General features: G+C 34.4%; 5 protein-coding genes across 9 annotated transcripts; 4 read left to right on the top strand and 1 right to left on the bottom strand.

The window, feature by feature from the left end:
- Window positions 1–2,841: 2,841 nt before the first annotated feature.
- Window positions 2,842–50,734, top strand: LOC128184968 (protein mono-ADP-ribosyltransferase PARP4-like). Its single transcript, XM_052854628.1, is given in 44 exon segments — window positions 2,842–3,452; window positions 4,786–4,949; window positions 5,735–5,933; window positions 7,113–7,261; window positions 7,827–7,967; window positions 8,250–8,414; window positions 8,799–8,936; window positions 9,191–9,358; window positions 10,136–10,284; window positions 10,436–10,570; window positions 10,667–10,765; window positions 11,478–11,661; window positions 12,268–12,412; window positions 12,731–12,861; window positions 13,387–13,611; window positions 15,418–15,588; window positions 15,842–15,952; window positions 16,193–16,324; window positions 16,789–16,975; window positions 17,107–17,180; window positions 17,743–17,930; window positions 18,775–18,874; window positions 19,119–19,286; window positions 19,482–19,562; window positions 19,836–19,916; window positions 20,331–20,432; window positions 22,568–22,660; window positions 23,051–23,134; window positions 24,020–24,196; window positions 25,277–25,511; window positions 25,976–26,524; window positions 31,647–31,721; window positions 39,121–39,252; window positions 39,830–40,234; window positions 40,472–40,534; window positions 42,563–42,606; window positions 43,165–43,287; window positions 43,730–43,834; window positions 44,354–44,474; window positions 44,855–44,949; window positions 47,915–47,969; window positions 48,078–48,187; window positions 48,691–48,790; window positions 49,028–50,734. Coding segments are annotated over 43 exon segments (6,438 nt in total). The 5' UTR covers window positions 2,842–3,452; window positions 4,786–4,817; the 3' UTR covers window positions 49,345–50,734.
- A 2,331-nt stretch (window positions 50,735–53,065) lies between these two features.
- Window positions 53,066–95,757, top strand: LOC128184965 (protein mono-ADP-ribosyltransferase PARP4-like). Of its 4 annotated transcripts, XM_052854622.1 has the most exons (44): window positions 53,066–53,240; window positions 55,963–56,145; window positions 57,254–57,452; window positions 58,490–58,638; window positions 59,168–59,308; window positions 59,792–59,956; window positions 60,102–60,239; window positions 60,386–60,553; window positions 60,754–60,902; window positions 61,054–61,188; window positions 61,303–61,401; window positions 61,889–62,072; window positions 63,590–63,734; window positions 64,027–64,157; window positions 66,093–66,317; window positions 66,673–66,843; window positions 67,046–67,090; window positions 67,194–67,259; window positions 67,466–67,603; window positions 67,919–68,105; window positions 68,326–68,399; window positions 68,499–68,686; window positions 69,049–69,148; window positions 69,375–69,542; window positions 69,773–69,853; window positions 70,192–70,272; window positions 70,845–70,946; window positions 72,921–73,013; window positions 75,547–75,675; window positions 77,139–77,222; window positions 77,768–77,972; window positions 80,015–80,059; window positions 81,194–81,241; window positions 81,643–81,799; window positions 84,080–85,851; window positions 86,573–86,676; window positions 89,197–89,319; window positions 90,763–90,867; window positions 91,129–91,246; window positions 91,456–91,544; window positions 92,156–92,210; window positions 92,338–92,447; window positions 92,915–93,014; window positions 93,539–95,757. In XM_052854622.1, the coding sequence occupies exons 2-44, from the start codon at window positions 56,014–56,016 to the stop codon at window positions 93,889–93,891; spliced, it is 7,251 nt and encodes a 2,416-aa protein (XP_052710582.1). In that variant the 5' UTR covers window positions 53,066–53,240; window positions 55,963–56,013; the 3' UTR covers window positions 93,892–95,757. The 4 variants fall into 4 exon arrangements, with proteins under 4 accessions (XP_052710582.1, XP_052710581.1, XP_052710583.1 ...); XM_052854621.1 differs by lacking the exon at window positions 67,046–67,090 and having other exon boundaries at window positions 67,149–67,259; XM_052854623.1 differs by lacking the exon at window positions 67,046–67,090 and having other exon boundaries at window positions 67,149–67,259; window positions 75,547–75,663.
- Window positions 95,758–97,491: 1,734 nt separating this feature from the next.
- Window positions 97,492–102,226, bottom strand: LOC128184967 (protein BCCIP homolog). The gene is made up of 7 exons (XM_052854627.1): window positions 102,044–102,226; window positions 100,084–100,158; window positions 99,696–99,776; window positions 99,039–99,137; window positions 98,399–98,577; window positions 97,849–97,990; window positions 97,492–97,702 (listed from the first exon to the last, which is right to left on the bottom strand). Exons 1-7 carry the CDS (start codon window positions 102,149–102,151, stop codon window positions 97,532–97,534), a joined length of 855 nt encoding a protein of 284 aa, XP_052710587.1. The 5' UTR covers window positions 102,152–102,226; the 3' UTR covers window positions 97,492–97,531.
- A 1,574-nt stretch (window positions 102,227–103,800) lies between these two features.
- On the top strand, window positions 103,801–113,314 carry LOC128184966 (uncharacterized). Of its 2 annotated transcripts, none has more exons than XM_052854626.1 (8): window positions 103,801–104,422; window positions 107,634–107,836; window positions 108,213–108,302; window positions 109,178–109,233; window positions 109,885–110,011; window positions 110,604–110,728; window positions 111,310–112,614; window positions 112,777–112,958. In XM_052854626.1, exons 1-8 carry the CDS (start codon window positions 104,210–104,212, stop codon window positions 112,806–112,808), a joined length of 2,151 nt encoding a protein of 716 aa, XP_052710586.1. In that variant the 5' UTR covers window positions 103,801–104,209; the 3' UTR covers window positions 112,809–112,958. The 2 variants fall into 2 exon arrangements, with proteins under 2 accessions (XP_052710586.1, XP_052710585.1); XM_052854625.1 differs by having other exon boundaries at window positions 103,806–104,422; window positions 112,718–113,314.
- A 5,063-nt stretch (window positions 113,315–118,377) lies between these two features.
- Window positions 118,378–119,694, top strand: LOC128183755 (uncharacterized). Its single transcript, XM_052852908.1, has one exon. The coding sequence runs from the start codon at window positions 118,378–118,380 to the stop codon at window positions 119,692–119,694; it is 1,317 nt and encodes a 438-aa protein (XP_052708868.1).
- The last annotated feature ends 24,485 nt before the right edge of the window (window positions 119,695–144,179 follow it).

The following is a 144,179-nucleotide window of genomic DNA, read 5'->3' on the forward strand; positions in this document are numbered from 1 at the left end:
TATGAAGACCCTGGTGATGGGTATACTGGCCCTGGTTATGGGTGTACAGACTCTGGTGAAGGGCACACAGACTCACGTGATACGTACTCTGACACTGTTGATAGGTATGAAGACCCTGGTAATGGGTATACTGACCCTGGTTATGGGTGTACAGACCCTGGTGATGGGCACACAGACTCTGGTGATACGTACTCTGACCCTGGTGATAGGTATGAAGACCCTGGTGATGGGTATACTGGCCCTGGTTATGGGTGTACAGACTCTGGTGAAGGGCACACAGACTCTGGTGATACGTACTCTGACCCTGGTGATAGGTATGGAGACCCTGGTGATGGGTATACTGACCCTGGTTATGGGTATCCAGACCCTGGTGATGGGCACACAAACTCTGGTGACACGTAGTCTGACCCTGGTGATAGGTATGGAGACCCTGGTGATGGGTATACTGGCCCTGGTTATGGGTATACAGACCCTGGTGATGGGCACACAGACTCTGGTGATACGTACTCTGACCCTGGTGATAGGTATGAAGACCCTGGTGATGGGTATACTGGCCCTGGTTATGGGTGTACAGACTCTAGTGATGGTCACACAGACTCTGGTGAGACGTACTCTGACCCTGGTGATAGGTATGGAGACCCTGGTGATGGGTATACTGGCCCTGGTTATGGGTGTACAGACCCTGGTGATGGGCACACAGACTCTGGTGATACGTACTCTGACCCTGGTGATAGGTATGAAGACCCTGGTGATGGGTATACTGGCCCTGGTTATGGGTGTAAAGACTCTGGTGAAGGGCACACAGACTCTGGTGATACGTACTCTGACCCTGGTGATAGGTATGGAGACCCTGGTGATGGGTATACTGGCCCTGGTTATGGGTGTACAGACACTTGTGATGGGCACACAGACTCACGTGATACGTACTCTGACCCTGGTGATAGGTATGGAGACCCTGGTGATGGGTATACTGGCCCTGGTTATGGGTGTACAGAATCTGGTGATGGGCACACAGACTCTGGTGATACGTACTCTGACCCTGGTGATAGGTATGAAGACCCTGGTGATGGGTATACTGACCCTGGTTATGTGTGTACAGACTCTGGTGATGGGCACACAGACTCTGGTGATACGTACTCTGACCCTGGAGACCATGATGATGGGTATACTGACCCTGGTTATGTGTATACAGACCCTGGTGATAGGTCATGGGTAGATCTACAAGGGGTCAGTGACCTGTTCACCCCTAATACCCCCCCCCAACAAAATAGCTCCTGAGTAAAAAAAAAAGAAAAGGAAAATAGATTTCTTCTTTCTTCCCCTCCTAGTCTAGGATTTTTTTTTATTTATTTTGGACTAAGGTGTTTGTAGAACCTGGTGAATGGAACAATGCACGAGATAATATTGGTTTACATAAAGTCTTTATACTAGCATACATGTATGTAATGAAACCATGATATTTTGTTCAGGCACCCAGCATCGTAGCAAAGTGGGTTGAGGGCAGACTCATCCAATCTTGCCTTGAAAAAAAAAACCAACTCAAAAATACTTTTTAAATAATTGAAAATCCTAATCCGTGGGGGTAGGGGGCTAAGTGTACCTTTAACTTCAATTTCACAGTTTATTTCCTCTCTTTCATTTCAAATTTTACATGGTCCCAAAACATTGGGGGGGGGGGGGGTGCAACTGTATGTTAATTTACTTTTTTATAAGTAAATTCAAGAAAAATATTTGCTGCGAGAAAACGTGTGCTGGAGGGGGGCAGTCCCGTCCCCCTATCCCTGCCCCCATTCCAACCCCCCCCCCCCCTCCGATGCTAAGTGCCTGTTGTTTTCCTGTAACATTGATTTTGATTGTTCTCTCAATTATTTATTTAATTTTTTGGTGTAAAATCTAATGTACATAACATTTTTATCACTTCTGATCATATTTTTCATATAAAAATCGCATTTTTAAATTGCACATATATCAGTTCGAAGTTCCTCCAAATAGCTTTCGAATTTCCTCCCAATCGTTTACCGATCCCGATGGAAAGTTGGTTCACGCATGCGCACATCCTGGTTATAGTGCCTGGTTATAGGATATAAAAAGTACCCTATTCTATACCTCATTATCAATGGGCTTCATACAACAGTGCACTGTGTCAGCCTGATGTTAAGGCGCCCACGAGACCGGCTGGTACAAGAAGCAGTAAAGGAAGTACCGAGGCTCCCAACAACAGAGCCAAATTTATTCCTGGTCTCTCTGTTGTAGTTGTTGTAGATTCGATCACTGTTAAAAGGAATGCTGAATTATTACATAGCACAATATATATATATCAGTTTGCTTGAGGATTGTTGTAACGTTAAATATAATATTGATGTTCAGTTGCAATAGTGCACAATAATACTAATTTGAATGAATAGAACCCACTTCCACCAACGTTATAAAATAACTAAATATATATGAACTTATTATATATATATATATATATATATATATATATATATATATATATATATATATATATGAATATTATTTTGTTCATCCTTTCAGTTATAAAATGAATTTTAACATGTATATTTCCACTTGAAATTAAAAATCTTAGGTCGATGAAATTATTCTTTAGTTGAATATTTCCAACTTCAAATCTGAGACCTAGCGGTCCGTTCTATAGACCTAGATATCTACGACCTAGCGGCTAGGCTAGCTGCTGCAGGTGTCATAACAGTATTTCACTGAAGGTTCAGCTGAGCCAAAATAATTCCCAAATTTTCCTTTGAATTCGGGGCGTTTGCGCACGCGACAGGAGCTGATTTTTTTTTTATGAGATGAAAAACAATGTGTAAGAGGTCTAACTATCCCATTTTTGTAATAATGCGAGGTCATTTGAATTTTTGATGCGTGTTGTTTCCGGAGGGGGTGAAAAGGCCCGGGCTTGATTTTCAAGCACATGTGTAACTTCGAGGTAAACAAAGTCTCACGCCTTGCTGGATGCACGTGTGTATTTTGCTAGAAAATTGTAAATGAAGCGTTGTTCAAAAAGATGTCAAGAGGATTTTTTCCAGAAGTTCGTTTTGAATTTTTAATCTGTATGTAAAGTTGTGCAATTTTGGTAAGAATATATAGTAAAATTTATTACTGTAGTGACACCTACGACCTGGAAACTTTTCTACTTTCACTTTCTAAAAACGACGAGGAGTTCCGGTGTTTCTTGCAGCGACTGCATGGGACGATGGATTGAAGAAAGTTGAACAATGCATCAATTATTAGACCTGTACACTGACTTTTATGTATAATGATAAAACTAAATAATTAAGTCCAATATTAATACAGTGTACATAAATGATGACAGCACGAACTTCCGAACAGAGTCCACCATGAGGAAATTGCTGAAAATAATCATTATGCACGACTGTTCATCATGAACTTCACTAAAATGTCAACTTGTCACTCGCTGAGTTTTCTGTAGGGTAAGTCTGAATTGTTGTAGAAATTTTCATAAACACTACTTTTTTAAAATAAAACTTATCATTTCACAAACAACTACGTGGTGATGTTATGGATATAACCTACATGTACGTACAGAATATCACACTGTTGTTTTGATGTCCATGATATCTAGATAGAATGTTCTATCATTAAGATGACAGATGTCCTACGGACCCATAGCCTGGTCACGGTAAGATTAATAGAATCATTCATTATTACGAGTGTGGGATAGTGAAATTCCACCGAGGGGACAAGATTCACGGTCTAGGACGAGGCTTTGCCGAGTCCTAGACCGTGAATCTTGGCCCCGAGGTGGAATTTCACAATCCCACACGAGTATATAATGAATGATTATTTTTCTCGCATTATATTACCTTAAAAAATGATGTTTGACAACTTTCTGTTATGACGTTCAAAAGATTACTTTCAGTTTATTCCTCCGCGTGCTTCAAATAGTGCAAGTCAAAATGAGAGCATACGACAGTTTTTAAATTTAAAATATGATAAATTGTAATTAATTAAGCAACACAATTACTTAATGGATAATCTCAATGCACCATTTTGCATTTCCCTACAGCAGACAACGTTTGTTTATGTTTTAAAACGGCGTAGTAATACACAGTGTAAGACAGAAAAATCTCACACTGCTGTCTCACACCGGACAAACCGATCTCACACCGGTGATAATGCGAGAATATTCTTTCTACATGATATCGACCCTGGTATCGGCCTGAGTAGTTGGTATCTGCCCATGGACCGATACCATGCGAGGGCTGATACCAGGGACGAGATCAAATCAACAGTGTGATGTTGTTTATATTATATATATCTAAAACCAAAGATTTTTATTAAAATTTGAACTCCAAATAAGGAATAATATGTTTTACGGTGTGACTGTTGGGGCGAGCGCAGAAGGAACCACACATGTGTCATCATTGTTAAATGCAACCCGCATGGACTTGCCCTTACCAAAAAACTTTGGCTTTGTCTCGAAAACTTTTACCACCGCAAAGTAACCTACACAACAGTTGTGTATTCAGAACAATAGCACTCTTTATTTATTGCAAAATCCCCATAGACTTTCTATATTTGGTTGTGTTTTGAAAACAAACTGGTAGAGAGCCGAGCATTTTAAAAACAGAAAATCTGGACTTTTTTCATTTTAGTAGATGAACATAGCTTGCATGGACACAAAGGTATTTACAATTATCAAAATATTATTAAGCAAAAAGTGGTGGAAGCGGAAACTTGGGACATATATAGTTACTGTTACAGTATTAATTTCATGTATATTGAAACTGTTTTATGCTACAGATTGACACTTGTGCTATAGCTGTGTAGACAATATGGCGGGCGTGTTGGCAGGGTGCCAGATCGTCCTGGACCTCAGCACCAGTGTTGGCTTCAAGAAGAAACGGGAAGTCAGGAGTACCATCACACAAAATGGAGGAGTCATCTCCTACATAGTTACCAAGAAGGTACACAATGTAATACTTCCTTGCAAAGTGAGACAACCTTAGTCTGCAGACATCTGTAGAAACCAGGCAGATTACAGTGTCATGCAGTTGTCTAGTTGAGACTGATATTTACACTAGCTGTCCTCTCAGTGCAACATAATTACACATTCACAATACTTTATGCTATAATGGAAATTGATATCCATTTCAGGAGATTACTTTTAATATTTCCTTGTTCATTCTTATATACCCATTATATGCATATCTAATAGAAAGACGTTAGTGCTTTAGGTTACATAAGGAAAGAATAGGTAAATTTTGATTCATAAAATTTAAAAAATCTTTTCATAATTGTCATGTGCAGAGAGAGAGAGAGAGAGAGAAGCTATTTACACATTTATCAAGTTAGGTTGTAGTCCCATACCAGTGAAATCATTATGTCCCTACTTCAATCTCCACGCTTTTTACATTATGTGTGAGAAAATGATTTAAAATTTTTTGTTTAGCTTTATAATTAAGAACGTAAAATCGTGTTGGAGTTTTTTAAGAGATTGTTTTTTTAAGATCAACAGATGATAAAGAAATTTTAAAATTTTAAAAGACTTGTTTTTGTTATTTACTTGTCAAATTCGTCCTGTAAAAAATTTTGATCAAATGCTCTCAAAATCTATTTAGCACATAAAATGACAATTGGTGGTTTCAGCAGCTAGGGACATATGTATTGCTTATACATTTTTCCCAGAATGCTTGTTATTATTTTAATTATGATTAAGTTGTATTATCTTTGATTTTTTTGATACCTCTAGAGTACCCATGTTGTGCTGAATGATGCAGAGAAAGCAGATGTCAGCTATAAATGTAAAATGGCAGCAAAGTTCTGCATCCCTGTGCTTTCACTGGATTTTATTTTTGACTGTATCAGTCAAGGGAAGCTACTGGACACAGACAATTACCTTCTGGTCGGGAAAACAAAAGCACAGGAATTCAGCTCAGGCAAAATTTCAGGTAAGTTAACAAACCTGAAAAAATTTACAAGGGGGTTGGGGTTAAGTTAAAATTAAAAAAAATAAAATAATACAGCTTTTCAATGAACATCATTATCCTTTATCATAACGTATGTATATAGCAAACAGAGTCCGGGGGTTTGTAGGAATTATCATGCCTTTCTGTATGTCTACGGTATATTACATTTCAATCACAAGTAGCGACAATAGAAAAAACAAGGAGATAAACGCTGGTCTGATTTTAATCAGATTGTATTACATTTCTGATCATACGTTTTAAGAAGAAACATTAGAAGTTCAAAATGGGGACAAAGAGTGCTAATGACCTGAGGGTGTGTCATGGCCCTGACCTATTTGACAAAAGTCAAGGTCGGTGAAATACAGGGTCTCATCTAGGGTCACATATTTAATATAATTATAAGAATGTAACCCCCTTCTACCATTGCACACATTACTTTTATTTCACTTTAAGTGAAAATCATTCAATAAAGATTAACCCTTGCCCTGCTGTATTGTTATCAAATCAAAAGAGCACCTGTGCTGAATTGTTTTGAAAAAATCACATGTTGAGGACATCAATTCGTGACCTGTATACAGTAGGAATCTCATTCATGTGCATGTTTATGTGCAATCATGTACAATTTATCCTCTCTATTATCTTCAACATGATGGGATTTGGGGAAAAATTCAAAATAATGATATCATGCAAAGCTTTGAGATACAGTGGTTTATTTTTGAAAATCATACAGAAACGGTGGTTGAGGCTTTCAACTCGCATTGCCATGGTACATGTACATACATCTACAAATGTACTGATGTTTGACATTCATGTACCAGAATTACTGTGGAATCATTAGATTTCGTGGTGGCTCAATTTTCGTGGAATTCGTGGGTACCTCTCATCCACGAAATAACATCCCCCATGAATTAATAAATTAGGGCTATAAAGTCATATTCCTCTTGCATGTATACGAAAATACACGAAATTACGTCCCGACAAACCTGTAAAATTTAAGCAATCCACGAAAATTGGCCCCCACGAATTTTAATGATTCCACAGTAAACTGTATCATGCAATAAATCTTGTGAAACTTTCAAAAACTGACAACACAGAAATCTGTGACAGATCTTACAATGTTTTTCTGGATCATGCAGTAATTTAACTGTTTTCCTTTTGAAGCTGAAAAATCTGAGTTGAAGCCAAAAGTAAAGAATAGGAAAACTGTTTTTACTTTTAACCCAAAGTCTGTGAAAGCATGGAAGGAGAAAGACAAAAATATGCCACCATTTGACGATGAAAGCGAGGTTGCAAAGTTTGCCATGTTTCAGGTAAATTAACATCTGTAAATAAAAATGACATGAAGAAAAAAATGTATATTTTGTAGTTCTTATATGTTCTAGTACATTTGATGAGTTGTTTAGTTCATTATATTTGAAGTGAATGTTTATCCCAGAGTCGGGCATTTTTTAATGAGTTGTTTAATTTATTACATTTGAAGTGAATATTTACCCAAGAGTCTGGGATTTTTCAACAATACTGTAATCATATTATATTTGGTTTGTACGATATTTGGCGGAAATTAGTTTTTGAACAAGTTGGCTTGTATTTGAATTAGCGTTTTTCTGAATTTGACTATTCATATACATATATGAATGGCATTTGGCAATGTACTTGATTTAACGGAAGCTGCATTCTGCTAATAGCGCTAAATAGAATACACAGCCAAATGTACATGTAGTACGTTTACAGTAATCATTAAATAAATGCACATTTTCTGATTCAGCTTTACAGCATTTAAATAAAAGGTTAATAATTACAAACTTTAAGGGTTTAATTTCATTGTACTACATGGCACTGTTACATTCCTACATTTGATTATTGCTATGATTACAGAAATATGACAAGAAAACCCACACCACACAGTTTGGAGTTCTGGAAATTTGTACTTTTAGAGGAGTTACTGCCCTTGAAAACAAGGACGCCCCACCGAGATTCTGTGTTTGTTCTCACAGAGGCAGTGTAGAGGATTTACAGGTGAGGCTGCGGTGTTGGAACAATAGATACTGTTAAAACTTACTGAAGCCATACGCATACAAATTGTTTTCAAAGAATACAAAAAATTACCGAATTATTAAAAATTGTTATCCTCATGTTATATATACATGTATTACAATGAGGTAAAAAATTAGAAAATGTATGTAAATGAAACCCATGCAGAATTTAATTTAAACGGTTTACAATATGGCAGATTTAAATTAAATAACAATTTCAGGGTAAATAAAGTACAATCGTGTATTTTGTATTTTGATTCCCCAGAATAAAGCAGACAGTGGAAGCAAGGAGTTCCGCTTCGTGCAGACTTCAGAGGAGGCCCTGAGTGTGTACAGTGCCCTCTATAAACAGATGAAGGACCCCCCGAGTGGCATGAATGTCTGTCACAAACCTTCCTGTCAGAATATCGGAACCAAACAGCTCCAGAAGGTATGAGTTTTGATTCAGCCTATAAAAACTTTTTGTTCATAGGGCTCAATGATTCATTTTTGTCCTAATTCTTCATCCATGGCTGTTGTATCAACTCTGACCACCTGTTAGGAAGAATTACAAACTTACTAGATAGTTTATATTGCCCTCACCATATAAATTATCTTGAAGTTATTTGCAAATATAAAACAAGCCTTCACATTAGTATCTGATATTTGTCTGTCACTCAAATAACAGACTTTTTACATTGATTGCATGATGGGTAGGGGGATAATTATGAAGATTTATTCCTTCATGGAAAGTCATATTTCCCGAGGGCATTGCCTGCAGTAAATACGATAAGACGATAAGATTTTCATTATTTTTAAAACACAAATGACACAGCTGATACTGGAGTATGGAATGGAAGAGACAGAGTTGTCTGCCCCTGTGGCAGAGTTGACGCAGCACATTTGGCGGGAGGCAGGGGGAGAGATAGAGGAAGTCTTGAGTAGTCCACTACAGTCCATCAAACTTGACCAGGTGAGCACAAAATTTACAGGCCCATTTGTATTAGAACAAAATATTGTGTCAGCTGGCAATAATTTTGACAGAGTACTATAAATTACTGTGGTTGTTTGAAAAGGCAAGTACCGGTAAATAACAATTCAAGAGTGTACAGCTGAGAGGATTTATGTAATACTTATTGGTTTGTTTTGAAAGCTGGAATTATCAATTTTACTGTCTGTAGGACTTCCATAAAATAAATTCTTACAAAATGAAATTTTGACACAAAGGTTGAGAAAGCTACAGCCATTTTGACCCAGATGAAGGAGAGCCAATTAGACAACAGCAAACTCCAGGCTCTGTTTGATGAGTTCTACACGGCCCTCCCTCACCGACCTCAATACAGGACAACCAGCTTCTCCATGTCATGGCTGGCCAGGAAACTCGACCTATGTCAGGTATGAGTCTATGTCACTCAGGTATGCCACTATGTCAGGCATTGCACTATGTCACTATACCAGGTATACGACTATCTCAGATATGACAGTAATACCACCATGTCAGTAATACTACTATGACAGTTATACCGCTATGACAGTTATACCACTACATGTATGTCAGGTATGCCACAACGCCACTATGCCAGGTATTCTGTATGTCAGATATGGCATTATGCTAGGTATACCACCATGCAATGTATTGAAGCATTTTTATGCCACTATGTCAGGTATTCTATATGTCGGATATGGCATTATGCTAGGTATACCACCATGTCATGTATAATTATACATTTCTATACCACTATGTCTTACATGAGGTATGCCATTATGTCAATTCATCAGGTACACAGCAATGTCAACACATTTATACACAGAGAATAGTGTACAAACAAGTTCATGGTACTAGGCTCATTGAAAAAAACAGCAGTGTTGAAAAATTTCTCAAAACAATAAGCTGAAAAGCTGCCAGACCTGTGTTTTTTGAATCGTCTTAATAATACATTTGTAACTTACAATGTAAAAGGTCCATTGCTGTCAAACCTCTTCTTCCAAATTACAGGGGACAAAGGAATTGATAAAGATACATGTGTAGTTTCATGTGTCATAATAAATCTGTCTTTTTATGACATATAAGTGTAGATATCTGACTTCTATCACTACTTGGTTAAACACTGTATTTACCCTACTCTCTCTTTGTTAATTATCAATTAAACATTTTATATTGTTGCCTTTCAGCTAATTAAGGACGTAGTGTCAGTAAGTGAGGCCACGAATTGGTCGACGCGAGGCAATGCGGAGGCTCAGTACAAGGCCCTCAGATGTCAGATATCCCATGTATCAGGAGGCCTACCCAGACAGATCCTAGATATCCTCAACCTGAAACAGTGAGTTTAGTACAATATTGTTCAAGATATCATTAATATCAATATCAGACCTTGAAGTACATGTAGATGTCTTCGATCTTGCATGTACTTCAATTAATCAGTGATATTCTCAATCTGAAATGGTCTGATATATGTTTGCTTCATATAACAGAGGGGAAGAAATGAGAATTCAGAATGTATATGCCATACATCGGCCCTCAGAGAGTGAGAAATTCCGCTCAGACCTGAGTTCCATGCCTCTGTTTCATGCCTCCAGTGCAGAAAACTTTGTTGGAATTCTCTCCAGGTAAAAACTAGTTAATTACCTTGTTGTCTAAAAATGTTCAGTTTTTGTTGTAATGAGAGAAATTATAGTGTTATTATGGTTAATGTAATATTACAGAGGTCTCCTAATGCCAAAGGTTGTCGTCGATGACTACGGAGGAAAGAGAACTGATCCAGGAATGCTGGGACATGGGATCTATTTTGCAAGCTCCGCAAGGTGTGTTCTCAATCATAATGATAACGTTCTTAAAACTCACACAGTCATGATGATGGTAAATTTCAATGACTTTCTTGCTAGTTATTTTGCTGTGATACATAAAGGACTATGTGCGGTATGGTCAAATATCTGCCCCCGATTTCAACCAATTTTTAAATAGTATCGTATAAAAATAAACTCTTCACAAATCATTGTATAGAGGATGCCTATAACTTTAATGCTGATTTTAGTCATCATTGCTCATTCGCTGTTTATCTATGACATCAACTAAATGACATAATTCCTGCAAATTTGCAAACAAATGAAAATATTCTCATTTTTGCTCTATATTTTGCATTCGGAAGTATAGAGCGCAGGTCTGCTCAAGTGCGATTTAAACATATGTTTTTCTTCAGAAAGTTATACACATAATACTAAAAAATGGTACTTGAGCAAGCCTGCGCTCGATGTTTCCCAGTCTAAAAACCATCGGAAAACACCCATATTTTGTCACAAAACATTAATTTATCAAAGAAATGCAATCTTCATGACGTCATTTCTACATTATGACGTCACTGTGGTGATAACCTTCTACACCTTTATTTCCAATATGATTTTAACTATCTTTCACCTTATTTTTAAAGCTTTTTCTAAAACTTTGATTTTGGGGGCAAAAAATGCATAAAACCGCACATAGTCCTTTGACAGGGGATACTTTTGCAATTTTTTGTAGTACAAGCATAAAATACTCCAAACCAAGCAAAACCAGAAACACGCGGATGATGCTTGTCAGCCAGGTGGCGCTAGGAACCACGCTGGACGTGTACAAACATCAGTGGGACCTCACAGCACCACCCAGTGGCTACCACAGCGTCCATGGGGTGGCTGCCACAGAGGGGGTGGAGTCTGACTTTCAGGTGAGTAGATTTTTTAGTGGACTTCACTTTCGTGAGAAGAAGTTTTCAGGTGAGTAGATTTTAGGGATGTAAGTGGATTTTACTGCTGGGGGAAATTCATCTGTTAAAAATGAAGTTTTCTGAATATTTTATGCTCAACATAATGGGAGTTTTTGAAATTCAGAGCATATCGTACGTATAACTTCATATAACAGCAATTTCACTGTTAATTTCCTTCCTTTCAATACAATTTTTTATATGCTCCCAAAAACGTGGGGGCCAACTCCATCTCAATTTACTTTTTTTTTCTCTGTAAATTAAAAAAAAAAAATGTTTGCTGTGGAAAAAAAAGCCCCCCTGGCCCCCTGATGCTACATGTATTTGCCTGACATGAATGTTTCTACCACCAAAATTTTTGTTTGATTGCTCTTTATTATTTTGTATTAATTTTATCAGGACTTTGTATTTCACGGCATGCATGTTTCTTTGTGATTTTTGCACTATGCTGAACCATCAAAAATGAACTTATGATCATGATAAAGACTGATTTAACTTTTACTATGTTTCTTGGTATGAATTTGGTATCTATAACTCACAAAATTGATGTTTTCATCATGTTGACTTTAGGACGATGAGTTTGTTGTGTACAGCACAGACCAACAAATGTTGAGTTATCTCGTTGAGTTCACCATTGGCAACGAGATTCCTGTCGAGATTTCTGTTGAAAAAGAGGCTTTGGAAAGGGAGGAAACTCCAGAAGAGACCATTATAGGTCAGTGATAGAAAATATTTTAAATACAAAAGAAAATCACTCATAATGCCCAATTCAAGCCTTTTTAGTATAAAATTATTATTATAATAAAACGATAACATGGAATAAGAAATTACTTGGCTATTCATGTTTTTAATTTGAGAATAAGACTTAATTTAGATACATGTATACCTACAAATGTATTAATACAAGTAAACAAAAAAATGAAAATGTATATGAAACTTTTATTTCATCTGTGTTTTTTTGACTAAACAGTAATTTAAGAACAGTAACTATTATAGATAAAATTTCAAGATATTTTGCTGGTTGATTTTGCAGACATCAGCGATGTACATGATGTCACAAACCCATTGACAAAGGTCAAGGCTGGCTTGGTTTCTAATGACAACACCCCTGTTACTCTACTTGAAGCCCATATCCGAGCTAAACTGATTGACTTGGCAGGGGAGGTAAACAGTTTAAGTTGAAAAAAGTAACTTTGAATTCATAATTTTATCTCCCCTTAGATTTGATAAACATTCTATTCATAAAACATTCCCTTAAAAATAAAGAGATACGCAACATAGCGCGGTGTTAAACATTTAATTGAGGGTTTTTTAGCAGAGTTTTATCAGCTCAAATTAATTAAGAAAATTTCTGATTGTTGATTACATTTAATATGATTGTACACATGCAGTCAATCAGACACTACAGTAGGGTAAAATTGTATTCAATAATTAATGATAACTTCAAATGTGTTTAACTTTTTACAGTCTTTTTAGAATATATGAAATCGATGATCATGATCAATGCAACTTGGTCATTGACAAGTAAAATTTGATTGAAGTGGCAAACACATACTGATTTTGATGTATCAACATTTGTAGTACAAGTACTGCATCAGTATTTGGTTCGGTTGTCAGGTGGTGGTGTTACAAGAGTACCACAACAACGATTGATTGTAATAGTACATCAGTATTTGGTTCGGTTGTCAGGTGGTGGTGTTACAAGAGTACCACAACAATAGTGACCAGGCCCTGGAGGCTAAGTACGTCTTCCCGCTGGATGAAATGGCGGCGGTGTGTGGCTTTGAGGCGTTCATCAATGGGAAACACATCGTTGGGGAGGTGAAGGAGAAAGAGACGGCCCACCGGGAATACAAGCGGGCCGTCCAGGAGGGGCATGGGGCGTACCTCATGGACCAGGACGAAGAAACACCGGTATACATGATGCAGTTTTTAAAATCAAATTTCATTTCATTTTAGCATGATTAACAATAAGTTGTTAGATAATGCAGTAAGTATGGTGAACATTCTGAAGGTAGGGGTAAACGATCATATTCCTTTATGCCTTAAAAAAATATTAGACATTCATGAAGGTAAAACTGAAAAAAGGTTAAAAAAAAAGAGACAGAGAGACCGATTTTGTTGAATGAATCTGACCGTAGTCATGAGATTGATTGTTATATTATGCTTCCTCACTGCCATACCCCTCATACATTTACAAAGAGGTACATGTATTAAGAGTTATCCTCTCATGTTTTTATACCCCCCGCAAACGAAGTTTGGGGGGGGTATATAGGAATCACCTTGTCCGTCCGTCCGTCTGTCCGTCTGTCTGTTCAATTCGTGTCCGGTCCATATCTTTCTTATGGAGAAACATTGGAAGTTTTTACTTCACACAAATATTGCTTATGACCTAAGGGTGTGTCATGACCTTGACCCAAGGTCATTTGGGCAAGGTCAAGGTCACTGGCAGAAAAAGTTCAAAATTTGTGTCCGGTCCATATCTTTTTAATGGAGAAACATTGGAAGTTCTTATTTCACACAAATATTGCTTATGACCTAAGGGTGTGTCATGACCTTGACCCAAGGTCATAAGGATTAAGGTCACTGGCAGAAAAAGTTCAAAATTCGTGTCCGGTCCATATCTTTTTGATGGAGAAACATTAGAAGTTCTTACTTCACACAAAGATTGCTTATGACCAAAGGGTTTGTCATGACCTTGACCCAAGGTCATTTGGGCAAAGTCAAGGTCACTGGCAGAAAAAAATCAAAATTCGTGTCCGGTCCATATCTTTCTTATGGAGAAACATTTGAAGTTCTTACTTCACACAAAAATTGCTTATGACCTAAGAGTGTGTCATGTCCTTGACCCAAGGTCATTTGAGCAAGGCCAAGGTCACTGGAAGTAAAAGTACAAAATTCATGTCCAGTCCATATCTTTTTAATGGAAAAATATTGGAAGTTCTTAATTCACATCAAGATTGCTTATAGTCTGAAGGTGTGTCATGACCTTGACCCAAGGTCAATTGAGGAAGTTCAAGGTCATTGTTTCAAAAAAAAATCGGGCTCAGTATACTTATAATTCAAAATGTTTATATTAAATGGCTGCTTGACATGTGGAATTTTGTTTGATTCGAGTCATGTTTGTTAACATAAGGATGCAAATGTCCTCATGCATTAACAGTTAACTTGAACTAAAATGGAATTTGAAGAATAGAGATTGGTTTGTGTACTCATATTAGCATTAACAGTTTTATTAAAAAATAGAGCAGTTATTATGTATAGAAAATGGACAGTGAAATAGATTCATCCAATGTTTTCTATAATAGAAAAAATACATGAGTTATGATTTTCTTAGCGGGGGGTATCAATTGTGAGCTTGCTCACAGTACCTCTAGTTGTGTTTGTCTATCGGTCCATTCCCATTAAAACAGCAAATACTCATACTTGGAACCAAGGTTAATGTTGTTTATGTCATTGTGTCATGACCTTGAACCATGGTAATTTGAGTAATTGGCAATTGCAAGGTTAAGGTCAAACAACATTGCATTTTTCTCAAAAAGCTAGTTGGGATATTGTGAAAGCTAAGTTTAAAAAGAGAATAGATATAAATACATCCTGATTCAACTAAAAGTGTGTAGTTGAATCAGGATGTATTTATATCAGTTTACTCCTCATAGACTTGATTTAGAATTTATCACGTACATATTTAACAATTGGCGGACTTTTTGTTTGTTACAGGAGGTGTTCACGGTCAGCGTGGGGAACCTCCCCACGGGGGCTGTGGTGGTCATCAAGATCACCTATGTCACAGAGCTACAGGTGGACGGTGATCTCATCAACTTCCGTCTCCCAGGCAGCGTGGCACCATGGAAACAAAAATTTGTTGACGCACCAGAATTCAAAGACAAGGTTTAATGTTTAATTGTAGCAGACAAGTTCTTAATAAAGCAGTGAATATCAAAAACAAGTGCCATTGGCTATATTTCTAGTCTATATTTCAGTTGATAACTCATGAACATAAAATATAGATTTTTATGGTCATTTGGTGTTAACACTGTGGAACCATTATTTTTCCTAGTGGCCATTTTGGGGAGATAGTCTTTGTTTATATATTATTGATAAATAATTTTCTGTTTTACTGTCTGTCTGCTCTTTGTCATAGAGCTGGGACACAGTACAGGTGGGAAACACCTGCTGTAGTGTACAGGTGTATGTAGACATGCCCTTTGACATCCGGAGTCTGGAGTGTCCCACGCATAAAGTACTCTCCAAGGTAATCTATAGATACATTATCCACTTTTCTTATACATGTAATGATTTTGGTTTAATGTTATAATTATGTTGTAACAGGATTATTCTGTTTAACTCACATGTAGGCTAAACTTGTGATAGGAAGAGAAGATACATTGCACATATTGAAATAAGATGTACATTGTCAAAACTTCTAAAAGCAAGCTGGCAATTTTCCTATGTATTAAAAACACTACAAAATTACTAATTATATTATTCACAGAGGACAGCCACAAAGGCCGTGGTGCAGATGAAAGACAATCAGATGTTGGAGGATGGATTCCAGCTTCTGATCGGTCTAGCAGAAATCCATGTTCCGCGGATGTGGGTCGAGTCCGATGAAGGAGGGTCACAGGTGAGTCTGGAAATATATGGAATTCTCAGGGAATAGTTTTAATTTAATTTATATTTACAATTGGGTTGCTTGTAAAAATGATGATTAAATAAAGATAAAATTTAGAAAGCAGAGAAAGATGAAATATAATATTTTACCCATTATCCAGCAAGAGGACGAGAGCAAGTTCATTGTCCACAAGACAGCAGCTTTTTTTGGAGGCAAAGCTGATTGCGTAGTATTGCATTTAAAATACATTTTACATTTTTATACATTTTACATTTTACATTTTTATACATTTTGAAAAATTATATTACTGGTATCTTAATGGAATAAACATTATTGAAATAGACATCAGGCATTAGTTATGTAAGTCCTCACCATTGGGCTTTGTTATAGCTCTATAGCTTGGTTTGGATCTTAAAGTTTTGAACATTCAAATAACCTAAAGTGACAGTCAATCTGACAGCTTGTGACTTTACTAGGCATGCATGTTGACCTTTTACCCGGAGTTTGAGGCTGATGAGGAGTCAGAGGTTGAGGTCATCCTGATGATTGACAGCTCCAACTCAATGAAGGACTCCTCCCACCGTGATGCCAAAAAGGCTGCTCTCCTTGTGTTACATCTCATGGATCCAACATGGAGGTTCAATGTGGTCTCATTCGGGACAGGTATAGTTTGGAGAGAGAGAGAGAGAGAGAGAGAGAGAGAGAGAGAGAGAGAGAGAGATTTGTAGCTAGTCCAAAATGGAAATTATTAGGTACATGTAGTTGTAAAATTTTATGGTTTTTTGTCTTTTCAGCATTCAGAGAACTTTTCCCATCGAGTCTACCAGCCAATAAATTCAATGTACAGACAGCAAGGCAGCATATTCAGGTCTGCCAGTTACACAAACAAATGTATTTGTACTAGTCATGTACAAGCATGTAGTCATGAAAAGACGTGTAATATAATAAAACAAGACAAAAACATCTTTTAAACACCAACTCAGGTCCATTATATTCAGTTTGCCTCTGAATTACAAAATGTCGAAAAATAAAACGCAGATTTGCAAATTTATTAATCTTAGACTAAATGAAATATTGAACATAGATAACAGAGATTGTATGAAATTCTATTAATTTTAAAACTTAAGAGGGAGAAATGATATTATAATATCATCTTAATTATTGCTGAAGAAGCTAGGGAGAGGGGAGAACTTGGTCTGAAGACCATCAAGAGAGTCTGTTGAGAGACCGATGATGGTGATATTTAAAGGTTTATAGATGAAAAAAATGAAATAAATATAGACAAGGCATCAATATTTTTTTTTCAAAAATATAGACGGACTATAAATTTCCGGAATCAAACATATGCAAATACATATACATGTAGATATACCACAAAAGTAAGGAAAACATTGTAAAAAAAATTATGAATGTGTTGACATTTATTGCAGAAATTACAAGCAAACCAGGGTAATACTGAACTCTGCAGGCCTTTACACTCTTACTACCTCCTTAAATCAGAGAGTTCCACCAGGAACATCTTCCTTTTCTCTGATGGCTATATCAACAATGATGAGGATACTCTGGTCAAAATATCCCAGAACTCTCAACACACAAGGGTCTTCACTATGGGAATCAGGTACTGTAAATTCCTTATTTTACGTGAGTACCTAATTCCGTGATTCATCCGTTTTCCACTAAATCGCAAGAACATAAAATCGCGAATGCCGAATTTTAATCAAAGTTACTTATATTTTACATCTGTCCGAAAAATGAAAGCGAAATTTTAAAATTCACGAGATGTTTTTCTCGCGATTTTACGCGGATATTAACTCCTCGCTTGTAATTAGGAATCTACAGTATGTAAAGAACGAGTTAAGCTCTGTATGTGGCTCAGTGGTCATACATGTTAATCCAGTAACCTAAAGGTCACTGGTTCAAGCCTGCTTTGGTCACTTGATGTTGTGTGCTGTGTCGTTAGACAAGGCACTTTATCTGTATTTTTTCGGTCAACCTAGTTTCAATGGGTACTAGCTGGCTTATGCCAGTAGTTAGGGATACCTGTGATGGAATGGCGTCCCATCAAGAAGGAAAAGAGTAGAGAAAATCTCAGTGTAATGCACAGGGCAATGTCAAATTTGTCTCTGATCCTTTTGCTGTCAGAATTACATGTTTTGATTGTTTGTCAAGTAAAGATACTTAGAGTCATGAAATTCTATTGGATTAAAAATCTCCATATTTGCTAGAAATATTTTTACCAATACTTAATGATAAAGTATTGAATTGTTTCATTTCTTCTATACTACAATATGTGTCATGATTTGGAAGAGCCATAATTGTAAAATAGCAACATAATAACTGCAATATTGGCCTCAAATTGGTGGAACTTTTCTATGTTTTGATCATATTAATGAAACATAAAACAATCTTAAGTTTGCAAGCATAATGAGAAGTTACAATGTTGTAATTTCTCTCACCAACAGCTCTGTAGCAAATCGTCATCTCCTGAAAGCAATAGCCAGAGTTGGAGCAGGCTCTTTTGAATTCTATGATTCCAAGTTCAAATCCAAGTGGGAAGATAAGGTAAGTTCTATGGTTCTAAGTTCAAATTCAATTGGGAATTCAAAATAAGGTGACAGAATGATATAATTAAGCAGTTATGAATATATTAAAAAGCAATTCTATTGCACTAAAATCTACCACCATGTAACGGTATGTATACATTTACAATTCATCCAAATTGTAGAATTTTATAGAATATGCCATTATATTACTAAAAAGTAATGGAGACTTTCAATAATTATATGTTTTTTATTTGTCTTGTCAGGTCAGATCCCAGTTACAGAAAGCGGCCCAGCCAGTGCTGACCTCGGTGTCCGTTGACTGGCGCCATGACGACCAGCACCCTGCACCAATACAAGCTCCACAGCAAATCACCGCTCTGTTCAGCGGCTCACGCCAAGTGGTCTACGGATTCGTGGACAACTGCTACATGGTGACTGGCTTTATTTTATACTGTAACCAACTTTTTATAGAGGATGCAATTTTATGAGTAAGGGGTATGGAGGAAATCCCCAGAAATTGAGCTAACATGAATATAAATGGTGCCACTTTGGCAGTATTTTGTCTCAATTTTTAACAGTTAATCCAATCAGCTGTAAGTTAATTATTGGTATATTACATATATTAGGCTACCCTAAAAGCAAAGATTGGTGTTCAAGAGATATCTACTATTGTCTCGACCTCTGACCTCAGTGTTACAAAGGGCAAGGTAAGAGTTCAAACTACTGGTACATAAAAGCTAGATTCTTATCTAAAGGATATAATGCTTTTAATTATCATAGTTACATTGTTATAATTCAGAGATTTCAGAAAAATGGTACATGTATAAATTGATAACAACTAGTATTTATTCATTTTGATATATAAGCAGATTTTCTTAATAATGTACACTGTGGTTTATCAATAACATACCATCTTGTGAGATGATATACAACTGATACCATTTTAACACTGCGTGTCATTGTTGAGATTCTGCTTGTAGATGCTGCACAGATTAACTGCCAAGGGAGTGATCCGAGATTGGGAGGACGGAGTTCTCTCCCCTGATAGGACCGGCCATGAGGTAAACAATGCAGTACTTACACATAATGTCCATTTTTTTTTTTCCTGTTCCCTTTCTGAGATCTTTGTGTAAAGTTCACATGGAAAATTCTGTCTTGTGTGCCTACAAAATAACAGAAGAAGGGATTCACTGACAGGAAAGACTAATGAGATTTAGAGTATGATAACTGTATACTGGGATTTAAATATTCCTCTTTGTTTTATTTTTGCCCCTTTCGCCTTCATGTCTGTGGGCGAATTCAAGACTGGGGATTTCTAATGTGACAGTCTTATATTATCTCTTTAAATACAACTGTGTCTGGGCGAATTCAATATGGGGCGAAACTGTTTGCAAGTGTAGAAGGGCGAAAATTACTCGGGGCTAAAATAACCCTGTTATACAGTATTTCATTTTTTGCACTTTTTGCACCCACAGGTTAAGAAAATGAACCTGAAACAATACGTCATTGAGCTGAGCAAGAGGTACTCCATTGTGACCTCACTGACCAGCTTTGTAGCCATTGAAAAACGAGAAAAGGTAAATGTTGTTTACTTTTATGATTGGGATCCGATAAAATTTGTTTCACTTTGAAACTTGAGGTGAAAAGTTACCGTAATCCGGTGAATATAATACGCACTTTTTTACCAGCATTTTTTACCGTGAGAAAGGGATGCGTATTATACATCCCTATAGGATTTGGACATATTTTTTCCTTAGCTGAAGCACAGGGTATCATACTGCCGTATTACCTATGCTGTTCACAGACAGGACCGATACCCCGCTATACATTGTGACATTCCTTCATTATCACATATATATATTATTATTAACCCTTAGGAAATCATTGTTATAGCATGTAATTAAAGAAAATGTACACTTTAAGTCTGTTAATAAATAAACTGTTTCAAAATGGCCTTTAAAAATTAATTTGAACTGCCTATTCTTTATCTCTGTGTACGCCGCCATTACTATAACAGTTGTTATTAATAGAATGCGGACTTGGATGGCCACGTGCTATTTGTAACCGATCTTTGAAAACAGCTTACACATCATTTGGCTCATTTTTAACAATTTTCATGTAATGCTAATTAATTTATTGCAAATAATTATGAATATAAATAATTCTATAACCTAATCCGTTAATTTGGAAGCCATTGAAACAGTTGTGCTCCCCCACCGCTAACGCTTGACACCTTGGGTATCTCAGACACCCCCCTTGGGCTATGTGTACTATACACAACAGAACTATTTGTGCATTTATTTTATTATGTTCCAGGCCTCTAATTGATCACTTTGATCGGAGTGAATTAAGAATTTAATAAGGTCCGTTATCTCCATACCTGTACATCGTCCGTTTTTCACTTCACAGGGATTGTAATGACTAAACAATTATATAACCTTGTTAAAAGTAGTTGATTTTATTTACGGTAGAATATTTAATACTAGGTCTATTTAAAACATTGATTATGAATTAAAGATATTTCCGCGATGTATTAGTTACAATAAATCCGTATCTAAAAAAATATTGCGTTTTTCTTATTTACGGTAGCGTATTCCCGCGATGAAGTTTCAAGCGTGTATACAAAGTATAACTGCTTTATTGATACTCAGCATTACCGTTTGGTTAATTTTTTTTTATGCGTATTATACATCCCAACAAGCTTTTTTTCACCATTTTCAGGCCCAAAGTGGGGGGTGCGTATTGTACACTACTGCGTATTATATTCACCGGATTACGGTAATAATAACTGGGCCCACTTTCTTAATTTGTTCAATAACTAACGGTAAAGTGACTCTCTCATGAGATCATTTGAACAGCACTCACTGAAGCAGTTTTTTTTAAATCTGCCATATTAAAAGCTGTATAAAGAAATAATGTATTAGCACACTGTCAGTAACTAAAATTACGCATCCTGGTAAAATTTTTCTTCAGAAGGTGTTGTAAAATAGTGTGCATTTTATCGCAGTTTCAATTTGGATATAAAAATTATAAATGGTCCAGAAAATGTTGATCTTCATTAATTAGTAGGGCTGGGACGATACTGTACTGAGCCGATTCGGTACATATCACGATACATGAGATGCGATACGATACATATCACGATACATTGCAATTAAATGAAAACATGAATAAAAGTTTAAAATTTATTCAACCTGCCGATGTATTACCGCATGTCCAAATTTATTTTGTTATATTCATAATGAGCGTTGCACAATTTACAAATTACTTTAGTCTCGTGTACACTAGTTTTTCATAAACAAGTACTCCAAAAGTTTTCCACACTCCATATTTACCCTCCTAACAGTTTTGACAACTTTACGAGGTTTTCCGCCATCTTTGTACTTTCATATTAGGCGCGCGGACTAAAAATAGCCGATATATGAAGCTCGGATATTTTTGAAAAATTAAAAAAAGTTTGGTAAGGTATCGTTGTATTAATGGTAAATGTATCGATCCAAATATCGTCAAAATAAATACCGCGATGCACCGCTGCATCGGTGGATCGTCCCATCCCTATTAATTAGAGAATATGAAGAAATGTCATTTCTATTAAGTACTTCAGTATTTGAAGATATTCTATTCTTCAAAATAGTGTAGATGATTGGTTATAGTTAGACTCCATATGATCAGTAAATCAATTCATTGGTCGATAATTTGTACAATATTTCAGGATGAGGTTGTCTCGGACTCTGCCCCAGTTATAAAGGACTTACTGACCAAGGAGGATGTAGATGTGCTGACTTACCTATCTTGGGACAATGAGGTAACAATCCAATCAAATCTTTGAAAACTTAGAGATTTGAGCCAATGATTTTATTTTTTAGCTCACCTAGCTGAGTTAATAAAGGCTCCAGTAAGCTTCCCTGATTAAAATATGTCTATTGCCTTTCAACGTCAGCGTTTATTTTGTCTTTATTGTAAACTTTTCACATTATCTTTTCTTCAGAAGACTGGGTTAATTTCAACCAAACTATGCGTAAAACATTTTTGGGGGGAGGGTGTCCTGTTTTGTTCAAATGAAGGGCAAGGTCACCTTTAAAGGGGAGATAATTGAGGAAGAGTGAAAATATGGTGGGGTAAACAAAATTCCAACAGCTCTGAAGCTTTATCTTTCACCTTTTGATCTAACCAAGATTCTTGTTTTGTATTTCAGGATGAGGCAGTCCCAGATTCTTCTCCAGCGATGGGGGATGTCGACATGCTGTATAATAATTTTTATGCATCATCGGATAATGAGGTTACCATTTAAATCTGTGCTAACTGTAGTTAATCCATAGGATTTTCAGCATATTAATGCTGTTTATTAAACCAATAAAACAGCTCTGAACCAATGAAATTTCACTAGCTATTTAAAATTAGCTCTGTCTTATAGTATATATCTATTATATATACATGTAAAGATTAATCTGAGAAACAATGTTTATACTGTATAGTTATCTGTAATCATCTTAAAACATGTTTGTTACCTAATGGTACCTAATACTATGGTTTGATATCCCAGAATACATCATTTAGGTTGCTCTGTTTATGTCTTGATGAGAGTCATGGTCTCACTTAGATGCGAATGCCATGGAAACCCCTGCCTGACACGCATATTGGCATAGCACACATAATGACATAGCACATATAATGACATAGCACATATAATGACATAGCACATATAATGACATAGCACATATAATGACATAGCACATATAATGGCATAGCTTTTTCAGCCTGTCTCTGGCTTGCCACTTGGTTTTTAACTTTCACACCTACATGTACAAGCCTGACAGTGTATCTTCTACTTCTTAAGATAAGGTAGTGGGGGTCGGAACACTGAGACACTGCAGACCTCAAGTGTTTACCGTTATTCCGTGTCATTTACCATAGGTATTCAAGATTCATAACTTGCTCTACTGTTGTCAAACTTGGGTGCTGGGAAGATGCATATAATGGAAAATGAAGTTGCAACGATAGTTATATTCTCTTGATGCAGGGTTGTTAATTAACATACTGTACCATTAACTGGTACACAGTATAGTCTGACTGTTTAATGCCATAGGCACTGAATTAAATGTCATTGAGATCGGTTCATTTTCATTTTAGCAATCAATTTTACATGAAATTGTTTTCATTAAAGGAATTGGAAGAGCTGAAATCAACAAACAGTGAAGAGAAGTTCTTGAGAGAGGAAAGGGGGACATCATCAAGTGAAGAAGAAGAAGAAGAAGAGGAGGAGGAGATTTTAGAAGAAAATGGGAAAAAGGGAAAGTCAAGGAAATTTCTTTCAAGAATGCGATCATGCAGAATACCAGTGGTATGAATTTAATTAAATCTATTTTTAATCATATGTTTGTTTTGAAAAAAATTTTAGGTACTGGAACATGCTTACTGAAAAGTTGGGGTTTTTTTGGCAGTCGTATTAAGGCAAGAAGTCCAAATCTCACCAAGAATCATTTAAAAGTACAATTTTAGTACCCATTGTTGTATTTAATTGTTTTATTCAATGAAATACTGTAAACGTATTATATTTGGCATGTACGATATTTGGTGGAAATTTAATTTGTATTTGAACAAGTTGGTGTGGATTTGAATTAGCGTATTCCTGAATGTGACTATTCTAATACATATATGCATGGCATTTATGGATGTACTTGATTTAGCGGACGCCGCATTCCGCCAAAAGTTCTAAATAGAATACACAGCCAAATGTAATACATATACAGTAGAACATGTAAATAAAAATAAATTCTAAGTAGTTATTCAATGAATTTGGTTTAAATATTGCAGCAGCTTTATTGAAGTACATAACTGTCATGTACTTTGTTAAGTTTTCAAAATTCTATGGAATTGAATTGAATTTTCAAAAATCTCCAAATCTAGTTATTTTAATATTCATAATCAGCTGGCTTCAAATAATATACCTGTATTACTCACTTCATAAAGACTTTTACCTTTACCTTTATAAGAATTAAGGCGGACATACTTTGTATGATAAGACTTCTTAATAAGCTTTTAATTTTATGCTGTTTATGTACCACCGAATTTGCTTGTTATATTTCACAAATACTCTCCACTACTATAGAGAATCAATCACTTAGACAGAGAATATGATTATCTGACCTTGACCCTTCATGACACAAGGACCTCCATTGTTGCTGAGTTTTCATCATGTTCATTTTGATCAGTTTTTCAGACTGACCTTCCCTATGACTTTGACTGCATTATTTCTTATATTGACCCTATATATCCCAGCTTCAAAGACAGACAAAAGTTTATACAGTTTTAATCCAACTATTTTATCAATTTGTAATCAAAATTGTGCATAAAAACCAAAATTCAGTTATCATATTGTAAGTATCAAAACTATAAGTCTGAGTAAAAAATTTGATTGCAGCAGGCTACAGTCCCAATGGCCATGATGGCATCAGAAGTTTCCTTTCAAGCTTCACCAGATAAGATAACTGCTGATTTTAATGTGTATGAGGATTTAGATAAGCAAGATGTGATGCATGAAGAACAAGACCCCTCTGCTCAGGCCAAGTATAGGATCAAGATGGGGGGACTTGGCTACAAGGGGGACATAGTGAGCAGGGGACTGAAGGACACCTGTGTTGAGAGTGAGGTTACAGGTAAGAAATAGGAAACTGAATTAGTTACTGGTAATACTGTACTAAAGCAATGTAATATGAGGTCACAAGTAAGACAAAGTCTCAAACAGGTTAGAATACAAGTAGAGCAATGTAATGACATATATAATATCTAATAATGTCTTAAGACAGGGCTCCATCAAACCTTGTAGCTTTAAAGTTTTCTGAAGAACATGATTATTTGTTTATTTCACTTAGTTTGAGCCAATAAATCTAAGACTGACACTTTCACTGTAAAGTAACTGTTTATGTGCTTTAAAACATTGCTTTTTCTGCATTATGATGAAATTGCAACTTGTAAAATAAATGAAAAATATCATAAGCTTTCTTTTTTTATAAAATAAAAAGCCTTAGGGAAATTAAACACCACCCTGTCACATCTGTTTTTGTAAATATTGGCCTGATAAACAAGTAATTAATTTTTATGGCCTTACTCTCTTTGCCAGGTTCCAAACCAAGAGTTGAGAAAGTTATAGATGAATCTACAGGTAGCCCCACATTTTATGGGTCTGCTAAAGGTTTCAAAGAATCAACTTTAAAAATAATGAGAAAAAGGGGGTTTTTTTGCAGGAGGTCGACAGGTGTAATATCTGTAAATATAGATCAAACATGTTCACTACCTCCTACACTAGATCCTAAACCACTTCCTACACTAGATCCTACACCAACTCCTACACTAGATTCTATGCCACAGCCTCCTGTATTAGCTCCTAAACCTATACCACCAGCACTCGAAGTGGAGCCTAATTTTTACAATTCACTATCAAATCGATCCCAAACAGTTTTAAGTAAACAGGCACGTATACCAGCTTTACCAAGCATGGAAGCTTCTAGGTCTTCTGATGAACTGCAGCCCCGGTTAAAATCTACACAGCCTGTTTCGTGGAGATCATGTCCATTACCCCTTCACAGGCCCTCAAAGAAGAGAGTACTTTCTCCACCTTCAGATCCCTTTGTGTCAATTTATGATGAATCTGAACCACTGTTGGGAGAGGAGAATGTCCCCCTCATCCAAGCATTCCCCCGGATGTGATGGATGAGGGGCATTCTTGGAAGACAGCCTGAGGCTGAGGAGTATCAAGTAGCATTATTTCCTGGCTATTATGCTCGGGATCGCCCTTCAAAAAAAGCTAAAAACCTACCTGGAAGTGACGTCACATACCGTATAAATAGTGCTTCCATTGTGATAAACACTCATAATTTTAAAGCAGATTTATTGTCAAATATGTATTTTTATTTGAGGTGGGATAAACAATTCTCAAAACCCATACAGGGAGGGAACCTTGATACTCCTCAGCCTCAGGCTGTCTTCCAAGAATGCCCCTCATCCATCACATCCGGGGGAATGCTTGGATGAGGGGGACATTCTTTTCATCCAGCCTTCGGCATATCGGAGTATCAAGTAGCATCTTCAAAGTATTTGACAATAAATAAAAATCCTTCCAAGTAGAGAAGATTCTCAATCAATGATTTAAATAAACATATACCATTTTAATAAATCAACTTTGGTTTCATCATGTGGAAACACAAAATTGCTTTATCATCTTAGCCACAAAACACATCAAATGTACCCATTATTTTCCTCACCAATTTCTATAATAATTGTCCATATTGTGGCTGCATGATTAATGTTTTCTCAGAAAATAATGTTTTAAAACCATTTTGCCTCATTTCTCTGCGATATACCGTAATAAAATACATTGTTTGTAAAATTCAAACTATCTAATTTTCTGTCTGTAAGATGTTAATAGAAAGAAGAATGAATTGCATTCATTGAAATGTCAGATTTCACTGTCTGATATATAGGGTACATTATAATACACATATAATACAGCTATAATGTAATTAAATGTATGATCTTCTAGCTTCCAATGTAATGTAGAAAACAAATGTTTTCTTCCTTGAATATAAAGTACCACCGGTATTATATTCATGCATGATTAAGTTTTGCAACATAACTAAGGTACAATGACCCTCTGATCAGAAAAATATTTACTCTTCATTAATTACTTATATGTCAATCATTCTTTTATAAACTAAAATCATATTTATATATACATGTATATCCTATTTTGTCTAGCTTGTATAGCTATATATTAGGATCAGTTAAGTTTTCTTTGAAACTTAGATATTATCAGTAAAAGCAATAGTATTCACTTGTGTACAGAAGGCTGTCAGGTATAATCTTGTCTGATGTCTTTGAACATCAACGTTCCTTTCTTAATTGAAAATTCTTAAATCAATATCTATGACTTTCCTGGTATGTGGTATTTATTCAAAAATCAAAATGCTAATCTTTCATAACACATCCATTTTGATATATTAATACACTGTACAACCAAACTCTGCATGAATTAATTAGTTTTAAGAAAACTAATTTCAAAACTTGCTATCTTTTCTAAATTTGATAATTATATCTTCAATTTGAAATAGGTTAATATAAATGACCTATGTTAAGATTTTAACCTCTAGCTAGGTACTGTTTTCTCTTAAAGAATATGGAATTCATATTTCATTTTCCATAAATCTAATATATGTATCATTATAAACAATCTATTATTTACATATACATGTATATTCATGGAGTATATATAACTTTTCCCTATAAAGTGGGAACATTGTATGACATTAATTTTTTGTGTATTAACAATTTATGACAAGATATGAAATCTAATATCAAGTTCTTTGTAATGTCATTTTTTGGTCGTCAATATATCTATATTCATGTAATCACAATGAGACCAACAATTGAGAACTGTAAACAGGACTATTTTTGCCCCATGTTATTTTCTTAGATTGTAAACATTTTTGTCCCAATTAAAACTTGCCCAGACAAAGCTTTGTTTATAGAGAGACAAGGTAGGGGATTGTAATTCGCCTAGTCTTCATCAATACACCCACTGGCAAAGAGACAAAAAATAAAACAGGAACAAATGTGTTCCCTGTAATCGTTCTTGGAATTTATGAATGATCAGATATGTTATATTTATGGTAACATTATTTACATATATGCCAGCAGCTAAATATGAGTAAACATTTCTTCAATATTAAATATTGTACTATAATATCTTTGTCCATATGATCGAGTGATATGATTAAACACAATCACTATCTTGAAATAACTTATTATAATCAAATTTCATATTAAATGAAATAAGCGAAAGTATAAATCCTGTTAATTCATATATTCAATCAATATGACACAATTAGAAAATACAGAAAAAGAACTTTCTCAATCTTTTGCAAAAGAAATTCAATCATCTTTAATATTAAAAAGTTTTTCCCATCATTTTAATTTTCTGTTGCAGCTACTACATAGCCTTGTGTTTACACAATGTCTTAACACATATATCTGTAAAGTTAATATTTTCTAATCTATTCTGATTCAAATTCTGAATAATATGTACCAGAAACGTTCTAAAATCTGTTTTAAATTTGTAGTATCATATATACTAAACACCATTAGCAAGTAAATACATGCAACATTTGTCTTTTCATGAAGACTTCAGTTCTGATGATAAGTTCTGAAGAGATAATCAATAATTATTCACATATACTGGAAACCATTCCAATGCATCAACTAATACATATATGGTAAGTATATAATAAATGTATGAAAATCAGTTTGTTCTTTGCTTTTTCTCAATATGAACATTGTAAACATGGTGCTAGCTAGTGTATCGTAATTCCATATTAGAGTTACTCATGTAACCCATCTTTTATAAAGAGAATCTCAAAAAATAAAATTTCAGTGTCTCTAAATATATAATCAAACATAATCTCATGTTTCATATCGTATATTCAATACTCTATTCAATAACTTATAACTGTATATTGCCAATTTACCATTCAATTATATCTCTTCCATTGCAATATTCTATTACAAATGTACGTATTTTTACATTTAAAATCCTTATCACTGGATTTTTCCTTAAAGAGGAAGGTTGTAAAACAACTGATCTCCATTGACAATTTGTCTTGGTATAAAATTGCTTGACATATGGTAAAAGTTTAATTCACCAAATTCTTAAGATAGAAATAAAAGATGGTCACATATAGTCTCTTTCTTTAATATATACTGTATTCTTTCATTTCAATCTAATTGAGCATGTACCATACTTTGGTAATAAGTTTTGATGTTTCTTTTTATAACAACTAGGGTTATAGTGAACATTGTATTATTTCTGGATTTTCATTCTGACCACATTGATCCTCTTTCACTCTGAACCTTTTCTTTTGGTATTATATCTCAGGATTTCAGCAATGTATCAAACAACTTCATTTCTTTATATCATACAGTGTCATAACAATACTTATCAAGCCTTAGTTTCCATGAAGTCTTCATTTAAATTAGCTTAAAATAAATTCATGTATGGTGTCTGAAATCAAATCATCTAAGTCAATAAATGTTTGGTTCTTTGTTCCTCATATCATCCTCATTAATCATATAATGATGTGCAGGTTTATGACTTTTGTAATAATTATGGATGCAAAAAACAATTAAATAGTAAAACCATATTAATTATTTGACTGAATACATGTACATTAATTACCGGTACATGTACTTATTTTAAAAGTACTTTTCAAGTCAAGTATCCTGATGTTTGTTTGATTTCTCTCTATTACTAACTTAGACATATATATGGCTTTCATTCAAATTTTTAAATCAATACTGGTACTCATGTTTTCAACATTCACTGTCACTTCAAGTCAAACTTTATACCTCTTAACTCAAATTTTATATCTGAATAAAACTGCACAAACAATTGATACAATTCAAAACACTGCATGGATTGTCTTTTGCACCCATTACAAACAGTTATCAATTTAATTCTCTAATATTTTATGAATCAGTTCGTCTTTCAAAAAATTCATGATTCTCCAAGATTTTAAGCTTCTTTCTTCCAAACTTCACAACATGCACAACTTCGACTGTACAATGTAATATAAATAAATGTAATGTAGACAATCATCTTTTCTGTGACAATAACTTGAAAACACCATATATTATGTGTTATAGAAAACATACGTATACGTAAGCTTCTCATCCCAGAATTAAAACATTTCACAGCCAATGTATTGCTCTGAGAAGCAAAATAAATTCCTGTTCATTAGTGAAATTTCTTGTTTGGTCTTCTATGACACCAAATAATATTACTGATATCATCATCTGTACTTATTTCAACCATGTGCAAACTGATGCCTTAAATACTTCTTTTTTATCATGATCAATAAACCAACATTAATTTCATGTAATGTATTGCATCAGCCTGTTCTGATGTTCTAAATTGACATCTTCTTTCACCTACATGATTTAGTACAGTTGTATTATTAACCTGACTGTTATTTTGTTCAAACTTCAGACCTTTGGTCATTTTACTATGAGCATTACATTTTGTAAAATGTGGGTCGTAAACCAATTATCTCCAGTATCAGTCAGCAGTTAAGAGAAATTTCATCTCTTGTCTCATTTATATCCCTGATATTGAGATCAATAAAACCATAAGAAAAATCTGAACACAGCGTGTTCTAATTGTACTGTACTATTTAATATATACACAGCGTGTATATTATTCAACTTGCGGTGTAAAATCTTCTATATAGTCCAAGTTCTGAACACAACGTGTTTTATAAACTTACTATCAACCAATACACAACGTGTACTGTAAAACTTGCGGTAAAATATATTCACGACAAAATTCTGAACACAGCGTGTTCTTATCGTGCATTCAACAAATACACAACGTGTATTGTACAACTTGAGTTGTAAAACCACATGAACCATGTGTAAAACGAAAAGCACGGATTATCAATCCTTTCAAACCAAGACTTCGTCATTGGTAGATTTAATTCGTTTTCAAAGGCTTTACAAACCTTGCAACTAAGACCACGTCTTAGAAAATTTATTAACACCGCAATAACCATATAACCGACAAGGGCTCATGTCCCGATGTCGCCAGAAAAAATATGAGTGTTTATCACAATGGAAGCACTATTTATACGGTATGTGACGTCACTTCCAGGTAGGTTTTTAGCTTTTTTTGAAGGGCGATCCCGAGCATAATAGCCAGGAAATAATGCTACTTGATACTCCGATATGCCGAAGGCTGGATGAAAAGAATGATATGAATGTTGATATCACGTTACAAGGGAAGTTGCTGCCTTCAGAAGAAGGTGAAAAATCAACAAGAGGTTAGTATAGAGAAATATCTGAGTAACATTTTTAGCTCACCTGAGCTGAAAGCTCAAGTGAGCTATTCTGATCACATTTTGTCTGTCGTCCGTCTGTCCGTCCGTCTGTCCGTAAACTTTTCACATTTTCAACATCTTCTCAAGAACTACTTGGCCAATTTCAACCAAACTTGGCACAAATCATCCTTAGGCAAAGGGGATTCAAAGTTGTGAAAATTAAGGGTCACACCCGTTTTCAAGGGGAGATAATTAGAAATTAATGAAAAATTTCGAGAAATCTTTAAAAATCTTCTTCTCAGAAACTAAACAGCCAGGAAATCTGAAACTTGTGTGGAAGCATCCTCAGGTAGTGTAGATTCAAAGTTGTGAAAATCATGACCCCCAGGGGTAGGGTGGGGCCACAATGGGGGGTCGAAATTTTACATAGGAATATATAGAGTAAATCTTTAAAAATCTTCTTCTCAGAAACTAAACAGCCAGGAAATCTGAAACTTGTGTGGAAGCATCCTCAGGTAGTGTAGATTCAAAGTTGTGAAAATCATGACCCCCCAGGGGTAGGGTGGGGCCACAATGGGGGGTCGAAGTTTTACATAGGAATATATAGAGTAAATCTTTAAAAATCTTCTTCTCAGAAACTAATCAGCCAGGAAAGCTGAAACTTGTGTGGAAGCATCCTCAGGTAGTGTAGATTCAAAGTTGTGAAAATCATAACCCCTGGGGTTAGGTTGGGGCCACAATGGGGGGTCGAAGTTTTACATAGGAATATATAGAGTAAATCTTTAAAAACCTTCTTCTCAAAAAATAATCAGCCAGGAAAGCTGAAACTTGTGTGGAAGCATCCTCAGGTAGTGTAGATTCAAAGTTGTGAAAATCATGATCCCTGGGGGTAGGGTGAGGCCACATTGGGGGGGGGGGGGGTGTTAAAATTTTACATAGGAATATATAGAGTAAATCTTTAAAAATCTTCTTCTCAGAAACTAATCAGCCAGGAAAGCTGAAACTTGTGGGAAGTATCCTCAGGTAGTGTAGATTCAAAGTTGTGAAAATCATGATCCCTGGGGGTAGGGTGAGGCCACATTGGGGGGGGGGGTGTTAAAGTTTTACATAGGAATAAAGAGTAAATCTTTAAAAATCTTCTTCTCAGAAACTAATCAGCAAGATGATTCTTTTTAATTGTTAAGACTTTGGCTCCTGGACAATCCTTCGGCCTCACAAGAAGGTTCAGAGTTTGATGTAGCTAAATATCCCATATATAAACAATTGTAAAGGATCTTTTTGAGAACTGCAATACTCAACATGTGATATGACTATAAAATTGAAGCAGGCAGCTATTTTTTCATTAGAATCTTTTTGTATTACTGTTTTGGGTTAATTATTGCCTTTGATTTATTGATTCTTGAATATTTTAATTAATGCATCCGCTGTTAACCAATTAATGTGATGATTATTTTTATACAATAATAAATATTCAATGTATATAAGTTGTTCTGCATAAGTAGTTTTGGGTTAGGCTGGATTAGTTTGTTTATTTTTGATTTCCAATTTTTAGATACTATGAATTATTTTAGGCTGGCACATATATAGGGACAGTGTCTATTGCATTGCAACGAGTGACTGTTTGGGGTTAAACTTGAACAGGTACGGAGAGATTGAGGGTGTTGACATCCCTGCTCTTTCTAGTCTTCGTGTTTTTCTAACCAACGATACAGAATGTGCGGTCATTTCTGCCCTGTATCGCATTGATACAAGTGTGCGGTCATACCTGCTTGTATTGGTGGTGGTTGCGGCGGAGCACTAGTGTATGGTCATCCCTGCTGGTGTTCTGGCCTTTCTAGTGCAAGTGTGCGGCACTCCCTGCGTTAGGTTGAGCTGTTGGCGCAAGTGTGAGGTCATCCCTGCTTGCGTTATCTCTGCTTGCATTAACGTTGGTACCTGTTGAGTTGCGTAGGTGTGCGGTCATCCCTGCCTGCATAACGTCGAGTCCCTATATATGTGCAGGAGCGGTGATTAAAGTCTGCTCTTGTAAATATTTTCAGCAATCAGGGCTATCCGAGTTCCAAGGGGGAAAAATGGATTTTATTTATACAGGATCTACATGTATTAATGTACATTGTCCAGATTGTATTATGACTCCATTAAGCTGACTTTATCATACCTATTGTTCCTCAGGTGAGCGATGTGGCCCATGGGCCTCTTGTTTTACTTAATATTCAATCAAATTAGATTACAATAAAAAAAACTATTAATAAATATAGGTAAGATAGAGAAACCTCCGAGTAATTTAATTTCTGTCTGATTTAAACAACTTAATTTAAGGTACTACATGTCAATCATGAACTTTATAAGATTTATAACTCATTTAAATACACTACGGCTAATGCGGATTGCGTATTAAAGCAAGTCCTCGTGGTGTGAAATTGATCGCGGTTTAGCATAGGTAACTCAGGTAAAACCGCGCATCCTCGCGGTACAGCTTCTCACCTTGTCCACAACGTTGCGGCACTGTGAAACCAATCTCAGGTGAAAACTTTCTTGTTTTGAATGCGAGTTACCTCCCCCAATTTCTTCTCGTATGAGAAATATGATTGAGGGAATTAATGAATATTAATTCATATTCCTTTATTTTATAAATGGAGTTGACTGTTACAATAATTATTTATTATTATTAATTAAAAAAAAAAAGTTGGGGATACAAAAGGAACGTGTAATTATGCTAACACAGAACTTTGTATACTATTTTGTATACTAGCTGGTAAGCGTTACAAATTAAATCTTGGCACATTCATCGCTGATATTTATTGATTCATATTTCTTTATTTTATAAACGGATTTGATTGTTACAATTTATTATTATTATTATTCAAAAAAATTGAGGGAAATAAAAAAAACTTGCAATTATGCTAAATAAATTCAGAATTTTGTATACTATTTTGTATACTTCTTAGATTTACATATTAAATCTTGGCACATTCCTTGCAGGCAATTATCGGTTCTCAATTAATTAGATTAATTAACAAACATTTCATCAAAATATCTTATTTAACCTCGGGACTTCAGATCCTAATTGGCATTTCATTTACAGTCTTTCATAATTAATTCATAGTTTACCTTCAAAACATACCTTACACTTGGTAATTTCACTTAAATACCTTTAAAGAATTTGTTTAATGAAAAACAAAGTACATTGTAGATATAAAATGTTTTAAATTGCACTCGCTTAATACCGATGGACCCGATTCGATCCCGTGATCGACAGTGGTTGTGTGTGATAGGGAATGGTGGTGGCCCGCTTGGACACGTGGGTATTTTCGGCCAACGAAAGATATTAATATAATTTGTAGAACTTGTTTATCAATCATTGTAAATAAAAAAGGTTCAGTCAGTTTAAGAAAATGCTAATGTTAAAATCGTGTGTATTTAAAAACTGACTTTCCTATCCGATTTGGCAAAAGTATGATGTTCAATGGATCGCCCAATATTTTAGTTGGTCGTTCAACCAATCGGGATTTGAAAATATGAATGATCCTTTATTCTGGAAAATCCATCACATGTTAAAATTTCGCAGTGTCAGTTGACCAACAGAAGAAAGGGAATTGCGTAACATTACATATACAGTATGTGTATACAGAATTTGAGTGGTTGCCGTTAGGGTGGGTGACCTGCAGCAATAAGTGTGACTTTGGTGTCAGCTAAATAGAAATATATAGTCTGTTCTTACAAACAGCGAAATTTTCTTGATAGAATTATTTAATTTGAAATATGTGTAATATTTGTTTACAAAATACATCTATGAAATTACCTCATAATGATATACTTTACACTCGATTAAAATACATTTAACAAACAGACTATAACCAGGGTTAATAAGAAATGGAGATTGGAATTGAGAACACAGCTACAGTAAATTTTATATATACATCTAGTATTTGTTCTTTTAAAATGGGAAAAATGTGATTGTTCGAAGGAATGTAAACTTTAAATCATTATTGGAATCATATGAACATACGACTTGTGTTTGTGTGCAAAAGTAAAAAAAAAACTTCCTTACACGATGTGTGATACTGATACATTATTTATTCCTCGAGCCATGTTAAAATTAAGAAAGTTTTAATTTTCAAGTTTCTTAGAATTTTATATATATTGATCTTTGAGAGAACGAGAGAGAGAGAGAGAAGGTTTCTCAACATTCGATAAGATTTCTCAAGGCACGTGAACAGAGCACGGGTGCTAGCTGTCACAGACGGGAAGTGCTATGTAATAGTAATACACACCTGTAAACACTGTACTTGTCAGTGTATGAATTATGCATTATTTTGTGTTCGAATATAGACGGTCTACCTAAAGGGCTTGCGTTATTTATTGTCCCCTTCATGATTATAATAATGCATTATTGCATGCCATTCATCAAACTCCCTTTAAAATTTTACTTTTTTCTGAAAACGGCTACATGTATGAATACTTTACAGCTGCTTTACAGGTAACTCTTTTGGCTCGAACTATGATCGCGCGAAGTGAGTCTCCGGTCCAGTTTTTTCCCCCAATATAACTAAGCAAATTTACTCTCTTGATCTATCGAAACCCTTGATCCCTCGAAATTAAACTCCAGTCCCATTATTCATAATCTATTGTTTCTACTCTCGATACCTTGAAAAGGCTGTGTATATGCAAGCGTTACCTAATCTTAACACCTACTTGCAATGGTCATTTAATTGGATCAAGGGGTTAGATGCGGGACCCATAAAACACACTAGAGTAGAAATAATACACACTCTCAAAATCAATCACATGTGAAATCAAAACAAGCATAATTGATTGGATTTAATGGTGTAATAATTGTTTTAAGATCATGCTTTGATCATTGATAAGATGAATTTTTCTATGTTAAAAAATTGATTGATCCGCCTATCTCGACACAAAATATGCGTCAAAATTTACAGTATGATGTCACAGCGATCAGTCAGTTTATATTTATCGTTGTTGGACTTATTTGACTACAAAGTTGCACACATAGGTAATTTTTAATGTAGCTGAATGTTTTAGTTCCCATAACAATCGGAAATTATTTTATCTATTATTTAGCATTTTTGACGACTTGTTGTTTTGTATGATGTCATAGTTAAAATTTCCCATACTTTCTGGTCGGCGCAACCACAAATTAAAGTAAACCTTAACAGTGCTGCGTAATGGGAAAAACGTGCAAGTTGAGGCCTACGGTAGCGCCCTCATAATAGTACATCGCGTAATATTTGCCTTCTTAAAATTTGTGGCACTTTATTAACTCATCATATGCAAAAACAAACTTTAAAATATTACTAATTTTCAAGTACACGTATATATGCATGATTTGCGTAATACACTGCTATGTTTGGGACTCTTGTACGTTATTAACAAAATACATGTAGCAGTAGTTTCCTAGAAGTTTTTGTTGAAAACAATTCAAAAGAAAATAATGAATTTCTCTTCCAATAATGTCTAAATTCTAACAATAATTTAAGAACACAGCTTTTTTTTTCTTCTCGATTTAATCCCTGATACAGAACATACGAGGGTTGTCCAAAAAGTTCGTGGACACATGTAATTTCATTCTAAATAACGACGCTATATTTAGAAAAGTATTAAAATATTTTAATATAGACTATAATAATGCATGTGTATAAAAATCAGAACAATGTTCATTCTCATAATGTAGTTATCACTACAAAAACATTGCCTGTACAGGCCGCACGGCCCAGTCTGACGGTTACACGACGTTTTTATAACGTCGTACGTAGCGCGTTGGTTTCTGTCACTTTTCAACGTAGTCACCTTTGCACTGCAAACACTTCTCACACCTTCTTAGCCATGAATCGAACACATCCGAATACCATTTACTGTCGATTTTAGATACAATGGTTCGAGTAGCATATTTAAGTCCATCAGAATCCTCAAATCTTACTGACCTCTTAGCTGTGATTTGATGAAAGGAAAAATTGCAAAATCCATCGGAGCAAGATCCGGACTGTATGGCGGGTGTTAAAGAAGATCGAATCCTAGGAGTTCGATTTCCAGACACGTGGAAGCTGCCGTATGTGCAGGTGCATTATCTTGGTGTAGGATGATATTTCAAAGGTCTACAGCCATGGCAGGGCGTTTTTTCTTAATTGCCTTAACTAAGTCGCGGCGTAACACCTGTAATAAATAAAACCAATGTTTCGTTTGGTACACTGTATGTGGCTTTAGAATATGTGAATTTATTCATATATATAGTAATTAAATAAATCAAAATTAAGATTAGAATGTCCGGGTATTAAATTTATGAATTACGATATGCTAAATGTAGCGAAATGGAGGTTTGCTAACATCACTTATTGACGCGACTTCTCTTAACGTCAGACGTCTGTCCTTCATGACAATGTCATGAATGCGGGATTTCGTTATATATCGTCACAAAGCAAAGGCCTTCCACTTCTTTCAGCGTCTTTTAAATCGCAAACTCCATCCGAAAATCGTTTGTGCCACTTGTAGACTAGTGATCTTGATATGTGTCGATGCCTTTTTGTGTTCTCCATCATTTGTTTCGTTTGGATAGGTGTTTTCCCCGAGTCTACGCAGAATTTAATGATGGCGCGCTGTTCCATGCGATCCGCCGACGTCGCTTTTTCTGGCGTTTTCAAAGACATGTTCTTGCCATAAACTCCTTGAAATATCCTCTGCTCAATTAAAAACAGCTTTAAATGACGTATGAAAATGACGTTCACAATTCCGACTACGTCACAGTTGAATATTTTGACGTTTTTACCTGTATTAAAAATACTGTTAATATTCATATCTTAAAACTCAATCTCGAAGTTTGGACAATTTTGACAATGGGCCGTTCGTGCTTTTCGCGACACTTTAATACAGTAAAATTTAAGTTTAATTTTAATGAAAACATTCAAAACCACTTTAATCTGATTTGGAATTTTATGACAAATATTTTGGTATACAATATGCATATATAAACCCGTTTAAAATGACAAAAACGCGATTGTCCACGAACTTTTTGGACAGCCCTCGTACACCTGTTACGGTGTCTTACACCATCGCGGTATAATCATGGCCCCGCTATCACCGCAATGACAATACCGCGAAGGTGTATCAATAAAAGGATTAAAACACCATCACAGTGTCGCAGGAAAATACGGGATCCGTGTTGGCCGTAGTGTAGCTATAGGCTGGAGCAAGTAGCCTTATTGATCTGCGTTGGCTGTAGTGTAGCTATAGGCTGGAGCAAGTAGCCTTATTGATAGAAAAACAACACATTTTACAATTCCCTGCTTGTAAAATAAAATGTCAATACAATAACTTTACACTCGTAAATGTAAAGTTTCTATGAAGTGTTGATTCAAGATCCTATACATGTATCTGTTTCACCATGTAGGACCGGTGGTACAGGAAGGAGATATAGGAACAGATTCAGATTTGCCTCCACCACCACCACCACCACCACCACGACCAGATATTGATTATATGGGTGCACTTGCCAAAAAACTAGCCATGAGAAAACGGGGCAGTCAGTTTCACTTACATATACATTTACATCTTATGTACATATACTTTATATCAAAATATTGGATGTATCTATCAGACAAATACTATAAAATAATGTGTATGTATACATTGCAAAATGTATCTATGTTTATCCGCAATACTTATACTCTGGTATATGAATATGTGAAAGTTAAAAAAAAAAAGAACTTCAAAGTGAAAAATCAACAAGAGGTTAGTATAGAGAAATATCTGTATAACATTTTTTCTGACTCAATCAATTTAGATTACAATAAAAAACTATTAACATAAGTACGGTATGTAATTTAGAGAAACCTCTGAGTAATTTAGCTTAATTGTCTGATTTAAACAACTATAGGTACATGTCAATCATGAATTTTGATAAGATTTATTATTCATTTCAAAAGCTATAGGCTGGAGCAAGTAGCTTTATTGATTATAGCAAAACAACACATTTTGCAATGCCCTGCTTCTAAAATAAAATGTCAATACAATAACTTTACACTAAGTCTGGTAAATGTAAAGTATATACCTATGAAGTGTTGATTCAAGATCCTATACATGTGTCCTATACCATGTAGCATCTGTGATACAGGAAGGAGATTTAGGAGCAGATTCAGATTCAGATTTGCCCCCACCACCACCACCACTACCACGTGCACCACATATTTCACCACCACATACACCACCACCACAACAGCAACAACTAGTACCGACCCCACAACAACAAGGGCCACCAACACAACAACAAGGGCCACCACAACAACAAGCACCACCAAGTTCTACATGTTCAGTGGCCCCTACACCTACCCATAATGCCCAATCATCAAGTCCACAGAGAGAGAAAATACCAGGGAATTCTATTTCTAATAAAGAAATACATGACATATTTGTTTCATGGGGAATTTTATCAGCAAATCGTAGAATAAAAAGTCAATCAGCTACTCCAGTTCATCGTAGAACTCCATCATCAGGAAGAGTGAACAGTCAGTCTCTGATTTTACCACTTAATGTTGTTGAGTCATTCGTTAACAGCTTTGACAATTTTACAACTTAAGCAAGTCTTGGGGTTGCCCCTTTGTGAGGAAGTTTACTGGGGATAAATAGAAGTCTATCTCATTTACATATTATGTCCAGTTTTTGTTAAAATAGTTCAAGATTTTTGTTGTTTTAAAAGGTCCATGTTGTTGCTTTAATAGGTCCAATGTTTTTGTTAATTCCAGGTCCATTTATTCCCAAGTTCAGTGTGGGTTATAGGACTGGAAAGCTTGAACCTTCAAACACAGGTAAAACATGACTACTGATTACAGTGTTTTTTTTGCCCCTTGTAATTTTTGCCCCTGAAGTTCAACATTTGTTAACAGTTGCGCCCGGTCTCAAATTTGCCCACAGTTGTGGTTAAATAGAGATATTACAAGACGTTGGGATTCGCCCAGTCTTAAATTCACCAACTGGCAATTAAGGCGAAAGGGGCAAAAATATAATGGGGGCAAATGTCTCCCTGTTTACAGTAACATGATAACATACAGAAAAAAATTATTACCACTTCAAAAACTTTGATATTTTTTAGGAATCTGAATTGTGTTAAAAACATAAAATACATGTTGTTAATATTTATTATACATGTATACTTGAAAATCACACTGTCTTTTTATTCAGTCAACTGACCATTACCTTTAAGGATGACGTTTACTCAGAATGAAAAAAAAATCCACTGATGATAATGAAAAACCATCTATTGTGTGTTATAGACCTTTGCTTGTATTGTTATTTTTCACTTTCAGAAAAGTAGGTCAATGACCTACTTTTTGAGTTAATGGCCATTGAATATTTATTGAAAAATCAAGAAAAATCCGATAAAATTTTACACTACGATTGAGATTTTCTTAATTAAAAAAATATTACAAATAATTAAACACTTTAAAAAATAAGATACACTTTATGAATGGTAGTGGCACTAAATAAGTACACAACATTAAGATTTCAGCATAATTTTTTTTAATTTATTCAGTCCGAATTTCCTCTATCATTTTTCAAATCCCTTCCCATTTTTGATTCAATTTTACAAAAAATTGAATGATGATAATACAAAAACATTTATGGTATTGAACTACTTATATTGACCAAATTCTGTTGGCATAAAATTTATATGAGGTCAATGATCAAAATTTTGAGATATGGTGTCTTTTATCGTTTTTAAGCATTTTTCAATATTTTTATTATTCGTGCCATAAGATTATTTTTATGAATAAGTGAGGTAAAACTAACGGAAAATATGCAAAATTACTTACACTTAAATATAAAATCCTAACTTTTAATATTAGACTACTGCCAAAAAACTTTTAGCAGAAAACAAAATCTGCAAAATTTAGTCCGAATTTCCTCTGTTTGACAAAAAATCAACTTTTGTTTGAGTCTAATTTCATAATAAAGTAAAACTATTGAATGTTTTGTCAATAATAATTCATTTCATAAATACTTTTTGTGTTTAGAACAAATTTTACTCATTACATTGAACTTTATATTAATCGGAATTTGAGAACTCAAACCCTGAGTAAATAACACCCTTAATATGACATTTTCTTTTCAATAAAAAGTATAGGAGTCACATTTCAAAGTTGGGCGAATTGATTTTGAAAAGAAGTTTGGATTCTTAATTTTTGTTTTATACAAATTTTAGAGGAATCAAATAATGTTGAACCTAAAACTTGGTTTGCCCTTAAAGATCATAGTACACAATTCATACTAATTAAGTTAATTTTATTATTATACCATAAATGATTTATTCTGAAATATGCCACAAATGTTAATGCTTTTTATAAGCTCACCTGATTTGAAAGCTCAAGTGAGGGGTCAAAGTTTTACATAGAAATTTATAGAGTAAATCTTTAAAAATCTTCTTTTAAGAAACTAGTCAGCCAGGTGATTCGTTATAATTGTTAAGACTTTGGCCTCTGGACAATTTTTGGCCTCACAAGGGATTCAGAGTTTCATGTAGGTTTATATCCCAGATAAAAGCAACTGTTTAGGATCTTTTGGAGAATTGCAATACTCAACATGTGACTTGACTATAAAATCATCTTAGAAAAGGGACTTATGATTATAAACATAAGAATATCCAGGGGGAAAATGGATTTTATTTATACAGGATCTACATGAATTATTGTCCATGGGTAGATAGTTTGTATTAAGACTCCATTAAGCTGATTTTATCATACCTATTAGTCCTCAGGTGAGCAATGTGGCCCACAAGCCTCTTGTTTAAAATGTATATATATTCACTGTAAAATAATTCAAGTTCATGTTTTTTGAAGTGTTTCAGAGAATAAGTGATGAAAAAGTTTTGTCTACTGATGAGGTAAGGGATAATTCAATCAGGAAATTTTGTTAAAAAGGATGCACAGTATTATTTTATGTTTTATTAGTTCTAAGTTTTATTAACAAACATGTACTGTGGAATCATCATTGTTCGTGGGGAACCAATGTTCATGGCTTTCATGGGTAACCATTGCCCACGAATTTACATCCCCATGAACCTATACAGTCACAATCATTTGTTTAATATTCATTAGAATTATCCTGATTACTCTACCAACAAATTTACGTCCCCCAAAAACCAGGAAAAGTTTGGCTACCGACGAACATTGACCCCCATGAACAAAAATGATCCCACAGAATTCTTTTTAATAGAGTTTTACAATGTATCATAAATTGATGTGTTAATGATATTAAATGTCTTATGATTTAGGCAATGTAATATTATTGTGGGTTTTTTTTAAATATTCAACAGACACATCTAATATTTGCAATATGAATGACAAAACATTAATTTTATATAAAAGTCCCAAGTTTTTAGATCCTGGTTAAATTATTAAAATGATAATTGCACTTGACAGTTAATATTTTGATATTTCAGACAGATGGATTAACCCTTTGTTTGATTGATACAACACCTTTGGCTCTTGGCGTCGAAGATGTGGCTGGCAATTTTATTGTCATTATTCCACAAAATACCAGTATACCCTGTAGGAAAAACCAGGCATGATGTTTTCATTATTAGAATATTAAGTAATATTTTTTAGTGATTAATCTGCATAGGCTTTTTAGGAAATTTTATTAGGTTTAGGCAAGTAGCTATGTTGTAATTATTTAAAAACTCTGGATCTCACTGTATTAAATTTGACTTTCATTTTGAATCAGAATACAGATTTTGATTAGTTCAAACTTGTAAAGATTTCAGGCACTAGCTATTCTTTTAGGGGGGGGGTCATGATTTTGCAAAGTGAAAGTGTTGAAAGTTATTTTTTGCTTCACAAGTAAAATGTAAATTAAATCTTAAAGAATTTAAAACAGAATTTCTTTTGGCAAATCAACATCTCGTTTAAATTCATATGTTTGTACAGAGAAATTGTGATGATCATCATATTTAATAGTTCATAACCTCACAGTGCTTTCAGTACTTTGATAATTGCATTCTTCAGGCTTTCACATGTACTGATGCTGATCAGACTATGGCTGATATCCATGTATATGAGGGCTGTTATAAAGAGGCCAAAAAGAACAACTTCCTGGGACATCTTCAGATTGTAAGTAAAGTTTACTAGTGGTAAACTAGTGTGACTTGGTTGGCGATTATGTTTCTTTACTTCTTTAATAATATAATTAGTGTTAATAGGTTTTTTTGCCTCTATGAATTTGGAGGGGAAGTAGGAGAGGGGCTGGTTTCTTTATATGGACTTATATTAATAAATGATGCATCTAAGAAATCATTTTCTCCAAACATTTACATTCAGACGTATATATTAGAAAAAAAATACATGTATATTAAACATTATTATAATAAAAGGGTAACTTTACCGGAGATTATGATAAACGGGGAAGAGTTGATAAAGTATGGGGGGTCAGTGATGTAATTTGGCAAATGTGACCCTAAATAATTTGGCTGACTTAGCAGGTATGCAAAATACATATAGACTGTATGTCACAATGACTCAATCTGTCAGTAATTGAACATGAATCATCAATGATACATATATCTTGATTGATACAAAGAAGAACCTCAGTAATTGAACATGAATGATACATTTATCTTGACTGATACAAAGGAGAACCTTGGAGCCTCTTCTCCTGGAAGGTCCTGGGTCACCGTTACCATGGAAGTCGATGAAAACAATGTACTCATAGTGGCAGTCAAAGACAATCAATCAGGAACAGAACTCATATCAGGTCAGAAGATCTCTCAGTGAACCGGTAATTGGTCCACATTATGTTACCGTACATTATTATCCTTGCATGTTTGTTTTGTATGTAATATTAATTATTCCTAACAAAATTTGTCGCAGGTGTTTTTTGACACGTTATTCAGTCCCGTTTTTTTTTGTAAGTGCAACTCCTCTTGATTTTTGCACAGAATTTCCTAAAACTTTGTAAGGAATTGGGACATAATATGTAGATATGTATATTACATGTACAAGGAAATTTCAGTTCCATTATTTTTGCTGGGAATTTTCGCTCTTTAGGCCATTTATTGAATGTAGTTCATGTGTAATGAAAATTTTTTGAATAAAATTCCAGTGGTATATTACTTTATTTTTCCTTTTAAACAGTTACTATTGATAAAGAAAAGAGGAATTTGAGCAGGGAACAAGTAGAAAATATGGCTGAAAGTGCAGATACAGAGGATTACAAGTCTCTAATTATGGTACTGTTAAGCTTTAAGTCTGCTTTATGTAACTACTGTGGAATCATTACAATTTGTGGTGGCTCAATTTTCATGGTATTCGTGGGTAACCCTTGCCCACGTATTTACATCCTCAGTGAAATCTAATTATAAAAGGTTAAGATTACCTACTGAAACTGAAATCTGACTCATCCATGAAATTACATCCCTGGCCCATGAATAAAACAAAAAACCCACTTCAGGAAAATTAGCCCCCAAGAAATTAAATGATTCCACAGTTTATTACTGTGTGTCTGATTATTAGCTCACCTGAGCTAAAAGCTCAAATGAGCTAACCTGATCACATTTTGTCTGTCGTCCGTCTGTCTGTCTGTCTGTAAACTTTTCACATTTTCAACATCTTCTCAAGAACCACTGGGCCAATTTCAACCCAACTTTGCATAAAGCATCCTTAGCCTAAAGGGATTCAAAGTTGTGAAAATTAAGGACCATGCCTTTTTTTGCAAAGGGAGATAATTAGGAATTTATGAAAAATTTGAGAAATTTTCAAAAATCTTCTCACGAACCATTAGACCAGGAAGGCTGAAACTTGTGTGGAAGCATTCTCAGGTAGTGTAGATTCAACGTTGTGAAAATCATGATTCCCTGGGGTAGAGTGAGGCCACAATGGGGGGGGGGGGGGGGTCAAAGTTTAACAAAGGAATATATAGAGTAAATCTTTAAAAATCTTCTCAGAAACTAATCAGCCAGGAAATCTGAAACTTGTGTGGAAGCATCCTCAGGTAGTGTAGATTCAAAGTTCTGAAAATCATGATCCCTGGGGGTTGGGTGGGGCCACATGGGGGGGGGGGGGGTGTTAAAGTTTTACATAGGAACATATAGAGTAAATCTTTAAAAATCTTCTTCTCAAAAACTAATCAGCCAGGAAAGCTGAAACTTGTGTGGAAGCATCCTCAGGTAGTGTAGTTCTGAAAATAATGACACCCCGGGTAGTAGGGTGGGGCCACAATGGATGGGGGGGGGTCAAAGTTTTACATAGGAATATATAGAGTAAATCTTTAAAAATCTTCTTCTCAGAAACTAATCAGCCAGATGATTCTTTATGATTGTTAAGATTTTGGCCCCAGGACAATTCTTCGGCCTCACAAGAAGGTTCAGAGTTTGATGTACCGTATTTTTCGGGGCATAGGCCGGTATTTTTTTCCACCGATGAGCGAGCCCCGGCCTATCCCCCGGGATCGGCTATTCTTAGACTCAAAGTTAAAAAAATTGAACAGTAAAATATAAAATCCACTGTTTTTATCCGTTGTACTGTTGTAGCTATTTATTATGAGGGTTGTTTTTTTTTCATCCGTTTGAACTATTGTTCGATAGTTGTCCAGTTGATAATTTTTGTAATGACATCGTGAGTAATAAAATTTACAGTACTGTACAAGGTATTTCTTTACAATCCCAATCAAAAGATTTTTTTTCCCACGTTCGTGTATGAACCCTGGAAACTGTTATTGCGTAGTAAAAAAGAAAACGAAACCGGGTAGAATGTAATATGACGGAATTTTGGCGAATTCTTCATGTCTGCGTTCATAGGAATCACTGGTCTTGGGTGTAGAATAAATCAAATGCTATGTGTTTTTACAGTTAATTTTCTGTTGGATGAAATAACGGTATTCTGGTGTCGTGTGTATATACAAAGGTGTGAAACCCGTGACTAAAACACAGCCTGGGGGCACGTAGCCTAGTGTACACAGTTACACTTCATTGCATTAACTGTGTTTTTAACATTACAACTTCTCTGCATAACGACAAGTCACTATATAATTAATTAATGGAAAGAACACAAATTAAATATTTTATGTTTGGTATTTCGTTTTCTCATTCATAGCGATTACGGGGGATAACTCTATTTGAATATGAAACCACGTGTTGAGCTAATGGACGCCATACCCCGTATTTACAAGTAGCTTTCAAAGTATAACTTGATTAAATGAGATTTAGCAATAAGGTATTAATAAAATATAAAAGGTTTGGTAAAATATTATATTTAGTTCTACCAGACAGAACCACGGAGGTTGGTGTTGCAATTATATTTACACTATGTAAAATTACGATGCACAACGATACACCGACGAATACAGAAGAGACCAAACAGCCACAAAACACAGATTAATTTTTAAAAATTGCTTGAAATATATATGTTAAGCAAATTTAATAACTTTAATTACTCTTTTGACTTTCTACATCGATATTCTGAAAGTATATACTTAATACGGTGACTTTCTTTATCAGCGGTCATACTTTCACTATAGTAATCATCGATTGAAAACCGGCTTATCCCCCAATTAGGCTAGTCTAAGGATTTTTCTTGAATTTTGTCTAAAAATTAGCAATTCGGCCTATGCCCCACATCGACATATGCCCCAAAAAATACGGTAGGTTTATATCCCATATATATAAACAATTGTTAAGGATCTTTTTGAGAACTGCAATACTCAACATGTGATATGACTATAAAATCACCCTGTTAGAAAAGGGACTAATGATTATAAACATAAGAATATCCAGGGGGGAAAATTGATTTTATTTATACAGGATCTACATGTATTATTGTACATTGTCCAGATAGTTTGTATTATGACTCCATTAAGCTGATTGTATCATACCTATTGTTCCTCAGGTGAGCGATGTGGCCCATGGGCCTCTTGTTTAAACCATGATCTACTTGTTGATTATTTAGTGCTTACTTGACCATTGTAAAAAAACAATATGGCATTGCGGAAGTAACATCTGGTACTGATTCTTTGCTGTTGGAGGCTTTTTAAATTACAAAAAAATGACAGACGCAAATTAAATAAAGTTGACCATAAATCATTTTATTAACCAAGTTTTTTTTCAAACACAGTGTGATTAAAATATATCTGTTAGGTTGTGAATTGTATTAACACCTCTAAATACATTAATATTGTGGTTTTTGCTCATTTTTATGTAGACTTCAGGGATGAGATCCAAACTACCTTCCTTACCTAGTGGACTGACAGAAAAAAGTAACTTTACAACCTAAACAATTACTTCTTTATTCACATATATTCTGAATTATTGATATGAATCAATTTATTTGTCTATTGATGTTTATTTCTGTCTTGCATTGGCAGCACTGGATGACATCAACAGCTATGGTATAGGGACGTCAGTCAGTAACATCAGGAAGAGGTCCCCCAACCTCAGCCTCTCCTCTCTTAGATCCATGTTCAGTATCCAACAGGTAGCCTTCTCTCTCTTCCACTCCTTGGCCAAGTATATTTTAAGCAATAATATTTTATCTATTTAAAAGTACAATATCTACAATTTAAAGCTTAAAAATTATTTTTCCCATGTCACATAGGATTGATCCTATGACACTTGTGATTTTTCCTATGTGACATAAGATTGTACACATGTGACATAAATTTGTACCCCTGTGACATTAGATTGTAATCACGTGACAGAGGATTGTACCCATGTGACATAGGAATGTATCCTTAGCACAATTGTTCCTATGTCACATAGATTTGTTTCGAAATCACATAGAATTGTTCCCATGTCACATAGGATGTGTTTACATGTGTTCCCATGTCACATAGAATTGTTCCACTACCATTGTCCACTAAAGGATGGTTACCATGTCAAATGTCTTTTATTTTGACACCTATCACCTCCCTTGTTTATACATTTAACTATTTAATGTAAAAATGCCATTTAACAAGTTATTAAAATTATTTTTAACAGAACTGTTTATGGAAGCTTGATGAGAGTTTAGACGAGATGTTTGGAATTGACAGCAAAAAATGCAAGGACATCCTTCAGAAAGCTGGCCTATCTTCACTAGGTAATCAAATTGAGTTTGACTTAATTCATCCAATCAATGAATATTTTGTAAACAAAATTAATAGACTAAGTGTATACAGTAAACTTCATCATTTATCCATGCAGTAATATGTGGACATCCTTAACTTGTTAGGTTTATACAGTTATACATTTGAACACTTAACGTTAGACTGCCATATTTGATAAATCAGAACCTCATAAAATTTTATTTTATATTATTATCTTTTTTTTTCTCCAGGTAAACAAGTAACATCAGAGGTGTTTGACATCCTCTCCTCTGCTATAGCCCTGCTCCTCATATACAAAACAATTGTCCCAGAGTTATTCCCTCTTAATTTTTCTAACCCAAACACCATGGAAACAGCTTACACAATGGTGAAAGAGAGGTTAGAGGGAATGAGCAGTGAGAATGCATCACTGGTGTAATCACTGAGGAGTTCTGTAGCGGTATACATGGCCAAGAGGCAGAAGTACAACTGGGTCTGCAGCATGCTGGAATTAGGTCACTCTTGGGAGGTAGTGGCCAGTAAGATGCTTGGGTATACATCCTCATAAAGAAACAGGGGGCCTTTATGTTGGCTAGGGTTACACATCCTCTCTAAGAGATTAAAGATATGATGTTATCAGTCAGTTCATAAGTACAACAAGATTATGAGATGGATTATTTTCATCTCTGTGTTAAAGTTTCTAGTATACAATGTGTTGTAATATTGAACAATGCAATTATGTGCATATGTCATTCATTTCTTGGCATAATATTATTTGTGGATTTACAAAATCTTCATTGTCGGACTTAATTGCAATGAGTGCAATAATTATTGAATTTAAATTTCTTTGTTATATTGTTAATACTTGTATTCAAACAGCTAAAATATTCTAATTTTTGTATAATATCATATAATTGTTTTTTACAGATGATATATTGGTGATAAAAATATGTGCTTTATTTCAATAAAACAAATTGATGGATATTTATAACTAGATGACTGTACTTGGATAAGAGCACCTTTTCCATAAAACAGGTATTTGTCGTGTGTCTTGATTAGTTTTTGTATGGAAAACTACATATATGTAGTTTTGACAAAGTTTTGATGTTATATTTTTTTATGTGAGTTACACAATCTTTTACGTTAATGATAGGAATCTTGGAACGTTGATAAGCATGCATTTATTGTAAACGCACCTGACCAGAATCTTAACATGAATATTAACCTTTAATTGATTTGATTATTTTTTATTAACTGTTTATTTTGTTTAATAATTTAACGTTTTATCCGGTGTACAATGTATGTGAACTTTACAAATAAACATCTGTTTATTAGGTATATGTCAATAAATCAACTCTTATTATTATATATATTTTTTTAATTTATATGGATTATTTAACTTGTTATTAAGATTAATTTTTTTATCTTATAAAATATTGAAAAATTAACTATAATTTTGGCAATGATGAAATATTCCTGTTTATTTTTTAAAAAATTTGCAAAGTTATATATTATTCAAGTTAATGTTTAAAATTTCATTTGTATTTAATGTTAATGAATTTATCAAACTGTTTATCAAAATGATGTTAGTTTTTTTTTTGGTTTTTTTTTATGTATTTAGTGGTTAATATCCTAATTTTAAGTAATTTTACATCATAGTTATTAAGTGTACTGAAAACACTACATAGGAACTTCAGTCTTCATTTTTGTGCATCAACTGTGTACATGTGCACAAAAAATTGCTCATACTTAAGAATCTCATAGAGTAGTGTACTTCTTACAAGTACATTTTTTATTTCCCTTTTTTATTGCTTTTTTTTTTCGATTTTTTATGTTTTGCTTTGTTAAAAATGAATAATATTTTTTTTATATTTATATTTTTATACTGCCTTAATCTGTGATAATTGTTTAATTTATTATAATATTGAACGTTTTAAAATAAAGCTGCTTGAATTGTTTGTGCTTTGTTTTCTTATAGTTTAATTATTATATAGAATGATATTCTATTGGCACGCACGGATTGGATGTGAGAACAGTACCAATCAGACCCAACCTAACAGAAAGTACACCCAAACTAAACCCTGTGTTTACTTTTGGGATTTACTGTGGGTTTACAAGAGTAGACCAAGAGTAAATCAAAGATATTTTTTAATTAGTCATGTGTATTTGATACTTAATTTTTAGTACATATTAGTACATATTCAAATACCGGTATTTTGTCTGCATGAAGTACCTATACAAGACCGATACATTCATATAAACTATATTGCTAACAAAGTAACTCTTACGGTGCGCAAAACAGCCAATTAAATAACCTAATTCGTCTTGATTAATAGAGAAAACAATAAGTGGAAATTATGAGCTGCTAGTTGAATAGAAATAAAGTTCATGTTATCGTGAATGCTTGTTGCTAGGTGAATAATTTCTGAGGTTAAGAAATGATGGTTTTTTTTTTATCTCAACGCCAATCAGAGGTTATCTTACAGAATGCACAAAAACTTGTACTTTATTCCTTAAGAAACTGAAACTAAAAGTGTTTATGATTATTTAAGCCAGAAATGTACCAATATATCTTTAAACTATTGCACTCTGATGAGAGCTGTTCTTACTCCTACTTTTGTTTCTGTTTTACTTGGAATTTTCTAATTTCTATAGCCGGAAAGGAAAGGAAAGGATCCGACCGCAAATTCAAACAATTATATTGACCATGCAGTGAATTCTTTGTTCTGTAATCATTTACAGGGAGTGGAGTATGACACAAGACGAGTTGTCTTGTAAAAAACTCTTGTTGCACATTAATGTGATCAAGATTTCAACCAAACTTGGCACAAAGCATCACTAGGTGAAGGGGATTCAACTTTGTTCAAATGAAGGGCCACACCCTCTTTCAAGGGGAGATAATTAAGATATATTGAAAATTTGTTGGTATTTTTCAAAATTTTCTCAAAAACTATAAGGATAGAAAAGTTGTAACTTGTATTGAAGCATCCTCAGGAAGTGTAGATTCAAGTTATATCAAATTATGGTCCCCGGGGGTAGGGTGGGACCACAATTGGGGGATGGATTTTTACATAAGAATGTATAGAGAAATTAAATCTTTAAAAATCTTCTCAAAAGTATAATTTGGACAGAAAAGCTTAAACTTGTGTGGAGGCATCCTCAGGTAGTGTAGATTCAAGTTTGTTCAAATTATGGTCCCCAGGGGTTGGGTGGGGCCACAATGGGGGGGTCAAATTTTTACATAGTAATATATAGAGAAAATCTTTAAAAAATCTTCTTCTCAAAAAACTATTTGCCCCAAAAAGCTCAAATTGGAGTTGAAGCATCTTCAGATAGTTTATATTCAATTTGTTTAAATCATGGTCCCCAGGAGTAGGGTGGGGCCACAATGGGAGGATGGATTTTTACATAGGAATATATAGAGAAAATCTTTAAAAATCTTCTTCTTAAAAACCAATAGGCCAGAAAAGCTCAATTTGGAGTTGAAGCATCCTCAGATAGTGTAGATTAAAGTTTGTTCAAATTATGGTCCCAGGGGATAGGGTGGGGCCACATTGGGGGTGTGTGTGAATTTTTATATTGGAATATTTTGAGAAAATCTTTAAAAATCTTCTTCTCAAAAACTATTTGGCCAGAAAAGCTCAAACTGGAGTTGAAGCATTCTCAGATATTGTAGATTAAAGTTTGTTCAAATCATGGCCAGCTCTGGATCCGCTTTAGCAGACCCAAAACAGACTCTGAGCAGACACAGAAAGCAGGTCCAGGTTTGGTTGGAGTCTGCCTTCTGTAAGGTTGGGTTTAAGTCAATGATGTACTAGCCGCACAAACACTTTCAACATCTTCAAGAGTAACTTATTAGCTTAGCAAGTTTTACTAATGACTACTCGTGTATTCCATATTTTACACTCCACTGAAAGAAGCCATGTATATACACCAGTCATGAACAGTATGTTAATTTCGGAGGCAATTAATATATGAAGGCAGATATATTTGTGGTCAGATTTCTTTCAAATTTTTCATATTTACAGGTTTTATTTAAAAGAATGAAATGTTAAATTTTCAGGAAGAAAAAAAATTCCGCCGCCCCCCCCCCCCCCCCCCCCCAAAAAAAAAAACAACTTCGCTTACATACAACCCCACGAGTACATTCAATACTTTGATTTATTTTGCTTTCATTTTCTAAATTATACGAGGAGTTCCGATATTTCACTGAACTATGTCTTTTCTGTCATTCTGCACTTAAATATATGTATTGAAAGTGTATATTTGGTGTGATTTATTAATATATTAATTATATCATCTGTGAATATTGTTCTCCAAGCATCTTTAAAAAATCTGAATGAATTCTTGAAAATATAGCAATGACGACGCCACAAAGTTCCGAACGGACTACTCCAACTATGAGGAAATCGCTGAAAATAAACAAATCCGAAATCGTCAAGTGCCATGAACATTTTCTGCAGGGTAAGTTTGGGTGGTTCTTAAAGAGTTGTATTGCATTGGTCTCTCTTTACGTGTCTAACAACAACACTCTCTGCGATGTGTGTCATGACCTTTATTGTTTGTAAACAAGATGTTTACAGAGCCATTTTATAATATTTACATTCCACATATATTTTGCATGTAAAGCTACTGCAGATATAGCACCATAACACAGACAGGGTACTAAAAGGTTAAATCACGAGTTTTAATTGTGACGTCACAAACGTTGAACGCTGATAAATACAACGTCACAAGCGAAAATCAAATATCACGCTTGTGGCTGTTACTGTGGCTCTTCCATTAATTTGAACTTACCCATAGGATAATACAGTAACTTGAGGTATAATTCGCATTTGCGTCCAAGGCAAGAAGGTAAAAAAATGTAAATATAAGCATTAAATCCTTATTTTTTGAAAGATATAGTCTCATAACTGCAACGGTGTGTGCAAACAAATTTTCATAACGCGCTAACGCGCGTTATTCAATTTGTATGCACACACCGTTGCAGTTATGAGACTATATCTTTCAAAAAATAAGGATTCAATACTTAAATGGCCAACATGCTCGTGTACGACTTGAACAGTTTAGATGTGACTTTTACATCTCTGATATTCCTTAAAAAAACAGAAAAAGAATACTCTTGCCACTTTCTCTGTCAATTAATACACTTTTTAAATGGCATTTAGTTTACAAAAGAAACCAAAGAAGAATAAATAATACCCCCCCCCCCCCTCCCTAAAAAAAAATTAGGAGGAGACATGTTTCTGTATTCCTCGGGTATGTTCAGGACTATGGGCTGCTTACTTTATATGTACATTAATTTATATAGTCATTCAGTGGTGATCAACTCGATGAGAGTCTTCATTTATCATTTGAATAGTATACTCATGCAAGAACTTACAATTATATTGACGTGTCATGCAGCCTCACAACAATTTTATCTACATATTCATGATATTGTAGCTGTGTTACAAACTTTGTTCTCAAAGACTAAAACTCTTTTGGATACACTCTTTCTTCCTGGTGAAACATCTGGTAATGTACTTGATACATGCATACATTTTATTATTCTTACCTTTAAAGGATAATTTGCAAGATGATCGAGTTTTTGCGATCTTGTTATTTAGGAAATGAATTTGCCAGTGGTTGCTGGTTCAAGTCCTATCGAGGACACTTGATATCGTGTTATCTAAAGTCTGTCCCAAGATTTTTTTGTCGCATTTATTTCCTTAAATTATTTGATAAATTATTTATAAATACTTCTTGGTTCAGGCAATGTTCATTCAATAGTATAAAAAAAATCCTAAGATTTCCCCTTTGAAACGCCCCCTCTAGCTTGTCGGGTATCTATACAAGGTAAAAATAAAAAGTCTACGAGGTTTCTCCATTGCCAAGGAGATGATGACGCCCAGATGATATCGTTGAAAAATTGCGCGAGGTGTCCCGAGTACTTCCGAATGGAGAAAAGATTTCAACACTCCCCATAATAAATCTCCGTAGGAAATCTGTTTTCGTTCCTGTGAATTTTTACGAGGGAAAAATGATAATGTGTGAATGAAGTTATCTTGGGAATTTTCCCTTTCATTAATTTAAATTGCACTTCTGTCACAGGTATGACACTCATGCCCTCAGCACCACAGAGACTGTTATGAACATTGTCAAGCTATACATTATCTATGATTATGCCTCATGACTTGAATATCAACAGTTTTATTTATTTATAATTTATTTTTTTTATTTGAACATATTTTATTGTATACAATCATATATATGTATAAGACACATTAAAATATGTTCAAATTAAAAAAAAGGTTTTTCTGATAGATATTTATTAGACTTGCAGTGCACACATTTAGTAAATTACATGTACATTAAAAATTTTACATTTTCAAAATCACCTAATTATTATATGTTTCATCATACCAGTACATGCTATGTTATTTTATTTTGAGCTTAATTATCTTAATTTGATTTTCAGTCATGGCATTCACCAATATAAAGCTTAATTTTGTGAGACTAACCAGGGCAGACTTCCTTCCCCAAAGTTATTAATATATGATTCTGAATCAGACAGTTTCAACAAAGTTCGGGCAACATGACAGGGACATACATATTGCATATTTATATAGCAGCAAAGTTTTACTTTAATGCGACTGGTAGTTAGTGTATAATAAAGGTGAATTAAGTCTTGAATTCATTAGTTTATTAACCTCAATTCAATTGTCAAACTATAATGAATCAATATCATTTGAGATGCGCTTGCAGTATTGCTATAACATTAATTTAAATTGTTGACAACTATATGAAAATATAATATATATTAATTTATATTATATCATGTATATTATGATTATATACAATACTATATTACATACATACATACAAATATATAACATAAAGATACCGTAGTTTCATCAATATTCGTTGAATACCAATTTTCGTGGATTTCATTGTTTAGTTGATCCACGAAATTAAATGTTCATCGAAGTGCAATTTCTATTAACATTTTGTATTGATAGGGCCATTGGCCACAAATTTACCTATCCTTGAAACTGTGATTTTCATTTTATCCACGAAAATTGATACCCTTGAATATTAATGAAACCACAGTATTATATCTGCATTCATAAGAAATGTAGTACTACATTTAGCAGGTTGATTAAAATATAGTATGGTTTATATTTTGAAATTATTTATGCTGCAGATTTAAACCTGTTCTGTGATTTGTTGAGCTGTGTATAACTGTGTAGACAATATGGAGGGCGTGTTGGCAGGGTGCCAGATCGTCCTGGACCTCAGCACCAGTGTCGGCTTCAAGAAGAAACAGGAAGTCAGGAGTACCATCACACAAAATGGAGGAGTCATCTCCTACATAGTAACCAAGAAGGTAACAGTCATGTACAGTGTTGTTTAAAGTTTGAAAGTCGCAAGTAATAAAATGGCAGCAGATCATTTCAGTGGATGAAAAATGCAGTACATGTTAAATGAACGCGGCTATTTTAAGGCTGTCCAAAGCTAAATATATATCGAAAAATGATACTATTTTAATTATCGAAAAATACCTTAACCGAGCGAGTTTCTTTAAACTTTTATTACCGATACATAAATTAACAGTGACATCCAACACTATTTTGATGTATTTATGTGACGTCATATATTTTTCTTAAGCACGTGACGGGTGTATTCTAACACGGTAAATAATCTATAAAAATTGCATCGGTGCAAGTGAATAATGACATTAAATCAAAAATATTTTTATGAAAAATCCTTCGATAAGTAATGTATTTTGCAGTTCTTTCTGGGGGTTCATATAAATATTTTGTTTATTTGAAATATTGTCAAAACATTTCACACCGCCATTGAAATAACTAAGGCACATTTTTGCCCTTTAGGCCTGTTTTACACAAAATCTGGTCAATCGGTAGATTTTCCCCAGCAAGATTCACATTGGTACTTATTTTCTCTCCCGATTTCACGTAAAATATACTAATATTGTTTATATCTTTCACTTGCGCCAAGCCGTTTTTTTATATGCACATACATATCACCATTCATTAGATTACACATAGCAGGAGGAGTCTCAAAACCATTAGTTTATGAATAGTTATTTACCTATTACGAAGCTTTAAAACTGTTGATTTTTTTATACTCCATATCAGTGATATTGAATTTAGTATCACTAGTATTTAAACATATCTTATGAAGTACAGACAAGTGACTTTCTACATATCGCTGTGAAATTAATCGGGCAGCCTTAACATAGTCGCGAACAGTGTATTGTACATATGAGAGAGAGAGAGAGAGAATTCACAGGATTTTAACTTTTTTATTGCAAGTGGTAAATAAAAACTGTAATGTTTTTGCATAAATATATTAATTATAAATGAACTTAAGGATTTTTAAGTTTATGTAACTCTCTTATCATAATTTACTAAACATATATTAAGTTAAGTTACTCTTGACATCTTAATATGATACAATACATGTACCTCTAGAGTACCCATGTTGTGCTGAATGATGCAGAGAAAGCAGACGTCAGCTATAAATGTAAAATTGCCGCAAAGTTCCGCATCCCTGTGGTTTCGCTGGATTTTATTTTTGACTGTATCAGTCAAGGGAAGCTACTGGACACAGACAATTACCTTCTGGTCGGGAAAACAAAAGCACAGGAATTCAGCTCAGGCAAAATATCAGGTAGGTGAAAAAAAACCATGGATATTTAAATGAGGGGGAGAGGCTGCAGTAGGAGTGGAATATTAAGTGAACAATTAAATATTTTTTCAATATATAACATATCGTAATCTTTAATTTTATTATTACCATATTTTGGGGTGTTTATAAGGAAATCGTTTGGAATAAAGTCTATAAATCTATACTATAAATCTATAATGATTGTATCGTCCTCTATCTGCTCCTAAGAGAGGGCGTTATACTGTTTTACCCTTGTGTGTCTGTCTGTCTGTCCTTAACAAAAAATCTTTGTCACATTTTTCTCAGCAACTATTCATTGAATGTGCTTGAAATTTTAACACACTCTTTGTTTAATGATGCCAAATGGTGGGATTTATTTTTGTACCAATCAGACATTAAGTTCCTGTTAAATGATGACTCTATTTATTTTTATCCTAAATTTCAAACAAATTTTCGTCCAAGATTTCTTGGCAACTACTCTTTTCACCCTTTTACACTTGTAAACGGCTTCGCCCACTCTTGATTTCACCCAGATACAGTTGTGTCAAAAGAGCTATAAATTGAGACATTGGAATTCGCCCAGTCTTCAATTTGCCCACTGACAACAAGGGCGAAAGGGGTGGAAAAAAAACGATGGCGAATATTTTCCCTGCGTACAGTATTGTTTGCAGATGGTTGAAATTTAACAAACTCTTTGTTAAGGAATGTGATATATCAAGATATATTTTTATACCGATCAATTAAATGTTAAGTGACAACTTTGTTTATTTTAGTCTAAATTTTTAAACAATTTCTGTCAAAGATTTCTGAGCATTTATTCATTGCAGCTGCTTGAAACTTTATCACACTCTTTGTATAGGCATGCCATATGTGAAATTTATTTTTGTAACAATTGGATGTCAACTTACTGTTGTCCTTGATGTCGACTTTGCTTGTGTTGTATTTTCACATCGGAGCGGGGGTATTACTGGTGAGCATTGGCTCACAGATATCTTGTTTTATGGCTGCATTATATGTCTTTTGACTTTTTTCATGCAAAGCTGGGAAATCTGAGTTGAGGTCAGATGGAAAGAAAAAGAAAACTATTTCTACTTTTAACCCAAAGTCTGTGAAAGCATGGAAGGAGAAAGACAAAAACATGCCAGCATTTGACGAAGAAAGCGAGGTTGCGAAGTTTGCCATGTTTCAGGTATATACAATATGACTAGTGTACAGCCGTTCTGTGAATGTAAAGGGACAAGGAGTAATAAAAAAATAGTGTAGGTATGGTTCAGGTATCATGTAAATCTGCAGTGTTCAAGGTACCTCACTACACACCTAGATTCATACTTTAAGACACTATGTCACAAGGTGGCAAGTTAAATGTTTTGTTTAACTGTTTGTTTCATTTGATTTGGTTGTATATCATCATAACTCAGTGGTTAAAGTATTGGGCTTGTGAACCCCAGATCAAGAGTTCGAATCTGCTTGGGGCTTTCTTCATGTTCACTGAACCAAATTTTATGTTAAATCAAATTGCACATTATTTGCCTGTTTGACTTAAATATTTCTTAAGTACTTTTACACTCTCAGGCTGCAAAAAAAGATCCTGGAGTTCTGATGTTTAGATAAAATTAGTGAATGATCGAAACTAATGTAAAGGGTTTGATTTTATTATACATATATTGCATAGCTATGTTTTACATAAAATTTTACATTAATTTTTCCTTTGATCACAGAAATATGACAAGAAATCAAACAGCACACAGTTTGGTGTTTTAGAGATTCACGCTCTCACCAGAGTTACTGCCTTTGACAACAAGGACCCCCCACCGAGATTCTGCGTTTGTTCTCACTCCGGAAGTGTAGAGGATTTACAGGTGAGAATTACTGTGGAATCATTTTAAATTCGTAGGGTCCAATTTTCGAGAATAGTTGGTTTTGTGCTAATTCATGGAGATGAAATTTCATGGATGCGCCGGTTTTCATTTTCAGTATTAAGAAAGATAACTCTTTCTAAATTTGTTTTCTTCAAGGAAAATGTAATCACAACAATAGCTACTGTGAATATACTGATGCTTATACACAAACAAGTTCTTATTAATAACAAAGATGTATAATTTATTTTTTTTATTCAATATTTGTGAATTATTGAAGATTAAAATAAAAGTGATTGAAAAGGTGATTGAAAAACTGCAGACCTTAATTTTCCATTAAATTTTTAATTATTCAATAGAATTTGATGTAATGAGACTTTTACCGTAATCAAACTTACATTTATTTTTAAAATTTAAATTTGAATTATTTGTTCTCTTATACATTTACCTCTGGTTAAATAAAGTACATGTATTACAAATTCCCAGGATAAAGGAGACGGTGGAAGCAAGGAGTACCGCTTCGTGCAGACGTCAGAGGAGGCCCTGAGTGTGTACAGCGCCCTCTATAAACAGATGAAGGATCCCCCGAGTAGCATGAATGTCTGTCACAAACCTCCCTGTCAGAATATTGGAACCAAACAGTTCCAGAAGGTACGAGGTTTGATTCAGCCTATTAGAAATAATTCACCATTCATTCGTGGTTAACATTGTGGGCTAAACTATAATTAGTTGTTGAATGTTTTCTTGTTTTTTCCAAAGTACTATAATATATTGTTTTTAATCACAAATAAAACAGCTGATACTGGAGTATGGGATGGAAGAGACAGAGTTGTCTGCCCCTGTGGCAGAGTTGATGCAGCACATTTGGCGGGAGGCAGGGGGAGAGATCGAGCAAGTCCTGAGTAGTCCACTGCAGTCCATCAAACTGGACCAGGTGAGCTTCAGGCACCCCATAGTGATCAGTTTGTCTGTTTCTATGTTTCTTCCATTTTTCTTTTATGTTTTATGTTCAAAGTACATTGATTTATAGTCTAGTTCTTGAAAATGAAATTCTGACCAGATTACTTTTGGCACATTCAGGTTGAGAAGGCTACAGCCATTTTGACCCACATGAAGGAGAGCCAATCAGACAACAGCAAACTCCAGGCTCTGTTTGATGAGTTCTACACGGCCCTCCCTCACCGACCTCAATACAGGACAACCAGCTTCTCCATGTCATGGCTGGCCAGGAAACTTGACCTATGTCAGGTATGAGTCTATGTCACTCAGGTATGCCACTATGTCAAGCATTACACTATGTCACTTTGTCAGGCATATTGCTATCTTAGTTATGCTAGTAATGATACTATGTCAGTTATAACACTATGACAGTTATACCACATTATGTCAGGTTTACCATTAACTCCGATATTCCACTATGATGAACATTTTATATTGTTTCCTTTCAGCTAATCAAGGACGTAGTGTCAGTAAGTGAGGCCACGAATTGGTCGACGCGAGGCAATGCCGAGGCTCAGTACAAGGCCCTCAGATGTCAGATATCCCACGTATCAGGAGGCCTACCCAGACAGGTCCTAGATATCCTCAACCTGAAACAGTGAGTTTAGTACAATATTGTTCAAGATATCATTAATATTAATATCAGACCTAGAAGTAGATGTCTTCGATCTTGCATGTACATGTACTTCAATCAATCAGTGATATTCTCAATCTGAAATGGTCTGATGTATGTTTGCTTCATATAACAGAGGGGAAGAAATGAGAATTCAGAATGTATATGCCATACATCGGCCCTCAGAGAGTGAGAAATTCCGCTCAGACCTGAGTTCCAGGCCGCTGTTTCATGCCTCCAATGCAGAAAACTTTGTTGGAATTCTTTCCAGGTAATAGCTTGTTAAATGTTTTATCTTTCCTTTTAAGTAGACACTTGGTGCATATTAAAGAAAACAAAGATTAGTGTATTCTCTAGTGTTGTTATGGGAAATGTTATATTACAGAGGTCTCCTAATGCCAAAGGTCGTCGTTGATGACTACGGAGGAAAGAGAACTGATCCAGGAATGCTGGGACATGGGATCTATTTTGCAAGCTCTGCAAGGTGTGTGTTTCAGCAGTTGTCTGAACGAAAATATCATAGGGAAGATTTGAAAATTTTATTGAGTTCATGGCAATATTTTTGTGTTGAAGTATATTATCATGTTTGTTGTGAAATTCAAATCAAAAAGGGTTAAAAAGTCATGGAAATTTGGCTTTTCAACCATTCCAGAAAAAAGTGCTTGTTTTAAATTATTGTTTTTCTATGGCCTGCAATTAAATTATAGTTATAAATAATTTTTAAAAATCATATTCAAAATTTTTAGTTTTATCTTAGTGGTAATTTGTCAACAACCCAGCGACTTTTAATCAGACAATGACAGCTATTTTAATTAGTATTAAACTTTATGTTTGTTCTTTTAAACTCTTGATCTCTAATGATTCATCAAGATTGCCTGAAGTTTGAATTATCAAAATTCACCTGTATTTATGATCATTGCATTTTTAAAGCCTATTCCCTGACCCTTGTGTTCTCTTTCATAACTTTATAGTACGAGCATAAAATACTCGAAACCAAGTAAAACCAGAAACACACGGATGATGCTTGTCAGCCAGGTGGCACTAGGAACCACACTGGACGTGTACAAACATCAGCGGGACCTAACAGAACCACCCAGTGGCTACCATAGTGTCCATGGGGTGGCTGCCACAGAGGGGGTGGAGTCTGAGTTCCAGGTCAGTAGGTTGTACTGATGGTCAGGGCAATGTCATTAAGTTTACGACAGTCAGAAAGTTAAGTTAGTCGTGTAGCGTATTAGTGGTCCATCTGTCTTCTTGTCTGTCCTCAGTGATCCCTTTCAGTTTCAGTGTTATATGTTTCCCTTCTGCGTAACGCAGTTTTGCACCAAATTTTCATAATTTTCTGTGTTTATTTCTGTTCATTTGTTTATTTTCTACTGGAAATGATAAAATAACTTATGTACATGAGACAAACTGTGTCACTAATTACAGTAAAACTCGGTAATAGCGAAGTCCTAGGAACCAATGGATTAACTTCGTTATATCAATGATTTGTAATATCCATATAATTAACAAATTCGTACTTAAGTCTAATAACTATTATAATACTAGTAGTGAATTCACTATGTACATTATTTTTTTATCAGACTACAATTTTTGCTAATTTAGGGAAATACATTTTTTTTATACCGTTAAAGATCAGACTGTGAATTGAAGAATTTATATGAAAATATTTACATCTACAAAGTATTATTCCCTCTATTTCTTATGGAAACCTATAGTTAAATCATAGCTCTATAGAAACAGCCAGACTGAAATCTACACGCCCCGTTTATCGATTGGTTGAAATCTACAGCTGCTGAAACTGATAAGAAACTGACAGGACAGATATTGACACGCCCTGTTTATCGATTGGTCCAAATCTATAGCGACCTAGAAAAAATCATGGACTGCACGAAATAATCATAACGATGTCAGACTCAAAGTCTCACAGGAGACGATTTGGCTGTTTCTTTTAGCTAACATACTTAGTACGTACATTGACAGTAATTTAGTGAATTTTACTAACTTTTCATAATCAATTTATCAATTAGCTAAAAGAAAGATGTTAATATAAACAATAAAATGCTTTCTTTGTTGATTCATTCGGGTTATGAAGGTAGCAATCAATGCAGAAAAAATTTACATAACCCGCTAATTTAAACGCAGGTTATGTATTTTTTCTGCAATGTCGCTACCTTCATATCCCGAATGAATCAACAAAGAAAGCATTTTATTGTTTAGATAAATTCATTCAAACTTTTATGATAAATGGTAGTGCAGACTTTTTAAACTGAGTGTGAAGAAATAAGTTATAAAAGTGTCAAACTTTGTTATTATTCAGCTTTTACTGGACTCAAAATCAGTTCGCTCTGTCCGTAAATTTCTTATGCCCAAATTTATTAAAACCGTCAAATTTCGCAAAGATTTGTAAAGAATTTTATCGGGTACTTAATCTGTATTTGTACTTAAGGAGTTTACTGTACTTAAATTGTCCAAAGATTAAGGTCACTGACAGGTACATTTAGTGGTTTAATTATACTTGAGCAGTACTGCTTTATGAGATACCCTTTCTTAAAAAAATTATTGCGTTAACTTTAATATATAGAATGTTAGAATTTTTATTTTTATAAACATATTAATCAAACTTAAGGTTTAAATTGCTGAGTGTGTTTTGTTTATGCTTGTAATAGGATGATGAGTTTGTTGTGTACAACACAGACCAACAAATGCTGAGTTATCTCGTTGAGTTCACCATTGGCAGTGAGATTCCTGTGGAGATATCTGTTGAAAAAGAGGCTTTAGAAAGGGAGGAAACTTTGTCAGAGAGCAGTATTGGTGAATGAATATTTTAGTAACTTATTTAGAATGAAATATTAAACATTACAATTTTCAATCTCCATATAAGAATAAAAATTCTTACGGGTAACTTATTTGTAAGTATATTATTTGAAAAAAGACTTTAAGATATTTCTTTGCATTGGTATTTCTGATATATAAAACAAATAAACAGTCAGTAAATAAACTGAAAATGTATTTCTTTGTATTTAATTAATTCTGATGCGTGATTTGTTAAGAACAGTTACAATTAAAATTGAATTCCAAGATATTTTGCTGGTTGATTTTGCAGACATCAGCGACGTACATGATGTCACAGACCCATTGACAAAGGTCAAGGCCGGCTTGGTTTCCAATGACGACACCCCAGTTACTCTACTTGAAGCCCATATACGAGCTAAATTGATTGATCTGGCCGGGGAGGTAAACAATGAAATACATACACTTTACGCAGTACTTACAAAATAAAGCCATTTCAACAAGAGCTTGGACTTCGGCAGTATCTGTCAAACTTGGATTTGATGAAGGCAGAGTCTACTCAAGGTCAACTGTTCAGTCATTGGCTTAATGATATGAAAACATTGAAAGGAATAACCTTTGTCCAACTTAATCCAGGGATGAATATTTTAGTTAAAACAGCATCAATGTCACACAATCTAGCAGACCTTATTTTAAAAAAATCCAATTTTGACAGTCTATTAAATATATATATATATATATATATTTATAAGCTGCCTAAGGTAATCCAAAGAAGGAATTCAACATTTGACAGCTTGTTATGATGATTAAATTATATAATTACATCCCACCAAAAGCCAAAGAAGCCACATTTTTAAGGAGGTTTAGTGATAAACAGTTGACCAGTGTGGTCATCTTCATACAAATTGAATGAACTTGTCACCACTGATAATTGGCTCAGTAAATTTCTATATCATTTATAGACAAAAACTATCATGTGAAATCTTTATTTAAAGGTAAGAAAATTCTAAAAATAGCCATAACCAACAATCCTCATTTAAGTGAAAACTCAGAAGATTTTATGTTGCAATACTAAAACTGTATGTAAAAAAAATGAACAGAATACCTTTACAATGTTTGATTGTAATAGTACATCAGTATTTTGTTCGGTTGTCAGGTGGTGGTGTTACAAGAGTACCACAACAATGATTGATTGTAATAGTGCATCAGTATTTGGTTTGGTTGTCAGGTGGTGGTGTTACAAGAGTACCACAACAACTATTGATTGTAATAGTACATCAGTATTTGGTTCGGTTGTCAGGTGGTGGTGTTACAAGAGTACCACAACAATGATTGATTGTAATAGTACATCAGTATTTGGTTCGGTTGTCAGGTGGTGGTGTTACAAGAGTACCACAACAACTATTGATTGTAATAGTACATCAGTATTTGGTTTGGTTGTCAGGTGGTGGTGTTACAATAGTACCACAACAATGATTGATTGTAATAGTACATCAGTATTTGGTTCGGTTGTCAGGTGGTGGTGTTACAAGAGTACCACAACAACGATTGATTGTAATAGTACATCAGTATTTCGTTTGGTTGTCAGGTGGTGGTGTTACAAGAGTACCACAACAACGATTGATTGTAATAGTACATCAGTATTTGGTTCGGTTGTCAGGTGGTGGTGTTACAAGAGTACCACAACAATGATTGATTGTAATAGTACATCAGTATTTGGTTCGGTTGTCAGGTGGTGGTGTTACAAGAGTACCACAACAACGATTGATTGTAATAGTACATCAGTATTTCGTTTGGTTGTCAGGTGGTGGTGTTACAAGAGTACCACAACAACGATTGATTGTAATAGTACATCAGTATTTGGTTTGGTTGTCAGGTGGTGGTGTTACAAGAGTACCACAACAACGATTGATTGTAATAGTACATCAGTAATTGCTTCGGTTGTCAGGTGGTGGTGTTACAAGAGTACCACAACAACTATTGATTGTAATAGTACATCAGTATTTGGTTTGGTTGTCAGGTGGTGGTGTTACAAGAGTACCACAACAACTATTGATTGTAATAGTACATCAGTATTTGGTTCGGTTGTCAGGTGGTGGTGTTACAAGAGTACCACAACAACTATTGATTGTAATAGTACATCAGTATTTGGTTTGGTTGTCAGGTGGTGGTGTTACAAGAGTACCACAACAACTATTGATTGTAATAGTACATCAGTATTTGGTTCGGTTGTCAGGTGGTGGTGTTACAAGAGTACCACAACAACTATTGATTGTAATAGTACATCAGTATTTGGTTCGGTTGTCAGGTGGTGGTGTTACAAGAGTACCACAACAACTATTGATTGTAATAGTACATCAGTATTTGTTCGGTTGTCAGGTGGTGGTGTTACAAGAGTACCACAACAACAGTGACCAGGCCCTGGAGGCTAAGTACGTCTTCCCGCTGGATGACATGGCCGCCGTGTGCGGTTTTGAGGCGTTCATCAACGGGAAACACATTGTTGGGGAGGTGAAGGAGAAAGAGACAGCCCACCGGGAATACAAGCGGGCCGTCCAGGAGGGGCATGGGGCGTACCTCATGGACCAGGACGAGGAAACGCCGGTAAGATCAAGATGTTCACTTTAGACACAATGGTAATAATATGATCAAGGTCAATCAACATTGCAGTTTTATTGAAAATAAAAGCCAATTTCAATACATTTGTACTATTTAAATATCATGGTATACTAAAATTCCCCTCTTGTGAATATATCACCAAAATTATTATGACCCACAAAGTTCACAGTACTATGACTCACAAAATTTAAATAAAAGTCACTACGAAAATTACTCATTGACAATTTCAATATTATTTATACAATGTATATTAAAACATCTCATTTGTGAATCTATAACCAAAATTACTTTGAATCACAGAGTTAAGTATATTGGCAGTCATATCTTTGTTACTGTACAGGAGGTATTCACGGTCAGCGTGGGGAACCTCCCCCCGGGGGCTGTGGTGGTCATCAAGATCACCTATGTCACAGAGCTACAGGTGGACGGTGACCTCATCAACTTCCGTCTCCCAGGCAGCGTGGCGCCATGGAAACAAAAATATGTTGACGCACCGGAATTCAAAGACAAGGTCTCTGATTCAACATTGATTGTTTGAATATTTATTGAAAGCTTCTTAAAGATTAGCTACAGAACCATAATTCTATGTATAAAGGTTGGATAAAACTGTGCCCTAGAATCCATCATCACAAATTTTTCTTAAGAGCTACTGTTTTTTCGGTTTTTCAGGCAATGAATTTAATAAGAAAATGTGTCTTTTTATGTAAATGTAGGACTGGGACACAGTCCAGGTGGAAGATACCTGCTGTAGTGTACAGGTGTATGTAGACATGCCCTTTGTTATATGTCTGTATTTTTGTCTACTCTATGTTATAGGACTGGGATACAGTACAGGTGGGAAACACCTGCTGCAGTGTACAGGTGTATGTAGACATGCCCTTTGACATCCGGAGTCTGGAGTGTCCCACGCATAAAGTACTCTCCAAGGTAATCTATAGATACACTGTACAGTCACTGCTCTGATATTACCTGACTGATCAAAAACAATTAATGAACTGGTATTTTCTAAGATTAAACTTTGAACATTTTGATGACATGAGCATAATGGTTAAAATTAATAAGAAACACATTGGTGCATTTCAACCTTGTTGGGGTTTTAGAGCAATATTTTTCATGTAAAATAATGTTTGCAGAGAACGGCCACTAAGGCTGTGGTGGAAATTCCAGACGAGTCAGACCAGACATTGGAGGATGGATTCCAGCTTCTGATTGGTTTAGCAGAAATCCACGTTCCGCGGATGTGGGTCGAGTCGGATGAAGGAGAGTCGCAGGTAGTTACAAGGAATTCTCATGAAATCAATTACTTTTATTTTTCAGTCATATACTGACAGTAGATGGAAATTCATAACATATGATTTAGATTAAGTAATTTACAAGAGAACCCAGGTATATGTTAGCAAGCAAATTGCAATGAGTATAACTTATTGTTACTTCATTACTTTGTCATAGAGTGAGTAACGTTTAATTTTATTACTTTACATCAAGTTGAAATTTAAAGTACAGCATGTATGACCACAGAGCAATTTAAAAAAAAATCGAAATTCACTGAAAGTAGATGAACATTACATTAGGGTTATCTATATTAGGCATGCATGTTGACCTTTTACCCTGAGTTTGAGGCTGATGAGGAGTCAGAGGTTGAGGTCATCCTGATGATTGACAGCTCCAACTCCATGAAGGACTCCTCCCACCGTGATGCCAAAAAGGCTGCTCTCCTTGTGTTACATCTCATGGATCCAACATGGAGGTTCAATGTGGTCTCATTCGGGACAGGTATAGTATGGATCAGAGAGAGAGAGAGAGAGAGAGAGAGAGAACTTAATTTATGGATATAGCAGTGTATTACCGGTAATTGTTTTTACAAACATACTGTTCCGGTTTATTTTCAGAGAATGTATTTCTCCCTTTTACTCTTGCAAACAGTTTTGCCCAGTTTTTGAATTGTGAGTTATTATAAATGTACCTGTTGTAACTATTTGTCTTTTTTTTTTAGCATTCACAGAACTTTTCCCATTGAGTCAACCAGCCAGTAAATTCAATGTACAGACAGCAAAGCAGCATATTCAGGTCTGCATTTCACACAGGAAATATTATTTGTAGGCTTGCATGTTGTCGTTTAAGGTAATTTAAAAGAAAAAATTGTAAAAAGTTTGACATCTGTTGCAGAAATTACAAGCAAACCAGGGTAATACTGAACTCTACAGACCCTTACACTCTTACTACCTTCTTAAACCAGAGAGTTCCACCAGGAATATTTTTCTTTTCTCTGATGGCTATATCAACAATGATGAGGATACCCTGGCCAAAGTTTCCCAGAATTCTCAACACACAAGGATCTTCACCATGGGAATCAGGTTTCTTAATTAAAAACTTCTTCTTTAAAACTTCAACACTGGTGTGAAAACATTTATCTGAGTGTCCTTGCATATTTTTCAGTTATTTAATTTAAAACTGTAACAGTTTTGATTACATTAAGTAAAGATTAATATGTATGATGTGCAGAATCATACCCTAATCTTTGGTAGGAAAAAAATGTACAATAACAATTGAAACATTTTCTGTAAGTTTGAATGGTCAGGTGTAAAATGAAAAAAAAAATGATCAGGGTTTTTTTCCGTAATATTTCAATATTATGATATATGATAGAATAGTACAATTAATATGGTTCGAGAGTGTTCGACTTTGTATTTGTTCAACTTTGTATTTCTGCCCACAGCTCTGTAGCAAACCGTCATCTTCTGAAAGCAATATCCAGGGTTGGAGCAGGTTCCTATGAATTCTATGATTCCAAGTTCAAATCTAAGTGGGAAGATAAGGTAAATTTTATGATACTCATTTCAAGTTTAAATCTAAGTAGGAAGTTTAAATTCAATTGGGAAGATATGGTAAACTCATACACTCAAAAATAAAAATTTTGTGATAAATAAAGAAACAATGAAATCAATGGGATTTCCAAATACTGGTATTACCTAGTAAATGATCAAGGTGTTTGACCTTTGTTTTTTGAAATATTGAAGATAAACTGTTTTTGTGGGTTTTTAGGTTAGGTCCCAGTTACAGAAAGCGGCCCAGCCGGTGCTTACCTCAGTATCGGTAGACTGGCGCCATGACGACCAGCACCCCGCACCAATACAAGCTCCGGAACAAATCACCGCTCTGTTCAGCAGCTCACGCCAAGTGATCTACGGATTCGTGGACAACTGCTACATGGTGACGTACAATCTCTTTTATGTTTGATTTCATTCCTACATAACTCTATAATGGTTTAATAAGTGTCTTTGATCTTGAATTTGTAACGTGCATCCTTTGATTAGTTACTAATGGTAACCTGACAACCCTTGAATATTTAGGTGGTTATATTAATTATCTAAATTTTCATCATTTTGTACACTATCAGATGTGTGTAGTATATGATTATCTGTTTTTCTCTTGAAATACAGGCTACTTTAAAAGCAAAGATTGGTGGTCAGGAGATATCTACTGTTGTCTCGACCTCTGACCTCAGTGTTACTAAGGGCAAGGTAAGAGATTGTTAGTAATGCATGAAATAGCAGCCGTTTTTTCACTGTTTATCATTTCCATGCACTTTCGTTCCAAGTTTTTCTTAAGTGATAATTGAATGCATGTAGTTCTTAATAATTCTTAATCAGAGATTGTTGAATATTTTTCTTATCACTGAAATCATGTGACTGTTTATTTTTGTAGTTGATGACAACCATGGAAGACTAATTATTGTCTTATTATATTAAACACTGTCAGATATTTTTATCTTTAGGGCTTAGTTCATTCTACAGTACAGAATGTATTAAATTTAAAGCAATTATTAAGCCTGCTGTAATTTTTGAGATGCTGCTTGTAGATGCTGCACAGATTAACTGCCAAGGGAGTGATCCGAGATTGGGAGGATGGAGTTCTCTCCCCTGATAGGACCAGTCATGAGGTAAATAATGGCAGTTTTATTCTTAGATCTTAAAGTTTTTAAAATTAGTTTTTGGCTTATATTTCTGGAGTTCAATTGACTTTAGTTAAAGTAAAATTAATGTACTTGTAACAATTTTAACACCCCGAGTACAATAATTATTGAAACTAAATCAGCCAGTATCAGTTTCAGGTAGTAGCCTGCAATCTATGTAAACCAGTAGACTTTCAATTAAATTTCTTTTTTTGGAAACTTTAAAGATTAATCATCATTAGTTATTTGAAAACAGTTTTTTTTACAAGGCAAAATATTGCTTTCACAAACCAGAATCACATTTCAGGAATAGCTTCCGATTCTACAATACTGCATGTGTTTGCTATCGCTTGTCTGTCACCTTTCGTCCTTTAAGCAGTCTAGATTGTGGTGTCAGCAAACAAAACATCAATGTATACCATTTATTCTCCGACCCATAGGCCCTTATCATATGATGCATCCTCATGATGCATATATTATGGCAAGAAAGACATAAAAAAATTTTAATGATCATAAAATGTAGTTAATATTTATTTTTTTGCTTTCTTTTCAACCCACAGGTTAAGAAGATGAACCTGAAACAATATGTCATCGAGCTGAGCAAGAGGTACTCCATTGTGACCTCACTGACCAGCTTTGTAGCCATTGAAAAACGAGAAAAGGTAAATGTTGTTTACTTTTATGAATCAAGTAGAATATGTTTGAAATTAAAGCAGGTGAATGGGGATGCTATGTCCCAGTTTTCATTTCAATTTCATTTAAGGTGACTTTTTGCTAAGATAGATAACTCACTGGAAATAGTTACTCTGCATAATTGACTTATAGAATAAATAATTTATTTTTAACTGGGTTTTACAACGGAAAAATCTGGTCATTGAAATGGTGAAAATGGCGGGCAGGCAGGCGGGCTGCTGCCAAAAGGGTACCCTCATTGTACGGATAACTCCTCCTACAGTTTTCAAGATAGGAAGTTGTTCTTTTGTGGATCAATTATACATGTATCAGAGGTGTGCATATTGCTAGGATTTTGATTTCCGATGATTTATGAAAAAAATACCAGCTTTTGAACTTAGTCATTTTTTGGCAAAATATTGAATAAGGATACCCTCATTGTACGGGTAACTCCTCCTACAGTTTTCAAGATAGGAAGTTGTTCTTTTGTGGATCAATTATACATGTATCAGAGGTGTGCATATTGCTAGGATTTTGATTTCCGATGATTTATGAAAAAAATACCAGCTTTTGAACTTAGTCATTTTTTGGCAAAATATTGAATAAGGATACCCTCATTGTACGGGTAACTCCTCCTACAGTTTTCAAGATAGGAAGTTGTTCTTTTGTGGATCAATTGTACATGTATCAGAGGTGTGCATAATGCTAGGATTTTGATTTCCGATGATTTATGAAAAAAATACCAGCTTTTGAACTTAGTTATTTTTTGGGGAAAATATTGCATATAGAGTACCCTCATTGTACGGATAACTCCTCCTACAAGTTTCCAGATAAGAAGTTGTTCTTTTGCAGATCAATTGTACATGAATCAGAGGTGTGCATATTCTATGATTTTGATTTTTGATAATTTATGAAAAAAAAAAAATACCAGCTTTTGAACTTGGTCATTTTCTGGCAAAATATTGCATATAGGGTACCTTCATTGTATGGATAACTACTCCTACAGTTTTCAAGATAGGAAGTTGTTCTTTTGCAGATTAATTGTACATATATCAGAGGTGTGCATATTCCTAGGATTTTGATTTCTGATAATTATATTATCTTCTCTCTCCTTGGCCCAATCTTGCTCATCCTACACCCACAGAGTGCCTTTGGGTAAAGGGTGTGCAGTGACCTTAAACTATGTTTGAAAGGTTAAGGTCATAGCAGAATTATATAAAAAAATCCTTGTGGCATATCTTCTCTCTGTTTGGTCTAATCTGGCTCATACTTAACTCACAGAGTGTCTATGGTCAAAGAGTGTGCAGTTACCTTATATGAAGTTTGTAGGTCAAGGGTCAAGGTCATGTTGAACAACACAAACATCCTTTTCGGAGCATATTTTTTCTTTATTTTGGCTCTATGTGGCTCATACTTCACTGTGATAAAAAGAGCTTTTGAGTAATGGATTTGTAGTGACCTTGAACCAAGTTTCAAGGTCAAATGTGAAGGTCATAGCAGAACTCTATAAAAAAAAAATTGTGATCGAAGCATATCTGATCTCCCTTTGCTCCAATCTAACTAATATAAAATGATACAAGGAACAGTTGTTCAGGTTAGCGGTGTGGCTGATTGGCCTCTTGTTTACAAGATGAGGTTGCTATGATATCTATTTCAGGATGAGGTAATGATACAGGGTTGTCTCTAAGACCCGGGAGCCAGGGAATTCCCCCACCTATAATTCCTTAATTACCCCCTTCTACTTTTTCATTTCCTCCTTCTACTTTAATTTTTAGAGACAACCCTGATGATATCACCAATATCTCAAGATGGTGTTAATGTTGTGGTGAAATCTACTTCAGGATGAGTTTGACATGTGATGATACATGTATTAATTTCAGGATGGGGTTATTTTGTTGTATATTTCAGGATGAGGTTGATGTGCTATATTTTTCAGGATGATGCTGTTGTGTTCTATATTTCAGGATGAGGTTATCCCAGATTCTTTCCCAGATGTTGGGGATTTACTGATCAAAGAGGATGTAGATATGCTGAAATACCTTTCCTGGGACAATGAGGTAATGATCCAATTAAATCTTTCAAAATTAAAGAATTATGATTTTTGTTTAGTTATTATATGGCAGAAGGACTCAACACAAGACACAACACAATGAAATTTCTAAAGCTTTCAACTAACTGATTTTAACAGATTTAAAGGGACTTAGACACGATTTGAGCTCTTTTTTTTTCATTTTTAATGTCTTGAGTGGTCAATAAGGATGTTTTTAATGCTTTTTCAAAATTTGAAAGTCAAATATCGAGTTACAAGCAAGATACAGAGGTTAAAATTATTTGTTTTGTAAACAAAGCTCGAGTCTTGTTATTGGTTACATATGTCTTGTATTGGTAAACGTGTCAATCTAATGTTGCATTTTGTTGTTGGTAAAATTATTTATAAACACATTGAATTAGTTTATCTTGTTTCCATACGTTATTTTGTCAAAGAAATGGTAATTTCTTTACTTTTCATTATTTGTAAACAATTAATTATAAGACTCAAGCTTTGTTTACATAACCTCTGAAAATAAATATTTTCTTAACTAATTTATTGAAAAACAAAATTATTAAGGAAGGAGTCTTTTCTGGTTTTCGACTTGTCAAACGTAAATTTGATTAATTGTTCATTAAATCAAGATGAAAGGAAATTAAAATAGTATATTTTTCTTTCTTTTTTACTATCATACAACTTGGCATAGAAAATTGTATTCAATGTTTAGAATGGAACAAGGACTATATTTTTGGCGTAGGAAAATATCACATGTTGCGCAATTCAGAATTGCTGCAGATTATATATATATAATGAGTCTGTTTTAGCATTTTAAAAACAATAACAATAATGTTGGAATTTTTTTTACTAATGTGAACTAATAATATGATACTTGGGTTTCAGAATATGTTTTTAAAATATGATTTGCCTATCAAATAAAATTTTTATAAGCTTTTTAAAGCGCCCATTCTATACATTGATTTTTGTGGAAAAATCACTAATATCAGTTTTTCTCTCTTATGAAACGGTCAATATATTAGCTTTTCTGTCAATTTATATCTTTATATAAAGTCTTCATAATACATTAAAATTAGAAATGCTTTATTATTGGAAGCATAAAAAAACAATCAAAATTTCTTCAAAATTTAAGAAATTTAGAGGAAATGCGGGCTAAGCAATATCAATTTTAGTATAAATATGTATTCCAATTTAGTAGTATAAGCTGATAGACACTCTCATGGTCTATGATTTCATTGAAGATTTGAATCTTCAAATCTTAAACAAATGTCTACAGAACTATAAAGAGCTACAATATTTTTATCACTCTTTACGTTGAGGGAAAAGGTAGTGACCTTGACCTGACCTTTATCCGAAAACAAAAAGGTCAAATTTAATTAAACTGATAGAATCATTAAGTAATATGATCCGTTTGACTGTGTCAAAATTTCATGCATTTCTTATTATAAGAAGTATGTTTGATAATGAAAAGACTCCATCCTTAATACAGATTTTTTTAGGATTGGTGCATTTGTTACAAATCAAATTTAATATCCATGCAACATACAAATAAATGGCAACACAAAGTATTAGTTAATCTGAAAAAACATATTTGGGTCAGGGCAGGTAGGGAAAACCAAAAACACAACCTGTACTGCTTTGTAACGAACGTCGCATCAATTGTCGCATTGAATACTCCCTGGTAAATCTATTCATATGGAGCGCAAAAGCCCTCGTGCATGAAATAACCAGTCTTAAAGTAAACCAGATTATACGAAAACTAACAGAAATTAACGAGGTTAAAAACGTAAAGAAATGAATTGTATTTCGCTTGTAATATGACTTATAACATTCAAATTTTGGTATATCATTCAATATACCCAAACTATGTTATACATAAAAATCAAAAATAAAATTTTCATTTAAAATCGTGTCTAGGTCCCTTTAAAGCACTTGAAAGCTTATTGATAAAATTAGGTCAACCAAAATTCATTGAACAGATCGTTTAAAACAAATTTTTAGATTAATTAAAACACTTTCTAGTTATAGAATTTAAGCCTTTTCCTGCTCAATGTCCAAGGCTGCCTATACAGGTTTTTCTGCAAAATTTAATTTTTGTTTGTGTTGTTTTTCCATGTGAAAAACATATTAATACTTGCAAAAACAATTGAATTATTGAATTGATATTTTATTTATAATACGACTTGAGTTCGCATCCTCTTCTCTTTTGACTTTCTACAACTTCCAATAGTATATGTAGCACTTGCCACATATTTCTGGAATTTATCATATAGGAAACGAAAAATACAGATTTGAAAAATAACCAATAAGATAAAACATGTATTCATTATCTAGCATTATATAATTATGTGAAGCTAACACTAAAAACAAAAATTGGTTGATGCAAACTTAACCAGTTTATCTCTGGTAATTAGTGATATCATACCAACTAGAGTCATGGCCAACGAAAGTTGGTTCACAATATACAGAAAACTGTTGTTTTGTAAACATGTCTAAATTTTTTATTCATTGACTGAAATAAGAAATGTTTTTACTACCGTAATTAGGCAGATACAACTTCCTATGAAGAGGACACATCATCAGAAGAAGGCACATCATCAGGAGATGAAGAAGAAGAAGAAAAAGAAGAATATGCAGAGGAATTGTATTCATTAGAATGCATGGTAAATTATGAGGTACAGTCCCTGAAACGTTCTACTTCCCCACTTGAACAGTAAACACACGCTGAGTGAATGGTGAACAGAATATGGTGAGCACTTATGAACGGTTAACAGTGAGCAAACGCATAGTGCAAACGGAGCGCAAATGCAAGTGAAAAGTGAAATATAAGATTATCCTTGTTGTAATATCGTTATAAATGTTTACATTAAATTCTACTAAATGTGAAATTCTGATTAATATGAAGACTCTGATGTGAAATGTAAGTTTCTTTCTACCTTTACACATGCGTTCTTTCCTCATTTTGTTGTAACTCTCAAAGACTGATCCTTTCACTTTGGAGTACCAAATGAAAATGAATGAAGCGGTACTTATTATAATGATAAGAGAATGCTGAACAAACGGTGAGTGCAAGGTGAAGGCTTTTTGAAAGCACAGTGAGCACTTTGTGAAGGATGAGTGCGAACGGACCAAAGAGCACAAGTTAAGGCATGGTGAGTACACTGTGAGGGCAGGGTGAACGCACAGAAAAATGGGAAAGTAGAAAGTTTCAGGGACTTTAAGAGTACGTAAATTTCTACCCGATCTAGTATTTTTGATGTTGAAATTTTTATCTGGTGAGACTGTCTGTCAGACGTTTTATATCTCTGTTTGGTATCTACTATGAATGTAATATGAGGGGTGTCCCAAAATAACCTACAAGGCAGAACACATAAGGTAATTTAAAATCTGTTCCCTGCTATTTCATTAGACTTCAATTTTTCCTTCAATCACCATTCAAAAATTCAAACCTGTACTTTATTTATTTCTTGAAAAATGAATATTATTAAGTAACAACAAGTTATGCCAGGCAGCGCAATGTGACACGTTGAAAATGCCCAGTCAGACTCTATGTATTGGTGCTGAATCCTCAAAATCAATTACGATAACATTTAGTAAATTTTATTTTCGAAAATATCTTTAAAAAAATATTTTCTTTTGCGCATTCAATATACATTTCTAGTTTTGGTTTATAAAATATTTTTTTAAGTACAAACAATCTGTCAACTCCAAACTTGCCCTGTATTTCATGTACTTGTTGTCTAATGTCCGACTTAACAAAATGTGTTGTTCAGCATTTTGATGTCCATTTCTATCGACCAGGGTTTCTTTTGTAACTTACTGTCATCATTCTCGTCCCAATATTTTCAATTTTGTCAGACTACTAATTCACAAAATGCATTTCTAAGTTAATTTGTTAATTTATTTTACTTCAAAAGCCACTTTGTTTCAAGGTCTTTACAAAATGTTAGTTATTCAAATTCAGTTACCTCTGTGCTAGTAGCTGCCTCAAAAGCTTACATCGTAATTTTATTACGACTTAAACTTGTCAAAGAATGTGCTATAAAATCTTTGAAAGTTTTGTTACATTCAAAACATTTTCTCTGTAAAAAAAAAAATTATTAACAAATTTGAACATTTTTTTTATTTGAATTTGAAGATGGAAGAAGTGGGAGATTCCTATGAAGAATTTTTTGACGGAGGAGGAGGTGGAGGAGGAACAGAGAAAATTGAAAGTACTGAGGTATACATGTATATATAAATTATCATAACAGAAACTTGTTCCAAGGAGTCAATTCAGGTTGTGCTGCCAGGCCTAGATCATTAGATCAAAGGTCATTAGATGTTTCAATCAGGCCTGGCAACCACAATAGAATTATTTCATGATGATAAAATAATTATTATAATTTATGATGATGACTTTGGCTGACTACACAAGAGTCTCAATTGTCATCACGAATATTTCTTGCCTTAAACCAGTCTGGATGTAACAGGGCTTGGTCGTGATTAATATATAACATGATGATAAATATTAAATGATGATGAAATCATTACATAACCCATCTATTATTAAGGTAATAACATAACCCACCAATTATTAACTTTTTTAAAAGGTAATTTATTACAGAGCCCATATAAGGCCTCCAGATTACTTTAATTTTGATTGTTACTGAGTCTAAAATTTAAAGATTTAAATGTTGCAGGCAGGAACTAAACTTTTATTACAAGATAAATAAAGTTTTCTTATTAAAATTTTGAATAATCATAAATACCTGGTAATCATTACAGGGTTGTTCAATGTTGTCTGATGATGATGAAGAAGACGACCTTCAACCCATAGTGATGGACATGGGCTCTCTCTTCATGAAGGCGGGGTTTGCTGGCGACGACACCCCTCGGGCCGAGTTTGAGACCACGGTAGGGCGACCCAGGCACCAGGGGGTCATGGTGGGCATGGGACAGAAGGATGCCTATGTTGGAAAGGAGGCCACAGGTAAGATAAATGTAATCAAACAGGTTTCAGGTAGACTTGTGGAATCAAAGTCAATGGTAAGGCAATGAAATCATTGGTCACAGGTAAGACAATTTAATAAAAAAAAAAAAACACAGGTAAGATACTGTAAACAAAGGTCCAGATAAGACAATTTTTAAAACGTCACAGGTAAGATAAGTAAATCATAGGACACAGGTAAGACATGGTAATTTAAGGTTACATTACTTGTAAGACAAAGTGTTTGCTCTGGTAGGTTACATAAGACAGTGTGATTGTAGGTTACATGTAAGACAGTGTTTTAATTTATAGATTACAAACAAGACAATGTAATGGTAGGTTACAAAATACAGTGTGATCGTAAGTTACAGGTGATACATTGCAATCATAGTCACAGGTAAATACAGTTATGTAAATAATTAAATATAGGATACAGGTAAGACAGAGTGGTGGTAAGTTTCATCTGAGACAGAGAGATAATTATTATTGTAGGTTAAAAAATAACCATTGGTTACAGATAAGGTAATGTAAACAGAAGTCACAGGTCCCACTTAAAAAAGGACCAACAGGTTAGACTCACTCTCAGCTATAGGTAAAACAGTATGTCAGTCGTCATAAGTCACCAGATCACTCTCAGCTAGGTAAAACAGTATGTCAGTCGTCATAAGTCACCAGATCACTCTCAGCTAGGTAAAACAGTATGTCAGTCGTCATAAGTCACCAGATCACTCTCAGCTAGGTAAAACCATATGTCAGTCATCATAATTAGTCACCTGATATCTCAGATAGGTAAAACCATATGTCAGTCGTCATATAAGTCACCAGATCACTCTCAGCAAGGTAAAACAATATGGCAGTCGTCATAAGTCACCAGATCACTCTCAGCAAGGTAAAACAATATGTCAGTCATCATAATTGGTCACCAGATCACTCTCAGCTAGGTAAAACAATATGTCAGTCGTCATATAAGTCACCAGATCACTAGGTAAAACAATATGTCAGCCGTCATAAGTCACCAGATCACTCTCAGCTAGGTAAAACAATATGTCAGTCGTCATAAGTCACCAGATCACTCTCAGCTAGGTAAAACCATATGTCAGTCATCATAATTAGTCACCAGATCACTCTCAGCTAGGTAAAACCATATGTCAGCTGTCATAAGTCACCAGATCACTCTCAGCTAGGTAAAACCATATGTCAGCAGTCATAAGTCACCAGATCACTCTCAGCTAGGTAAAACCATATGTCAGTCGTCATAAGTCACCAGATCACTCTCAGATAGGTAAAACAATATGGCAGTCGTCATAAGTCACCAGATATCTCAGATAGGTAAAACCATATGTCAGATGTCATATAAGTCACCAGATATCTCAGATAGGTAAAACAATATGGCAGTTGTCATAAGTCACCAGATCACTCTCAGCTAGGTAAAACAATATGGCAGTCGTCATAATTAGTCACCAGATATCTCAGCTAGGTAAACCAATATGTCAGTCGTCATAAGTCACCAGATCACTCTCAGCTAGGTAAAACCATATGTCAGTCGTCATAAGTCACCAGATCACTCTCAGCTAGGTAAAACAATATGTCAGTCGTCATAAGTCACCAGATATCTCAGATAGGTAAAACAATATGGCAGTCGTCATAAGTCACCAGATCACTCTCAGCTAGGTAAAACAATATGGCAGTCGTCATAAGTCACCAGATCACTCTCAGCTTGGTAAAACAATATGTCAGTTGTCATAAGTCACCAGATCACTCTCAGCTAGGTAAAACAATATGGCAGTCGTCATAAGTCACCAGATGAGTAAAATAAGAGTTACTATTGAGGTTTTTCTTTTTACAAGTAGAATTTTTCAAAGTTTCTATTATACACATTTCATTTATTTCATTATCTTTGACTTTGGTAATAACTCTATGCTACAGTAATTCAGTTACCATCATACAAAGATATTGTGAATTCAAGGTACAAAATGTTTGTGGAAATGGAAACTTAGAAAAGCTTACAATCATGACAACTAATTCTAGTGTGTTCTTTTTACCAGGTTCCAAACCTATAGCTGGGAAAGTTTTAAAAGGAAAGTCACCAGGTATATTCACAAATGTACTACCAGTTAGTTTTAAACACATGATGATTCATCGCAAGGCATGATTACTCAGTTTGTTCTTTTAAGTTACTTTTATATTTTTGGACTGCAGGCAAACAGTGAAATTATAACTTAATTAAATACAAATTTTAACTTAAATGTAATAGCTATGCATATCCAGTCCAATCCACACTTGGCAAAAGTTGTTTCCCTTCGCTGGGTCAACCCAAAGGTCAAAAGGGACAAAAACAACTTTTTCCTTCTAATTACGCAACCAAGTATTTTGGCGTTTTGTGATGAAATCTTTTTATTAGAATTTTATCTATTCCTTCGATATATGTGTTGCCTCATCTTGAGGCAATCAAAATAAGAACAGAAACGGAATTTTATTGTCAAATAACAAAGTTACTAACCTCTAAACTACAAAGGCTACTGTGAGAAATCTATGGGTTTTTCCTCAAAGATGGCGGCCAAGGGACATAACTTTTGTAAAGCGTGGATTGGACTATTCCTAATTTGCCATTTTAACAAATTTAAATGAAGAAAATTCGACACATACTGTTCTTTCTTTCAAAAAAAACCCCCATGTTCTTTGACTCTTGCTTTGCTTCATGCGTCAATTAATTATTTTAGGTAAATATCTTTACTAATCAACATTCAATTAAAGGTCCACACAATGGTTTGTGCATTTTACCTACCAGTATTAGTAATATATTTTGAATGTACATTCAGGTTCAGCATAAATTTATGGAGAGATTTTGAATAGGCCATGTCTTAATCAAACCCATGGGGATACTACATGTACATCTGGGAAAGACAACTATAATTTTATTGTAATCTACATAGAGTACGTTAAAGTGACTTTAAATTTGATAAATAAATATACAATAATATATGAGCCCAATATTTTCCAGACTTATATATTTATAAATTTATGCATATTTAATACATATCTACAATCAAAACAACATCTAGTCTATATTAGTTTTATTATGATACAGAAATTAATTATAGTAAACTTATTAAACTTATTATAAATAAAATTTATGTGAAAAGAAAGAATAGTATTTTATGTGAAGAGAAAAAATAGTGACTTTAATTTATGAACAACATCTAATTACTGTACTTTCTTTATAGCTGATAAGGCCCAAGATAAAGTAGTGTTGCTTGGCAAAATGTCATCAGGTAAAAAAATTGATTCAGAATCAATTATTCAAATTTCAAATTTGACTGTTAATTTCAAAATTTATTTAAAAAAAAAAAAGCTCTTTTAGACTTACTGTCTTACAAAAATTGGGGTTAAATAAATTTATTATTCTTTTCTTTGGTTAGTAGAAGAAATCAAGTCAAAAGTAACGAAATTAAAATCATAATATAAAAAATTGAGTAAACACACTGTCAGGCAATTTTTTGCCAATTATTATGTTGAACAATATATGGCCATATTTGTTCAAATAACTTATATTTAAAAATGCTACAAAAAGTAATATCAAAACTGTTACCATGGTTACAGTAAATTATCAGTCAGACATGTTTTTAAACAACTGGAACAAGAGAAATTAATTGTGTATTATTTTAATTAATAGAAAGGACGAAAAAGAAGCTAGCTGGTAAAGAAAAAAGTTACAGTAAAGTTTGCAGTAGTGATGAATCGGATGTTGATGATCTCGGATTTAATTTGTTTGGTGACGACGATGACGATGACGACTATGAGAGGCCGCAAAGTTTTAAATCTACAGGCAAGTTTCTTTTGGTTTATGACATAATTAATACATTTACGTTAGCATAATTTTCTATTCAATGCCATGCAGTTCTGCAGAAATATCTATTTTGTTAAAAGGATTTGCTCTTTCAGTGTTGATTTGCTTCATACAGAATGTCAATGAATTATTATACCCCCCGCAAACAAAGTTTGGGGGGGTATATAGGAATCACCTTGTCCGTCCGTCCGTCTGTCCGTCTGTCTGTCTGTCTGTCTGTCTGTCTGTCCGTCTGTCTGTGCAATCGTGTCCGGTCCATATCTTTCTTATGGAGAAACATTGGAAGTTCTTACTTCACACAAAGATTGCTTATGACCTAAGGGTGTGTCATGACCTTGACCCAAGGTCATTCGGGCAAGGTCAAGGTCACTGGCAGAAAAAGTGTAAAATTCGTGTCCGGTCCATATCTTTCTTATGGGGAAACATTGGAAGTTCTTACTTCACACAAAGATTGCTTATGACCTAAGGGTGTGTCATGACCTTGACCCAAGGTCATTCGTGCAAGGTCAAGCTCACTGGCAGAAAAAGTGCAAAATTCGTGTCCGGTCCATATCTTTCTTATGGAGAAACATTGGAAGTTCTTACTTCACACAAAGATTGCTTATGACCTAAGGGTGTGTCATGACCTTGACCCAAGGTCATTTGGGCAAGGTCAAGGTCACTGGCAGAAAAAGTGCAAAATTCGTGTCCGGTCCATATCTTTCTTATGGGGAAACATTGGAAGTTCTTACTTCACACAAAGATTGCTTATGACCTAAGGCTGTGTCATGACCTTGACCCAAGGTCATTTGGGCAAGGTCAAGCTCACTGGCAGAAAAAGTGCAAAATTCGTGTCCGGTCCATATCTTTCTTATGGGGAAACATTGGAAGTTCTTACTTCACACAAAGATTGCTTATGATTAAAGGGTGTGTTATGACCTTGACCCAAGGTCAATTGAGAAAGTTCAAGGTCATTGTTTCAAAAAAGCTAAATTCTGTCTGTGTCATGTCTTGTATGAATGGAAATATAAGAAGCTAAAAATTAACAGTTTTCAAAAATAAAGCAGTTGTTATTTATAGAAAATGGACAGTGAAATAGATTCATCCAATATTTTCTATAATAGCAAAAATACACGCGTTATGATTTTTTTCTTAGCGGGGGGTATCAATTGTGAGCTTGCTCACAGTACCTCTAGTTTATATAAATATGTTTACTAAATTAAACAGATTTATCAAAATATTCATATCGTATCATGTACCTGGTGACATGTCGTATCATGTACCAGGTGACATGTCGTATCATGTACTGGGTACTATGTCGTATCATGTACCTGGTGACATGTCGTATCATGTACCTGGTGACATGTCGTATCATGTACCTGGTGACATGTCGTATCATGTACCTGGTGACATGTCGTATCATGTACCTGGTATCATGTACCTGGTGACATGTCGTATCATGTACCTGGTGACATGTCGTATCATGTACCTGGTGACATGTCGTATCATGTACTGGGTACTATGTCGTATCATGTACCGGGTAACAAGTCGTATTATGTACCATATATTGTATTATGTACCGGATAACAGGTCAGTAGGAGATTTTAAATGTCTAAAGGAAACATAAAAAAAAATTACTGTATACAGGGAAATATTCCCCCCTGTTTTATTTTCGCCCCTTTCGCCCTCGTTGTCATTGGGCGAATTAATGACTGGGCAAGTTTCAATATCTCAAATTATCTGTTTTTAAACACAACTGTGTGCAGATGGGGCAAAACTTTAAGCAAGTGTAAGAAAGGCTAGTAATGAATTACACAATAAATTCAAATGTTAGTTATAAATGCATTGATTTGTTACTGTAAACAAAGACGACTGACCTTGGGCTACTAGGTATTGTATACAGGGATATTTTCACCCGGTGTTATGTTTCCCTTTCAATGTCTTTCAACTTTTCAATATCAGGTCATGCACTCTATAATTATAATGATTTTTTTTTTGTTAAAGTTATAGGTTTAATAGTCCTTTATGACAGATTTCAGGCAGTTAGGTTGTCGTCGTTACAAATATTATGATTTAATTTTCTACTCCTTGTTTACATGACAAAGAATTGTGAGCCCTGTATCTTGCTTGTAACTCTACAACTGACTCTCAAATTTCATTTGATCATTAGATATACATTTCTAAAGCATTGTAAATAATAAAAACAGAAAATTGAATTTGACCAAAATCATGAGCGTGGTCCATTAAAATAAAATGATCTTTTACATTAATCAACTTCAGGAAGGATATCTAGTATAATTGGACAACCACTGTCTGCAAAAAATTTAAGAGTGGATACTTTTAAGCCACCAGAGGTACAACTCCAATCAGCTCCTTCTTCAATGTCTGGATTGGCATTACCCGGTGTGATGAGAGGGGGCGTTTCTTCCAGAAAGGTACATGGAAATGTGTCTAAAGGAGCAGTTCCAGCAGAGAAATCCAAAGGAGTTGGTTATGGGGCATCTGAAAGCTCTTTATCTGATCTAACAAAAACAGGATTTGGAAGGCTGTCACCACAGCCAACACAAGAAATATCTGAACAATCATTATTTGGATCAGGATTTGAAGTACCTCCACCGGAACAATCAAGAGATTTTCAATTTGGTCCATCATCACAAACAGGTCAGCCATCAGCACCTGCTGACCCAGTGTTTGGATCATCAACAGCAGGATTCGGAGCACGACCAATGATGGCATCACAGGCTATGGGAGGATCATTATTTGGATCAGGATTTGGAGCACCTCCATCGGAACAATCAAGAGGTTTTCGATTCGGTCCATCACAAAGAGGTCAGCCATCAGCACCGGCTGGCCCAGTGTTTGGATCATCAACAGCAGGATTCGGAGCACGACCAATGATGGCATCACAGGCTATGGGAGGATCGTTATTTGGATCAGGATTTGGAGCACCTCCATCGGAACAATCAAAAGGATTTGGATTTGGCTCCTCATTACCCATGGTACAGTCATCAGCACCTCCTGTCCCAATGTTTGGATCATCAGCAGGATTTGGAGTACCACAACAGGCTGCTATGGGTGGATCGTTATTTGGATCAGGATATGGAGCACCTCCATTGGAACAATTAAATGGATTCGGATTTGGTTCATCAATGGAACAGCCATCGCCACCTGGTGCTTCATCATTTGGGTCCTCACCAGCAGGATTTGGAGTACAGCAACAGACTTTTGGAGGATCATTATTTGGATCAGGAGGCAGAGCAATGCCACAAATATATTCACTACAGTCTGATATGTCTTCAAGTGGTTTTGGGTTTGGAGTACCTAGAAATAGATCACAACCAGCTTCTCCTCCTCCTCCACCAGCCGCTCCTCCACTACCTCCTCCACCACCAGTAGGACAGTCCAGAGGGATTGGCTTTGAGGTATCACCAAGAAACGAAATGATTCCATGTGGACCTGAAATTATATCTAGAATGCAAGGAGCAACAGAAGGAGGGCTGCCACCAGCCGCTCCTCCTCCACCTCCACCACTGCATCCACAGTCATCACCACCAGCGCCTTCTCCACCTGCACCTTTGCATTCTTCACTTCTGCGTACACAATTTATGCCTCCACCGCCACAGTCTTCTCCACCACATCCACCAAAACCACGTCAATTATTGCAACAACAAATACAACGTGGAAAAATACTAAAAAAAGCAAGCCCGATCATACGCCCTGCTTCTTTTTGTGCAAATATAGCACTATCTGAGCCAATACTAGAAAGCCAACAGGAAATTACCCCATTATTAGATCTTGAAGTTGATGAACTTTTACCTGATTTATACCAGAGACGTTTGGCAGCACCTCCATCTCCCCCGCCAATTTCAAGAAAAAAGTCGGAATCACCTACACCATTAAGTCAACAGTCTGAGAGTGATTCAGTGAGGGCTGTAAAACCTCGATTAAAAAAAAAAAAGCTGAAAAAAGAATTCACAATGGCACGTGATGCAGAAATTTCAGATGCAATTTCATATACAGAGGAAGAGCAAGATGCAAAGAAAAAACCATCTGGAGGTAAGTACAGACAAACATTAATTTGTTTTTAAATCAAACAAAATTTGTGTTCTGCAACTTACTATTATTTGGTAACTTTTGCTTTTATTTTTATATTCATTTGACAATGAGAGCAAATGAGGCAATAATAGAAAATGTTGCAATAGATCCAAACATCCAAACAACACAGTATCCGTGTATAACATAACCATATAAAGCTTAACTGTTTTAAAAACTTAGTTTAAGGTATACATTTACTCAGAATGAAAAAACATTTCACTGATGATAATGAAAAACCATCTATTCAGTGTTAAAGACATATCATGGTAGTGCTTCTTTTCACTTTCCAAAAAGTAGGTCAATGACCTACTTTTTGAGATAATGGCCATTGAATATTTTTTGAAAAATCAAGGAAAATCCCATAAAATTTTACACTATATCTGAAATTGTCTTAATTGTGAAAAAAAAAAATACAAATTGCGATCTGAATTTGAGAACTCAAACCCTGAGTAAACAACGTCCTTAATAATATTTCACAACACATCAAAATCATCATGTTGTAAATTCCTGTGCAGCATTATAGAAATAAGTTCTGGTATAGGTGTAGGTCACCTTAGCTGCTTTGGTAACAATTTAGTGAAAGTCAGTTAAATTTCTGAATTTTATATGCCAATCTAGGATGAAGTGCATGTTTAAAACACTTTGGTAAATTCAGACTTATTATATAAAATTTGTGTTGTAGAGTTCATCTTAAAACAGTACTTAGCATCCCCTGATCGGAAAGCTAGAGGTCGTTCAATGGTGAGGCGGTCATTTACAGGAAAGCCGAAACAATCATCTAGTGAGGTGAGAGACTGTTTGCTTATTGATTGGAACATATGCATGTGTAGTAGGGTAAAGAGCATGGAAAGCTACTGCAGATATAGCACCATTACACAGTCAGGGTACTCAAAGTTAAAATAATGAGTTTTATAGAAATTATGACATACAGTCAGGCTTGGGGCGAATTACATTGTAAAGTAATGCATTGCATTACCATTACTTTATGAATTTGGGCATTAAATTACCATTACCATTACTTGATTTTCTTGAAGTAATGCATTACATTACCATTACATGACTAAAGTAATGCATTACCATTACCATTACTTTGTTTTAAAAAATTAAAGCTAACTAAGAGTTTTTGTAAATGTTTCAAATATAAAACACTCTTTTAACATATCTACAGCTTCATGCTCAGTATCAGGTTCAAATTCAATGACTATACAAGAGTCGATCATTCTTTATTTGCTCAATGTATAATCATCTTGTGGCATTATGAACAACTTATTACGTAAGTAAAATGAATAGATATTTATATATAGACATTTGGCATGATACAATGTCAGATACAAAATAGAGACACAGAATTACATGCATAACAAAAAACAATTTATTGAATAATGTTGCGGTTATTAAAAGCTAAATAGAGATATTTCCCCAGATTACACAAATCTTTATAATTTTGGACACTTAATTGTATTAATTCATAAACAGATGGTTTTTCCCAGTAATATTCTTTCTATATTTTAATCGTATATCTTTTTACTGAGGACACTTTAAGACAAAAGATTGCTATTGCACTTTTTGATCGAAGTTTCAAAGGGTTCATCTTTTAACTGCATCTTATTAGTTTGAAAATCTTCCCAGCTATACTAAATAAATGTTTTACAGGAGCAATCGAAGCTTGGACTGAAAAGTACTGTTTGACGATCTTTATCTTAGAATATATTAATTGTGCAATAATAGAAAAAATACAAGAATCTTGTATTTTCTATCAGTCCAAACTAATGTACAGGATACTTAATATAAGAGAGAGAGAGAGAGAGAGAGAGAGAGAGAGAGAGAGAGAGAGAGAGAGAGAATAAGTAATTATTTTCAAATGGGTTATAATATTGGAAGTGATATTGATTTTCATCGTGGATGGACAGTGCATTCACTTTGCTTTTAAAGGTGTATGTCTGTCTCCTATTCTATTGGGACATAGCGAAGGGAAGGGGATTGGGGTGTTTTGCACTTCTTATAACAATAGATTGTTTTGATACTTAGATTATCCTGGGGGCATAGTGTGTTGTTGACACATTTTTAATTGAAGTGCAAACTAATCGGAGTAAATTGTTTAAATGATTAAAAACTCTTAATAACAACACTCTTAAAAATGATATGAAATTGTGCTGTCATATTTAGTAATATTAACAATTCAAAAATGAATTTTTAAAAATCTTTTTTTAATAATACAATTAAATCATATTTATCCCAATAATTATCTCTTTCTCCTTTAAAATCAAATTTAATCAAATTCAATTTCAACTATTCATTTATTCATCACATTTTTTAAAGTGAACATGCATAAATAAGCATAGTAATGCAAAGTAATGCCATGTAATGCCAGCATTACACTAGATTTTGGAAAGTAATGAATTACATTACCATTACTTGTAATGCTAATTTAGTGGCATTACACATTACTAGCATTACTTTGAAATCATGTAATGCATTGCAATGCATTACCATTACATTTAGCATTACCCCAAGCCTGCATACAGTATAACGAGTAAGTTCTGTCGTTGTTTATTTTCTGCGGTATTTTGTTCAGCTGCATGAATCCCTCTACTGAAATTCTTGATCCCTGGGACAGGGGTTGAAGCTCTATGGTGGGACCAATATGGCCATATACTATTAGTTAAAATGTATTAAATCTTAGAAAATCTTCTTCTCTACTCCCACACATGTGGGCAAAAAACTGAATACATGGTTATGATGTCCACAAACTTATAATGTATTAAATCTTCTTCTTCACTCCCACATGTATTTTGGAAAAACCAAATTTTGAAATTAATGGTTCCTGGGTCAGTGGTTCGGCGGTAATGAAAATGTATTGATTAAATAAGTATTAAGTAAATGTACTATCGAACTTGAGAAAGATAAAGTCAAATATTGTAAAAAGTTAAGTTGTTAATTGCATGCGTTATTATGTTCACAATGTCCTGACGTTAAATTGTGAAATTGACTGCCCAAGCCATAGGAATTAAGTTGAGGTTTTTATTTTGGGGGGGTGGGGTAATTAGGGTAATTATGTGGGCTTTTCCTTTGCATTTTATACTTGTAATAAGCTGTATGCATAAATGGAACTGTGATTATTATAAAAGATTGACTATTGAAGGCCTGCAGACTTTAGACTTCAAAATTAAGCTTAGAATTAAGCTGAAAATGCAAACACGGTCTGGTACTCAGGTGACCATAAGGCTTGTGGGCCTCTTGTTTTTATAACTCAACAATGAAATTGTTGAAAATAATACTAGGCATATGAATATTTTCTATTTTAAGAATGAAATGACAACACTGCTTTTACTGGATGTCACCCCTTTACCTCTTGGTGTGGAGGATGCAGATGGCAATTTTATTGAAATTGTTCCCCGAAACACCACCATACCTTGCAGAAAAAGCCAGGTCAGTGAGACTGTTAGTTCAGGGCTTTGCCTGAAACTGTGGATTCTTACTTGAATTTTATATTATAATATGTGTAAAATTGCAAGATGCATAATTTATGTACACTTTGCAGATTTCAAAACTTTTTACTTAATATTGACAGATCTGTACTATTAATAATCAAACTTAATAATAGAATATATGAGTTAGCAATTTTATATTCTCGCAATTTGATGCAAAATGGTCAATTCGCAGAATTACATGTAAATATTATAATAAATAAATCTTTAGTAATCAGTGTTATGGTTGCAGTTACTAGGGATGAGCCCTAGTCATTATTTGATCCAGCTGCGGGATGCATGTATCACTTTAGATCAAAAATATGTCATGTATTAAATTTTATATATATCAATATAATAATGGCCAGTTATTTTGATAGGCTTCAGGTATGCTAAACTGATTGTACAGTAACTGTAATGTAATGGTTTAAAAATATAAAGCACACTCAGATTAAAGTTGTGGTAAATAATGAGAATACCATAATGATTCTTTAAATGAACTAAACAATCTTTTTTTATCAAGTGATCATGTTTTGCAATTTTAGTGGTATAGGTATGTTCAAAAATTTTACTCAATAATTACCGTTCTGGAATTCACCTTTGCCTTTTTTTTGAATGCCAGTTAAAGAGACATGGTGACTCAAACTTACATAATTCTTTTTTTGTAAAGATTTTTTATAAAATCAAAAAATTGGGAAGAAAGATAATCAAAGCCAAGTTATGTGCATTCATCTGCACCAAAATGCAGACAAAAAATGTAATTTGAATGTCGGAAAAACGAAAATTACATGATCCAGAATGGTTTATAGTTTACGTCTAGCGTCATGTGACTTTCTTCAACATCCATCTGTGATATTGGTTGCCAAGATATACATGTACCTTTGTTTGAATACAGCCGCCCTGTTCCTTTCTCGGGCGATCTTTTTCTTTATGAAAAAACCTCGGTCTACCGACTTTTCGTTTTTCGTGGCTAGACTCCATGATTGTTTAATATGTTGTATATGCGCAATTGTAGAAGGAGGCACGAACAATATTTACTGTTGGGCCAACAAGTAATTATATTTTTATCTGTAACAAATGAATTTTTACTTTATAAAACTTGTAATTTTGTGAAACTTCTTATGTTCAAGAACTGAACAAAATTTAGAAAAGCCACAGTGACCTAAAAATGTTGTTTTATCCAATTCACTTGTTTTTGCATCACCGTGTCTCTTTAATATTTTAATCATATGATTATTTGACTGTAATATGCCATTAGATAAAATCTCAAAAACACATATCATACATGTACAATATGTGCAATACATGTACTACATATACATGTATCCTGTATTAGCTAAGACACACAACATTAACTGGCTTAGGACCCCAATACTTTCATACTTTTATTCTTTGTATTCTTCAGGCTTTCACATGTACTGATGCTGATCAGACTATGGCTGATATTCGAGTATATGAGGGCTGTTATAAAGAGGCCAAAAAGAACAACTTCCTGGGAAATCTACAGATTGTAAATAAACTAGTTTTAATATTAATCAAAACAGATTTTGTGTAATTAATGCATCAGTTGTATGACTCTGCTATTCTTGTTACAAAGTTTTGTTCTTAATGGAAATAGAAAGCAACTGAATCCATCATCCATCTCTTGTCTGAAGTTGTTGAGACATTTGTTCAATAGATTTAACATCAATTAATATTCAGTCTACAAATGTATTCACAAGTCTGACTCAGATATTTTATTAAATCAAAACTGTACAATATTTATGAAAAGGAAAATATTGGAGGCACGACTGTGGGCAGCACTTGGGTCACTGTTACCATCGACATTGATGCAAACGGTATAGTGACTGTGACTGTAAATGACTTAGAATCAGTCAGCCTGGGTTCATGTGAGTATCTTGTAGAAAAATTTAGACTAACTACATGAAACTATAATTATTTTCCTTGCATACTCTGATCATCCTCAAGAGGCCATATAAAATGCCTCTTTCATGCATTTTTAAAGCCTATGATCAGTGCTGCCTAAGAGATTGGAATTAATGAGAATTTACTTTCAAATTGCTTATACCGGTATAGTCATTACTTTCCATTTGAACAGTTACTGTAAATGCAGAAAAGAGAAAACTGAGCCGGGAACAAATAGAAAATATGATTGAGAATGCAGATAATGTCCAGTTTCCAGGCAAGGTAAGCAATTGCTATGGCTAGAGCCTGGAAGAAATAGCTATTTGCATAAATTGTAACCCCAATACTTTTGTCAAATTCTATGAACTCCATGAAGATATTAGGGAATGTGTTGATTAATAGGTAACTATAAGGTCATTGGGTGAAGGATTTTGATGTACCAGGTAGCATGTGGAAGGTGCATATCCTTGGACTAATTTTCTTTATTGAATTTCATTGTCTTAGCCCATACAGTTAAATCTTGGTACCAGCTCTCACTCTAGTATGGATTGTGTTTGTGATGAGCTAATGACTTGGAGAGACCTATAATACATTGTTAAGTTACTGTAACAGTAGTACTGTTTAATGATAGTAAATACACTAGACATTTTGTTTCTTGAATTGTTTTAAAACTTATATGCATTGCTTCAAACCCCCCAAAAACAATTTTTTCTAATCAAAGAAAAAATATCTTTGGATTATGCCATTGCATGTAGATTTGCCGTTGCTATGTTTGACTTTATTGTCTTTGAATGTAACAGGGGTGTTTATAAAATGTACATGTATATTCAATAAACATTAAAAAAAAATCATTACTAATGTCCTCACTGTGATCTTTAAAATGTTTTTTGTAGATTTCACCAAGAAGATTCCGACTACCAGCATTACCAAGTGGACTGACAGAAAAAGGTAACTGTACAATCTAAACAATTCCTTCTCTCCACTGTACTACTGTACCTGTACAAGCACGTAGGATGCCATACATACATATATTTCTATTGACTGATGTTCATTAATTTCTGTTTTGCATTGGCAGCTCTGGACGACATCAACAGCTATGGTATAGGGACGTCAGTTAGTAACATCAGGAAGAGGTCCCCCAACCTCAGCCTCTCCTCTCTCAGATCTGTGTTCAATATACAACAGGTATCCATCTCTCTCTTCCACTCCTTTGCTTCCTTTATTATACAATATTTCAACTTTTTATTAAGAAGTCTACATTTATGACACAGAAGGAGTTTTTTGTCAACGTTTTTCACCCTTCTATTTGCAAATGTCTTGGCCCGTCATGAATTATCCCAGACTAATTTAGAAGTAGATACACTTTCTAAATAATACAGTTATTTGAAAATTGTTTTGAATATGTCCATTCTTAAATTCCCAATGACATCAGGGTGAAAGGGGTAAAATTAAACAGGGCAAATATATTCTGCTATATACAGTATATCTATAAAAATTTACTTAAAAGTTTTTGGTTTTTAAATATTTTCCAATGTCACATTGTCAATAAAGTCTCTTATACAATAGCAAGATAGCTGGCACATGCATCTATGTCTTTAAAATTGTCAAAGTCATACATGTAATTATATAGTCATTAAAATTATGTCCAACAGAACAACTTATGGAAACTTGATGAGAGTTTGGAGGAAACTTTTGGAATTGATACAAAAAAATGCAGGGACATTCTTCAAAGAGCAGGTTTGCACTCGCTAGGTAAGTATTTGACAATAGTGTAAATACAATGTATTGTATATATGTGGGAGTCTCTTGACAAAGTGATAAGCACCATAATTTATAATTAAAACTTAAGATATTATTTATTTGAAAAACCTTGAAACTGACCATGAAATTTAAATTAATTGAAAAATGTCATTCATTAGATAAAAGAAAAAGCTTCATTTTAATATTTTTTAAATATTAAATTTTTGAACATACTGGGTATGTTATGTAGTCAAGAGATTTTAATAAAAACTTAATTGACAGAATATATTATATGTACTAATATTTGAAAATCTCACCCTCATCTTGATCTTTAAGTCAAGTCTACTGTCACATACTAGCTGTTAGAATATTATCAATGTCATAATTACATGTATGCATGTAGACAATATTTTCTCCAATTAAAAATTGGAAAATTGATTTTGGTTATTTGTGAATGTTATGATTGCATACCAGTGTGTACATGTTTTTAATATATACCTGTAATGAAGAGATAATTTTAATGCTTTTTACTACAGGTCAAAAAGTCTCTGAGGAAAGCATTGAAATCCTCTCCTCTGCACTGGCCCTGGTCCTCATTTACAAAGTGATTGCCCCAGAGTTATTCCCCATGGATTTTTCCAATCCAATTACGATTGCGACAGCGTTCCTAATGGGAGCCAAAAAGCTGGATGGAATGACAGCCGTGGGCGACATTTTGCCGTTACTGAAGAAATCAGTGGACACGTACATAGCCAAGAGGCAGAAATACGACTGGGTGTGCAGCATGCTGGAATTAGGTCACTCTTGGGAGGAAGCGGCCTGTAAGATGCTGGGGTATACACAATCCTCTGTAAGGGACCCAGGACCTGTGTACATACCCGTTATGTAATCAACAAAATACATGAAGATTTTGACATGGATAATTTATATTTTTGTTACTGTTAAAAGGTTTTTTAAATGAAGAAAAATCCATTTGTATTTATATACATGTACTGTATATTGTTTGTATTTATATACATGTACTGTATATTGTTTGCCTGCTAGTAACCATTGCAAGATAATTTACTGATGACATTAAAAATAAGAAATCATGCATGGACAATATGCCTGCATGTATATAGACTGTACATGTTGATGAAATACGTACTTTCTCTTGGAAATCCCCCCTCCCCCTCCCCCCCCCCCCCAAAAAAAAAAAATAATAACACAATAAAAAAGACTAACAAAATAAAAAAGACTAGAATAAGATTCAAAAAATCAATTGAAATTGACACCAAAAAAAAAGATTTTCAAAATACTGTGGTACCATGAAAAAAGGGCTCGCCTCATACCTAAATTGAATTATTAAATGTTAATGATTATATTTGAAATGAATATATGAAATACCCTTATATTATGATTTGAATTATCAAATCAATGATTAGCAATAACACAGGCTTGTTCAATACTGATTAACAGCTTAAAAGTGTGGGCCAGGCTTGCTAATAAAAATCTTGAACCATTACCAAAACTTTACCTAAATCTCCATACAGTACCTTGTACATATACTCACCTCATGTAGTTGATTAATGAGGCAGGGTGATTAACAAATTAATTAACCATCACGCCTACGCTTGAATACAAGTAACGATTCCTTTGCAGCCATAAGGCTTTAAGCTTATAATTTAAATGAAAAAAAAATCAAATATACCAGTATTAGTGTTAAAAATATTGAATATCTTTCTATATTTGAACAAACAACTCTTCTTCTCCAGGAGATTTTTATAGCAGTTGTGTAGAACGTTTACAAATTAACATCCAGCCCTCTAAATGTACATGTAGTGTATAATTCTGTAGACATTACACATAGCAACATACATATATTAGTGTATATTTACATTTCCCAGTGTCTTTGCCTGTGATAACACTATGTATCGATTTTGTACTATATAACCCATAATACAAATGACGCCAAAATGAGGCGCCAGCGGGGTTTGTTTATTTTTATTTAAGTATTTGATCGTACGATGGCTAAAAATTATATAAATATAAGTAATAAGGAATCATTCTTTGAATATTATGAGGTAATAATTTTGGTTGGGGTGTGATCGGATTTGATCACGCCCCGACCAAAATTATCACCTCATAATACTCAAAGAATGATTCCTTATTCCTTATATAGATTTTGACTGTGATATGCATGTTCTAACTGAGCACTTGAGTGTGGAAATCTCCACATGGTAAAATGGCCAATATATTATTTTTTCAAGATATCTTACATGTCGCTATGTAAATAATTATATTTATTTAGGAAAGCTTTCTTTAACACTACAGTTATCATTTATTTGTAATTTAATAAAATTTTAATGTGAATCTATTTAAGGGGCAGATAAATTCTAGCATTTTGAATTCTTCAAATGTTAATGAAATCAGCTGTTCATTTTTTTTTTATTAGAGATGGAATTCATAATACAACCCAGCAAATTTTTTTTATACCACTGGCAGTTATTTTGTTTGATACATACGGTAATTTTCTTCACAACAATTTCAAATTTTCACAAACCATATTTATCAATCCAAGATCTAAATATTGTAAACACATAAAATTGGGAAAATAAAATGTTAATTCAAATTGTGACCATGCTCCTTTTAGATTTACTAAATGTTAAAGAACATAATTGTTAATCAAATACAATGTTAGTGCCTTTACTTTGGACAATTTTGTCTGTTGTGTACAATTTTTCTTTAAAAAAAATAAAGTTGATAAATACATGTAGCTTTAAAAAGTGTTGATGTCTTTTTTTATGTATATAACTATATATGTATATTTAGTATCCCAGTAAGATGGATGAACTCTTGGTATTTTCCAAAGTTCAAAAGGAATTTATTAAATGCCTCCTTCTAAAACAAGAGGCCCATGGGCCACATCGCCCACCTGAGGAACAGTAGGTATGATAAAATCAGCTTAATGGAGTCATAATACAAACTATCTTGACAATGTACAATAATACATGTAGATCCTGTATAAATAAAATCCATATTTCCCCTGTATATTATTATGTTTACAATCATTAGTCCCTTTTCTAACAGGATGATTTTATAGTCATATCATATGTTGAGTATTGCAGTTCTAAAAAATATCCTTAATAATAGTTTTTATATGGGATATAAACCTACATCAAACTCTGAACCTTCTTGTGAGGCCAAAGAATTGTCCTGGGGCCAAAGTCTTAACAATTATAAAGAATCATCTGGCTGATAAGTTTATGAGAAGAAGATTTTTAAAGATTTACCCTATATATTCCTTTGATAAACTTTGACCCCCCATTGTGGCCCCACCCTACCCCTGGGGATCATGATTTTCACAACTTTGAATCTACACAAGTTTCAGCTTTCCTGGCTGATTAGTTTCTGAGAAGAAGATTTTTAAAGATTTACTCTATACATATGTTAAATTTCGACCCCCCCCCCATTGTGGCCCCACCCTACCCTCAGGGGTCATGATTTTCACAACTTTGAATTAACACTACCAGGGGATGTTTCCACACAAGTTTCAGCTTTCCTAGGTGATTAGTTTCTGAGAAGAAGATTTTTAAAGATTTACCCTATATATTCCTATGCAAAACTTCGACCCCCCCATTGTGGCCCCACCCTACCCCCAGGGGTAATGAATATTCCTATTTAAAACTTTGACCCCCCATTGTGGCCCCACCCTACCCCCGGGGGTCATGATTTTCACAACTTTAAATCTACACTACCTGATGATGCCTTCACACAAGTTTCAGCTTTCCTGGCTGATTAGTTTCTGAGAAAAAGATTTTTAAAGATTTACCCTATATATTCCTATGCAAAACTTCGACCCCCCATTGTGGCCCCACCCTACCCCCAGGGGTAATAATTTTCACAACTTTGAATGTACACTACCTGATGATGCTTCTACACAAGTTTCAGCTTTAATGGCTGATTAGTTTCTGAGAAGAAGATTTTTAAAGAATTACTCTATATATTTAAATGTTAAACTTCGACCCCCCATTGTGGCCCCACCCTACCCCCTACACTACCTGAGGATGCTTCCACACAAGTTTCAGCTTTCCTGGTCTTATGGTTCATGAGAAGAAGATTTTTGAAAATTTCTCAAAATTTTCATAAATTCCTAATAATCTCCATTTGCAAAAGGGTGTGGTCCTTAATTTTCACAACTTTGAATCCCCTTAGGCTAAGGATGCTTTGTGCCAAGTTTGGTTGAAATCGGCCCAGTGGTTCTTGAGAAGATGTTGAAAATGTGAAAAGTTTGCAGACAGACGGACGACAGACAAAATATGATCAGAATTGCTCACTTGAGCTTTCAGCTCAGGTGAGCTAAAAAGGATTTTTATGTTGACCAAGAAAATGTTTTCTTAACAACCCTCTAGATATAAAAAAAATTCCTGCATCTATATTTCTAAGAATGAACGAGGAAACACCATAAAATTATGACCTACATATGCTGTATTTCTGACAAAATAGGACTAATGAAAACCAAGTAAATCCTTTTTTTCAGTTTTATTTCTTTATCGTGTAGCAAGTTCTGTTTTAATTTTGTCTACTCCTTGTTTGAGTTTGTCTGCAGAGATCAACAACACAGTCCGAAAAGCCTCAAACTGGTCCTCTGCATCCCAGGAACCAGCTACCACTGTGTCGCGTTCCGCCTGCACCGAGTACTGGAAACTGGTTTCACTCACCTTCAAAAATCAATATGATTACAATCATGTTCATCCAAGAAAATGAGAATACGTCGCTTTAAATTTTGAATTATAGAAAAAGAATTTTTACAGTAACTATTAATTTTCTCTCTAACACTCTGTTCAATTTTATATACACAATATACCTCCTGTAGAAATTCTTCCTCTGCATTAGTGTAAAACAAGGGACTGTTCTTCTGGCCTTTCTGTCTGTACGTTTTACATACAAGAATGTAGTAGGCAAAGTCATACTTCATTTTCTTATTTTTGCATTTCTCCACTTCTTTTCTAGTTGAAAAAAATGAACAATATATTGACATTCATTTTTTCTAGATTTTATCCTCCTAAAATAGATCCTTCATGCAATACTGTAAATTCCTAATTAAACGTGAGGAATTAATATCCGTGCTGGAAGCACCCCTCGCAGATTTTAAAATCTTGCTTTTATTTTCTGAGAGTTGAGAATTATAAGAGATTAGGATAACAGTTCTGCATTTGCGATTATATATTCTCGCGTTCTGATACAAAACACCGGGATTGCGTAATTAAGTACTCTTGTAAAATAAGGAATCTACTGTAATACACATGAAAACCAGACTTTACTTAAACCAACGATACAAACATGGGGAGAGATATCTGTGGGAAGGATGTTAATGTATTAAAAAAACATAGACCAGTCAGTCTGACTATACTTACAACAATGATTCAAACATGGGGACAGCTAACTGTGGGGGGATGTTGATGTATCTCTCACTGACCAGCAGCCCCACATGGTGGCCCCCATCATTGAGCACCTTGCTAAATCTTGGATCCCCTCCACACTTCTGACACTGATCTATCAGCATGGAACGGACCTGCTTTACACACTCCATATCCTGACAACAGAAACAGTACCATAACATTATTCAGGATCATAGCTGCAGGACCGTAGCTCCCAAGTCTGAAAAAAATTTTGATAGAAAACCTGAGAGCTACAGTTCCTTATGTGTTAAAAAATTGCAATTTACAGCACACAAATATTGTTTATTGTTTTGGACTGCTTTTGGATTAATTTTCAGTTATATGTTGTTGTTATGTACCAGGGACTTCCATACGTATATGTAGACCATTTTACTGCGATCAAACCGAGAATTGGTCCCTGATTGGGGCCAGTAATTTTTTTAGGGATAAGTATATTTTGACGGACTTCTGGTCCTACTGGCCTTAAGTTTTCATGAAGACTGATTTCATCCATGTGTAATGAGTCCACAGTGTTAGTGATATTGTGTTGACCTCTGACCTTTTTTGTTTGTGACACTGATAACTGAAGTAGTGTAATGTTGTGTTGACCTCTGACCTTTTTGTCTGTGATGTTGATAACTGAAGTAACAGCGAGGACTGGGTCATCTTCTGCCATCTCCTCATCATCCTCATCTTCTTCTGGAACATAGGATTGCTAACGGAGAAAATCATCAAGAGATGCAACAAACTTCCTTAGATATCAATAATTCATGTACATGTATTACCGTCTCAACAAGTCACTCACACACACATGTTGTATATGGTTGTATTTGACAACAATTTAATCTACTTATGATTTAATTGAACGGGTAATAATGAAGTGATGAGCAACGGTTTTACTTGTACTTGATTATAATGTTAAACGTGTTAAATGTGAAGGAATGCTTTTCATTATTCTGGTAGTTAAATCATTAGAGTCTTTTCAACATGAAAATCTGGAATTGTAAGAGTAAAACAGATCTGATGATGTGACCTTGACTTTGGTCAAATGTCCTCAGGTCAAGGTAACAATTAAACTTTAATGCCAAGTTGAAACTATGAATCTGATGTTTTTAATGTAAAAAGCATGGATCTGACACCGAAATGGAATGAATAAACAGACAAACATAGATGATAATTCCAACCACAATTCCTATATACCTGTCAATTTACTTTATATAAATTGGTATAAATTCATTTTTTTAAATTAAAAATTATTTAAAATCTTGCATACCTTTACGACACTGCCAACTTGTCCTTGGGAAATAATGATGTCTGCCATTTCTGATAGGTTAATGTTGGCTTTCAAAAATAACTGAAAAATAAGAGCATGTGGAAATATTTCTTCTTATTCTCTGGCTGTATCTTCCAATATCACAAAAAATAAAATAAAGAGGTTTGCTTGAGCATAATTCTGCATAAATAATTAACATTTTTTTGCATAGAATTGCGATTTCGCTTTTACTTTTAGACAGATGTAAAGTAAATGCAACTATGATAAAATTTGGCATTCACCATTTTATATTATCGAGATTTGATGCAAGAAACTTGATTTGCAGAATTAAATACTTGTGTAAAATAAGGAATCCTACGTATATGTAATTTATATTACATGTAAATACCTGTTGTAAAAGGGTTCTAATTCCATGGAAATCACTTCCCTCGGGTACTCTTGCTTCGAAATCAACTTGGATCTCCTATAGAAAACAAAATTAACAATGGTAACCTAAAAGGTCTTCATAGATAGCATTCCAGATGTACATGTACTAATAAGTTAATCATTTTATATTCCCCCAAATACATTCGATTTAAACACATTTTTATTGTACAAAATTATATCTGGGATTTGACACAAGTTCAGAAACTTAGACCGCCCTCAGGCTCTCCCAAAAAGTATATAATACAGTACAAATAATGTATACACTTACAATTTTTACATGTCGATAGTTCAATATACCAGGTACAAGACCAGTCACTCGACAAGGAAGTAGAATATTATTGTACAGAATAATTTATTCCATTTAACAAATGAACCAGAGACCAAAATCATTTTGAAAGTTTACAATTAAGTTAAATAATTAAATTTTGAAAAAGAAGCAATTTAAATGCCTCCAAAGATATATATGGATATCCCTATTTTACATATACCTACTGTAACTAACAGGTTTATCTGTCGACTGCTACCAACTAAAGTAAATGAGTGTCAGTTTTGTTCACTTAAACTATGCTTTTCTGAGTAGAAAGCAGATCTATCAACAAGCACATGACTCATACACATCTTTTATTTTTTCCTTGAAGATGACGTATAATTTAAGTTTTGATTTTTGTTATCAAATTTAAATAAGATGAATGACAAGAAGTAAAATGGTGTTTGAGAGAACATCTACTACTGTATACAGTGTAGCGCAAGAGTAATCTATTTTACACCGTGGTAAGTACTGTGCAGCATTTTCACCACCAACTTTGGGTGTAAAATCACTATAACAGAGCGTTGGGCCTAGCTTGTTTGAATAGTATAGGAGTCACTGGAGTCATCTTCGCTAGCCAAGGGTTTTCGGTCCACTTTGCTCCCCATAAACCCTTGGCGGATTTCATTGCGAAAACTCGGTGATGTGGTGGCGCTATCTAGCGAGCAACTTGAGTTGCGCCCCTTGCATATTTACATTTTAATCGAATTAAACAACGGGTTATATACACACTACGGCATTAATACAACTTGAAAACATGTTGACTACCGAATATTAGAACATAATTAACGATGCTATTAAATACGAATTAAGTTATAAACTAGGGAAAGCACGGAATGTTTTATTCATAGTGTTTTGTATGGACCTGTACCAGGAGTGAAAAAGTCGCCGATTTATATGAAAGCTTTCATGTCATAAAACCAGGTATCGTTGTCGTAAATATTGTGAACCAAAGAAATTAAATAAAATAAATCTCATTGAACCTTTAAAAGCAATAACCATAAGCAGGAACGTATAAACTAACGGGATGGGCAACGTCTACATTCGCCATGTTTACTTCCCATGCTATCACGCGAGCCTTGACAAGTTTGTAGAACTATGTTCAATCCCAGTAAAATATATAGGTTTTTAAAGCGATCTGGTTAGACCATCGTTGGCGAGGCACTAGCTGTTCTCGAGAACTTGTGTCTCAATTTATTATTTACCAGAGATCACACATGTGTTTTCTTTTAAAGTTTATATTTACAAGCACTGCGATTGGATCAGCTACTCGCAGCTGCAGCCAATCATAAAACGGAGCTCGTCACCGAGTTTTCGCAATGAAATCCGCCAAGGGTTTATGGGGAGCAAAGTGGACCGAAAACCCTTGGCTAGCGAAGATGCACTGGAGTGTGCAATTGAAATTTTCCAAAATATGATTTAAGAACGTCATACAACATTTCTTTAATTTATTTAATCGTAATGATATCAGTACTAAACTCAATTAGTCTTAGCCTTCTGTTTAAGTGCTTTACTTTAAAATCAAACTAAACCGATACGACGATGGCCGAGGAAACGCGGGTTAAACATGTGTCTTGCACAACACAGTGAAAAACTGTAATATTTGGAATTATACCTCTTTGATCTCTATCTCTGTGTCCTCTTCCATGTCTTCTGCATCACTCTGGTCCGACATTTCATCGTCTTTCGCGACATCTTCCACTCTTTTCTTTTTTGAAGCCATTTTCTTTTATTTTTATTTTTTCGGGAAACTTCAGATTTCTATCAATATCGGACCACCGAACCCGATCGTATTTAAAATCTAAGTACTGACAGTATCTAGAGACGAAGTCATGGTATAAGCGTCAACTTGTTTACAAATAAAAACTTGTAATATGTAAAATTATTACCACAATCTCTTGGAGAAATTTTGATTTTAAAGTTGCAATCTCTCTGTTTTTACACGGGCATCTAACTGACAAACTAAATGCGTGTTAATCCTGACTACCAATATTACTGCAGTACAGTATTATTCCAATTAAATGTATGCGCCTTGGGTTTAAACACTTATTTTAATACTGCAAGTTAGATGTAAACAGACAAACTGAGTGTCAATTCATTTTTCAATGTAGATTTTTTTTGGTGATATCATCTCATTTTATTTTTTTCATAAAGATAGCACGTGTCGAAATGGAACTTTTAAGTAAAATATTTAGTACTCAGTCTCTATGTTATGAATTGTGGACATTATTCTGACAGTCAATCCAACAAGTACAAGAGATTTTTTGCTCTCTCTCTCTCTCTCTCTCTCTCTCTCTCTCTCTCTCTCGTTCGACCATACAGGCAGCTTATACTGATTTAGAATCGCCTTCTTTGTAAGGAACATCTGAATATAGCAAGCACATGTACACTTATATATACATCTTCGCTAGCCAAGAGTGACGATTCACAGTATTAGAGAATATAGCGGCTAAATACTAATAAACCGAGTACTTACATTATTATGGTGAGCAAGGAAGCTTCCAAAATTAAGATATCAATTGCTGGCGATGCAGGGGAACGAAGGGGGTGGTTATTTAGTGAATGTACATATTACTTTTGTATACTGTTTCCTACAGTACGTCTGGTTTGCGTAAAGCATATTTGATAAGAGTATAGCCTAAAGTAACTCTTAACAATTAATTTGACAAATTTTATCAAAATTCCAAACCCACATTACTGATTTCAGGATTTTTTTTAAATTCGTGGATATATATTGAGATATGGATTTAAAACTTTTATACCGGAAAAATTTACTGCTTGTAATGGAGCATTAGGAAAACCATCATTTCAATAAACATTGAATTGTGGCACAGTGCAAGCTGTAATTAAATTGAGAAACCTGAAAAACTCTGTCACTCTTGATCAGTCGTATACGTAAGGTTTTGCTATTAAGCCTGAAACTCTGAAATTACAAACATGCATTGATTTTATGTATGCCCGTCAATTATAAAGCTGTAAAATGTAGCTTTTTTGTAGAATTAATGACATTTTATTACAGAATGCGTTGATCAATAGTTTTATTCAATCTAAATTGAACAAAGTATTACAGAAACCTAATCACCAATTGGCATAAGGGAAACAATATTTCTGTGTACAGAGAGTTATTTAATTTAATAGCTGTTAGATGTTGCTCGCCACTGCCTAATAACAGCAGCGGAAATCATTTTCTCGGGAAAAGAAGAGAGAGAGAAAGAAAAGAAATGACGGGCTTTGAATATGGAAAGAGAAAAATCAATTACAAGATCAAACGAGAAATCTTTTGAAAAATTACAAATATCGCAGTAGTTCTGTAACTCCATTAATAACGAATAAAAAACACAACAAGTCTAAATGGTGGTCTCTTTGAAGAGATACGGCGAAGCTCTGACGAGGATCTTTAAAGTCTGTCTGATCGAGAGAGGGGGACCGCAGCTATGAAGGAGGTGCGATGTGGAGTGTTTCCTCGCGATACGAGGCTTTAAGTCGCGAACAAAAGATTATTGATATATTACAAGATAACGGTCAGAGGAACTGCTGTTTAGGACTGCATGAACAATAGTCGACAATTACAAGATGTCAAATCAAACCAGACCTACACTTGACGTACAAATCACGCGGGATGTCGTCTGCGAACGCTTGTTGATTTCCGTCGGTGTTTGGTTCATTAAAATAAGAAAACATGCTACTTTCCTTGCATAAATATGGATAGAATTTGCCCCGAGAACTGTTTTGAAAATATGGACTTTAAAATTTGCTGCAAATAGCAGCGTGATCCATCGGTATGGAACAGGGAAATTTAGACAAAAATGGAGACGTTTCTGAAGAAACACAACCAGCGGATGAAGATGTTGCTAAGTCGACTGGCGAGCATCACTCAACAGAGGAAGCTTCCGAGAAGAAAAAGAAGGTCGGGAGTTACATTCTCGGGAAAACTTTGGGCGAGGGATCGTTTGCTAAAGTTCGTCAAGGCGTCCATCTTTTAGCACATGAAAAGGTAAGATTAAGCTCGAACAAAGCCTCAAAAGAATAGAAAGCAGTGGTTGGGGGGGGGGGGGGCGGGGTAGTCACTCAGCTAGCTGTGTTATAACACTGTTGAAAATGTTTGGTTTTTTTTTTTTTTTTATAAAAATCATAGTTGACTATTTAACAAACTAGACAAAACTTAGGTAGACCTAATGTACTCTTTTGAATCTGTCATCTTGCGGTTTAAATTCAAAAGTGTCAAAATTAAACTCCTTATTCCACGCCATGTCAATTACGCATTGAAGTTGTTCGTAAAACCAATATTTCGTTGCTCATTTGTGTGTGTTTAATTTTTATCCATCGGAGTTTATCGGTCTTAATGTCGAATCCATGTAGTCAACGACAGTTATGAATCAGGTTTAAATGATTAAAATATTTAGGTTCCTGTGGCACGATATTAAATGTCTTTCTTCAAAATAATACACATTCAGAATTGAGCACTTTTACATACAAGCAAAACCCAACATTATATTTTACCTTTTAGATGAAGGCTTTAATTTTCATACAAAACTGCAGTGTATAAAGATAACATATTATATAATAGATATTTACTCTTATGTCAATGTCCATTGATGCTGTTTTCAGAACACATTTAAATAACATGAATAGATAAGCCATTCGTCGTAATTAAAGTCATTACAAACACGACATGAATTCACCATTTTTATAAACGCCGATATTAATTGTACAGAAAAAATATCTGGCTCGCAGTGAAAGAATGCCAATTGAATTTTTCTGAAACCAATTTTCTGTCTATGAAATGATATATACCCTCTGTATACTGAACTGATATACATGTATACCCGATGTATACTCGCGAGCAATGTTGCTTTTTAAATTGTATACATAATGCCGCGATTCATAAACGAGTTTCATTTATCTATATATCAAATAGAACAGCTGTTTAAAAAAAACTTTGGTTAATGCTTTAATTTTTCTGAAAAGGTGAGATGCTATCAAAACTTTGATGAATTTCGGAGATCATGCTTTAAGGTGAAGGTCCCGGGTAATAGCCGGTGTATATTATAGCAACATCAATTTAAAGTCCTAGATCTTATTTTTAAAATTACATTTATCACTTGACTGAGGTCGTAATAAGTGGCCTAAGATTCTTCATAGATTTTAGCGACACGGGTACTTATCCGAAGAGCTCTTGGTATTTGATCTAACAGCGGTCCGCCGATCTTGTAGTTCAAAATGCGTAATTCTACTGTTATAACTGATAAAATGGCGGGATTGCCTTATCAACCCTCTCCCCATTTCAGGGATTACGAACTTGTCCACTTCTAAATTGTCAAACTTTGATGAAGAGCGCCAAATCAATAAATTTGGGATTTAAAAAAGAAGTTAAAAACAACAGACTATCAATATGGTGGGCATTTATTTAGAAATTTTTCGACTTGTTAAATGTCATCTTCCTTCGATTTCAAAATTTTTTAAACAAAGACTACATTGAAGTCTGAGTAGGTAGAAGTGTATTTGTCCTGAACCCTGACCCTCTGATTTGATAGTTACCAAAATCAATGAAAGCCGCAAAAAATAAAGGGGGTGTGTGTAAAAATATAGGTAAAGAGCATTGAAATTCTGTTAACACATCAATGCATGGCATCTGAAAAGAAAAAAAAAAGAATGAGGACTTTAAATTAAATTTGATTTGATTCTCAATCACGAAGACATTTAACGAAATAAAGCTGATGTTTATCGAATTTGTGTTCATTCAAATGCTCGGTCCATGTAAAGTGTTTTCAATGCTTACACCCGGCGCTTAATACCTCACTAATTTGATATTGAATGTATTTAATAACGTAACAATCCAAACCGGTTGAGACTGACGGAGAAACATTGACACCGTGTCAGTCTGTAAGGTATCAGTCTGAAGGTCAAGGTCATCTCCACAGGTCACTCACAGAGGTCACTCACCCCTGTCAAAATCGTTCTAGTTTGTGGCGCAGTCCCGATGTCTTGTTTGCCAATGTCTACCATGCCATATACACATCGCTTTTGTTTCACTGCAAATCATTTAGTTTGTATTATACACTTTACTTACATGTATACAAATTGATCGACCAGCAGCTTATTTTAGGTTTGTTATGGGTGGGGGTTTGGGGAGGAAAGAGGGTGGAAACTGACGTAAAAATGTCTCTTTGAAAATTAATAATTCAATTCTTACTGTGAGTGAGTCACCATTAATTCATAATACAAGTTAATTAGTTATTGGTCAGTTCCAGTAGCTCTGCTAAACTGGTGTTTACTTTTTTATATAATTATATAGATTTAAGGTATTTCTGACAGAGAACTAAAACGAGTGAGCAGAACGAATCGATAGATGAAACTTTATTTTGAGAATGTTAACTGTTTTTTGTCAGTGTTACAGTGTAACTTAATCTTTATTTTGACAGTGTTAAATTTATTTGACAATAATAACTTATTATTTTGACAATTTTAACTTTATTTGACAATGATAAATAATTCATTTGACAATGTTAACTTTGTTTTCACCGTGCCAATCTTGACTTAAGATAGTACCCATCTACTTTTTCAGATATATTTGTGTAACATGAATGTTTTAGACAGTAACTGTTCATGTCATTACCATATTATATAAGGGTCAAGTAAAGTATACATGTATGAATGAATGAATGAATAATGAATGAACAAAAAAACCCTGTATAATCCAGTAGCAGACAGGCAACTCGAACCCGACTGATTAAGAATGACAACTCCTTCTGTATGTGCTCGATATGATCACGTAAATGTAAAGAAAAATCAAAGTACTGAAGTACTGACGGGAGTTGATTTTATCGATTATCATTTATTTTAAAACCAACTTATCTTGCATGGCAATTAGTTTCTAGTCTGTATTTGAATTACGCACTTTTTTATTATATGAATTTTAGACTTTTCCAATAAGAATTTCGAGAAACCCCATATGAATCATGTTGTGTAATATTTAAAGATAGATTTCAAACTATGTATAAGTAATCGAAGCAATTCTAAAAATTTTATGGAGTACTATTGATATCAAACTCTAGTCTCGTTCAACCAGACGCCCGGCTGTCTCCGTTAATCCGACAAGCAAGAGAGCCTTTCTGCTGGTCGGAGATTTACGGAGACTGCCGAGCGTTTGGTTAAACGAGGCAATATTAATTTTACAAATTTTAACCACAGCGTTAACGTTTCAGGTTGCTGTAAAAGTAGTCCCAAAGAAAGCAGTGTTGGTACGTGAGTTTGTCCGTAAAAATGTCCGCCGAGAAGCCATTGTTCTACAGAAACTGTCACACCCTAACATTATTAAGATGTACGAGGTGATGGAGACGGAGAACTCCTATTACCTCGTTCTGGAGTACGCCGACTGCGGGGAGTTCATCAAGTACCTGTCAATCAAGTAAATCTGAGTACTATGACGTCATCATAATGTAAAAGAAGATTCATCTGAAATTAATATATGGTCATAAGTCATGCACTTTAAAATACTCTTGATTTCAGATGTATATGAAACTCAATATTTTCATAAAACCATTCAAAAACTTGCAACAATCTGAAGATTTTAACCCATTTATGACACCCTGTATACATTTCAAGATAAGAATGAAGGACTAGGACATAATTTACCATATTCGAAAGTGTATATTTTCATGTTGATTTAGTTATACATCCAACCCATGCACACATTTATAGATTTTTGAATGTATGGCATGCTGCATACATGCTATAACTGTGAAAAAGGTACAAAATAATGTTAATGTTTCCAAACATTTCAGAAAGTGTCTCCCTGAGATCGAATGCCGGAAGTACGCCCGACAGATCATCTCCGCCGTGGACCACATGCACGTATCTAACATAATTCACAGGTAATGTAGGCAAGTACTTTATTTTACAGGAAATGTAGGCAAGTACTTTATATTACAGGTAATGTAGCCATGTACACTTGATTACAGGTAATTTAGGATGATACTTTTATCTACTGGTAATGTACATACAGCTACACTTAATTAAGGTGATGTTGACAGGTAACTTATATTACAAGTAACCTGGACAGGTACTTTAGTTCACATGTAATTTAGACAGGTATGCTTGCCTACAGGTAACGTGAGCAGGTAATCTAATTCAAAGGTAAGACAGACAGGTACAGATTCTCAAGTCTCATGTAATGGATTCAGGTATAATTTAGTTCATATGTTATAAATTCAGGCATACGGATAGTTTATAGTTAGTTAAGGCGTCTAAACCGTGAAATAGTTTCACAAATCAGCAGAAAATAATTTGATTATAAAAGATAGCATGATGTGTAAGAAGTATATAAGTCAGATGGGCGAAAAAATGTGCAATTTTAGACAAAAGTGATTTTCAAAAATTTAATTCAGATTATGTATATTAAACAAAAGCCCATTGCGGATTCGAACTCGTGATTTGCGGTTCACAAGCCAGGTATTTTAAATACAGAGCCATGATTCAACCAAATCGATTGATATAAACAATTTAACAAACCAGATAAATCGCCATCTTTTGACGTAGAGTCTTAAAAAGTATATAATATATATAATACTTAGTATAAGTTCCCTTCAATTCTTAATAATAAAAAATATTTATACATTTCATAACACTAAACTTTTATGTGTGTTGATAATTAGTAAATAGTAAAACTTATTTCATTTAATACAATTTTTTATGCCGAATAGCCTAGCTGACATTATAGTTTATATTTCAAGTTTTGTGTAATTTTCAGAGATCTCAAACTAGAAAACTTCCTGCTGGATGCGAACATGGACATCAAAATCATTGGTGAGTTGTTGCCCTCTAAGAAAACCTGATTTTAACCAGTACATGTATATTAGATAATGTAAACCATCAAGTAGCATACAGTAAACTTATCATAGGTCAATAACCTCATATAACCTAGTACATGTATATATGTTTTATAACCCCTCGAACACCCCCCCCCCTTTCGCGCGTCTCATATGCTTTACAAATGTCTAATTTGAACCCGAATACACACGCCTCCGCGCTTCTCATAAGCTTTACAAATGCCTATTTTGAATTGGTTGAAACAAGCCATTGTCAAACACATGCAGTTTTAAAATGCTGTAGGATTTGTAAGCGATTTTAAAAATTTGGTTAATGGTTTACTAGATTTCGCACCTTCACCGTTTAGAAAACAGATATTTTCTTTATATATATGTATATTGCTTTTTGACGTAACATTTTCATGCATTTGTGTTTATTGTTTCTTGCAACACACATACAGCATTGCCTATATTTTACATCACAGACTAAATAGCTTTAACACTATTTTAGTATTTCGCTGCTTTTTGACTTTTCATAACAGAGTTTGTCTCGTAGACTTCAACCTGAAAATGGTGTTCTTTTTTATAGTATAACTGGAGATTACATTTCCATTATTTCTGATTAATTACAGCCTTATTTCTTTGCCAGATTTCGGCCTGAGTAACGTGTTTTATGGGGAGACCTCGCTGTCCACACAGTGTGGATCCCCGGCGTACGCCGCGCCCGAGATCCTGAACAACCAGAAGTACGGGCCGGCGGTGGACGTCTGGAGCATGTAAGGGTTGACTGTAAATTTTGAATTTACCCGGTGTGCTAGCACAGCGTCAATTTTGAAATGCATCCACCCAGTACAATATGCATGTCTTAATGATATACTTTTATAAGGTCCATCTGTCAGTTTTCCTGAACTTTTCTTTGCCCTTAATTTTGTAAATTTTTTAGAAATAATCTGTTTGACGAGTATATATATTCTAGAGACAAAAGGATAAGGAATCGAATTTTCGGTTTAATTATTAATAAGCATTATTATAAAATACATTTAAGTGCTAAATATGCAAAAATATACACAATGCTATTTGATTATAGAAGAATAAATCATACTTGTAAAATAAAAAAAATTATTTAACATTTTCCTCTGATTTTAACCAAAGAAAAAGTAGCTTAGACTTATCAAAAAAAATCTTTAGGCAAACTGCATTGACATGCAAACATAAGGGGGATTGTCATATTACTTTAATTTCCATTGCACTTTTTTTCTAAGAAGAAAATAAATAAATTGCCTAACGTGTCGTAATATAGTAATTCTTCAAAGAAATAGAGTAAGAGTTGTTATAAACGTCTTTTGGATCTATCTCCTCCTGTTGTAGAGGGGTCTGTCTGTTCGCCATGCTTGTTGGATCACTTCCGTTCGTTCCGCAGCCTGTGAACAACATTGCTCAGCTTCACTCCTTAATTCTAAAAGGATGCGAGATCCCAGATACTCTAAGTGAAGGTGAGGTTTTATTTTCATTAAAAAAATCTTACCTGACGTGTGTCTGTTTTGAAGTGTGTTTTTACGTTTTTGTCACATTAACGAGTTATTATTTTGCATTTTCAACATTTATAGTAAGTACATGTAATATCGTTGATATTTTCGTTTACGCCTTTTAAATCAATGTTTACCTTTTACATACTTAAATAGTTATTTGATCCAGCAGGGGAGGTATTGAGCTTGACGATATATTAGCAACAGGGATTGCATAATGTTGAACTGTTACAATCCCTTCAAAACTCATTTCCCGTCAATCTGTAGTTTTTTAGTGATTTATTGCCCTCAAATAAATTTTAAACACATTAAAGATTTAAAGAAAGTTGATAATTTCTAGGTAGCCAGCGCTTTTTTACAAGGTTAACCAAAGGGATTTTCCAATTCGCTGTCAAAGTGCATTAGAAGGATATCGGTTATTGAATATCAATATCAGATAAAAATTTGTTATCAGTAAAAAAAACTTCGGTCCTAGAACTTACTGTCGAATAGGCAAGTATGTATATATCTTACTGTTAGAAAATTTCAATTTCTTTTTGTATTTGTAGAATGTCGAGATTTTCTACAGGCAATGTTGACTTCAGATCCAAGAAAGAGAATAAAAATGGAAGACCTTTTGCGACATCCATGGCTCCTTGGAGAAAATGAAGAACCCGTTTTTCGGCAGCAGGCAGTTGCAAATCTTCTGCCGCTTGTTCCGCAAGCCTCCGTCATAAATTACATGACTAAAATGTTTGACTTTAAGGAGAGTGAGGTATTAAATGCTCTTGGTGAACGGAAGGTCAATTCGATCGCTGCTACTTACTATCTCCTAAAGAAAAGATTCGATTCTGGATTACATCTAGTGAATCGGCCCCAAGGAATGAGGAATATTAATCACCGCCGGGAATCAGCATTTTCTGCTTTTAGTATTGAACTGAATAATAGAAACACCGCTTCATGTCCATCTAAGGACCAGAGACAAGAACTCCCCTCGGACTCTAAACGTGTAATTACCGGTGAAATAAAGCACAATAACTACCGAAGTTATTTACAGTATGTCAAAGTGTCGAGAGAGAGAACCAATGCGTTTTCTAAGAACATTTTCCTAAGGCGACAAAAGACGCGGAGTTCTCTGACAAGGACGTACAACAAAGCGGAAAAACCCGAGAATTCCGTCCCTGATCTCATCATGCCAGAATCGGCGACAAAGCCTGACTTCAGACTAACATATACCCCTCTACAAGCAGATGCTTTGTTCGAATGGGACAAAGAAGGCTTAATACGTAGAGAACAGCGGCGTGTCCGACCCAAAATAGCGGAATCCTTCCCAAAAGAAAAACAGAAATCTCCAAACATTCAAAACTTGCAACTTCTTCCAATGATGGTTACCGGTGATAAAAAACGTGGACGCATTATCTTTTCCCCGCCGCCTCCTCCGAACACCTCTTTAGGCATGCGCGACATGCTTTCGCCCCCAGGTACGTCACAAGGGCGGCGGCAGTCACGTGAGGAAGAGTTGGAAGGTCAGACTAGCTCCCGGATACTAGTGCCTCCAGCGACAGCACCTACCATTAACCAAGTGTCTCTACAACTGGACACCAATTTATCCCATGACAACAATAGTGTTAAACCACATTTCGATAGTGATAAACTAGAAAAGCCAGACCTTGCCTTAGTTTTAGCTGACCCGTGTTCCCAAGAAATATGGGGTTCTTTTCAAAAACATAAAGCGAAGCTTATTAAAAGCGGAGCTGTATCTTTCAATCGGTCAAAGACTGTGTACGCAAACCCGATCTCAACCCAAAAATTGTTGACTCCTAGGGATCAGAAGGCATTAGAAGAAGCACAAAAAAATCATATAGTAGGAAAAGGTAAGAATTTCTTTACACAAAATATTGATTGAAATTGAAGAAATCCGATATATAATTAGTTTTATAAATTGAGAAAATTGTTCAAACGTAATATCTTTGATAGGACGCCTTCTTCTTGAACGCAGTTCTTCTCGAATAAGTGTTGGTTTCACGGACTTTCAGAAACAAAACGGATATATTCCAGAATACATTAAACCAAGCACTGCAATAGGCGGAACAAGAAGGCACGAATTTCCTGACGTCATTTGTTCCGCCAAATCCCGTGCCCGATCAGATATTATCGAGTTCGACAGAAAACCGGTTCCTAAGTTGCCTCAGATGAACATTGAGCCAATCAGACAGGAGAGGGGACAGGAAATAGAAATCCCCGCCACGCCCCCTTCGCCAGCTGCATACGAACGCCTTATTGTTGATGACGAAACGCCTATGATGCGCATAAGAATAACAAGCTCATTAAAACATTGATTTCAGAAGTGTTATTTTTATTTTAACTAATATGATCAAAAGTTTCAATATCAATACAGATATTCTTTTTATGATAATGTTTCCAATATCATGTTTATTTTGGCTTTGGATTATTTTATTTGTTGCCGATGTTTGCAATATATTTTGTTGTAATGTGATTTAGAAACCATGTACAAATGTAATGTTGAAACGATTTGTTCAGAAATGTATTTAAATAAAAAAAAACCATGGAAATTCTCGGTTATATTTCTTTTGTGCTGTTTTTATTACCTTAAAGACATGTCTTAGTTATCATTTTACTTGCTTTAAAACTCACCTGAAGATGTTAAAACTGTGCGTAGAAATATCTATGAAAACATTAAATCAGAGACAAACTTACAATGATAAATATTTGATCTAATATTGATTCAATCCTTTTCCAAAAACTGAATTTGGGTTTTCCCCCCTATTTGTTTTAAACGTGTCAATTCAATTTGTCCTATTTTACATAATGCGTTCAATATTTTTGAGAAAGCTTTCCTAACTCCTACAAGAAAAACGTAGCAAAATTTAACTTTTTTAAATATGAAAATAACCACAAAATAATTATTTTGAATTCATTATTTTGATTATAAATATGGCTAAATCATGCTTTTGATATATGACTCGTTCTCGAATATCGATTACAGCGGAACGGAAAATACAGGTCATAGGTCACTCTTTGATTTATCACTATAAACATGCAAGTACTTGCTGTACACAGTGAACACTGAAATCAATATATCTTAAGACTAATAATGTTTAACATAATTTTTCTCATTGATAGATAGTTTGAAAAATCTTTATAGAGATTAAGTATGATTTAAAAAACCGTATCACAAAATGTACTAAATTACAGAATAACTTCAGATATATAACTTCTACAGATAAGATGTCTGTTCAATACATATAACGTTATTGCGATGTTTCTTTGTGATTAATTTAATGCTCTTTTAAGGTGGCTCTATACACCACTTTTTGATGACGCAGTACGCAAAAAAGTAAATCTAGAAGCATACAATCCCCGGTACTGGCTGATTAAACTGAGGCGAATTGTATGGGGACCACTCTTTTGAAAAAATTGTTAAATGAATAGATTTAATTTGATAATTGGAAAATTCATTACTTACAAGCAATGTGGTATGTGACACCTTCAGGTTGTGTGGTATTATTTATCGAAATAAACAATAAAATCAATTATAATTTTTTAAATAGTTCCTTTACCATTATCGATATGTTACACCGTAGAGCATTGGATTAGTGGGTTCACTACAAACCTGAGTTCGATTCCCGTTGAGAACAATAAATTGTTTAACTTTCCAAAATTTTCTAAAACGTATATTTTGGTTGAATACTGTGAAAGAAAATTCTAAACCAGTGAAAGTATTTCAATTATAATATACTTTAATGCACATTAATATCGACAGATGTTCCTTACCACCTTAAGGGGATGGGAGGGTTGTTTTGAATTTCTCTCAGTTTGGGATACATAATCCTATTAGCCTAGTCAATTTATTTGACTTAGTTTTGCATTAAAACGAATAAATTCACTTATACAGGTCTATTATGAAATAGGCATGTATTTATCATTCCAACATTGTATTAAGGACATTTTCTTCAACTCAGAAATGAAAAGTCCCCAAGGTGTTTGGGCCTTGGGACTTAGGAACGATAACCCTTACCTGAGGAATTTTCATACCAAATAAAATTTTAAATATTTTTTGTGTTTATTTGCAATGATTTTCATTCAATTTTTTATGTCACAGTTATTAAAATACATTTTCTTATAACATCAAGCAAACCTTTTCAGATGATTTGTCAACAGAGTAAGAAAATATGAAAAATAATGTTTTGGGAAAATACTGAACAAATTTGCAATAATTACATTTTTTAATGTTAAGAAGTGTTATATTTTTTTGTGTCCGAAGGAAATATGCATCCTATGACAAAAAAATTCTCTCAGTTTGTCAATAGCTATCTTTAAAAAAAAACACGAAAAAAATTAAAAATTCTTTAAAAATACCTATAGAATCCCTATCATCATTTTAATATTTGACAAGTGAAAAGCTGTCAATGTGACAGCAAACCGGGTTTTCTTTTATGTGAACTTTATCCATAATCCATGTCAACCCATATCCAGTGAAATGGTGTACCCCTATATGCAATATTTTGCCAAAAAGTGACTAAGTTCAAAAGCTGGTATTTTTTTCATAAATTATCAGAAATCAAAATCCTAGCAATATGCACACCTCTGATATACCCTATGTACAATTGATCTGCAAAAGAACAACTTCCTATCTTGAAATCTGTAGGAGGAGTTATACATACAATGAGGGTACCCTATATGCAATATTTTGCCAAAAGTGACTAAGTTCAAAAGCTGGTATTTTTTTCATAAATTATCAGAAATCAATATCCTAGCAATACGCACACCTCTGATATATGTTCAATTGATCTGCAAAAGAACAACTTCCTATCTTGAAAACTGTAGGAGGAGTTATCCGTACAATGAGGGTACCCTTTTGGCAGCCGCCCGCCATTTTCACCAATTTAATAACCGGATTTTTCCTTCGGAAAACCCGGTTAATAAGTATATGTTTTGTGGTCTTCTATTGAAAATTGGAATAAAATGTGGGTGTATAGAGCCACCTTAATTAAGGACGACGGGCCCAATTCATTTCCACAATAGATTTTTAATCAAAATTTTTATATAATGTTAATCAGTCAATGGCGAGTGAAAATCAATAAAAAAAATTACATTATCATCGACCACCTATATTTTACTGGGGGCGTTTCAAAATTTTGGTACGAAATTCCTCAAATATAATAGAAAGAAATAGGAATTTTCTGGGGTGTGGTATATAAACTGATATTTTAAAAATTCTGCAATAGATATTTTTACTCCTATTAAATTGTAATATTAAGATTTCAATTAGCTTACCGATGAACAGAAAAAGATGTAGGTAATCGACCGTAACTTTTTGAGGAGTTGTGTCAAAGTTAACATGGTTCATTTTTCTTCAGAAATATCATTGAAAAAGGACATAACGAGAATCTTCGGACTAATTTTTTTTCTTAATTTTTCTCAACTAAAAATATTTTGGCATCTCAAATTATATTTTGGAGAATGAACATTTTATTATTTTCTTTTACTCTGATGTACGTAATTACGACAGTCATATTAATAGCATATGCGCAGATTTCTGCGCATATGTACGAAATCTTGAAGTTAATGAAAGATGTTTTTCACACCAAATGTACAACTTAAATACCACCTATGCATTACACAGACAACAATGGCACCGTTAATTTTGCATTCTCAGATAACGACAAGATACATACTTCAGTTCAATTTCCAATTTAGATAATAACAATATGGACTTACCTGTTTTGCTACACAAGTGTACAGACAATTTTTCAAACCAGTTACCTTGTTATTCAAGAACACGAAGTTTTTGACATTTTGTCAGTAATACCTGTTAATAAAGCAGTGGTTCCTGACAGTGTAAGCAACAGAATGCTTAAATCCTGCAAAGAAACTATTTCAAAACCTTTGTGTCATCTATTCAACAAATCACTATCATCTAAGACTTTTCCTGACTGCTGGAAATTGGCACATGCAATTCCTTTATTTAAGAAAGATGATCTATCTATCACATCAAACTACAGACCAGTGTCATTGCTGAGTTGTATTAGTAAAATGTTTGAGGGTTCCTGTTTAAACATAACTTTTATTTTATTGTACAATTTTTTATACTCCCACAACTTATTTTATAAATATCAGGCTGGTTTTTTGCCTGGACATGCAACTGTTTACCAACTTTTAGAAACATATCACTCTATGTAAAAAGTATTGATGATGGTAATTACTGCTGTGTTATCTTTTGTGATCTTTCAAAAGCTTTCGACAGGGTCTGGCATAAGGGTCTCACTCATAAACTTAAATCATATGGAATCTCAGGGCCAATTCTTGAATGGTTTATTAGCTACTTAATAGAACACATAAGGTTATGTATAAAAACAAACTCTCAACAAAAGTTGTATTCTTTAGTTTTTAAAAATTTCCTAATTTGATGTTTGATGATTGTGCTTTGAATATGTTTCACAATACAAGCATCTATGAGTATTGTTATCTTCAAATTTAAGTTGGTCTAATCACATAAACATCATTGTTAAAAAACCTTACAAAAAACATTTCTACTTAAAAAACTTAAATTTACTCTATCTAGAGATATTTTAGCACAAATGTATTTATCATTAGTAAGACCACAACTAGAGTATGCTGTTGAAGTTTGGTCTGGATGTATCCATAATTTGATATGGATAAGCTTGAAAAGGTTCAATTATATGCAGCATGAATAGTGTCAGGTCTTTTAGTCATAGCTTCCAGAAATTCGTTATATATGGAAACAGGATGGGAACCATTAATAATGACACGAGACCGCTTTAAATTATCTACTATGTTCAAAATTCATAACAATATTGTTCCTTTTTATCTAAAAGATATAACTCCTGTAATTAGAAATGTCACTTCCAACTATAATACTAGAAACTCCTCAAACTATTCTTTGCCTAGATATAGCGTAAAGGCCGGTATCTTCGGACAGCCGGTAAATTCGGACAGGACTCGTTAAATGCAGTCCTTTACCTTCAACAAATACACACTTGCTTTCTCTTTTTCACTTTCGGTTAATATTAGAAATAAAGTTGTACGACTTACCTTTTTTATCCGGATGTGTTGTTGTTATTATTTAAAACCAGCAAAAAACAAAACTTCTTTTCCGGATTGATACAACAGTTGTCGACCGCGATAATTTCAAGGACTCGTTCCAAAGTTTTGATTAGGTAAGTAATATTTTTTTTTCACTCAATACACAATTTTCCCAAACAATTTGATTATCATATTGTGCTTTTAAGGGAAATGAACATAGTTTTAAGTGTTAAATCATGCTGATTTTAAAGCAACATTGGTATTTTATAGTGTCCGAAATTAACGGACGAATTTTTTTCAAAGTCATTTAATTCCGGACATTTTTTTTAAAATGTAAGAAAAATAGAAAGTGAATTTTTTATCGTTAGTTTGAAAATTTATCAAGTCTATTAACGGTAAAACATTTTCAAAAACAATTTGCAATTATATTTTTTCCAGATTTTTCTAGATAATTAATAATTCAGTAACGTTTGCTTTTTATAATTATACATCTATGTTGATTTTTTTTAAATGTCTCCGATGCTATTAATTTTTATTGTTTTTTTTAATAGGGAAAATTTTCTTTCAGCATGGCCAGAAAAAAGGCAAAAACAAGGGGGAGCTACCAAAAAAATGACCCCTCAGTAATGGAGCAGGCGGTAAAAGCTGTACAATCGGGGGCGCTGTCTTTAAGAAAAGCCGCGGAGAAGTTTAATGTCCACAAGTCAACTTTGCACGACAGAGTGACGAAACGAGTTACTCTCGATGCAAAGCCTGGGAGAAAGCCTGTGCTCTCGAACGAAATTGAAAAAAGAATTATAAAAAATGTTACTGAAAGTGCTGAGAAGGGTTTCGGTATATCAAGAAAACAACTCCTTCATCGAGCTGCTGTTCTTTGTAAAAGGAACAAAATTACAGGTTTCAAAAACTTCACACCATCTAAACACTGGTGGGAAGGTCTGAAAAAAAGGCACCCCGAGGTTGCGTTAAGGAAGCCAGAAAAGCTCGGCACAGTACGTGCAAGAATGCTTAATGGCTGTGTAGTAGAAAAGTATTTCGCAGACCTATCTAAAATAGTTGTTAACCCTGGTTTGCAAGAGAAACCAGAAAATATATGGAACTGCGACGAAACCGGCAAGCAGTTAGAGCACACGCCCGTCAATGTCATTGCCAGACGTGGCAGCAAATCTGTTGTTGGCCGCACTGGCAATGACAGGTCAAATATTACAATCATGGCCTGCGTAAATGCCACTGGGGATTCCATGCCCCCTATGCTTATAGTGAAGGGCAAGACTAAAAAGTCTTTATTCGGCTTCAACACAGCCGAGTCTCCCCAAAATTCAGTTTGGACATACAATGAAAAGGCTTGGATGAATGAGGAGTTGGGGGAACAGTGGTTTCGGGAGGTTTTTCTAGCGCACTGTGGCCCCGTGAGACCCCAACTTCTCATTCTGGATGGCCACGGATCTCACGAAACACTCGGCTTGCTAGAACTTGCAGCGGAGGAAAATATACATATATTAGCACTACCTCCCCATACCACTCACTTTTTGCAACCCCTAGACAGAACTGTATTCGGTCCGTTCAATAAGGCGTACAACAGGGTTTGTTCTGAATTTTTGTCTGAAAATCCGAGTAACTTAATAAACAAATGGACGTTTCCAAAAATGTTTTCTAAAGCATGGGAGGCTGCAATTACGAAAGAAAACATCCAGAGTGGCTTCAGGGCCTGTGGGATCTACCCACTCAATCCCCATGCGATTCCGACATCGGCATATTTACCGAGCTCAGCTTACGAGACAAGCATGCCCGTTGCGGAAACACCAGCAGCTTTAGGGAGACCGCCATCTCCAAGTGCCGCCGACAATGAAAATATTCCAAGCATCAATATGCCCATCCCGCCATAAACAGAGTCACAACCCATGCACAATGCACCATCTACAATGCCTCCTATTGATTCAGTAAGTCATGATCAGCCCACGCCAAACATCATATCTCTAGAGCAGCTTCCCCTTCAAACTACATCACTGCCCACAACGCCGTCTTCGCAGAATTTTGAAGTAGATGATCCCAGCTATTTACTACAGCTGATTAACAGTGGCGAAATTCAGGTGGTTGCCACAGCTGACAATGAAGGCGTCGCTACACTGCCTGTGGACACGGTTTGGAATGAACACATAGACGCAATCTTTTCTCCATCCGTAAATGCCCCACGCACTGCAGTCGAATCCAAAAAGAAAAGCCGCGCAAATACATCGCATCGGTTACTTACAAGTGTAGAGGTTGTTAATGAAAAACGGGCAGTTGCTGAGAAAAAGAAGAAAATCGAGGAGGAAAAACAAAACAGAAAACTCAAGAGGGAACAAAACAAACTTAAAAGAGAGAAAAAAAACAGCTTAGAATTTATACACTACATGATATTTCAATGTTTGCCTTCCGGTGTTGAATTAATTCAAATGAAATATATTTACATGTATATAACTTATAGCTTTTTTGTTAAATTGTTGATAAATTAAAAGAAAATGATACTTTTTTGTTTTTCTCTTCATTACTCAAATAAACGAAACATCGAAATAAAGAACAAGGATAATTTGATATATGAGCGCAATTCTTTTTTTTCTTCAGAAATCCAAAATGTTTTTTTTATTCCATTATTTTTAAAACAATTAAATTACAATGCAATACCATAATACGTATATCTGTGCATAGATTTTTAAAATATTACGCATAATTATTATTTTTCTATCAATGTCCGAACTAACCGACTGACCGTCCGAATTTACCGACTTGCTGTCCGAATTTACCGACCTCTGTTACGTCTTGGTTTTTATTTTATATTCTTTTGTTAACATGATAACATCATTCGGAACTCTAGATTTTTCGTAAGTATTGTTGTTTTCACAATCGATGCACATTCACTCACACGATCGTGTCAAGGTGCTCAAACTCCAACCTAATCTGATTTCCGAAGAGCACCAGACTGTCCGAAGATACCGTCCTTTACCCTAGACTAGAAGTTTTAAACAAGTCATTTTTTCCTGACACTATTCGCAAGTGGATTAGTCTGAGTAATAATACCAAGGAAGCTACTTCCTTTAACATTTTTAAGAAAACACCACAGAGCGATTATACACAATCTCCAAAGATTTCTTTTGGTAATAGATTCTTAAATATCATTCATACGAAATTAAGGCATAATAGTGTTCCCAACTATGATCCTTATCGATGTAACATAATAGCCAACCCAATGTGTTTAATATGTGGACGTTACGAAGATGCATATCACTTGTTCTTCGTTTGTAAAAATTATTCATTATTAAGACAATCATTTATGTATAATCTTTTATCGTTGAACTTCTTGAATATAATTGATGTACATTTGATACTTTGGGGAGACGAAATTTTATCTTATGATGAAAACATAAAAATATTTAAAGAAGTTCATACATTTATACAAAAGTATGATAGATGTGTATAAGTTTTTAAATTATTTGCATAACTTTCTTATCCATACTAATTCTAGATTTAAAACTAATGATTTATTTGTATTTCATTGAGTGTACTATAACTGTTATAAATGTAATCAATACGTGCAAAATTCATTATTTGCCAATAAACAAGGTTTTTTTTAACGTTGTCCGTGCGTAAATTTAATAAACATTTATCTATTTCAATATCAGAGTGCACTACATTATTGAGCTTTTTGATTTAGGTATGGAAGATTTGCATAATTTCTGGTCTTAAAAAACTAAGACTCCAGAAATGAGAACGTGTGTCTATGCTTAATAAAAAGAACACTAAAAACAGAACATAATTCAGACTAATTAATATAATATCAATAAAAGCTATTATAAAAATGAATTTTTTTGTAATTTTTTTTTTATGTATTTGATGTTTAAATTCTTTTTTTTTCAGAGAGCTTTATAATTCTAAACTTGAACATTGGCTCAATTTTATCGTTTCGTCTCAATTAATTTCTCATTTTTATTGCATCTCCAAATTATCGTAAAACGGTTTGTGTTAATCAATTGTAGATTAGGTATCGGTTTGGTCAATCATCAAACAATTATCACCTTTCAGGACAAGTGTCGCATGAATAAACAACCCGTGACACGGGTCCCTGGTCTAACGCCAGGAGCCATGTAAATGACCATTTTTAAAATGAAAATACTACTGTAACAGTTTTTACATAATTTTTATGTTGATAAGCTTCTTTTTATATTGATTAATGGTTTTATCAATTGATTCTCTGTCTACAAAGAATCCATATTTTTGTAGTTCCATAAAATCGTTAGATCTACAATTTGTAAAATGTTATCATCTAATACCGGGTTTTCAAGATCTACGAGGTCAAAATAGTCTTTCTCACATGCTACTCTACTGTTAAAATCACCAAATTGAATCAGACATATACATTCAGTAACAGTTTAAAATGTTACAATTTCTCTTTCAAGTTCGTCAAAAATTTCTAGGAATGAATAACGAGAGTTCACAGGTGGTATATAAAAAGTTCCTATAATCAATTCTTCATATAAATGAACTACATCTTTTTTAAACTCTAATCCATACAACATGGTCACATTCATTTGTAATTAAAGAGACAATGTTACTTAAAGTGTTACGTACATAGACAACAATTCCACCCGATTTATGAGATAATATTTACATTTACTATCTTTCCCCCTATCAAATTGCATTGATTTATTTGAGTGATATTTACGAATAACACAGAAGACCAAATCACCAAATCTGGTGCGTATGATTACTTCCTTAGTATTTCTCGAAGAACATGACAGACTCTCCTCGCGACTTCAAGCCAGAACACAACCTGATATTATACTTACGCTGATTAATATTTCATTGATGTAAACATATTTTAACAGTAAAATGAATTCAATTGATTAATTTCTTAGTATACCAAAAGTAAATTCTTCAAATTACAGAATGAAAAATAAAATTCTCTTATAAGTTATCAAATCTACGTGCACTATTTTTGTCAGCATGATTCGACTGTTCCAATGGCTATTCCGTTAATTGCACATTACTTGTTGAATAAGGCAGAGCTTTTTAAAAATAAAATAATGTTTTCGAAAAGAGAATAAATGTTAATAAAATAATAATTCAATGCATAAATAGGTCTGTGTTTACTAATGACGGTGTAATTTTCCACGTCTAAAACATCAGCACAATCTGTTTTGGTTTCCGTTAAACACACAATGTCATGTTAGTTTATAAATTCTAGAAAATCTGGAGTTTGTAATATATAGAAAATTTTTAATGAAAATTTACACGTATTTGTATCATTGTTTTTTAGTTTATCCATGCAAATGTGATATTGTGGAAACATAAACTACAGAGCATCCCGTAATTAAGCGTGATCGAATCTAATGCGCATGCACAAGATTGTAAAATCCGAAAAATTCAGACGATTTCCGGAGTTTTTAAAGGAGTTTTCGTTGATTATTAATTAGCGAAGCCTAATTGAGAAAAACAAAAACAAATTGGTAATCTCAAAGTACCAATGATGTTAAAAATATATAAAACAAAAGACAGTACTCTTCCAATTTCTCGGTATTAAAGCCCAAAAAGTCAAGTCTATTATTTTAATATAGTAGTATAGATTCAACCTGTTTTGACATCTTACCTGGCACTTGTGAGCGTTTTAATCATATAATTTGAACAGTGGTTATTAACGCTAATTATAATTATTGTTACCTGTTCGTTTCATTTTTATCCACGCCCATACGTAATTAAATACATGTAACCAATTATATTTTATATTTCGGGATTAACTTTATGGGCTTGACTTTGTAATTATCGTTAAAATAAAACCAAAAGCCAAACGCAAATTGTTATCTTTTGATATTTGCAATCTAAATTAATAAACTTTATAATTTGATCTTTATTCCCCAGTACCTCAGCAAAGCGAGTACACAGAGCAGAACCCGTTGTAACAAAGGTCAGAATGGTAGGATATGGTAGGATATGATAAAAATGGGAATAATTTATCTGCTGAATAGATTTAACGTGCGTTATACAATTGTACAAGCAATTGTTGTCCCAGAGAACTGGATGTGACATCTGTAATGGGTGCGCCACATCATCCGGCACTATTATAGATGCAATCATATTCAGAAAAGTTAGCGATACTGCTGAAGTTTATGTTATTTTTTTCCACATGTTAACTCAGTGAAGTGAATACCGGATGCTGACAGAGAGTACTTTATTTCGATAAAAATATCGATAGCGTTTTTTCATATAAGAAATAAATTCCGGTACGTTGTACGAAATTCTTTAAATGGGAAAAATTGCCTTTAAATAGGCACTGGGGTGGGGTGGGGTGGGGGGGGGGATTCCAACCCCCGGACCCCCCCCCCCCCCGATCCGCCAATGATCATTCATTGGCTGAAAATAGTGAAAAGATGTGCATACGGACTGTGCAGTAGTGATACTAGGTATCGGAATAAGGAGGTGGTATTTTACCCTTTTCCTTAGTCTAAAACAAATTTAAACAAATGTTTAAGGTGGATCAAGGCGTGTAATCGACCCAGACAAACTGAATGAATTGCAGACAGAAATTTTACAGCTTAAAGAAACAACTGATACTTTACAGGAGAGCCACATTAATAACATTTCTAGTAAATTGTGTAACTTGTTCTTATCCGCAGCAGATTTGACTTTAGATGTTAAACGAAAACCAGGACTGACAATTAATTGCAATACTAAAAAGCCATGGTTCAACGCACAATGCAGAACAGCGAGAAGAAAAATCCACAACAAATTCAGGACTCAAGAGAACTGTACATTAATGTATATAATGTATATAATTGTATATTAACGATTTAGAAAACTACTTCATACAAAATGGTATTAAAGGAGTCACTAGCCTAAGTGAGAAACTGGAAACTGTGATGTATACCATGTTAAAACTTTTTATCCTTTTTTTACGCTGATGACACGGTAATACGCAGACGATTTACAAAAATCACTGAACTTTTTTTCTGAATATTGTGATATGTTGAAACTGCAGGTAAACATTGAAAAGACTAAAGTGTTAATCTTTTCCAAAGGTCGGGTTACAAAAAGAATTCTTTTATACAGATATGTACCTGTTGAAATTGTTAATGAATTTAAATATCTTGGTGTTATTATGCCTCGTAGTGGATCTTTTAAAGTACGAAAAACATTTAATTGAGCAAGCCTCAAAAGCTTTGTACGGTGTATTTAGAAAAATAAGATATTTTGATTTACCAATCGACTGACAATTTGATGTGTTTAATAGTGTTATTAGCCCAATCTTATTTTATGGTTATGAAGTGTGGGACTACGAAAATACAGTTATTTTAGAGAAAATTTTCCCTTCTATCAGGACTTTAGAATCGAATTACAATACACGCAATCGATAAGACTATACTATTCCAAAATGTAGAATAGAAACATTCAAGAAATCGTTTGTTCCTGACAGGATCAATATATGGAATAGTTTAAGTTTATTTATCACAAACAATTCCTCCTTTACAGGTTTCAAAAGCAGTATTCAATTAATCCAAATTAAACCTCCGTCCTATTTTTGCTTCGGCAAGAGACGACTTAATATCATACATACAAAACTTCGACATAACTGTATCTTAAACTTCGACCTTTTCAGAAAAAATATCTTGGAAAGCCTTAATTGCCAATGCGGATTACCAGAAGATTCTTATCATTTGTAAAAATTATACCAATGCACGAAATGAATTGTTTTCAAACCTTTTGAACGTAAATCAAATTGACATTATTAATTGTCATTTACTTTTGTGGGGAGATGAATCTCTGAGTATCAATTTAAACCAACATATTTTTTTTAGCTGTTCAAAGATTCATAAGAGATTGTAGCAGATTCTTGTAATTTCAATTTTACTGCCTAGACCGAATTCAACAGAACTGTTTATACATGTTTGTTCAATAACTTAACTCTATTAGTAATAACCATTTCTATGTACTTTCCATTATAAACTACTATACAGTTGTAAATTGTTATACTTGGTAATTAAGAACCTCGTAAGTTGTAAGAACTTGTGTTCGAACCATTTGTATATGTTTATGCAATAAAATATGTTCAAACCAAACCAGAGAAAGTTCATTTAAATTTTTTGAAATTTGTACTGCATATTAAGTCCAGTACCCCAAATTGTATGGTTTATGGAGCAACTGGGCGATATCCTATGATAATATTTATCAAGGTACAGATAATAACGTACAGGGCTAAATTTTTAGTGGGGCATGATTGTAAACTTACGCATATAATGTATCGCTATTTTTTTTAAATGTTTTTCTGACGGTCCGTTTATGCACCCATGGTTGAAATATGTTAGAGATATTCTTAACTCATGTGGTCTTTCCTATGTCTGGATTAATCAAGGTTTATCTAGTACCAAATGGCTAAAATCTATTGCATTGTTAAGGAGACGCTCATAAATCAGTTTTTACAACATTGGTACAGGAGTGCAGAAAATTCACCCAACTGTTTTAATTACAGAATCTTGAATCAAAGGTGCTTGAAGTAAAGTGTCCTTTCAGTGCAAAGAGCATGACAATATCTGAGGCAATAGAATCAGTCAAAGACTTTTGTTTAGGTAAATTTAAGATTGAAGTGTAGAATTATGTTGGTAAATATTTGAATGTTTATTCATACATGTATATAATTGTTTATTGTAAATCTTGTTTTTCTATTTCTCAGAATATCAGTCGATAAAACAGGACTATCCACAGTCTCGTTTGAAGTAATCTTTTCATAAGTTCTATGGTCGATGCAACGACCTTGTCAGCAAATACAATCTTCCACTGGGTCGCATGCTGACTGACGTTTTTCATACTAATTGTTAGACCATACTTAATCACCTAATTTTCTACGGACTTTTGCGATTTTTTCCCCAATTACGACAAAGAGCAAACGGCGAGTGTGACCGGTCAGCAGAGGATGCTCACTCCTCCTAGGCACCTGATCCTACCTCTATCTATTTGGAGGTCCGTGTTGCTCTGCTTTGAATTTGTATTTCGTTTTATGGATTTTCGAGATGGTTCACGGTTTGTTATTTTCATTTTTTCACGTACGAAGGTAGAAGTTTTACAAACTAAAGGAGTGTCATAGATACTATGACCAGGTGCAGGGACAACTGCACATTCTGAATAGATCGGCATGTGATTTTGTTGTTTGGACTACAAAAGATATTGCCATTTTTTTAATCATTCGAGACAGTAACTGGACACCAAACATTTCAAAACTAATAGACTTCTATTTTCATAAAATTATCCCACATATTCTTCAAGATTGATGTTTTGCTTATCCATTTCAAAGATTAAAATGATGTTAGTCGTTCTCTACATGTAAAACAAGAAGGCTTTATGTGAATCTTATTAAATCTCTTAACATATTTAAACATGTGTAAGTGCTCTCTACTTTTAAATAAGTAATAATATTCAAATTAGTACTCTTTTTTCTTTATTTGAAATTCCCAGTTTAGAATGCTGACAGACAGCATAAATAACACGAAAGAACAAATAATTGTAAATTATGGTCGATTACTGACATGCATACAATTGAAAGATCATAAAATAAACAATTTCCATTAATTGCAGTAAATATTGAACATTTCAATTTAGCAAATTCCTCATATACATGTATACTGTAAATGTTTTACCGGTTAAATTTAGGGGACTTCCTGGTAAACATATCTCTATGTGTGAGAATAGAGAAGAAGATTTTTAAACATTATATGCATTAACGCTATATTGCCCCCTCCCCTCATGTCCTGAACCCCTGACCCAGGGGCCATGATTTCACAATTTAGGTAAAGGAGATTGTGGATATCATAACCATGTATTCAGTTTTTTGCCCACATGTGTGGGAGTAGAGAAGGTTTAAAACATTTTTACTATATGGCCATATTGGCCCCACCCTAGAGCCTGAACACCTAACAAAGGGGTCATGAATTACACAATTGTGGTAGAGGGCCGTCATGGACATCATAACCATGCATTTAGTTTTTAACAAATATATATGGGAGTAGAGAAGAGGATTTTCCAAGATTTAATACATTTTTACTATATGGCCATATTGGCCCCACCCTCGAGCCAGAATCCCTGACCAAGGGGTCATGAATTTCACAATTTAGGTTGAGGGCTTCATGGACATCATTATCATGCATTTAGTTTTAAACAAACATATATGATAGTAGAGAAGAAGATTTTCTAAGATTTAATACATTTTTACTATTTGGCCATATTGGCCCCACCCTAGAGCCTGAACCCCTGATCCAGGGGTCATGAATTTCACATTGTGGTAGAGGGCTTCATGGGCATCATAATCATGCATTTAGTTTTTAAAAATATATATATGGTAGTTGAGAAGAACATTTTCTAAGATTTAACAGATTTGTACTATATTGCCATATTGGCCCCACCCTCGAGCCAGAACCCCTGACCCAGGGGCCATAAATTTCACAATTTTGGTAGAGGGCTTCATGGACATCATCACCATGCAAACAATTTTTTTTCTCACATGCGTGGGAGTAGATAATAAGATTTTTAAAAATTTGGCTTTTCTGCATATTTGGCCCCGCCCGTGGCACCCCAGGGGTGGTAGAGCCATGAATTTCACAATTTAGATTCTTCTTACCAAAGTGGTGCTTCACACCAAAATGGTAACGATTGGCCTGGTAGTTTTTAGGAAGAAGTTTAAAATGTAAAATTGTTAACGCACGGCGCACGACGACGGACGAAGACCAATTGCAATAGGTCACCCGAGTGACTCAGGTGACCTAAAAAATGATTTCTGAAATTTCACTCATGAGACTCAGTAATCTACTGAGTCTTGTCAGTAGAACTGAAATTATTTGCATAAGGATTTGATGTAATACTATACTTAAAACCTATTATGTACATTACTGTGTTCTACCGAGTGACTTAAATTTAGCGAAATTCACTGCAATCTCGGCAATCATTGGATCTTTAAAATTTACAAGAATGCAATAGACTTGAAATATTTTGGTGCTTAAGTGCCGTAATGTATGAGGAATGTGAGAAAAGATTTCAAAGTTTTTAATGCAATCATCATTGATGGTCTGAAAAACTTAGAAATGTACAACATGATCATTTAAATGCAGCAGATATTATTCATACAGTGTGCTTTGATTTCTATGTCATGTGGACAGGGAGGTATTACAACGGATACATCTTCTAGTGACTCGTTTATGAACAAACCAGTATGAATAAAGATATACAAACATTTAGTGCTTTTAACTTTATAATTACATGATGATAATAAAATATATATCAACAAACCAGTATGAATAAAGATATACACACATTTAGTGCTTTTAACTTTATAATTACATTATGATAATAAAATATATATCTTAAGTTTAATTCATAATAGCATATAGATCCGGATCTTTAGTGTTAAGTAATAAGTACACTGATATGTAAGTGTTTCAGTGTGCTTGTGTTAATTTTCATTATTGTATGCTTTTATATCTCTTTGAACAGCTAATGACGTCTTGAAGACCACGGCCATGTCTGATATGATTCATTTCAATTTAATATTTCACTGTATTAGTCATTTATCAACGGGAGTCCTGTTATCATTGTCCATTCATTATTATATACTTCATCATTTGTCTTTAGTACGTTATATAGTTTATATCTACTATGCCACGTTACAAGAGATAGCTGTCAGCTCCAGATTATTCACCTCTACGCGAGGAGAGAGGAGTACATTACCTGAACTATGCGAGAAGATGCACCTTCTCAAGAAGACTGATCGAGCCTACTCGCCTTGGTTACGATTATGGAACTCTTCACAGAGATATTTGTGATGTTATCCCTGAATAATACCGCTTTGCACAAGATGGATATGACGTACGCTGAATTGAGACAAGAGGCCCATGGGCCACATCGCTCACCTGAGGAACAATAGGTATAATAAAATCAGCTTAATAGAGTCATAATTAATACAAACTATCTGGACAATGTACAATAATACATGTAGATCCTGTATAAATAAAATCCATTTTTCCCCTGGATATTCTTGTTTATAATCATTGGTCCCTTTTCTAACAGGATGATTTTATAGTCATATCATATGTTGAGTATTGCAGTTTTCAAAAAGATCCTTAACAATAGTTTATATATGGGATATAAACCTACATCAAACTCTGAACCTTCTTGTAAAGCCAAAGAATTGTCCTGGGGCCAAAGTCTTAACAATTATAAAGAATCATCTGGCTGATTAGTTTCAGAGAAGAAGATTTTTAAAGATTTACTCTATATATTCCTATGTTTAATTTCAACCCCCCATTGTGGCCCCACCCTACCCCCGGGGGTCATGATTTTCACAACTTTGTCAATTGAATCTACACTACCAGAGGATGCTTCCACACAAGTTTCAGCTTTCCTGGCTGATTAGTTTCTGAGAAGAAGATTTTTAAAGATTTACTCTATATATTCATGTGTTAAACTTCAACCCCCCATTGTGGCCCCATCCTACCCCCGGGGGACTTAATTTTCACAACTTTGTATCTACACTACCTGAAGATGCTTCCACACAAGTTTCAGATTTTTAAAGATTTACTCTATATAATCATATGTAAAAGTTTAACACCCCCCCCCCCCCCATTGTGGCCCCATCCTACCCCCGGGGGTCATGATTTTCACAACTTTGTATCTACACTACCTGAGGATGCTTCCACACAAGTTTCAGCTTTCCTGGCTGATTAGTGTCTGAGAAGAAGATTTTTAAAGATTTACCCTGTATATTCCTATGTAAAAGTTCGACCCCCATTGTGGTCCCACCCTATCCCCGGGGGTCATGATTTTCACAACTTTGAATCTACACTACCTGAAAATGCTGCCACACAAGTTTCAGCTTTCCTGGCTGATTAATTTCTGAGTAGAAGGTTTTTAAAGATTTACTCTATATATTTCTATGTTAAACTTCAATCCCCCATTGTGGCCCCACCCTACCTCTGGGGGTCATGATTTTCACAACTTTAAATTTACATGACCTGAGGATGCTGCCACACAAGTGTTAGCTTTCCTGGCTGATTAGTTTCAGAAAAGAAGATTTTTAAAGATTTACTCTATATATTCATGTGTTAAACTTCGAACCCCCATTGTGGCCCCACCCTACCACCGGGGGTCATGATTTTCACAACTTTGTACCTACACTACCTGAGGATGCTTCCACAAAAGTTTCAGCTTTCCTGGCTGAATAGTGTTTGAGAAGATTTTTAAAGATGTACTCTATATATTCCTATGTTAAACTTCGACCCCCATTGTGGCCCCACCCTACTCCCGGGGGTCATGATTTTCACAAATTTGAATCTGAATCTACACTACCTGAGGATGCTTTCACATAAGTTTCAGCTTTTCTGGTCTTATGGTTCATGAGATTTTCGAAAATTTCTCGAAATTTTTCATAAATTCCTAATTATCTCCCTTTGCAAAAGGGCGTGATCCTTAATTTTCACAACTTTGAATCCCCTTAAGCTAAAAATGCTTTGTGCCAAGTTTGGTTAAAATTGGCCCAGTGGTTCTTGAGAAGATGTTGAAAATGTGAAAAGTTTACAGACAAGACGGACAGACAGACAGACGGACGACAGACAAAAATGTGATCAGAATAGCTCACTTGAACTTTCAGCTCGGTGAGCTAAAAAAATGGAATGAAGCGCATGATATGCACTGAAAGTTGAGGACAATCTTCCATCACTTATCCGAAGCTCCAATCCAAGAAGAATAGCATCTACTGCTACAGCTGCTTCATCGTCACCATCCGGCATGTGTGTTGACATTCGTCTTCGAAACAATCCCAACTTGGATCTTGTGCGTGAAAACGCAGTAGAGTGTCTGCCTTTTTACAGCGAGGAATCTGTGATGGAGATTGCTCACATTGACTGTCCCCTCTCCATTGATCAGGAAGTAGCGGGGTCAGCCGTAACTCGTGTACCGATGGAGCCTGTGCCTTTAGTGAAGGAGGTTCTTACGGAGGAGGACGAGTGTGTTGGGAACAAGGAGTCTTCACCCGCAGTTGTATCAAAAAAGCGAAGATTACCCTTGCGACATGTCCAGCAAAATGACTATTCCGAGACGGCTGACAAACGTGCTCGTTTATCCCGGAAATTCAGGTGATAGTTGTAAGGCCACGTTTGAACTTTCAGTGGTGCCCATTTCCTGGCTGCAATGTTAAGAACAGAAAGATCAAGCGTCATGTTCAACAGTCCCACCTTCCTCGGATATTTAGTGACGTGAGACCGATTCGCTCTATGGAAGAGTTTAAGCTATGCAAACTAAAGCTCACAGCGCTAGAGTCTTTCTTTGGTTAGGATTGTTCTCAGACACATTAGATTCTTCAGAAAACTACTCTTCATCCTGACTCAGTCGCGTGCTTTAAGAGATTATGTGACCATCAGAACTGGGAAGAACCTTCAGAAGTTTTTACTTTGGCTCCAGTCAACTCAACAGCTCTATTAACCCACTGGAGATGTTTAGTAGTACTAATTTCAGCTTTGCAGCCTGAATAGTTTGGCATGCATGGGCGTGTTACAGGTGACAGTCTTTCGGTTTCTGATGTGAAAGTTGCATGGATACAGGTGTCAACCGTGGATTCAGCACAGAAGCTTTCTATCAAACCAGAAAGAGAAGCGTTAACTCCAGTTAATTAACATTCCATATACGAAAAATACTGCATATTTCTGGGCAAAAAAAAGAACCCGAAAAAAAAATCCATGACGAAATAAAAGGAATTGAAGATCGTACAGAGAGAGAGAAAAAGAATCAAATGAAATCTCGAAGTATTCAGACTGTTTCAAAGAAAGAATACATTTAATGCGATGTTTTAGTGTACTTGATGTTAACTTACATGTACGATGACCACGTGCACCTGACTTATAACTACTTTTTAAGGATATGTGAGCCTGACAAAACAAATCCACTGCGCAACTCGACCTGCCGAAAATAGGTCGTGGAAGTCGCGCTGTATAAATCAAAATATTTTATCAATATCAATAAACATACAATTGACTAAGATGTGTAATAATGAAGTCCAATTTTTAATTAATCGAATTATTAATTCTATAAATCTTATAAATATCAAATATTATCATGAACGACATAGCCTTTCCGAATTACGATAATGTTTTGACAGAACACTAAGTTGAAAGCAGATGATGAAGAAATATCGCAAGTTGGCATAAGGTAGGCAGGAAATGCAACCAGATACTCTAAAGTAACAGATGCACAATATCAGCGTTGGACCAGACCGAGTAGACCCCCTGATCACGATTACTTCTGCAATGAGCATGGTAGGTATAATTATTATTTGACATCCACCTTCCTTCGGAACCCAGAGACGTGTATTTATACTGTATGTGTACATGGCCATCTATGAAAACACGAAGTACAACAAATATTAAAACTTGTATATATTCTGATATTCATTTAACCATGCCATCAGTAAGCATTAATAGTCTTTCAAATCTTTCACAATGTAGCTGCTAAATTGCAGTTCTACGGAATAATCGGACTGACGTATCGTGCCCAAATTTATTTATAATGGTCCTTAAATTAAATTTTCTTTGCCATTGATCTGGGGACATAGTAGAGGACGCCTTCTCTATCACCATCGAGAACTTCAACCTGCCCAATCAAAGAGCTGCTAATCGTAATAGACAGAAGCTAAGGCCTGCCAAGCCCAAGGACCTAATTAACCTTTGAAGTATGAGTACATTCATTAGAAAACAATGAGAGTGTTGACTTAAATGCATCAGTATTTAATTATAGACAATTTGACGACATATTGGATTTTCATTTATATATCTACAAGTTTAAAGAACTTATTTACTATTGTATTTTCAGATTGACCAACAGTTCCCTGGATGTGACGATTTCACAAAGGGTGACGTACAGGTAGACAACAACACCCTCCTTGCAACCCCCCCCCCCCCTCAATTAGAAGGAACTTCTAAAGACAGTGAAGAACTGTGTTCACATTTAAGATAATCCGTCAACCATCTGAACAGCTGCTTTCCATATATGGTATCAACCAGAAGGACGACTGCATGAAGTAAGTCCCTCTTTTGTTAGTCCTAATATATTTTTCCGCCACATGGATTGCTGTAAAGGAGGTGTTTTCAGACGCTCGGGTGCAAGGCAGCTCTTTCACAGGGGACAGGCGGTGATGAGGAAGTGTTGCGGACCTTGGACTAAAGACTGCATACGAGGAGTGACAGGAAGTTGATCGCCTCATCAGGAAACTGCTTGCCCTGCCATATCTACCACCAGGCCAGATTCGGGGAGACTTTGTCAACTTGCTACAGTTCGCCAACAAACACCTTTGAGGCAACTGTTGCAGTATGTGGAAGAAACCTGGATCAACAGCGATGTACGTGGAATCTGCGAGGGGTCCGTGTTTCGACTGGCGGTTAGGACTGACAACGATGTTGAAGGTACATATATTCAGTATGACCAATTTTTATGCAATTTTATAAATGTTTAACAAATTTTTCAATAATTAAAAAAAGAGGTTTGTGTACTATACCGGTATTTATTAAATCATGCTTTTTAGCATGTTGAAAATTTATTTATCATTTCAAAATTATGGATTTTTAAGGCTGACATCGTTGGCTGATTGGAAAGGCTGGGTAGCCCAAACTACAGTTCTACGCCCTGGTTCCCCTGCTGATGAAGGAAGCCAGCCAGTTAAGTGTCACTGCGCGGCTCGTGAACAACAGCTGACGCAATACCAGAAGTTGACGTATTGTCGGATCCACGAGACACTCCATGAGTTCTAGTCGGAATACGAGGATAGGACAATCGCCATATTTCTGTTTCTCAGAAAAGTAGGACAAGTGTTCGCGCTAGGTGTCCCAAGACCAGACGAGTGATTGTGCATTACGCGTTCAATAAGATTCCGGAACTAGTGATTGTGTAAATTAGTGTTAGTAATATTTCTGGATTGCACTGATGGGAGGACTGTAAATAATGTATTATTTTGATTTTCTTAAAGGATGAGATCTCATCCCATATATAATACCCATAGTGGTCCTTTAAGTAAAATTTGGGGTTGTTTTGCATGTGAATTGATATTTGTGTTATTAATTAAAGGATGAAGAATGTCAGACATCATTCAAGATACCCATTGCAGACTTGGACATCATTTTTCCGATCACCTTCCACTAAAGAATGGATAGCTGATAGCACTACAGAGGGAGATGATACATCGGACAATGAAATTGTTGCTGTTCTTTAGTTTTTAAGGCTTGACTGTTGTAGTTGTTTAGTGCTTGTTCAATATTATGCCTTATGCTGTGTTCTCAATCCGCTAATGACACGTATTTAAATAAAAAGTTTATAAATGACATTATTTTCATTTTATTGTGTACATGGGTTGAGAGAGTTACATATCCAGTTAGTAGAAAGAAATATTGAGTTAAATCAGATTCACAATTTCTAACAGCACTGACACCATGGTCAAAGTATATTATATAAATAACATGAAAATACTTGATTTTATTCATACAGATATTAAGAGCTCAAAACCATTTGATTTAAATTTTATTTATGATTATTTGTTAACTTAGTAAAATCTAGGATTCTGTTAAAAAATGCCAAACTTTTTTTCCTTTTTCTATGTTATCTACAACATTAGAAATCGAATCTCTTGTTGTCACAGTAAAATCAACAGGGTTATACATCCAAATGAGCTTTATGTCACCAAATTTTTCTCACGAGGATTATATAACTCAAGAAATTCATTCATGTTGGGTTTTGTGCGAGTTTTCAAAGCCAGAAGTCCCAGAGGGGAAACCTCTACTTCAGGTGCTACCTTTACAAATAGCAGACTGTCAGTTAAAAGGAATTATATATAAATATATTTTAGTTTTACTGTTTATATGTGACTTATTGATAAAAGTTTAACTCAATCTGAAATAAAGATTGTTTATCAGGTGTTCCATTTAGACAGTGCATTAAATGATTATGAAGCAAAATGACAATATAAATGTTCAAAGAGAAAAAACTGAAATAAATCTGCCAATATATCCAAAATATCTACTAGTAAAATGAATATGGTCTTCGCCATGATAGCATTTTTCAAGTTATTTAAATATTACTTTTTAGGTTAGTTACTGACTCACTACAGCTCGGCGTTTTTCTCATGAGGATCGTGCAACTCAAGAAATTCCTTCACGTTGGGTTTAGTGCGAGTTTTCGAATCTTCGCCTCGTCATCTATGAGATTGATCAACCCAAAATATTTTCGTAGTGAGTCAGTAACTAACCTAGCTAACCTCGTCAAATTTAACTCATTTAAACTCTTCAAAATTTTCAAACTCACCTTTCAAATACTCTTTTAAAATCTTTGCTTCACCCCTGTTCACTTACAATATTTTTTTGCTATTCAATTTTAAATGTTTTCTCCCTTTCCTCTGCAGATTCGAGCAAATTTCGACGCTGCCATTTTGGTCTGGCCCAGACAAAACAATGTGACGTCAAAATTGTACGGGCAACTATTCTAATTTCAAAGAACTTCAAAAAGCAACTAGTCTAAATACTTTCAGAACTAGCGGCATGCTGTTTATTTATTAAATACTATGAAATGTCGAAATGAGTAAGCGAAGCGTCGGCCAATGACGGCCATATTGCCTAATATTATTTCTTACCGAATAAATATAGAGATATATGAGGCAATCATGTGCTATGTTTAAACCAATAAAAGTGTGACATTTCAGTCCAAGGGAAAACAATAATTCTTAGGAGCTCCTGCATATATACCTGCTCTTGTGGCTGCTTTACTAAGATGGATCACTCTAACATCAAGATTGGATTTCAAAGGAGGCAGAGCCTTTGATTGAATGGCAAACCATCTCACCGACAAAAATAAGAAAATATTGGTATGAAGGACTGTGAAACTGCTAGAATCGGTCAGTCTCTGATAGGGAATGTTTAATTATATTTTTTTTAAGAACAATTAGATATTAGGATTACCTCCTTTACTTCTAGAATGTTAGCCAAATCTGTGTTGATAATATTTGCAACTGCTTTAATTTCTCTCCTTTTCACATTTTAATGGCATTCATAATAGCTAACTGCAATTTGTGCGCAATGCATCTTACAGGAATAAGATGGGGATACTATCTAAGTAGTTGACCAGATATACCGCTGTTTTCCCCAGCATTACAGCAGCACCGTCAAAATTGCAGCAAACAATAGAGGGACCTGGTTAATCCGATTTGAGAGATTCTCTGGTACATTGTAAACCAAACAGTAGCAAGAGCATGTATCAAAAATTCCCTTCAAGACATCATGAGCAGGAGAGTGCTTTACTCTTTCATACTGGCTAATATTGTTATTGTGTGCCAGTTGGTTGTTAATACCGTACACACATTTTTCTTGCTCTTTGGTGCTAGTATCAGTGGATTCATCCGCAAAAATACTGTTAATAGACTTGGTAATAAGTCGTTAATGAGTTCTTTCTTAAAAGATCCATAAATACTTTTTATAAAGTTAACACACTAAAAACATAATTTCCCTCTCAATCAACACAAAGCTTATAATCTTACAGTCGAGTATAAAGTCTGTGAATGGCTTACCATGTTTGGCTATTTTATAATTTTTAAGCAATGGTAAATACGTTTTTCAGTTACTCTTACTGCTTCTCAGTTAAGGACATGTGAACCTGAGATTCACTTGAATTGAATTGAATTGTCAAAAATATTGTCTAAACAGACAGCAATAGTGTTCCTTGTGTTAATAAAGTTATTTAAAACATATGTATATGAGTTCGTTTCCATGGTAACGAACTTCAAACATAAGCATATTAAACAAGTTTAAATAGGAATAAAAATATCTGTGCAAGTCAAAAAAGTAATTAAAAACCACACTGTCAACTTTAAAGATTACATTTCCTTTGTAAATTATGAAAATATATTGGAAACATTTTATTTATATGGATTTTTTTTTTCATTATCACTTCTCATAAATCAACAATCTTAGTTCTAATTTCCTCTGTTCAGCTAAAAGTGACTTTTTTTTAGCCTAACCTATGATAGAAATAAGTCATAAAATAATATTTCTTATAATTACACCCAATTTTTTAAAACAATTATTTAAAGATATGACATATAGAAACAAATTAATGGGGGATTAATCGTGGATTAGAAAAAGATATGAACGTCCAAATTTCCTCTGACCTTTTTTAAAATAGCTGTATATAAACCTATTAATGTGAAATTTAAGGCGTAAAACTTTGCTGCGAATGGCTAATTTTTTACAAAAACTTATATTGTTTGTCTACTAAAGATTTTGTAAAGAAAAGAAATTAGAATTGTGTTCAAATATCATAAGTAATTAAGGTTTTAGTCCAAATTTCCTATGTTCTAAATCTTAAAAATTACACTTTGAGCATTAGAAAAGTTATATTAGCATAATCTTTTTTTGTCAAGTTGACATACAACTCGGACAACGTAATAGTTGGTACTATTCTCGGATCCAAGGACAATGACGTCATTCCAGAAGAAGAGTGGGCAAACTACATGTTTTCAGTCTCGGAAGGCATCACAGCGATGATAAAGGACATGCGGAACTCTTGTAACGTTACTCTGTTTATAATTACATTTGTGTGATTGAAAATGAACATTCTATGATCTATGAACATTAATTGCGTTTTGTATGAAAGAAATTGTATATATGTGTTCGTGATAACATTATGCTTGAAATTTAAGCACTCTTAATTGTAAAAACCTTGCACCAAACACTTGTTCGATAGATTTAATCTCTAACTCATAGAGGAAATAAAGAATGTCTGTCTGTCTGTCTGAAAATGAAGAAATGCTTTAGTTTGTTTATAATATTGTATTTGAGATATACTGCTATGTCGAAGAATTTATTTAATGATTTTAGGGTGCCAACAACCCCAAAACAATGTTTTATAGGTGTATGCGACTCCACTTTCAATGCTTCATGAATAGTGCAAACAAAAGAAAAAAACTATGCTTATATTTTTCACATGAAGTTTATTTAAATTGCGTTAAAGGCTAACTGAAACATCAGTCTGTCAAAATATACTTCATATAATAATAACAAAGCAAAAGCTGCTTAGAATATCCTCTGGCTAATAAGAATAATATTAAGATTATTTCAAAATATATGGTGTTGAAAAGTCGGAAGATCATACAGATTGTTTCCAAATTCACATAGAATTGCAGGTTAGAAGTGATGATGGTAATATAAATTACAATACCAGTAATTTCAATTACAATATTTGCACAGTACAAGATTTTTTCATTGACCATTAAAAAAAAAACAACAAAAAATTCTCTACTTTAAAATCATATGATAATATGTCACTTCAGTAATTATACAGTAACTGACTGTACACAAGATCTGACAGTAAATGCTATATCCAAATTATAATTATCATACAGTCATGAACAACATTATGTTTACACTCTTCTAGTAATTCTGTTATACATTGCAAGTTATGAAATCCAATTTGTAACATAATCACAGTTTTAATATTATATCAGCACAACTAAGGCAAACGTTTTTTTATTAGTTGGATTACGGATCCGCCGACCGAATTTTTTTGACTTTTAGAAAAAAAATAAAATGCACTTTTCCAATTTTTTTTTACTGACCGACATAAATTAAAATACAAAAAGTAAAATAAAATGACTGGTGAAAAATATCAATAAAAACCACATAAATTGGTTTCATTCACGAAAAAAAATACCTTAACTTTTACACTTTCAGTTTTAAAATTGATCGGGTTTGGAATACGGACTTCTCTATCACACATGTGCCATGTTGTCTAACGGTGGTTTGAATGGCATACTTTCACATATCTGTCATTTGCAAAAATGACATTAAACTGTCTTTTAAGACTTTGAAACAGTGTTGTCCTACGCATACTGTGGGGAAGCGGTGTCGGAAGTTCTTGAAAGTGAAAGAACCAACGTATTATGTTTCAAAGTTTTGGAAATAAAGTCGTCAGACAGTAGTACAGCCGTTTTACCGGTAACGAATCAGCATGCGGTTTCGTCGTGCATGCGACTATTATAATCGGAATTCCAAATGTTTTTATATTTTGTTTCAATCACGTTTCTTTATCCTTCTAAACTGTAGTATAAAACTTCCGAAAATATACATGATGAATTACGGAGATAGTAATTACAATACCCCCTTCATTTTATTAGTTTCGAATACGTTTTCCAGTATCGAACCAAGCGCCCTCTATCACTTGTGGCCGAATATTTTTGGGCGAATTAATTTCAAAAATATACTAGATGTACTTGTTAATATACTTATAAATAAAGAAGGAAAAAATATTGTGGAAATATGTTATTTAAACAAATAATATGATTGTACGGGTAGCCAAAAATCAACTTGCTGGGTGGAGCAGTCTACAAGTTGCTCCACTCTCCAAGAATTTGGACAGAAGTTTCTTTTTGTACAGGATATTGGATAAACTGGAGAATTTTTCATGTTTGTATGAAAATGTAACAATACATCGTATCAAATGAAGACTTGTACAAAATCCATTTTTATTTAAAACAAAGAAAATTAGTATATAGCATTAAAATTGAAGGTTGAAAAGTCAGTATTCCAGTTTTTTTTTTTTGACCTACCGACCCAATTTTTTGAATAAAAAATCCGTATTCCAATTTAAAAAAAAAATTTCGCCTAATATTTAAAGGCACATTCTGCGTTCAATTTATGCAGCTGAAAAATATACATTTACATGTAAAAGGAGAATCTTCTATCTGCAATCAATATAAAAACTATGACAAAATTACATAATTTTAAGTTGCAGAATCTATACAATATATGACAACTTTCTATATTCAAACTCTGATCTTTCAGCCAATTCAGAAAATTAATCACAAATATCAATTCAATGCTTCAGTTATAGGATTGGATACCGTTAAGGATGAAATGGTACGATACCATACCGGTATTTTTGAAATGATACAGTATTTTTAACGATACGGTACTAGACCTTAATAACTGAGAATTATAATTTTTTTCTTTAATAAATGTGTTTTTGATCTTTCAGTGTTATAATTTTTAAAGATAGTATCATATATTTACAAAAACATATGAGTTTACAAACTATGTTTATGCTTTATAATCTTTAAAAAAAAGATTAACAACAAATAAATTGAATCTGATTCTCAAATGTTTAGTAAAGGTACTTATGTTTTTCCCATTTCCCAGGCAAAATAACTGACAATGGTTGCAAACACCACCCTCTGATTTCCTACTGAAATGAGACTAGACAGGCGAGCGCTTTACCCGGTTGCCAGCCATTGTTTGGTCGCACTAATTGACGAAACTAAGTGACGAAACATCAGAAAATAGAACGGAAATAAGTAAAATACTTTTGCGCTATATTGTCTTTTTAATTTACATTTATTGTCAGAAAAAAATTTAAACACCTTTATTGTAAACGTATTTTAGTTTAAAAAAAAATATGTATTGATTTATTTTAGTATTGGTAGTCGAATCAAGTATCGTACTAAGAATAATAAAGCACATATTTCGTTAATTAGCCTAACCTTTTAATACGGGGAGAATTCGGTTTAAGCGAGTCTGAAATCGTTTTTTAAAATCATTTTAGATGAGTAAAAAGGTTTCAAAGATACAGAAACACCGATATTAGTACCGGTATTAAATGAAACGGTATTTTACCGGTATTTTTAAAGCAATTGTTCGGTACGGTATTGGTACCGTGTACCGGTATCCAACCCTATTCAGTTATATAAAAATTAAAAGTAAAAAAAATCAAGGCAGCATCATTAAAAAAAAATATCTGAACTGATTCATTATAATTCATAGTCAAACCACAATCTGTATGATTATGTGACCTCCTGACCCTTTAAAAAATTCACACAAAAAATTGTACTAGTATAAGTGCACTTTAGTTCATTCATATAAAAAAAAGTATTTGCAAATACAAAAATGTGATAAATCTGATTACAGTATACATTTTATATGATTTTTGAAAAGCACAACTACACTACTCTTCTAAAGAATGCATGTACTGAGATAAGGATTGAATAATCCTCTTTGACTTGGTCACTCTCTGACTTTTGAGTTTTCACAAATTTAAGACAAGAGGTTTTCCAAACCCTGTTGGCCATCTCTTTTAAAGGCTAAAATGATATGGGAAAGAGACAATCTACTATTAGCTATTTTGGAGGCCATGCATTTTGAAATAGTCTTTGATTGAACAAAAGGAAGCAGTGAATCACAACGGGGCTTTGCATCTTTCTGAACTAAAAAATCGTCACAACAGATGGCAATGAAAAAGAAAAGCTGGACTTGACAGTTATGCTGGGCTCTATCTTCTCTACAAATCTAGATAAAACAATAACATCTTGCAAGGAATCATGAGCATATATTGATCCTCAAAAACTGTTTCATACACTTTAGGTTGGGAGTAAGATGGCAAGTTAGGAAGACATTCTTTAAAAAGAGGAAGAGTATCAATTACACCGATTACTCCAGTTGACATGAAGCTTTCAAACAAATTGTTATTTTCTATTGCTGAAAGTAATACTGGAATGTCAAAAGATTTACAGTTATGACCAACTAAAACCACTTTCTCTTACTTTGCCAAAAACATAAAAAGTTTCTGTAAAGCCAGTTGGATTCTGGAGTATTCAACTTCCCTGTTATTGTGGTACTTTTTCCCGTTTTCAAACTGTATACCTGTAACTGTTGAAGCAGCAGGAGAAATTTTCTCTCCAGGCTTAATATAACGGTTAAAAATTTCTTCATTAGAGTCTACACTAACTGATAACTGTATGATATGGGAGTCACGACCTGAAAATGTTCAAAATTGAATTTGCATAACTGAGGAAGTGGATTAAATATTTTATTCTTTGAATTTGAAGCAGCCATATATCAGGGCAAGTGTCGAACCATATATTCCTTGGACAAATTAATACATGTAATACAAATTAAACTAACAGCACTTGTGACGTTTTTAGTTAAATATGGTTTGTGACCTAGGTTTTTTCATGGTCAGTAAATTTATGTAAGTTGAAAAATCATACCAGGATAACTGAATGCATGTATACTTATTAAATTCCATCAAAGTTGAATAATTCATACCAAATCCAGTTGTTTCAACATCAAACAAGAGGCCCATGGGCCACATCGCTCACCTGAGGAACAATAGGTATGATAAAATCAGCTCAATGGAGTCATATTACAAACTATCTGGACAATATACAATAATTCATGTAAATCCTGTATAAATAAAATCCATTTTCCCCTGGATATTCTTATGTTTATAATCATTAGTCCCTTTTCTAACAGGATGATTTTATAGTCATATCATGTGTTGAGTATTGCAGTTCTCAAAAAGATCCCTAACAATAGTTTATATATGGGATATAAACGTACAGTAAACTCTCAACCTTCTCGTGAGGCCAAAGAATTGTCCTGGGGCCAAAGTCTTAACAATTATAAAGAATCATCTGGCTGATTAGTTTCTGAGAAGATTTTTAAAGATTTACCCTATAAATTCCTTTGTTAAACTTTGACCCCCCCCCCATTGTGGCCCCACCCTTCCCCTGGGGATCATTATTTTCACAACTTTGAATCTACACTACCTGAGGATGCTTTCACACAAGTTCCAGCTTTCCTGGCTGATTAGTTTCTGAGAAGAAGATTTTTAAAGATGACTCTGTTTATTCCTATGTAAAACATCGACCTCCCATCGTGGCCCAAACCTACCCCCAGGGGTCATGCTTTTCACAAATTTGAATCTACACTAACTGAGGATGCTTCCACACAAGTTTTAGCTTTCCTGGCTAATTAGTTTCTGAGAAGAAGATTTTTAAAGATTTACTGTATATATTCCTATGTTAAACTTCGATCCCCCATTGTGGCCCAACCCTACCCCCGGGGGTCATGATTTTTACAACTTTGAATTTACACTACCTGAGGATGCATCCACACAAGTGTCAGCTTTCCTGGCTGATTAATTTCTGAGAAGAAGATTTTTAAAGATTAACTGTGTATATTCCTATGTAAAACGTCGATCTCCCATTGAAGCCCAACCCTACCCCCTGGGGTCATGATTTTCACAAATTTGAATCTTCACTACATAAGGATGCATCCACACAAGTGTCAGCTTTCCTGGCCAATTAGTTTCTGAGAAGAAGATTTTTAAAGATTTACTTTTTATATTCATATGTTAAACTTCGACCCTCCATTGTGGCCCCACCCTATCCACAGGGGTCATGATTTTCACATCTTTGAATCTACACTACCTGAGGATGCTTCCACACAAGTTCCAGCTTTCCTGGCTGATTAGTTTCTGAGAAGAAGATTTTTAAAGATGACTC

This window comes from Crassostrea angulata, chromosome 5 (genome assembly GCF_025612915.1).
Source record: "Crassostrea angulata isolate pt1a10 chromosome 5, ASM2561291v2, whole genome shotgun sequence".
In the NCBI taxonomy this organism is placed as follows: domain Eukaryota; kingdom Metazoa; phylum Mollusca; class Bivalvia; order Ostreida; family Ostreidae; genus Magallana; species Magallana angulata.

Coding starts and splice junctions, on each gene's coding strand:
- LOC128184965 (XM_052854622.1), top strand. CDS start 56,014: ATGGAGGGCGTGTTGGCAGGGTGCCAGATCGTCCTGGACCTCAGCACC. Junction 56,146..57,253: donor CCTACATAGTAACCAAGAAG/GTAACAGTCATG, acceptor ATGTACCTCTAG/AGTACCCATGTTGTGCTGAA. Junction 59,957..60,101: donor GAACCAAACAGTTCCAGAAG/GTACGAGGTTTG, acceptor CAAATAAAACAG/CTGATACTGGAGTATGGGAT.
- LOC128184967 (XM_052854627.1), bottom strand. CDS start 102,151: ATGGCTTCAAAAAAGAAAAGAGTGGAAGATGTCGCGAAAGACGATGAA. Junction 99,777..100,083: donor TTAGAACCCTTTTACAACAG/GTATTTACATGT, acceptor CTTATTTTTCAG/TTATTTTTGAAAGCCAACAT. Junction 99,138..99,695: donor AAGTTGGCAGTGTCGTAAAG/GTATGCAAGATT, acceptor TTTCTCCGTTAG/CAATCCTATGTTCCAGAAGA.
- LOC128184966 (XM_052854625.1), top strand. CDS start 104,210: ATGGAACAGGGAAATTTAGACAAAAATGGAGACGTTTCTGAAGAAACA. Junction 108,303..109,177: donor GTATCTAACATAATTCACAG/GTAATGTAGGCA, acceptor TGTAATTTTCAG/AGATCTCAAACTAGAAAACT. Junction 112,615..112,717: donor AAATCATATAGTAGGAAAAG/GTAAGAATTTCT, acceptor TATCTTTGATAG/GACGCCTTCTTCTTGAACGC.
- LOC128183755 (XM_052852908.1), top strand. CDS start 118,378: ATGGCCAGAAAAAAGGCAAAAACAAGGGGGAGCTACCAAAAAAATGAC.